Source organism: Rutidosis leptorrhynchoides, chromosome 3, assembly GCF_046630445.1.
Source record: "Rutidosis leptorrhynchoides isolate AG116_Rl617_1_P2 chromosome 3, CSIRO_AGI_Rlap_v1, whole genome shotgun sequence".
NCBI lineage: Eukaryota > Viridiplantae > Streptophyta > Magnoliopsida > Asterales > Asteraceae > Rutidosis > Rutidosis leptorrhynchoides.
In genome coordinates, this window is record NC_092335.1 from 188,306,644 (window position 1) to 188,450,822 (window position 144,179).

Genomic DNA, 144,179 nt, shown 5'->3' on the forward strand with positions numbered 1-144,179 from the left:
CATTTGGATCTTCCTTCGGCGCACCACTAAATTGGCATTGATTAGTCACCATGTGTAGAATTTGTCCTTTGATTTCATAATCTGGCGCATTAATGTCTGGATGAGTAATTGCGTGACCTTGGCCAGTGCGTTTAGCTCTCATTCGGTCTTCCATACTTAAAGGTTCTAGATTCTCCATAATTGAATTTGTTGAATCGGAATCACTAGATGATTCTGATTTAATGGTTCGTTCCTCAACAATCTCTGTTTGAATAATTGGTGGTTCCGGAGGAAAGTTTAATGGTTCAGGATCTACGAACCGTTCCTGAATATTTTCCGGATTCTCAATTGTGAGGTCGGGTTCAAAATATGGATTATCGGAAATTTGAACTGAAGTACTTGGTCGACTGGATGACGATTCTAAAGAAAAATCAACGGCGGTAATATTTGCAAAATGTCTTGATCTAGTTACAGGTGGTGAACGTACAAAAGGTGATGAACGTCTTGCTCGGTGCATTCACAGAATATCCTATTAGTTTTTAAAAGGAAAGAAAAATTATAATAAGTTATCCAATCAATAGACTTTTCTGATTTTGCCCACGTTTCGAATAGCCAAAAGATGCAGCAGAGGGGCAGGATTCGTTTGGTCTCAATATAATTGAGGACTGTTTGGCTCCAATAACCCGGTCCACGTACAAATCCAACTATTACTACGAACCAGAAAATTTTGATGTCTATCAATTTAACCACTTAAAATAAATTTTCGTAATTTTAAGAAATTTAGATAAGAAGTAGAAAAAAATTCTAAGTCCTAAAACTAGAATAGCGAGAAATAAGAAAGAAAAAGAGTTCGTCGAAAAAAATCGAAAAAGGAAAAATAATGGTTGAAAAATAAAAGGTGACGGAAAAATAAAAGAAACTTATAAAAACTTAAAAATATTTGACTAACCTAACCTTATTACTACAACTAACTTAAAATTATAATCGCAAATTGAAATTACTAATTGGAATGATAATTGATACATAGTAAAAGGTGTCTAAAAATATTAAAGCTTACAGGAAAAACTAAATCCCAAATGGAAATAACTTAAAAAGAAACTAAAACTTCAAAAGGCGTCGTAAAATTCTAAAGCACCTAATACTTAATTTAAGGAATAAGCACTTAAGGGATTTTACGGCAATCCTAAAAATTCTAGAAGTAAAAATAAAACTACGGCAAAAAACTAGACTAAAAACTAAGTACGACCGAAGAAAATATAAAAATTAAGCTAAAACGATTAAAAAGTATAAAATATAAAAGTTATAAAAAGTTAATAAAAATTATTAGTTTATTATAAAAATATTGTTTTTATATTTTATATAATAAAAGTATTAAGTTTATAAAATATAAAAAATAATTATAAGTAATAAAAATTAATTAAACTAAAACTTAAATATAATAATTAATAAAAACTAGGGTTTAGATAATATTAATTAAATAATACCCGTAATAAATGCGGAATTAGGGTAAGTTTGTGGCCTGTCTGGGCTTACCATGCGAGTCGCATGGGACAAGGCAGCAGGTTATGCGAGTCGCATGGCCTTGCTGGACTGGTTCAGTTGACAGGTCAATTATGACAGGTCACGTAATTTTTTTAATATTTATTTTTCTTTTCTGTTTTAAAATAAAATAAATATACAATTTAAATAAAAACTTAATTTTAAAACTAAAAAAAAAAAAAAAATACTTATAATTTTATAAATATAAAAGAAAAACTTAAAAATAGATTTTAAAATATTTTTTTTTCGGTTTTATAAAATTTTTAATTTTTTTATATTTTTCAAAATTTAAACAAAAATATATATTTATAAAAAAAACTAATTAAAACTTAAAAAATTTTTATAAATATTTTGACGTTTCGCTTCGGCGATTCCCCGGCAGCGGCGCCAAAAATACTTGATGTTATGCGAGGTGTATATAAAATAGTTTATATTTTACAAGGAAAAACTATTAAATACGATACAATTTTACACAAGATATTTATTTATTTATAGAATGGATATACTTAAACCTTGCTACAACACTTATAGGCAGTGTACCTAATCGTACAGTAGTGTAGTTTTTAGTAAGTCCGGTTCGTTCCACAGGGAAATCTTTAAACAAAGCTCAACGCTATATTAATTTATTTTTATAAAAATACAAACATATATATAAGTAATATTATTATTATAAAGGGGGGTTTTTACCGTTTATTGACCGGTTTGTCGATTTTAAGACTTTAGTCGCAGTTAAAACCTAATGTAAAATATTAAATAAATAAAAGACTTAATTTAAAGCGTAAAGTAAATAACGATAATGAAATTGCGAATAATAAAAGTGCGATAAAATAAAATTGCAATAATTAAAAAGTACGATAATTAAAAGTGCGATTAAATAACAATAAATAAAAGTGCGATAATTAGAAGTGCAATTAAATATAAAATAAAGGAAATTAAATATGAAATAAAAGAATTATGCTTATTTAAACTTCCGTAATCATGATGTTCGACGTGTTGATTTTAGTTTTATGCCCATGGGTTAATTGTCCTTTGTCCTGGATTATTTAATATGTCCATCTGGTTTTTGTCCATAACAGTCCATCAGTCATAAATATAAAGTGCGAGTGTCCTCGTCAAATTATTATTATACCCGAAGTTAAATATTCCAACTAATTGGGGATTCGAATTGTAACAAGGTTTTAATACTTTGTTTAATGAATACACCAGGTTATCGACTGCGTGTAAACCAAGGTTTTACTACTTTGTTAACAATTACACCAATTACCCTTGAATGTAATTTCACCCCTGTTTTAATTATTCTAGTGGCTATTAATCCATTCCCGTGTCCGGTTAAATGAACGATTATTCGTACATATAAATACCCCGCCCATCGTGTCCGATCGAGTGTATATGGTAATTTATAGGGACGCCTAATTGTAAATCTTTATATTAACAAACTTTCATTTAGTTAAACAAATATAAAGCCCATTAATAGCCCATAGTCTAGTTTCCACAAGTGTTGTTCTTTTGTCCAAACCCCAATTATGGTACAAAGCCCAATTACCCAATTTTAGTAATTAGCCCAACATCATGATTACTTCGTTTTAAATAAGCATAATAATAACTTAGCTACGAGACATTAATATAAAAAGGTTGAACATATCTTACAATGATTAAAAATAGCGTAGCGTTACACGGACAGAATTTCGACTTACACCCTTACAACATTCGCTAACATAACCTTATTATTATTATTAATTAAAATTAATAATTATAAATATTTATTTATATCATATGTTTGAGATAGAGGGAGATAGATATTATGGTGTTTTTTGTTGGTGTTTAAAACTCGGCAGAAAACTGGCTTTATATAGGACCTGACCAGCATTTTCACTCCATGCGACTCGCATGGATTTTGTGCCTCTGGCCATGCGAGTCGCATGGCCACCCTGGATCCAGCCAAATTGGTTTGTTTTCTTCTTGCCGACGTAATATAATAATAATATATAATATAATATATAATTATATATAATTATATATATATTATATTATATTCTTGTGCATAGTAGACTAGATATTTTTGGTCCGTTGCGTCGGGCGTTTCTTCTTGGCTCAGGTCCCGGTTCCGGATTTTCGGACGTCTTCGCGTATTATTTTATATCGTGTACTTTGCGTCTTGTAACTTGTACTCTTGTCATTTTGAGACGTTCCTCATCAATATTTTGAACCTTTTTAGTTGTATCTTGTACTTTTTAGCTCTTTGGACCTTTTTGTCTTCAATTTGTCGAATCTGCCTTTTGTCTTCACTTTTTAATATTTAAACGAATATTGCTTGTAAATCGAACAATACCAACTAAAATCTTGTCTTTCTTGGGGAATAATGCTATAAAATATATGTTCCTTTTTAGCCTTATCATATATACCGACCACAAAAGTCTTCAACACATATTTAATCAGAAACAACTGAATATGAGGCAGCGTAGGTGGATTGAATTGTTGAATGATTACGACTTTGAGATTCGTTACCACCCAGGGAAGGCAAATGTGGTAGCCGACGCCTTGAGCAGAAAGGACAGAGAACCCATTCGAGTAAAATCTATGAATATAATGATTCACACTAACCTTACTACTCAAATAAAGGAGGCGCAACAAGGACTTTTAAAAGAGGGAAATTTAAAGGATGAAATACCCAAAGGATCGGAGAAGCATCTTAATATTCAGGAAGACGGAACCCGGTATAGGGCTGCAAGAATTTGGGTACCAAAATTTGGAGATATGAGAGAAATGGTACTTAGAGAAGCTCATAAAACCAGATACTCAATACATCCTGGAACGGGGAAGATGTACAAGGATCTTAAGAAACATTTTTGGTGGCCAGGTATGAAAGCCGATATTGCTAAATATGTAGGAGAATGTTTGACGTGTTCTAAGGTCAAATCTGAACATCAGAAACCATCAGGTCTACTACAACAACCTGAAATCCCGGAATGGAAATGGGAAAACATTACCATGGATTTCATTACTAAATTGCCAAGGACTGCAAATGGTTATGATACTATTTGGGTAATAGTTGATCATCTCACCAAGTCAGCATACTTTCTGCCAATAAGAGAAGATGACAAGATGGAGAAGTTAGCACAACTGTATTTGAAGGAAGTCGTCTCCAGACATGGAATACCAATCTCTATTATCTCTGATAGGGATGGCAGATTTATTTCAAGATTCTGGCAGACATTACAGCAAGCATTGGGAACTCGTCTAGACATGAGTACTGCCTATCATCCACAAACTGATGGGCAGAGCGAAAGGACGATACAAACTCTTGAAGACATGCTACGAGCTTGTGTTATTGATTTCAGAAACAGTTGGGATCGACATCTACCGTTAGCAGAATTTTCCTACAACAACAGCTACCATTCAGGCATTGAGATGGCGCCGTTTGAAGCACTTTATGGTAGAAAGTGCAGGTCTCCGATTTGTTGGAATGAAGTGGGGGATAGACAGATTACGGGTCCGGAGATAATACAAGAAACTACCGAGAAAATCATCCAAATTCAACAAAGATTGAAAACCGCCTAGAGTCGACAAAAGAGCTACGCGGACAGTAAAAGAAAAGATATAGAGTTTGAAATTGGAGAAATGGTCATGCTTAAGGTTTCTCCTTGGAAAGGCGTTGTTCGATTTGGTAAACGGGGGAAACTAAATCCAAGGTACATTGGACCATTCAAGATTATAGATCGTGTCGGACCAGTAGCTTACAAACTGGAGCTACCTCAACAACTCGCGGCTGTACATAACACTTTCCACGTCTCAAATTTGAAGAAATGATTTGGTAAAGAAGATCTCACTATTCTGTTGGACGAAATCCAAATCAATGAAAAACTTCAATTCATTGAAGAACCCGTCGAAATAATGGATCGTGAGGTTAAGAGACTTAAACAAAACAAGATACCGATTGTTAAGGTTCGATGGAATGCACATAGAGGACCCGAGTTCACCTGGGAGCGTGAAGATCAGATGAATAAAAAATACCCGCATTTATTTCCAGAAGATACGTCAACACCTCCAACTGCTTAAAATTTCGGGACGAAATTTAATTAAAGGGTAGGTACTGTAGTGACCCGAACTTTTCCATGTTTATATATATATTAAATGAAATTGTTATTTACATGATTAAGTGTTTCCAACATGTTAAGCAATCAAACTTGTTAAGACTTGATTAATTGAAATAGGTTTCATATAGACAATTGACCACCCAAGTTGACCGGTGATTCACGAATGTTAAAACTTGTAAAAACTATACGATGACATATATATGGTTATATATATAGTTAACATGATTTTATTATAAGTATGTATCTCATTAGGTATTTTAACAATGAGTTATATACATAAAAATGAGACTATTAATTTAAGAAACTCGAAAACGATATATATAACGATTATCGTTATAACAAAGTCTTACTAGGTACATATGAATCATATTAAGATATTGATACACTTGGTTAATTATGTTAAATGATAAGTAAATATATTATTAAGTGTATTAACAATGAAATACATATGTAAAAATAAGACTACTAACTTAATGATTTCGAAACGAGACATATATGTAACGATTATCGTTGTAATGACATTTAACTGTATATATATCATACTAAGATATATTATATATCATAATATCATGATAATATAACAATTTAACATCTCATTTGTTATAATAAACAATGGGTTAACAACATTCAACAAGAACGTTAACCTAAAGGTTTCAAAACAACATTTACATGTAACGACTAACGATGACTTAACGACTCAGTTAAAATGTATATACATGTAGTGTTTTAATATGTATTCATACACTTTTGAAAGACTTCAAGACACTTATCAAAATACTTCTACTTAATAAAAATGCTTACAATTACATCCTTGTTCAGTTTCATCAACAATTCTACTCGTATGCACCCGTATTCGTACTCGTACAATACACAGCTTTTAGATGTATGTACTATTAGTATATACACTCCAATGATCAGCTCTTAGCAGCCCATGTGAGTCACCTAACACATGTGGGAACCATCATTTGGCAACTAGCATGAAATATCTCATAAAATTACAAAAATATGAGTAATCATTCATGACTTATTTACATGAAAACAAAATTACATATCCTTTATATATAATCCATACACCAACGACCAAAAACACCTACAAACACTTTCATTCTTCAATTTTCTTCATCTAATTGATCTATCTCAAGTTCTATCTTCAAGTTCTAAGTGTTCTTCATAAATTCCAAAAGTTCTAGTTTTATAAAATACTTCCAAGTTTTCTAAATCCATTCCAAGTAATCATCCAAGATCAAGAAACCTTTGTTACTTACAGTAGGTTATCTTTCTAATACAAGGTAATAATAATATTCAAACTTTAATTCAATTTCTATAACTATAACAATCTTATTTCGAGTGGAAATCTTACTTGAAATTGTTTTCGTGTCATGATTCTGCTTCAAGAACTTTCAAGCCATCCAAGGATCCTTTGAAGCTAGATCTATTTTTCTCATTTCTAGTAGGTTTATCCAAGGAACTTGAGGTAGTAATGATGTTCATAACATCAATTCAATTCATACATATAAAGCTATCTTATTCGAAGGTTTAAACTTGTAATCAGTAGAACATAGTTTAGTTAATTCTAAACTTGTTCGCAAATAAAAGTTAATCCTTCTAACTTGACTTTTAAAATAAACTAAACACATGTTCTATATCTATATGATATGCTAACTTAATGATTTAAAACCTGAAAACACGAAAAACACCGTAAAACCGGATTTACGCCGTCGTAGTAACACCGCGGGGTGTTTTGGGTTAGTTAATTAAAAACTATGATAAACTTTGATTTAAAAGTTGTTATTCTGGGAAAATGATTTTTATTATGAACATGAAACTATATCCAAAAATTATGGTTAAACTCAAAGTGGAAGTATGTTTTCTAAAATGATCATCTAGACGTCGTTCTTTCGACTGAAATGACTACCTTTACAAAAAAGACTTGTAACTTATTTTTCCGACTATAAACCTATACTTTTTCTGTTTAGATTCATAAAATAGAGTTCAATATGAAACCATAGCAATTTGATTCACTCAAAACGGATTTAAAATGAAGAAGTTATGGGTAAAACAAGATTGGATAATTTTTCTCATTTTAGCTACGTGAAAATTGGTAACAAATCTATTCCAACCATAACTTAATCAACTTGTATTGTATATTATGTAATCTTGAGATACCATATACACTATACAATGTTTCGACCTATCATGTCGACACATCTATATATATTTCGGAACAACCATAGACACTCTATATGTGAATGTTGGAGTTAGCTATACAGGGTTGAGGTTGATTCCAAAATATATATAGTTTGAGTTGTGATCAATACTGAGATACGTATACACTGGGTCGTGGATTGATTCAAGATAATATTTATCGATTTATTTCTGTACATCTAACTGTGGACAACTAGTTGTAGGTTACAAACAAGGACAGCTGACTTAATAAACTTAAAACATCAAAATATATTAAAAGTGTTGTAAATATATTTTGAACATACTTTGATATATATGTATATATTGTTATAGGTTCGTGAATCAACCAGTGGCCAAGTCTTACTTCCCGACGAAGTAAAAATCTGTGAAAGTGAGTTTTAGTCCCACTTTTAAAATCTAATATTTTTGGGATGAGAATACATGCAGGTTTTATAAATGATTTACAAAATAGACACAAGTACGTGAAACTACATTCTATGGTTGAATTATCAAAATCGAATATGCCCCTTTTTATTAAGTCTGGTAATCTAAGAATTAGGGAACAGACACCCTAATTGACGCGAATCCTAAAGATAGATCTATTGGGCCTAACAAACCCCATCCAAAGTACCGGATGCTTTAGTACTTCGAAATTTATATCATATCCGAAGGGTGTCCCGGAATGATGGGGATATTCTTATATATGCAGCTTGTTAATGTCGGTTACCAGGTGTTCACCATATGAATGATTTTTATCTCTATGTATGGGATATGTATTGAAATATGAAATCTTGTGGTCTATTGTTACGATTTGATATATATAGGTTAAACCTATAACTCACCAACATTTTTGTTGATGTTTAAAGCATGTTTATTCTCAGGTGAATATTAAGAGCTTCCGCTGTCGCATACTAAATAAGGACGAGATTTGGAGTCCATGTTTGTATGATCTATGTAAAGCTTTTTAAACGTTTATTGATGAAATAAAGGTTATGGTTTGTTTTAAAATGAATGCAGTCTTTGAAAAACGTCTCATATAGAGGTCAAAACCTCGCAACGAAATCAATTAATATGGAACGTTTTTAATCAATAAGAACGGGACATTTCATGTTGTGTACATGAAATAAAATACATACAATACAAATATAAACATGCATGGTAATTTGAAATGGGACTTAACATCCCACTTTCAAATCAAATATGAAATATTAGTACAACATAATAAAAATATTAAACTTACATAAAAGTATCACAATACTATATGTTTAAACATAAATAAATAAAAATAATAAAAGCTAAAGATCACCAACGGGAACTGTATCAATCTGGATAGGGGTTCCAGTTCATGTCGTCGGGCGGGTTCCATGGTTGGTTATAGGTGTACTGATAGGCCTGGTTAGGGTCGTAGAGAGTAAATGATGGTCGCATATCAGGCTGGTGTGGAGGATAGTAAGCAGGTCGGGTCGGTATGTAGTTATGTGGTACCTGAGGTGATAGCTGGCTCATGATCTGATGCTGATGATAGTGTCATCTATCATGCTGTCGTTGCCTGGAATGCTCGTACACATTCTCAGCTTGCCACTGCTCGTACCGACTATGTCTATCCTGGTTTGTCATTTCTACCTCATCTATACGCTGGTAGATGTCAGTCATAACCTCCCTAATCACATCCCTAATGTCATCCGCTATCTTCATTTCCTCATCTGAACCTCTCTCTACCTGTGGATGACGACCATCATATGGTACTGCCTGATTGCGTCTGCTCTTTAATACCTTAGCATCCTGATAGACCTTCAATCCTAAAGTATCAACCTGTTCCCTACATACCATCAGTGGACCCCATTGATCCCTATCTACACCCAAATACTCTCCAATGAGAGTAACAAAAATACCTCCTCCTATTATTCCCCCATCCTGTATTCCTGCCACTACTTTGGACAGATAAAAACCAACACAGTAGGGGATATTAACAAAGCTTCTAGTGTTTCAAATACACTTAAGGTAAAATAAGTCGTGTAAGGTCATGTTCTCCTTGTTTTTACCTCTTTGTGTAATCGAATTAGCTAAAAATCTATGTATAATACGTAGCTCTTCTTTGTTAATATCTAAATAGGAGTGTCTTCCTCCCAGCGAAAAAACATTATAATTTGACATACGCCTCCAGACGGCATCCGCGTCAAAATTCCTATCTACCCGCTCCCCATGATAAATCAAATTTGTACAATCGGGTAGTAGTAATTCACCAGGAGTGTAAATCTGTAAAGCCCTAGCCATGTCCAGCATGGACATTCTGTACATCCTACGGCCAAGTAAAAATCTAAGAAAACTTCTATCATCTAACCTAACTACATCCGCATTAAGTGAAATAGTACTCACAAGCTCAACACACCATTCCTTATATACAGGCCTACGAATGGTGAATAAATGTTCCCAATCGGGAAAAGAAGAGCTGCCATACCTTTAGATCAGATGCTGTCTAACTGAGTTAACTAGTTGGACCCTTTCCAAAGGTTCCCAATCGATTACCCTCGGTACTTCTACATTTTTCATTACCAGTTTAAATTTGTTACTTTGGAACGTTGGGTAATCTCTCCAGCTTCGATCAAATCTCAAATTAGGATGCAACTGTTCTTCATGAATCGTTAGGTGTTCTATTATCTGATGAATCAGAAAAATTACGTAGGCATTAACATATTCTAGTTGCGGATCATAATATGGTACGTGTTGATCAGGTTGTTGTTGTTGTTCCTGTTGTTGCTCCTGTTCAGGTTCTGGTTCATCTTGTGGCTCATATTGCGGCTCATATTGCATTTCTGGTTGTGGTTCCGGAGCAGGTTGCCTAGATGATGATGATGCACCATCAGTATCAGTAAATCTCTGCAAAACACATTAAACAAAAAATTTGTGCATCCAAATATGCATTAGTGTTAGCAAAATAACAATTTGAAACAATTACAATAACATGTTTAATCAAAATTAAACTTATACATATTTTCACAATTTTAACAATTCTACACTTTTTCAAATAAGCATATATGAAAATGTTTACAAAGTTCATAAGCATTCAACTCAAATAACATGTTAAAATAACCATTACCAGCAATTAAACAAGTTTCAAATGGCATTTACATCAATTTAATCAAGTTCATGAATTTTAGTCCTAAAATGTCCACTTTAATTCTCAAAAATCATGTTTAGGATCAAAGTTTGGATCATTTAGCTACCTAAACATGTTACACTACTTAATTTAGCAATAATTCATGACAAAAATTGGCCATAACCTGTTTATATCAAAAAGCCCCAAATTGCTCAAGAACACAAATCCTAGATTTCTAAAAATTTTGAAGTTTTTGGCTTCAAATCATGTTAAATAGCATCAATTTAGGTTATACATGCATAAAATACTAACAATTTAACTCTAATTACACTATAAATTAACAAAATCAAATTTAAAGAGGTTTAAGGGTGTAATTGTTACCTTTCTTGAAAAACTTCTTAACAAATTCATGATTAGAGCGGATTATAGCAAGAAATGTGGTGAATTTTGGTGAAAAAATGGAGAATTTAGGGGTGTTTTTGAGAGAGTTTCGTGTGTTTGTGTGTGTGTTATTGTGAAGAGCAGAAGCAGCTCGTCTGCTTTTGTTCCTGACCTATTTTTCTTGGCCATGCGACCGCATGGAAATGAAGGGGAAACCCCATGCGATCGCATGGGGTCTGTTATTTTTTTTTATTTTTTTTTAAACCTTATACTTTTAAAACAAATAATTAATTTTATTTAAAATTTTATTTCTTTTAGAATGAGGGTGTTTCGGATCGTTGTCCTAGTCCGTCCCTCGACAAAATTTTAAAATTTGTCACTTTTTAAGCGTTGTTATTAAAAGAAAAGATTTTTGGGTTTTTTAATGTTTTTGGCATACTTTAATTCAATAACATTAAAAATAATGATAATAAAAGTTCTCGTCCCGCCCTCGGGTAAAGTAATTTCGGTTCAACGACCTAGTTTTCAACTCACGACGAATTTTAAAATCATATTTTTAACTTAGTGAAATAAAGTAAATTTTTGTTTTTAAATTCACACCAAACTTAAATTTAAAATGCATAAAATTAAAAATTCATATTATTAAAATTAAAAATTCACACCAAACTTATATTATATTTTTATTTTTATACATACAAACTTATATTAGAAATATTAATTTTTAAAAATACTTAAAAACTTATATATATTGATTTTAAAAAGTTTACAATATTAATTTAATATTTATATATTAATTTTAAAAACAAGGTAAAAATTAAAATAAAAAAATCTTTTTGGTCTTTTATCCCACTTTAATCAATCAAATATTATCAAAAATATACGCCCCTCTTTTCGATAAAGTAATTTCGGTTCCATAACCTAGTTTTACTCCTGACGAATTTTTGAAATATTTTAGGATTGATTGATTAAAGATATTTATACCTTAAGAATAAACGGTAAATTTCGCAGTGATGTAATAAATTTTTGTATGATATCAATAATTTCGGTTACGCATACCTAATTTTATTGAATACCAATTTAATACTTTATAGCGAACGATTCAGCGTTTATTATCAAAAGGTTAAAAGCAATAATAAAAAAATAAAAAGTGTACATACTTATCTGTGAGATAGAATTCTCAGAGACCTGCTTTAGCTGACTCATAGGAGAGTCGTGTGATTAGGTTCTCTATAGCTACGTAAGTGTAACCTCGATTCTTCAATATCTTTTCTTCTAAACATATAAACGGTCATTCTCTGCATAGAGTAACAAATTCGGTATTTGAATATGTTTGATTATTTGAACATTTACCTTCGTGTGACCATTTTCCGCATTTATAACATCTTTCAAGGTGTTGTGCTCTTCTTTTTGTTGCGGATTTTGATTTTCCTTTACCAAAATGTATCTTATGATGATCTTTCCTGAGTTCTTTTCTTACTCCTTCCATTTTGCCTCTTATGAATTATACCAATTCACTCGGAAGGGTGTCATTATTATGTTTAGTAATCATAGCATGTAGCATTAGCCATGGTTCAGATCAAAGGAATTCATCATCTCGTAAAACCTAAAAAAATAAAAATTCAGAATGGAGGGAGAAGACTAGTTCTTTAGGATCTGCTTGGGAAAGATCATTCGGATTCCATCTTCGGAAACTACACGAAAATAGAATATCTAACTCTAACAGAAATATATATTACCCTTAAAAGATTCGAACTTTCCCACACTTAGTTAGCTGTGGTGTCGAAGTTGTGATTAACTTCATCTTCAACTTCCATTGGATTATCTATGTAATGTTTAACTCTGTGACCATTAACCTTAAATTCAATCTCATTTGAATTTATCAACTCTATTGTTCCATATGGGAAAACTCTTTTGACTATGAATGGTCCAGACCATCTTGATTTCAATTTTTCAGGAAATAGCTTGAATCGTGAATTGAAAAGAAGAACTCTGTCTCCTTCTTTAAATTCTTTTGAACTTCTGATTCTTTTATCATGCCATTTCTTCGTTCTTTCTTTATAGATTAACGAATTTTCGTATGCTACATGTCTTAATTCTTCTAATTCATTTATTTGACTTAATCGTAAACGTCTGGCTTCATGTAAATCAAGATTACATGTCTTCAAAGCCCAAAATGTTTTGTGTTCAATTTCTACTAAAAGGTGACATGCTTTTCCATAAACGAGTTTAAAAGGTGTGGTTCCAATTGGAGTTTTATAGGCTGTTCTAAAAGCTCAGAGTGCATCCTCCAATTTCATGGACCATTCCTTCGGATTTGATCCTACGGTTTCCTCTGGAATACGTTTTAAAGCTCGGTTGGTATTTTCAACTTGTCCACTTATTTGTGGATGATAAGCGGTTGAGATTTTATGAGTTACTCCATATCTTTTGAGAACTTTCTCAAGTTGATTATTACAAAAATGAGTACCCCGATCACTTATTAAAGCTTTCGGCGTTCCAAACCTAGAAAAAAGACGTTTTAAAAAGATGACTACAACTCGTGCATTGTTAGTCGGAAGAGCTTGTGCTTCCGCCCATTTAGATACATAATCAATGGCAACGAGAATGTAAAGATTATTATGAGATTTTGGAAATGGACCCATAAAGTCAATACCCTAAACGTCAAATACTTCACATACTTGAATGACATTTTGTGGCATTTCATCACGTTGACTTATTTTTCCGGCCCTTTGACATGCATCACAGGATTTGCAAAGAAGGTGTGCGTCTTTGAAAATTGTAGGCCAATAGAATCTAGCATCGTAAACTTTTCTTGCTGTGAGTTGAGGCCCATAATGCTCTCATGTTGGTCCTGTGTGACAATGGTTTAAGATTTGACTATCTTCATCTCCGAATACGCATCGGCATATTATTCCATCGGGACAACTTTTAAAAAATATGGATCTTCCCAGAAATAGTGTTTTATATCACTAAATAATTTCTTTCGTTTTTGGTATGACAACCCTTTTTCAAGGAATCCACATACTAAATAGTTTGCATAGTCAGCAAACCATGGAATTTCACTATAATCTATCTTCAATAGATATTCATCAGGAAAGTTATCTTGTATGGCCGATTCATTTAAAACTTCTAATTTAGGATTTTCAAGACGAGAAAGATGATCAGCTGCGAGATTTTCTGCTCCCTTTTTGTCTCGAATTTCAATATCGAACTCTTGTAAGAGTAAGATCCAACGAATTAATCGTGGTTTAGCATCTTGTTTTGAAAATAGGTATCTAAGAGCAGAATGGTCGGTATAGACCACCGTTTTAGCTAAAACTAGATATGAACGAAATTTGTCAAAAGCAAAGACAATAGCAAGGAGTTCTTTTTCAATAGTTGTGTAGTTCGTTTGTGCTCCTTGTAACGTCTTACTAGCGTAATAAATAGGTTGAAATCGTTTTTCAATCCTTTGTCTTAAAACGGCTCCCATTGCAAAATCACTTGCATCGCACATTAGTTCAAATGGTAGATTCCAATTTGGAGTTATCATGATCGGTGCATTAGTGAGTTTTTCTTTAAGAATATTAAAAGATTTGATGCATTCATCTGAAAAGATGAATGGAGCATCCTTTTCTAGGAGTTTATTCATAGGAGTGGCAATTTTAGAAAAATCTTTTATGAAACGTCAGTAAAAACCGGCTTGCCCTAGAAAACTCCTAACTTCTCTAACATTGGCGGGATGTGGAAGTTTAGCAATTACATCTACTTTAGCTCTATCCACTTCAATTCCTTCCTTTGAAATTTTATGACCAAGAACGATGCCTTCTTTAACCATGAAATGGCATTTCTCCCAATTAAGAACTAGATTTGATTTTTCGCATCTAATAAGCATTCGTTCAAGATTAACTAGACATGTTTCAAATGTATCACCGAAGACTGAAAAGTCATCCATGAAAACTTCCATGCATTCTTCTATCATGTCGTGAAAATCGCCATCATTCACCTTTGAAAGGTTGCAGGGGCGTTGCAAAGTCCAAATGGCATGCGTTTATAAGCAAAAGTACCATAAGGGCACGTGAATGTGGTTTTCTCTTGATCTTCGGGTGCTATTGGAATTTGAAAGTATCCGGGAAAACCGTCAAGAAAACAATAGTAACTATTTCCGGCTAATCTTTCTAACATTTGATCAATGAAAGGTAAGGGAAAGTGATCTTTTCTGGTGGCGTCATTTAATTTTCTATAATCAATACAAACACGCCATCCTGTTACAGTCCTAGTAGGAATAAGCTCATTTTTCTCATTTGTGATGACAATCATGCCACCTTTCTTAGGTACACATTGAACTGGGCTTACCCATAGATTATCAGAGATTGTATAAATTAAACCTGCATCTAGCAGTTTAATAATTTCTTTCTTAACAACATCTTGCATATTAGGATTTAGTCTTCGTTGGCGTTGCACATACGTTTTATGACCTTCTTCCATAAGGATTTTATGTGTGCAATACGAAGGACTTATTCCTTTAATGTCATGAATCTTCCATGCAATAGCTGATTTATTAGCTTTTAGCACAGAAATGAGTTGAGATTTTTCATTTTTCGTAAGAGAAGACAATATTATTACAGGTAATTCAGATTCACCATGTAAATAAGCATATCCCAAATGGTTTGGAAGTGGCTTTAACTCTAATGTCGGTGGTTCTTCTATCGATGATTTGTATCGACATCTGTCTTCTTCTTTTAGCATTTGAATTTCTTCTGTTGTTGGTTCGTAATCATTAGCCATGAGTGCGGCTAACATTTCAGCTTCATCAATTAGTTCAGTTCCTTCTCCTAAAGAACATTCTCCTGTTCCTTGTAATTCTGGAAATTCTTCTAACAATTCTGCATGTGAATCTATAGTTTGAATATAATAACATGTATCATCTGCAGATTGCGGTTGTTGCATGGCTCTATCCACAGAAAAGGTAACACTCTCTTCCTCTATACTTAGGGTCAGTTTCTTACCAAACACATCTATTATTGCTTTAGCCGTGTTTAAGAATGGTCTTCCTAATATGAGAGGAACTCGAGAATCTTCTTCCATATCCAGAATAACAAAATATACTGGAAATACTAAAGTACCAACTTTAACTAGCATGTTCTCCATTATCCCTCTAGGATATTTTACTGATCGATCGACTAGTTGTATGCTTATTCGTGTTGGTTTCAATTCTCCAAGGTCTAGTTTAGCGTATAGTGAATACGGCATTAAATTTATACTAGAACCTAAATCTACCAATGCTTCTATTGAACTAAGACTACCCAGAAAATATGGAATTGTGAAACTTCCTATATCAGATAATTTTTCTGGTATCTTATTCAACAGCACTGCAGAACAATTAGCATTCATTGTAACAGCCGAGAGTTCTTCCATTTTCATTCTATTTGTGATTAGATCTTTCAAGAATTTAGCATATCTAGGCATTCCTGAAATCACATCAATGAAAGGAAAATTGACATTTATTTGTTTAAACATATCCAAGAATTTGGATTGCTCGACTTCAAGTCTTTCTTTTCTCATTTTACTCGGGTAAGGAAGTGGTGGTTGATATGGTTTAACATAAGGTTTAGCCTTAACTGTGTTATCTTCATTAACCTTTTCAACTACCGGTTCTTTTTCCTTTTCTTGCTCAGGTTGTTGTTCTTGTGGAGTAGGAATAGAGTCCTCAGAAATTACAGGTATTTCAGGTGGTTTAAGTGTAATGCCACTTCTTGTGGTAATGGCTTTAGCTGTTTCATTCCGGGGGTTAGCATTTGTATCGCTAGGTAGACTTCCCGGTTTTCTTTCACCTATCAACCTTGCTAGGTTACTTACTTCTTGTTCCAAATTTTGAATAGAAGCTTGTTGATTTCTAAATGCTTGAGCATTTTGTTCATTGGTTTGTTTCTGAGATGTGAAAAACTGCGTTTGAGGTTCAACTAGCTTCGACATCATATCTTCAAAATTTGGATTTTTATCATCGGTTTGTGGTGGTTTATTTTGAAAAATAGGTCTTTGCTGATTGTAAGTATTATTAGATACTTGTTGATTGCTAGGACCTTGTTAATTGTTGTATGGAACATTTCGGTTATAATTCTGATTTTAATTGTAAATTGGTCTTGGCAGTTGATAATTATTCTGATAATTATTTCCAGGCCTTTGGTTCATGTATGAAACATTCTCTCTTTGTTCCATTGTTTGTTCAATACTGAGATAATCTTTTGTCAAATGTGGTCCTCCACACTACTCACAACTAATTCGTATTGAGTGAATATCCTTAGTCATCTTTTCCATTCGTCTCTCAACAGCATCTATCTTTGCAGACATGGAATTAAAGTCATGGTTAGAATCGGCTCTAGCCGCTTTAGATGATCTAACGATATCTTTTTCTTGATGAAACTCATGTGAGTGGGAAGCAGTGTTATCAATAATTTTGTAAGCTTCAGTTGTGGTTTTCTTCATAACGGAACCACCAGCTGCTATATCGATGTCTTTCCTTGTAGTGATGTCGCATCCTTGGTAGAATATTTGTACTATTTGATAAGTGTCTAAACCAAGTTGCGGACATCCTCTCAACAACTTTCCAAATCTTATCCACGCCTCATATAGAGTTTCATTTGGCTTTTGTGTGAACGTAACTATTTCTCCTTGAAGTCTCACGGCTTTAGATGCCGGAAAGAATTGTTTAAGAAATTTTTCAACTAAAACGTCACATGTATCAATCGCCCCTTAGGTAACGATTCTAACCAATCTTTGGCTTTTCCCTTTAAAGTCCAGGGAAATAACATGAGATAGATCTGTTCATCCTCCACTTCTCGGATTTTGAATAAAGTACAGATCCTATTAAAGGTACGAAGATGTTTGTTTGGATCTTCCTTCGGCGCACCACTAAAATGGCATCGATTAGTTACCATGTGTAGAATTAGTCCTTTGATTTCATAATCTGGCGCATTAATGTCTGGTTGAGTAATTGTGTGACCTTGGCCAGTGCATTTAGCTCTCATTCAGTCTTCCATACTTAGAGGTTCCAGATTTTCCATGATTGAATTTGTTGAATCTGAATCACTAGAAGATTCTGATTTAATGGTTTGTTCCTCGACAATCTTTGTTTGAATGATTGATGGTTCCGGAAGAAAGATTAATGGTTCAGGATCTCTGAATTGTCCCTGAATATCCTCCGGATTCTCAATTGTGAGGTCGGGTTCAAAAAATGGATTATCGGAAATTTGAATTGGAGTACTTGGTCGACTAGATGACGATTCTAAAGAAAAATCAACGGCAACAATATTGGCTAAATATCTTGATCGAGTAACAGGTGGTGAACGTATGAAAGGTGATGAACGTTTTGCTCGGTGCATTCACAGAATATCCTATTAGTTATAAAAATAAAAATTATATAAGCTATCAGATTAATAGACTTTTCTGCTTTTGCCCACGTTTCGAATAGCCAAAAGATGTAGCAGGGAGCCAGAACCCTTTAAATCGAAAGCTCACAACTCAGCCACTAACAAATCCAACTATTATTACGAAGCAGAAAATTTGGATGTCTATCAATTTAACCGCTTAAAATAATTTTTCGATGAAATTTAAAGAAAATAAAGAAAATTCTATGTCCTAAAAACTAGAGCGTCGAGAAATAAGAAAGAAAAAGAGTGCGTCGAAAAACGTTGAAAAAAATAAAAGGTCGAAAAACAAAAATAAGAAAGTAAAGTTTCGAAACTTAAAAGTCTAAAAACTAAATATTAAAACTTTCGTCTAAAGGTATTAAAGTTTAAAGGAATTCTAAATCCAAAATGGCAAAAACTTAAAAAGTACTAAAATCTTAAAACGGCGTCGCAAAATTCTAAAGCATCTAAATATTAATCTAAAGAAAAAGTACTTAAGAGATTTTACGGCAAAGTCTTAAAATTCTAGAAATAAAAATAAACTACGGCAAATACTAAATTTAAAACTAAGTACGAACAAAAAACATATAAATTATGAATTAACGATAAAAATATTCAAAATGTAAAAATAAGCTTAAAGTTATAAAAATACAATTTTTTATAAAAATATTATTTATATATTATTTATATAAAAGTATTAGTTTTATATTTAATTAAACTTAATAAAAGTAATTAAAAGTAAAAATTAAACTAAATTAAACTAATTATTATTTTAATTAACCCTAAATCTAAATTAATTAATAATAATTATATATAAATTAAATCCTAATTCGATTTAACTAAGGTACCAGGCCTGTCTTTTCACCTCATGCGACCGCATGAGGTTTGTGAACGTTTTCCATGCGTTCGCATGGAGCTGGTTACCAGGCCGGATAGTTTGGGCCGCTACAGTTGAACCCGTATACTTTTTATTTATATTTTTGATTTTTAATTTTGTGTTTTATATTTATATAAAGTATTTATATAAAATAAATAAAAACTTATATTTTTACAAACTAAAATAGAAATAGAAATATTTTATAATTTATATATTTTGAACAACTCTTAGATATATATATATATATATATATATATTTTGTTTTTCTTTTTATATTTTTTTATTTTTAATATTTAAAACGTATTTTTACAAAAAGAAATTAAAACTTAATAAAAATATTTTTTTATAGCGTTTCGCTTTCGGCGTTGTTTTTTCCCGGCAGCGGCGCCAAAAATACTTGATTTGCGTAGGGGTGTATACGAAATAGTTATATTTTTGCTATGAAATACTATTAAATACGATACAATTTTACACAAGTTATTTATTTATTTATAGAGTGGATATACCTAAACCTTGCTACAATACTTATAGGCAGTGTACCTAATCGTACAGTAGTGTAGTTTTTAGTAAGTCCGGTTCATCCACAAGGAACTAGCCAAGTTTAACGCTACATTTTTAAAAACTATATATATATATATATATATATATATATATATATATATATATATATATATATATATATATATATATATAAGTAGAATTATTATTATAAAAGGGGGTTTTTACCGTTTAATGATCGGTTTGTCGATTTTAAAACTTTAATCGCAGTTAAAACCTAATGTAAAATATTAAAAATAAAACTTAATTTAAAGCGTAAAGTAAATGACAATAATTAAAGTGCGATAAATTAAAATGCGATAAATAAAATGACAATAAATAAAATTGCGATAATTAAAAAGTACGATAATTAAAAGTGCAATTAAATATAATGACAGTAAATAAAAGAGCGATAAAATATGAAATAAAGGAATTATGCTTATTTAAACTTCCATAATCATGATGTTTGACGTGTTGATTTTAGTTTATTACCAAGGGTTAATTGTCCTTTGTCCTGGATTATTGATAAGGCTAAAAAGGAACATATATTTCATAGCATTATCCCCCAAGAAAGACAAGATTTTAGTTGCAAATGTTCTATTTTCAAGTGATATTTGTTTATATTAAATAAGTGCGAAGACAAAAGGCGAAAACGACGATTTGAAGACGCAAAGGTCCAAAAAGCTCAAATGTACAAAGTACAATAAAAAAGGTTCAAAATATTGATGAGGAACGTCTAAAAACGACAAGAGTACAAGTTACAAAACGCAAAGTACACGATATTAAATCGTACGAAAGGACGTTCGAAAATCCGGAGCCGGGACCTGAGCCAAGAAGAAACGCCCGACGCAATGGACCAAAAATTACTAGTCTACTATGCACGAGAATATAATATAATATATAAATAATTATATAAATTATTTATATTTTATATTTATTTATTTTAAAATTCATGTCGGTAGCAAAGGACAAAATGTGAGCTGAAAAACAAGCCCATGCAAGTTGCATGGCAAATACACTAAACCTCATGCAACTTGCATGGGGATCAAAAACCTGGCCAAATGCCTATAAAAGGCGACTTTCTGCTCGAGTTTAAAGGACACCAACATAATAATAATAATACTCCGTAGTATAATATAAATAAATATATATAATATATATATATATATATAATATAGATTAGTGTTATATTAGATTAGTTCGGGTTATGTAAAGGTTATTTTACGGGTTTTAAAGTCGGAGCTCTGTCCGTGTAACACTACGCGATAAATAATCAATGTAAGCTATGTTCTCCTTTTTAAATTAATGTCTCGTACTTAAGTTATTATTATGCTTATTTAAGACGAAGTAATCATGATGTTGGGCTAAAAATATTAAAATTGGGTAATTGGGCTTTGTACCATAATTGGGGTTTGGACAAAAGAACGACACTTGTGAAAATTAGACTATGGGCTATTAATGGGCTTTATATTTGTTTAACTAAATGATAGTTTGTTAATTTTAATATAAAGATTTACAATTGGATGTACCTATAAATTACCATATACACTCAATCGGACACGATGGGCGGGGTAATTATATGTACGAATAATCGTTCATTTAACCGGACACGGGAATGGATTAATAGTCTATGGAATTATTAAAACAGGGGTGAAATTATGTACAAGGACACTTGGCATAATTGATAACAAAGTATTAAAACCTTGGGTTACACGCAGTCGATATCCTGGTGTAATTATTAAACAAAGTATTAAAACCTTGTTACAGTTTAAGTCCCCAATTAGTTGGAATATTTGACTTCGGGTATAAGAATAAATTGACGAGGACACTCGCACTTTAAATTTATGACCGATGGACTGTTATGGACAAAAACCAGACGGACATATTAAATAATCCAGGACAAAGGACAATTAACCCATGGGCATAAAACTAAAATCAACACGTCAACCATCATGGTTACGGAAGTTTAAATAAGCATAATATATTTTATTTCATATTTCCTCGTACTTTTATTTATTGTCATTTTAATTATTGTTATTTATTTTATATTGTTATTTAAATATCGTCATTTACTATACGCTTCGCTTAAAATATAAAATCGACAAACCGGTCATTAAACGGTAAACTCTCCTTTTATATATTATTATATATAATTATATATATTTTGTACAAATATAGTTATATAAAAATATAGTGTAACCGTCTCCCTGTGGAACGAACCGGACTTACTAAAAACTATACTACTCCGCGACTAGGTACACTGCCTATAGTGTTGTAGCAAGGTTTTGGTATATCCACTCGATAAATAAATAAATAACTTGTGTAATATTTCGTCGCATTTTGTAGTAAAAATTAATACTATTTCGTACCCTCGCGACACACATCAAGTTTTTGGCGCCGCTGCCGGGGACTCGGCGAAACACTATATTTTTAATTTATATTTGAAAAAAAAAAAAAAATTCTGTAAAAAAAAAAAAAAAAAATTCTGTAAAAAAAAACGTTTTTTTTAAGAAAAAAAAAATTCGTTTTTTTTAAAAAAAAAAAAAAAAAATTTAAAAAATTATATATTTTTAAGATTTTGTCTATAAAAAAATTATTTTAAGTTTTATTACCTTTAGTTTTTTTTAGACTATAGTCGCAACTTTTAGTATTAAGTTTATTTTTGCCGTAGTTATTTTTATTTTTAGATTTTTAGGCTTTGCCGTAAAATCCCTTAAGTGTTTATTCCTTAGACTAAGTATTAGGTGCTTTAGAATTTTGCGACGCCATTTTTCGTGCTATTTTCTTATTTTTATTTTTCGACGCCTATTTTTCTACCTTTTTATTTTTTCGACACTTTTCGACGCGCAATCTATTTCTTTCTTATTTCTCGACGCTTTAGTTTTCTAGGACTTAGAAATTTTCTCTACTTCTTATCTAATTCTCAAACGGAAAGAAAAATTATTTAAGTGGTTAAATTAATGGACGTTGACATTTTTCTGGTTCGTAGTAATAGTTGGATTTGTTAGTGGCTAGTTGTGGGCTTCCGATTTAAAGGGTCCTGGCTACCTGCTGCATCTTTTGGCTATTCGAAACGTGGGCAAAAATCAGAAAAGTCTATTAATTAGACAACTTAGATAAGTTTTTCTATTTTTTTATAACTAATAGGATAATTCGTGAATGCACCACATTGTAGCTAAAATTTGGCCATCGCAATAAAATGGAAAAATTTGAAAACAAAGCCTTGGAAACTCTTTTTGAACTCCGAAATCAATTAAATCAATACTCTCAAATGAGTGTTGATGACAATTCGGTCAGTCAATCTTGGATCGCGAACGACGAAACAATAACTGGTTGTGAAATCTGTGGAGATTATCACTCAACATGGGAATGTTACTATTATGTTCCTATGGAAAATTACGTACCCACAGAACCTGAATGGAGCGATTACGAAGAACGCAATTCAAACTGGGATTATTCCCAAGAATTTATCGAAACTCAACAACCAGAAGACGAGGAAAATTACGTGTCCGAAAATTCTTTAGATCATATGAAAATCAAACTCGAAGAACTCGATGCTCAAAATGAACAAATGAGCGAGTTTGTAAACCGGCAAGCTGAAACTCTATCAGACTACACACCTGTTGATCTGAGGAGTATTGTGCAAGAAAATCTCATATCATCGAATTTTGATGAATTCGAGAGCTCCGAAATCACCAACTATCCCGATGATACTTTTTATTCAGTCTTACCAATTTCACAATATATCGACACATTAGCCTCTACTGACGAAAGCATCAATCCATCAACCAATAAAGATAAAGTAAGGGTGACAAATTGGTACTCTTGGGAAAACGATAACGTTGAAAATTTTACCCCCGAGGCCAAACCGAAATTCACCATTCCACAACCTTCCAACCCAATATTCTCAATAGACGAGTTATCTACCCAAGATGAACTACGAGCTGTAATAGATAATGACACTTCGGATTTCACCCAATTGGGTAATAGAGGTGAAAACTTTGATCCCGAGAATAAAAGGAAGAAAATATTAGGAATTGTCCGCCCTATAGAATGTATGTCGGTGTATATCGATCCATTTGACCAAGAAACAGAAAAGAGACATATCCATTTACTAAAAGCTACACTTAAAAAAGAATTAAGTAGTGACGTTCGGGTGAGTCTAAACTTTAAACCCATTGATATATTATACACCACCCGAGATATAAATAACTGGCTCACTATTTTAATTCGTGGAACTTATTCCACTGACTTCACATATCGTCAGCTAAAGTGTGGGGAAGTCTAACCCCACTTAACGTTAAATTAGGGGTTCGGGTTAGTGCATAACTCGTTAATAAACATGCATGATAACTTAGGGTAAAATACGCATTTTCAAAAATTAGCAAACAGTTCAGAAAAGCAACCATTTTTGAAGAAAAACATGTGTGATAAAACAAGAAGGAATGAACGGTGAGGCGCGCCATCTATCATTCGACGAGCTTTGTAAGTACAAACTAGGTATTCTTAATCACTTTTCTACACTAATCACCCTCATGAATTTATAATTAGAGTCCGATTTCATGCAAATGAGGGCATTGCATGATCTTAAGTGTGGGGAAGGGTTATAAATTCTCTCGGATTTTACACTTGGTTTATTTGCCAAATTTTGTGAAAATTTGAAAAATTTTCAACTAAATGAAGTCAAAATCATGTTTATACATATTTATGAACGATGAAAATTAGGTGTTAATACCGAAATTATCGTTACCTCTAAAAGGACATAAATTGAGAAACAACCTAAAACGCTTGAATTCATTTAAAATGGAATAAAGGAGAATAAAAAGGCAAAGAAAGAAACTAAGTGTGGGGAGAATGTACCAAGTTATTCAATTAAAAAAACTATCTATCACATGTTTGTACAAAGTTATTGCAGGTGTTTTTGTTTTGAACTAAATTAACTATTTTACCCGATGAAAAAAAAGAATAGATGGATCTACACGATGAATCAATTCCATCATTAAAAGGAAGTAAAGTCTTCCAAAAAAGACACGCGCTTCTTGATTTAGGTCATGAAGTTGTCGTCCAGACCAGCTGTAGATTGACGAAAAATCTAGAAAAGTCATCTCTAAAATCAGCTGGAAATCCACGGACCTCAGCATCAAACAGGGTCGCCAAGTGGTCAGATTTATCCTAACCATGAGAAGGATTTATCTCGTACAATGGGGGGGCACCGTGCAAATTAGCTTGATAAGACTAATGAATCAGATCCCCAGAAAGGATAATCTCCTTTAAAGATCAAAAATCAGCTTTTAAGCCTGATATTACTCAATCCTTGAGATTGACCTTAAAGATTGAGAATTCAAACTCATGGAATTCGATGATATCTAAACTCGAGCTTGAACGAGAAAATATTTTGATAAAAATTACAAACCGATTTGTTTTCTGAAAACCCATTTTCAATGCGTTCATTACCATTGAACGTAAAATCCTAGGAATTCACCTGGAATTCATTAGGTCACCTGAACCAAATCGGGTGTCAACCGTAAGAACGGTGGTTGCATAGCATGGTCGAAGACAGGACCTTGTGCCAGACCGAAAAATCAAAGGATGATCTTTACTATTGCTCCTACCAAGGATAGTTCTAGCATCCGACACGTTAATTAGACCATGAACAAATGCATGTCATTAGACATTGCCTTAACAGTTTCTTGTTCATCGCTTTCCTTTACAACCGGACGGTAGTTTACCGAAAGGTAATATACGGAACAAGTAAACTGGATGTGTGCTTCCGATACCGGGATAGCAGTGGATTACACGAACCTAAAAGTTTTAAGCCAAAATATTGATCCACAAATATATTTTGCAACACCGATGATGGATCAAATCAGAAAACTTGTCTAGGGTAAAATCTAGCTTGAATTTTTAAAAGATCAAATGTTTTCATAAAGATCCAATTTCCTTAAGGATCTACATTTTTATAGTCATGTGGGACTGTAAACCACCTTTCAAATGTGCACTTTGCTTTGAAAACCGAAAGTAAATCGGCTATTTGATTGCAAGTGTCGTTGACCTAAACCCAAGGCAACTATGGATGACACACCCACCTTTAACCATGGTTCTATCGTTACTATCATTGTTTATACCGCCGTATCAAAATCACTAATGTATAAAGTGTGAAGAATAAAGAAGTGATTTGTATGTTTTTATTTCAAGACTGTATTGCTTGAGGACAAGCAACGCTCAAGTGTGGGGATATTGATAAGGCTAAAAAGGAACATATATTTCATAGCATTATCCCCCAAGAAAGACAATATTTTAGTTGCAAATGTTCTATTTTCAAGTGATATTCGTTTATATTAAATAAGTGCGAAGACAAAAGGCAAAAACGACGATTTGAAGACGCAAAGGTCCAAAAAGCTCAAATGTACAAAGTACAATAAAAAAGGTTCAAAATATTGATGAGGAACGTCTAAAAACGACAAGAGTACAAGTTACAAAACGCAAAGTACACGATGTTAAATCGTACGAAAGGACGTTCGAAAATCCGGAGCCGGGACCTGAGCCAAGAAGAAACGCCCGACGCAATGGACCAAAAATTACTAGTCTACTATGCACGAGAATATAATATAATATATAAATAATTATATAAATTATTTATATTTTATATTTATTTATTTTAAAATTCATGTCGGTAGCAAAGGACAAAATGTGAGCTGAAAAACAAGCCCATGCAAGTTGCATGGCAAATACACTAAACCTCGTGCAACTTGCATGGGGATCAAAAACCTGGCCAAATGCCTATAAAAGGCGACTTTCTGCTCGAGTTTAAAGGACACCAACATAATAATAATAATACTCCGTAGTATAATATAAATAAATATATAATATATATATATATATATATATATATATATAATATAGATTAGTGTTATATTAGATTAGTTTGGGTTATGTAAAGGTTATTTTACGGGTTTTAAAGTCGGAGCTCTGTCCGTGTAACACTACGCGATAAATAATCAATGTAAGCTATGTTCTCCTTTTTAAATTAATGTCTCGTACTTAAGTTATTATTATGCTTATTTAAGACGAAGTAATCATGATGTTGGGCTAAAAATATTAAAATTGGGTAATTGGGCTTTGTACCATAATTGGGGTTTGGACAAAAGAACGACACTTGTGGAAATTAGACTATGGGCTATTAATGGGCTTTATATTTGTTTAACTAAATGATTGTTTGTTAATTTTAATATAAAGATTTACAATTGGATGTACCTATAAATTACCATATACACTCAATCGGACACGATGGGCGGGGTAATTATATGTACGAATAATCGTTCATTTAACCGGACACGGGAATGGATTAATAGTCTATGGAATTATTAAAACAGGGGTGAAATTATGTACAAGGACACTTGGCATAATTGATAACAAAGTATTAAAACCTTGGGTTACACGCAGTCGATATTCTGGTGTAATTATTAAACAAAGTATTAAAACCTTGTTACAGTTTAAGTCCCCAATTAGTTGGAATATTTGACTTCGGGTATAAGAATAAATTGACGAGGACACTCGCACTTTAAATTTATGACCGATGGACTGTTATGGACAAAAACCAGACGGACATATTAAATAATCCAGGACAAAGGACAATTAACCCATGGGCATAAAACTAAAATCAACACGTCAACCATCATGGTTACGGAAGTTTAAATAAGCATAATATATTTTATTTCATATTTCCTCGTACTTTTATTTATTGTCATTTTAATTATTGTTATTTATTTTATATTGTTATTTAAATATCGTCATTTACTATACGCTTCGCTTAAAATATAAAATCGACAAACCGGTCATTAAACGGTAAACTCTCCTTTTATATATTATTATATATAATTATATATATATTGTACAAATATAGTTATATAAAAATATAGTGTAACCGTCTCCCTGTGGAACGAACCGGACTTACTAAAAACTATACTACTCCGCGACTAGGTACACTGCCTATAGTGTTGTAGCAAGGTTTTGGTATATCCACTCGATAAATAAATAAATAACTTGTGTAATATTTCGTCGCATTTTGTAGTAAAAATTAATACTATTTCGAACCCTCGCGACACACATCAATTATTCAATATGTCCATCTGATTTTTGTCCATAACAGTCTATCAGTCATAAATATAAAGTGCGAGTGTCCTCGTCAAATTATCCTTATATCCGAAGTCAAATATTCCAACTAATTGGGGATTTAAACTATAGCTACACCAATTTTCCTTGTATGTAATTCACCTCTGTTTTAATAAGTCCATTAACTTTTAATCCATTCCCGTGTCCGGTTAAATGAACGATCATTAGTACTTATAAATATCCCACCCATCGTGTCCGATCGAGTGTATATGGTTATTTATATTTACGTCCAATTGTAAATCTTTATATTAAATTAACGAACTATTATTCAATTAAATAAATATAAAGCCCATTAATAGCCCATAGTCTAATTTCCACAAGTGTCGTTCTTTTGTTCAAACCCCAATTATCGTACAAAGCCCAATTACCCAATCTTAATATTTAGCCCAACATCACAATTACTTCAATTTAAATAAGCATAATAATAACTTAGCTACGAGACATTAATTTAAAAAGGTTGAACATAACTTACAATGATTAATAATAGCGTAGCGTTACACGGACATAATTTTGACTTACACACTTACAACATTCGCTAACATACCCTTATTATTATTAATCTTAAATTAAAATTAAAATTATAAATTATATATATATATATATATATATATATATATATATATATATATATATATATATATTACGTGAGAGATAGAGAGGAGAAAAAGATGTGTAAAATATTCGACCAAAAACTACGAAATTTATAGATGTGGCCAGCCTTTTAGGCTCATGCGATCACATGAAATATGAGCATGCTGGCCATGCGATCGCATGGCCAGCTGGATCAGCTCACATGTTTTTGTTTTCTAGTTTGCCGACGTTTTTAATATATAATATAATATATATATATATATAATTTTAAGAATTAATTATATATTATATTATATTCATGTGCATAGTTGACTTGTAATTTTTAGTCTGTTGCGTCGAGCGTTGAGAATTGACTCTGGTCCCTATTCCGGATTTTCGAACGTCCTTTCGTATTATTTAATATCTTGTACTTTGCGTTTTGCGGCTCGTATTTTTGTAACTTTTAGACGTTTCTCATCAATAATTTGAACCTCTTGGATTGTACTTTGTATTTTTGAGCTTTTTGGTCGTTTGCGTCTTCAATTCGTCGAATCTGTCTTTTGTCTTCACCTTTTATTATTTAAACGAATATCACTTGTAAATAGAACAATTGCAACTAAAAGCTTGTCTTTCTTGAGGGATAATGCTATGAAATATATGTTCGTTTTTAGAATTATCAAGCACAATCAAAAGGTAAGTGATTATATAAATATAATTCTAAAATTTTGAGACCCCAACATTACATACTTTGCTTATCGTGTCGAAATCATATAAAGATTAAGCTTAAATTTGGTCGAAAATTTCCGGGTCCTCACAGTACCTACCCGTTAAAGAAATTTCGTCCCCAAAATTTGATCGAGGTCGTCATAGCTAACAATAAGAATGTTTTCATGACGAATATGAGTTAATAAATAGAGTTTTATTACTGTTTAGTAATATGGATAAGATAATTTGACTACTCGAAGAGTACGAGTGAAGCTATCACAAAAGATTAAAATAGGAGAAGTAAAGATTCGTCTTAACTTTTGACGTAGTCACGGTGGACTTTCGGAATTTAAGGGATTTAGAGAAAATCTTTGAAATCTAAAAGATCTGATTCTTCGGGATTTAGGGAATTAGGATCTCTTTAATTAACTGCGATGATCTGTCCTGATTACTACGTCTAATATTTCCATTATAAATTTACCTTTTTCTTTCCATTAGTTTTCACCACATGCTTAATCCGGTTCTAATCCTTGTTCTTATTCTGACTATCGCAATGATCGTTCTTCTTTTCCAACTCCCACTGGGAGAATTCATTTATTTCTACTATGCTCTAGGGATTTTTGTATTTATAATCTTCCCGTGTCTTTATATTGCTATACGCACTGATATCCACGATTTGTAATTTCGGTGTTGTTGTTGGGTTTTGTATTTTCCCATATATATCGGAGCTTCATGCTCTTGATTCCTCTTCCCGACTTTAAATCAAGTGAATAATGGCCCAAAATTTTTAGATATGAAATTTGGAATGAACATAGTTAATGTTCTAAGAAAGAAATTGTAATAGCACGATTTGATTTGTCAAATTACCATAATCTCTGAGAATAGAACTATCAAGAATATACTTTCTTGATATGTGCAGAAGTTAAGCAGAATGAAAGAGTTATGTAACATGGCACATGATGACGTTATGATCTGTGAATCATCACGTTCCATTAGAAACTCGGTATGACTTACTGTAATATAATCACGTTGATCAAGTGTCATTATATTATACTAATTCATGCATCAATTTCTGTACATTTCTCTAGAATTCATTCATAAATTAAACTTAAATTTTACAGAAGTTTCCAATATAATGAAACACAGGAAGCACGAAGAGGTATATAATTTCGAACGAGAATATTTATGAAAATATCCTCAGAAATATCGAAGATATTTATGATGATATTTTGGAATTTCCAAGTTCGAAGGTTGATTAAGAAAAAAGTTTTGCAAGATTTTAACATGACTTCGGAGCAAGATATTCTCTAAAGATTTCAACGGATCCAGAATTACCGGGATTCTTTGAATATAGGGTATGGTCCTTGTATTTGTCCTCGGTCTCCTTCATGGTTAGCTCAATCTGTTTTTCAGTTCCAAATTTTCTGAGCTTTTCCAACATACTATTCTTTATCATCAAACTTCCGACGATTAAGGTTGTTTACGGTTGCCTACAGTTTCTGCTGCTTCATTCAGCTTTTTCAAACTTCAATGTATTGATTCGTAGGCTGGGTGCTTTTCAAAATTTCAGAATTGAAGATCGTAATTCTAGGAGATAATTGTTATATGTATACATATAACTATTGATATAGAAATTCTACTAGATTCGAAATACTGATTGCTAATTCTCGGTAATTGGTATGACAATTATTGTTACAGGGTATAGATGAATACACGATGGGGTTTCAATGAATATAATGATTTTTCAAAAAGTCCAAATTCATTGAAGTTGCTGGTAAGTTTACTGCTAATGTGGTGGAATATAAACGGTTCCCCGGTAACGATGACGACGGGTAAACTTATATATCGAGGTTATAATAAGGCTAATTCGAATGGAAGTCGAAGTTGATTTGCTGAAGCTGTGACAAAATTGGCTAATTTGAAAAAGAGTTGCAATGCTATTTTCGATAATAACAATGCCAAAGGAGTTATCACAGATACGTGTTAAACGTTTATTCATGTTCTGAGTGTTTTCAGGTGCATGACTATATGCATAAATCTTTTCTTCTGTAGATGAAGTGCGGTTGGTTTATCCTCTCGATTGAGGTGTTTTCAAGAATCATGAAAGGTTTGAATGCAGATTGGAATCGTCAAGATATAAATGAGGTTTAAGTTGAAATCAAGTGGCAAACTTGAAGAAATGTTTAGTTTCATATATTATAATCAATATTTTAATTCATTTTAATTGTCCAATGTTATTAGTCCACAGTTAACAGTCCAATAATTCATATATAGTTTAATATATAATATTGTAATTAATTAATACGTATCGTGACCCGTGTACATGTCTCAGACTCAATCACAACTTAAAGTATATATATTATTTAAGAATCAACCTCAACCCTGTATAGCGAACTCGAACATTACAACATATAGAGTATATATGGTTATTCCAAATAATATATATAGATGCGTCGATATGATATGTCAAAACATTGTATACGTGTCCCGACGTTTAAAGTGCGTAAAATAAATAACAGAAATTAAATGACAATAAATAAAATTGCGAGAATTTAAATTGCAATAAATAAATTGCGATAATTAAATTGCGATAAATAAATTGCGATAAATAAAATGTAATACAGAATTAACAGTTAGCTAGGAACAGCTACCTAGGATTTTGTTAGCGTGGATTCTTAACAAAATTCCTCATAGTTAAATTGTCTGTTTCTAACAAATTTTATTTTGTCCAATGTTTTCTTCATTATGCCACTTGTTGGATTTTGATAGGTCAAAATTCAAATATAAAATTGAATGAAAATGATTATTCTGTGGTGAACGGATTCGTATATCTGTGGATGTAAGTAGGATAGTAAATGAGTGTTGAATCAAATCAGAAGAATTTACAGTGCAACTTATTAATGTGAAATCTAAATATTTCTCGAGTATTACCTACCCGTTAAAATAGTTTCACCATTAACAGTTTATACAAAAGAATTTTTTTTTTTTTTTTACAATCCTTATGAAAACATATATACATATATTTTCTTCAGATGTAATATGGATTTAATGAGTTAATATGATATTAAACTCATTTGATTTACCGTTAGAACTAGAGTACATAATCTCTACAACATTAGGGATTACATAATCACCATGTCGAACGAAGATAAATGATGTAAAACGATTCGTAGATCGATGATTATGCTCGAGGTACATATTGTGATGTTGAATCATGGGATGTGGATGTTGTGGATGGTGGTACTGGTTATGCGGCTGGTGCTACTGATGGTGCTTGTAATCTTTGCACCATATTCTCCAAAATCACTACCCGAGTGCGAAGCTCGTTGACTTCTTCTATTACACCGGGATGATTGTCGGTTCGAACGAGTGGATGAATAAAATCTAGAATCTGAAATAGTATATAATCGTGACGGGATACTCTGGAAATGAGAGAGAAAATGGTATTACGAACAGGTTCGCCGATAAGTGCTTCAGGTTCTTCGCCAAGAGGGCAATGTGGTGGATGGAAGGGATCACCTTCTTCTCGTCTCCAATGACTGAGAAGGCTACGAACCCATCATATGAATTAGGGATGGCTAATTGGATGATCATTCTGGTGACGCTGCTTTCGGAGCTTAGGTGAACATCCATGTCGGAATAGCTGTCGGAATAACTATCGGAATAGCTATCGAAATTTGAGGGACTCGAACTGGTTGAGGGATTCATCTCGTACGATCAGATGAAGGATTTTCGATAAGAAATAGGTTATAGGATGTAGATTAGTACTCTGCAATACATAATTTACATATGCGTATATTATACTAAAATCCCATAAGTTACGGAGGAATCTACGAAAGTTGTCAGGCAAAGTCTACAATAATAGATATGCTAAGATATGAATTAGCAGATACGCTAAGATACGAATTTTGTCTATACACTATTCATGCAATCATTGTAGTAAGATGTATCTAGACTAACAATGATAAGCAAGTAATTTCCTAAGGATGATAAGCAGATGATTTCCGACTAGAAATGATAAGCAAAACTTTTGACATGCAGACACGATCGAAGTCCAGACTCACTAATGCATCTAAACAACTATCAGTTAGACACACTAATGCAAGACCTGTTTCGCTAAGACCACCGCTCTGATACCAACTTTCATAACCCATCCTAATCTATCTGGACGAATACATTACATTTGGTTACATCGCGAGGTACTTGACCTCTATATGATACATTTTACAAACATTGCATTCGTTTTTAAAAAGACAAACTTTCATTACATCGACAGTTGATGGCATGCATACCATTTCATAATATATCCAACTATAATTGACTTAGTAATAATCTTGATGAACTCAATGACTCGAATGCAACGTCATTTGAAATATGTCATGAACGACTCCAAGTAATATCTCTAAAATGAGCAAATGCACAGCGGAAGATTTCTTTCATACCTGAGAATAAACATGCTTTCAAGTGTCAACCAAAAGGTTGGTGAGTTCATTAGTTTATCATAATCAATCATTTTCATCATTTTAATAGACCACAAGATTTTCATTTCCATTTCTCATAAATATACGTCAATTACTTGTATCTATTTCGTCAAACATTTATAAAAGCGCATGTATTCTCAGTCCCAAAAATATATATTGCAAAAGCATTTAAAAAGGGAGTAATGAAACTCACTCTACAATATTTTGTAGTAAAAATATTCATACGACGGAACTGAACAATACAGGGTTGTCCTCGGATTCACGAACCTATATTATATATATATATATATATATATATATATATATATATATATATATATATATATATATATATATATATATATATATATATATCGTAATTGAACAAATTCATATATTATAACTTTTGTTATATATTGTATATATTTAATTTGTGTATACATAATTAAAATGATTAGTGTTTAGATAGTTATATTAATATATATTTAGTTACTATTATATTTAAAATACCAATTTGTTATATATGAATATTCGTATAAAATTCGTTAATATGATTAATACATAACTATATGTAATATTACCTATAAATATATCTTTTTATATACATAATATTTATTTAGTACAATAATATTGATAATGGTAAGTAAAAGTTGTATTTGATTATAATAATAATGTTCATAATTTTATTATTGATAATAGTAATGATATTAATAATAATAACTGTAAAAATATTAATTTTACTGTTAATGATAACTATGATAATAATTTTAATACTATGTTGTATTATAATAACAATGATATCAATAATTTTATTAATTTATTTAAATCATAATCTAATTAAAATTTTAACTTAATCAATTTCATAATAGTATTTATATTCCAGATTTCGATAATTATAATCTTAATAATATCATTAAAACTTTTATATTCATAATCATAAGAATCAAAATCTTCGTGTTTGATTTCTAAACTAATGACTAAAGTTCCTATAACATCAATTCGTCATCATAATCATAATAATAATATTAGTAATACGTATATTAATAATAGTCTGATAAAACTAATAATAATGATAATAAAAATAGTATTTAGTGATAATACTAGTAATGATAATGATAGTATCGTAAATTATATTATTAATCATTTTGTTAATAATGATATCTTAACATAATAACAATAACAATAATTAATAATATTAATCATAGTATAGTAGTAATAATAATAATAACAATAATAATCAAAATAATAAAAATGAAAGTTAAAAGATTATACCCTTTGAAAGCTTTACTAAAAAGAATTGCCACAGACCGGATTCAAACCCTTGACCTCTCGCTCACCCGTAAACATCCTCTACCACTCAACTGATCACGTTTTTCTGTTTTATTAACTCCCTTAATTTAATTTAACTAGGAATAATTATGTTTCTATTTCCTTCTTCTCCACACTCCAACTGAATTGATCCAATAACAACCCAAAATCATATCACAAATTTTAAAGTTTGAATTAGAGGGTGTAAACGAAACAGAGATGGTCAGTGATTGGCTGAATTAATTAAAACAATACAAATAAAAAAAATTCAGTATCTGCATAAGCCACGATGAACGATAAATCGAATTCACATTTTTAGGTTGTTTTAACAAATGATTTCTACACAAAATAGTTTGTAATCATTCCTATAAACTGTTTGATCCTTCAATTGAATCAGAAATATTAACTAGACTTCGAATTTCTTCATGAACATAATGGTTGACTTTTTTTTAAATAGCTTTGACTCAAAAATTGGAAATCGATAAAAAGAATTGAGAGTTAATATTTCGCAGATATCTTTAGTAAAAGGATTCTAACAATACTGCATTAACACAATTTTAAATGGAATTCGAATTAGAGCAATTGCAAGAATGAAACAAAAACAGGGGACGGGACTGGGTTCTTGACTCTTTCTGTTTAAAATTAAATCGATACAGAGATTTTTTTTATTGATGATTGATAATGATAATGAGAGAACCGAATGATTTGCTCAATAACATTGCATAATACCCTTGATTTATCGTCAATTGGGTCGACAATTTCAATATCAGAAATAGGAAATAAAATAAAAAAAATAAAAAGCGGAGTATGATTTCTAATTGAATTTGGTTGTTTGTGTTTAAATTGAGATTCGATCAGAGACAGGGTTATCAATCAGAAATAGTTAGATTGATACCCTTAACAAACTTGTACGAAAATTTCTCGATTTTATACTTTATATAATTATTATTAATAACTATTAAATATGTAAGTAATAATAATAATAATTAAATAATAATAATAATACTAATAATAATTATACTAATAATATTTATAATGATAATAGATAATAATTATATTATTAAAAAAATAAAAAAAATGACAATAATATTAACCCTAATGCAAATAATAATATTAATTATATTAATATTAATTATAATAATACTAATAATAATAATGTAACAGTTTATATATATAAATATCATAATTGTTTATCTCTTATATTTATATGGTCACATTTATAGGTTTTTAATTAACCTTATTAATAAATATAAATACAATAATAATACTCTTAATATTATAACTAATAGTAATACAATATAATAGTAATAATAATAATATTATTACTAATGATAATGATGTTAATTACTATAAAATGTATAACATTAATATTATTAATAGCAATAATACTAATAACATCATATCAATTTACATATATATCAATTTCCATATTTATATAGTATCTATTGATAATAATAACATATCTAACAATGATTTTAATGATAAAAATATTAATATCATTAATGGTACAAATAATATTATTAGTTATAATTTTTTTTAATTTTATTGATAATAATAATAGTAACAACAATAATTTAACAACTTCTACTTATCAAAAATTCATATGTATGTATATACTTGATATAATTATATTAATGATACAAATATTAATATTAATAATAATAATAATATTAATGAAATTAATGATAATAATATTAATGTAGCAATTATAATTTTTAACTTGTAATTACATATAATATATTACCATCTATTATACCATATACACAACAATGTTCGTGAATCGCCGAGCACATTCAAAAGGTAAGTGATTATATGAATATAATTCTAAAATTTTGAGACCCCAACATTATATACTTTGCTTATCGTGTCAGAATCATATAAAGATTAAGCTTAAATTTGGTCGGAAAATTCCGGGTCCTCACAGCGTAGACTTGATTGTTATTTATTATAACAATTACTTGGCTTGAGGGCTTATTTAATTAAGCTTAGTATTTACTAATGCTTACTAGTTACCTTAATGGACTTAACACCTTAATTGACTTTCCATGTCCCGACTTGTCTTTGTGACACACACTTTTCACGAATAATATTTCGAATATTATTTACATTCATAATTAATTATTATTAATTATTTCTAATTAACTAGTGTAAGTAGTTAATTACTTGGGCTTTATTTATTTAATTGTTGCATACTTACTTGGGCTTATATATTTGGACTTGGAAGCTCACCCTACTTTTCTTAATGGACTACTAGTAAGCCCATTTTTTATGTTAATGATTCTTTGAGGTTAAACATGGATTAATTATGTTAATGAGGAGACAAATGTTCAAGCATGCAAACTGTAGTGACCCGAACTTTTCCATGTTTATATATATATTAAATAAAATTGTTATTTACATGATTAAGTGTTTCCAACATGTTAAGCAATCAAACTTGTTAAGACTTGATTAATTGAAATAGGTTTCATATAGACAATTGACCACCCAAGTTGACCGGTGATACACGAACGTTAAAACTTGTAAAAACTATATGATGACATATATATGGATATATATATATATATATATATATAGTTAACATGATATTATGATAAGTAAACATATCATTAAGTATATTAATAATGAACTACATATGTAAAAACAAGACTACTAACTTAATGATTTTGAAACGAGACATATATGTAACGATTATCGTTGTAACGACATTTAATGTATATATATCATATTAAGAGATATTTATACATCATAATATCATGATAATATAATAATTTAAAATCTCATTTTATATTATAAACATTGGGTTAACAACACTTAACGAGATCGTTAACCTAAAGGTTTCAAAACAACACTTACATGTAACGACTAACGATGACTTAACGACTCAGTTAAAATGTATATACATGTAGTGTTTTAATATGTATTCATACACTTTTGAAAGACTTAAAGACACTTATCAAAATACTTCTACTTAACAAAAATGCTTACAATTACATCCTCGTTCAGTTTCATCAACAATTCTACTCGTATGCACCCGTATTCGTACTCGTACAATACACAGCTTTTAGATGTATGTACTATTGGTATATACACTCCAATTATCAGCTCTTAGAAGCCCATGTGAGTCACCTAACACATGTAGGAACCATCATTTGGCAACTAGCATGAAATATCTCATAAAATTACAAAAATATGAGTAATCATTCATGACTTATTTACATGAAAACAAAATTACATATCCTTTATATCTAATTCATACACCAACGACCAAAAACACCTACAAACACTTTCATTCTTCAATTTTCTTCATCTAATTGATCTCTCTCAAGTTCTATCTTCAAGTTCTAAGTGTTCTTCATAAATTCCAAAAGTTCTAGTTTCATAAAATCAAGAATACTTCCAAGATTGCAAGTTTACTTCCAAGTTTTCTAAATCCATTCCAAATAATCATCCAAGATCAAGAAACCTTTGTTACTTATAGTAGGTTATCTTTCTAATACAAGGTAATAATCATATTCAAACTTTAATTCAATTTCTATAACTATAACAATCTTATTTCGAGTGGAAATCTTACTTGAAATTGTTTTCGTGTCATGATTCTGCTTCAAGAACTTTCAAGCCATCCAAGGATCCTTTGAAGCTAGATCTATTTTCCTCATTTCCAGTAGGTTTATCCAAGGAACTTGAGGTAGTAATGATATTCATAACATCATTCAATTCATACATATAAAGCTATCTTATTCGAAGGTTTAAACTTGTAATCACTAGAACATAGTTTAGTTAATTCTAAACTTGTTCGCAAATAAAAGTTAATCCTTCTAACTTGAATTTTAAAATCAACTAAACACATGTTCTATATCTATATGATATGCTAACTTAATGATTTAAAACCTGAAAACACGAAAAACACCGTAAAATCGGATTTACGCAGTCGTAGTAACACCGCGGGCTGTTTTGGGTTAGTTAATTAAAAACTATGATAAACTTTGATTTAAAAGTTGTTATTCTGGGAAAATGATTTTTATTATGAACATGAAACTATATCCAAAAATTATGGTTAAACTCAAAGTGGAAGTATGTTTTCTAAAATGGTCATCTAGACGTCGTTCTTTCCACTGAAATGACTACCTTTACAAAAACAACTTGTAACTTATTTTTCTGACTATAAACCTATACTTTTTCTGTTTAGATTCATAAAATAGAGTTCAATATGAAACCATAGCAATTTGATTCACTCAAAACGTATTTAAAATGAAGAAGTTATGGGTAAAACAAGATTGGATAATTTTTCTCATTTTAGCTACGTGAAAATTGGTAACAAATCTATTCCAACCATAACGTAATCAACTTGTATTGTATATTATGTAATCTTGAGATACCATAGACACGTATACAATGTTTTGACATATCATGTCGACACATCTATATATATTTCGGAACAACCATAGACACTCTATATGTGAATGTTGGAGTTAGCTATACAGGGTTGAGGTTGATTCCAAAATATATATAGTTTGAGTTGTGATCAATACTGAGATACGTATACACTGGGTCGTGGATTGATTCAAGATAATATTTATCGATTTATTTCTGTACATCTAACTGTGGACAACTAGTTGTAGGTTACTAACGAGGACAGCTGACTTAATAAACTTAAAACATCAAAATGTATTAAAAGTATTGTAAATACATTTTGAACATACTTTGATATATAAGTATATATTGTTATAGGTTCGTGAATCAACCAGTGGCCAAGTCTTACTTCCCGACGAAGTAAAAATCTGTGAAAGTGAGTTATAGTCCCACTTTTAAAATCTAATATTTTTGGGATGAGAATACATGCAGGTTTTATAAATGATTTACAAAATAGACATAAGTACGTGAAACTACATTCTATGGTTGAATTATCGAAATCGAATATGCCCCTTTTTATTAAGTCTGGTAATCTAAGAATTAGGGAACAGACACCCTAATTGACGCGAATCCTAAAGATAGATCTATTGGGCCTAACAAACCCCATCCAAAGTACCAGATGCTTTAGTACTTCGAATACTAAGAGCTTCCGCTGTTGCATACTAAAATAAGGACAAGATTTGGAGTCCATGTTTGTATGATATTGTGTAAAAACTGCATTCAAGAAACTGATTTCGATGTAACATATTTGTATTGTAAACCATTATGTAATGGTCGTGTGTAAACAGGATATTTTAGATTATCATTTAATCTACGTAAAGCTTTTTAAACCTTTATTTATGAAATAAAGGTTATGGTTTGTTTTAAAAATGAATGCAGTCTTTGAAAAACGTCTCATATAGAGGTCAAAACCTCGCAACGAAATCAATTAATATGGAACGTTTTTAATCAATAAGAACGGGACATTTCAGTTGGTATCAGAGCGTTGGTCTTAGAGAACCAGAAAATTTGCATTAGTGTGTCTTATCGAGTTTGTTAGGATGCATTAGTGAGTCTGGACTTCGACCGTGTTTTCTTTAAAAATGATTGCTTAACATTTTTGTTGGAAACTATATATTATTAACATGTATATATTATGTGATATATTAATCTCTTAACATGTTTGATATTGTGTGATAGATGTCTACCTCTAGCACAAATCCCATTGACTCACCTAATAATAACGAAGAGTCGAATATATATTGGACTGATTCACAAGTTCCCGAAGAGGAACCGGAAGAAGAATCAGAACCGGAAGAAGAATCAGAACCGGAAGAGGAGGAACCGGAGGAGGAAATAGAATCGGTGGGGGAAATAATAAAACGGTTAAGTAAAAGAAAATTCTCAACCAACCGAACAAGGTTAATTATGGTCAATGGTGTTTCCGCCAAGGAAGCAAAATATTGGGAGGATTACCAATTCTGCGATGAATCGGATTCCAACGAGAATTCCGATGATGTTATAGAAATTACCACAACTGAATTTAAAAAGGCAAAAGAAAATAATAAGGGAAAGGGCATAAAAATAGAGAAATCTAATTCCAACCCCGATGAACTTTATATGTATCGTCAACCCCCGAAGTCCTTAAGTTGTAACAATGATCCGGGAACCTCTAAACCACCAGGTTTTTCTAAACCGTTGTGGAAAACGACAGCTAGTATTAGGGGAACATCATATATCCCTAGAAACTTGGCAAAACGAACCAAAACCGAAGAAGAAGAAACGAGCGAGTCGGAATAAGATAGTTGTATTCGTGTGGTGTAATATATATAATATAGTGTGCTTATGCTTTATGATATATGTAAAAGAAATTGCTTGTATTAATAAGTATTTTTTTTTATGAATCTAACTCTTGTCTATTTTACAGTAAAAAAACACAAAATGGATAGACAACCCAATATTTTAAGAGACCTACCCGGAGACATGATTGATGAAATCTTGTCTAGAGTCGGTCAGAATTCTTCGGCACAACTATTTACGGCAAAATCAGTTTGTAAGACATTCGAAGAACGTTCCAAAATTGTCTTGGTTTATAAGAGACTTTCGTTTGAAAGATGGGGGATATCACATTGGGAAACCCATAAGTTACGATGTGTTTACTTTGACGCATATATTGCGGGGAACCCAAATGCTATTTTACGCAACGGGTTAAGAAATTATTTTGACTCAATGTATCCGAATATAGGACTTCATGATTTAGAAAAAGCGGCTAACATGCAACATAAAGAAGCATGCTATGCTTACGGGTTAGTAATGTTCGCTTCTCACCAAAGTGAGAAAAAGAACATCGGGCTACAACTATTAAACAAAACGTTCCCACAAGTGATGGAGTCGGTAATTGGGGTAAGAAATGAGGTTTTTAGGTTATTACGAGACTGTTGGTCATTACGTAACCCTCGTCCCTTTGATGACGTTACAACACGTTGTCTTATCAACGGCCATAACGGTTATGTTCCACAAGACCAAGGATGGGAAGTAGTCCTAGTAAAACCAGAATGCATGACTTGTTTCTGGACGTATGAATTACGTGTCTTTATTGCCTTTGCTGAACGACTTGTGTACTAGCTAGAATTATCTTCACAACTATCTTGTATCAAAGTTATTGTGTGCTATATTTCATGCTTTATGTAAAATAAGCGGTAATTTAAGTTTATAAAATATTGTATAAAAGTTTGAACGCGAAATATTATTATAATCAGTTTTTCATATAGAATTGTAGTAGTTGAATTGTATATTAGCTACTAAGTATGAACTTAACGGGTAGGTACTACCCGAATTTAAACTTATAAAACGCTAATGTGAAGAAAAATCTTTTATAAATGAGTTCATATTATGCTACGAAATACTATTAACTACTCTTAATATTCCGTATGATTAACTTGTTCCATTTGACTATTTTGAAGGAAATGGCACCGACTACTCGACACACCGTGAATATGAATGAAGAGGAATTTCGTACTTTTCTAGCTTCAAACATAGCCGCAGTACAGGCTGCGCTACATACCAACAATAACCTTAGATCTAGCAGTACAGGAAATCGTGTAGGATGCACCTACAAAGAATTCACTGCCTGCAAACCTTTGGAATTTGATGGAACCGAAGGACCGATCGGATTGAAACGGTGGACCGAGAAGGTTGAATCGGTGTTTGCCATAAGTAAGTGTACTGAAGAGGACAAAGTGAAGTACGCTACGCATACCTTCACAGGTTCTGCGTTAACATGGTGGAATACCTATCTAGAGCAAGTGGGACAAGATGATGCTTACGCACTACCGTGGTCAGCATTCAAGCACTTGATGAACGAGAAGTACCGTCCCAGAACCGAGGTCAATAAGCTCAAGACAGAACTTAGAGGGTTAAGAACCCAAGGATTTGATATTACCACGTACGAAAGACGATTCACAGAATTGTGCCTATTGTGTCCGGGAGCGTTCGAAGATGAGGAAGAGAAGATCGACGCATTTGTGAAAGGATTACCGAAAAGAATCCAAGAAGATATAAGTTCACACCAGCCCGCCTCCATACAACAGGCATGTAGAATGGCTCACAAACTAGTGAACCAGATTGAGGAAAGAATTAAAGAACAGATGGCTGAAGAGGCTAATGTGAAGCAAGTCAAAAGAAAGTGGGAGGAAAACGGTGATAAGAATCACCAATACAACAACAACAGCAATTACAATAATAATCGCAACAATTATCCCAACAATCGCAACATCAATCGCAACTACAGCAAACGACCCAACAACAACAACAATAACAACAGCAACTACAACAATCATCCCAACAACAATAACAACCGCAACAACAACAACAACAATCATAAGCAGCTATGCCAAAGGTGTGAAAAGTATCACTCGGGGTTCTGCACTAAATTTTGCAACAAGTGTAAAAGAAATGGTCATAGCGCGGCGAAGTGTGAGGTCTATGGACCAGGGGTTAATAGAACGAAAGGAACAAATGGTGTCGGAACGAGTAATGGCGGAGCAAGTAGTGTCGGAGCAAGTTATGCCAATGTAGTTTGTTATAAATGTGGAAAACCGGGCAACATTATTAGAAATTGCCCGAACCAGGAGAACACGAATGGACAAGGCCGCGGAAGAGTTTTCAATATTAATGCGGCAGAGGCACAGGAAGACCCGGAGCTTGTTACGGGTACGTTTCTTATTGACAATAAATCTGCTTACGTTTTATTTGATTCGGGTGCGGATAGAAGCTATATGAGTAGAGATTTTTGTGCTAAATTAAGTTGTCCATTGACGTCGTTGGATAGTAAATTTTTACTTGAATTAGCAAACGGTAAATTAATTTCAGCAGATAATATATGTCAGAATCGAGAAATTAAACTGGTTAGCGAAACATTTAAGATTGACTTGATCCCAGTAGAGTTAGGGATTTTTGATGTGATAATCGGTATGGACTGGTTGAAAGAAGTAAAAGCAGAGATCGTTTGTTATAAAAAGGCAATTCGCATTATACGAGAAAAAGGAAAACCCTTAATGGTGTACGGAGAAAAGGGCAACACGAAGCTACATCTTATTAGTAATTTGAAGGCACAAAAACTAATAAGAAAAGGTTGCTATGCTGTTCTAGCACATGTCGAGAAAGTACAAACTGAAGAAAAGAGCATCAATGATGTTCCCATCGCAAAAGAATTTCCTGATGTATTTCCGAAAGAATTACCGGGATTACCCCCACATCGATCCGTTGAATTTCAAATAGATCTTGTACCAGGAGCTGCACCAATAGCTCGTGCTCCTTACAGACTCGCACCCAGCGAGATGAAAGAACTGCAAAGCCAATTACAAGAACTTTTAGAGCGTGGTTTCATTCGACCAAGCACATCACCGTGGGGAGCTCCTGTTTTGTTTGTCAAGAAGAAAGATGGTACATTCAGGTTGTGTATCGACTACCGAGAGTTGAACAAACTTACCATCAAGAACCACCACCCACAACCGAGAATCGACGACTTATTTGATCAACTACAAGGCTCGTCTGTTTATTCAAAGATTGACTTACATTCCGGGTATCATCAAATGCGGGTGAAAGAAGATTATATTCCAAAGACTGCTTTCAGAACATGTTACAGTCATTACGAGTTTATGGTCATGCTGTTTGGTTTAACTAATGCACCAGCTGTGTTCATGGACCTTATGAACCGAGTGTATGGACCATACCTTGACAAGTTTGTCATTGTTTTCATTGATGACATACTTATTTACTCAAAGAATGACCAAGAACACGGTGAACATTTGAGAAAGTTGTTAGAAGTATTGAGGAAAGAAGAATTGTACGCTAAGTTTTCAAAGTGTGCATTTTGGTTGGAAGAAGTTCAATTCCTCTGTCACATAGTGAACTAAGAAGGTATTAAGGTGGATCCGGCAAAGATAGAAACTGTTGAAAAGTGGGAAACCCCGAAAACTCCGAAACACATACGCCAGTTTTTAGGACTAGCTGGTTACTACAGAAGGTTCATCCAAGACTTTTCCAGAATAGCAAAACCCTTGACTGCATTAACGCATAAAGGGAAGAAATTTGAATGGAAGGATGAACAAGAGAAAGCGTTTCAGTTATTGAAGAAAAAGCTAACTACGGCACCTATATTGTCATTGCCTGAAGGGAATGATGATTTTGTGATTTATTGTGACGCATCAAAGCAAGGTCTCGGTTGTGTATTAATGCAACGAACGAAGGTGATTGCTTATGCGTCTAGACAATTGAAGATTCACGAATAAAATTATACGATGCATGATTTGGAATTAGGCACGGTTGTTTTTGCATTAAAGACTTGGAGGCACTACTTATATGGGGTCAAAAGTATTATATATACCGACCACAAAAGTCTTCAGCACATATTTAATCAGAAACAACTGAATATGAGGCAGCGTAGGTGGATTGAATTGTTGAATGATTACGACTTTGAGATTCGTTACCATCCGGGGAAGGCAAATGTGGTAGCCGATGCCTTGAGCAGGAAGGACAGAGAACCCATTCGAGTAAAATCTATGAATATAATGATTCACAATAACCTTACTACTCAAATAAAGGAGGCGCAACAAGGAGTTTTAAAAGAGGGAAATTTAAAGGATGAAATACCCAAAGGATCGGAGAAGCATCTTAATATTCGAGAAGACGGAACCCGGTATAGGGCTGAAAGAATTTGGGTAACAAAATTTGGAGATATGAGAGAAATGGTACTTAGAGAAGCTCATAAAACCAGATACTCAATACATCCTGAAACGGGGAAGATGTACAAGGATCTTAAGAAACATTTTTGGTGGCCAGGTATGAAAGCCGATATTGCTAAATATGTAGGAGAATGTTTGACGTGTTCTAAGGTCAAAGCTGAACATCAGAAACCATCAGGTCTACTACAACAACCTGAAATCCCGGAATGGAAATGGGAAAACATTACCATGGATTTTATTACTAAATTGCCAAGGACTGCAAGTGGTTATGATACTATTTGGGTAATAGTTGATCGTCTCACCAAGTCAGCACACTTCCTGCCAATAAGAGAAGATGACAAGATGGAGAAGTTAGCACGACTGTATTTGAAGGAAGTCGTCTCCAGACATGGAATACCAATCTCTATTATCTCTGATAGGGATGGCAGATTTATTTCAAGATTCTGGCAGACATTACAGCAAGCATTAGGAACTCGTCTAGACATGAGTACCGCCTATCATCCACAAACTGATGGGCAGAGCGAAAGGATGATACAAACGCTTGAAGACATGCTACGAGCTTGTGTTATTGATTTCGGAAACAGTTGGGATCGACATCTACCGTTAGCAGAATTTTCCTACAACAACAGCTATCATTCAAACATTGAGATGGCGCCGTTTGAAGCACTTTATGGTAGAAAGTGCAGGTCTCCGATTTGTTGGAGTGAAGTGGGGGATAGACAGATTATGGGTCCGGAGATAATACAAGAAACTACCGAGAAGATCATCCAAATTCAACAACGGTTGAAAACCGCCCAAAGTCGACAAAAGAGCTACGCTGACATTAAAAGAAAAGATATAGAATTTGAAATTGGAGAGATGGTCATGCTTAAAGTTGCACCTTGGAAAGGCGTTGTTCGATTTGGTAAACGAGGGAAATTAAATCCAAGGTATATTGGACCATTCAAGATTATTGATCGTGTCGGACCAGTAGCTTACCAACTTGAATTACCTCAACAACTCGCGGCTGTACATAACACTTTCCACGTCTCGAATTTGAAGAAATGTTTTGCTAAAGAAGATCTCACTATTCCATTAGATGAAATCCAAATCAACGAAAAACTTCAATTCATCGAAGAACCCGTCGAAATAATGGATCGTGAGGTTAAAAGACTTAAGCAAAACAAGATACCAATTGTTAAGGTTCGATAGAATGCTCGTAGAGGACCCGAGTTCACCTGGGAACGAGAAGATCAGATGAAGAAGAAATACCCGCATTTATTTCCAGAAGATACGTCAACACCTCCAACTGCTTAAAATTTCAGGACGAAATTTATTTAACGGGTAGGTACTGTAGTGACCCGAACTTTTCCATGTTTATATATATATTAAATAAAATTGTTATTTACATGATTAAGTGTTTCCAACATGTTAAGCAATCAAACTTGTTAAGACTTTATTAATTGAAATAGGTTTCATATAGACAATTGACCACCCAAGTTGACCGGTGATTCACGAACGTTAAAACTTGTAAAAACTATATTGTCATAACCCGACCTTAACCATAAGGACGAATACAATAACATATGATTTCATCGCGAGGTATTGACCTCTATATGCGACATTTTTCAAAAACTGCATTCGTTTTTACAATACAAACCATAGCTTTTATTACAAATACAATGTTTAAACAACTTAATAATGATTATCGTTTTGCGATAATCTTAGACTTACAAACTTTACATGTGATAATAACAATACGACCTCCAACATATTTTGCATTACAAATCCTCCGATATGCAGTTTTATTTTTGACACAAATATGCATACTCAAGATCTTGCTTAAATTCAACATGTTGCAGCGGAAGCTTTTAGTTATCACCTGAGAATAAACATGCTTAAAACATCAACATAAAGTTGGTGAGATATAGGTTTAAAGCCGGCAGCGTTATGAATATAGACCACAAGATTTCATATGTAAACGTTTTAATAAAAATATTCTAAGTTGTTGAGCACTTGATAACCATACTTAACATTTAATCAACGTCGCATATTCCCTTTATTATGAAATCTTACTACACCGTACCAAGTGTAGTCACCGAAACGAAGTACTGTGTAACCGTTGAATACTGGTCGTCCAGTCCGGTTGGGGTTGTCAGGCCCGATAGATCTATCAACAGGATTCGCGTTTACAATACCTCATGTAAATAGTAGTTACCAAGTTACAGGGAAGTATGCCAATGGTACAACTCAACGTAGAATATATTTTTTTAATCACTTGTATCCATAACGTAAATCATAAAATGCATGTATTCTCATCCCAAAATATTTAGAGTTTAAAAGTGGGACTATATACTCACTTTTGTCTTGAAGGTATTTAACTCGACTTGGTCTCCGATAGATATCACGAACCTAACCATATATATAATATATCAACATATTTTCTTTTCAAGTAATCGTTACATATATATATATATATATATATATATATATATATATATATATATATATATATATATATATACTCTTAATACTTTTAATATTTTTTTAGTTCGCAGTTAGCAGTCCGATGTTAGTGGTCCACAATTAGTTGCTTAAATAAAATAAATAAAGACCCCATCGTATTCGTGTTGATCAGAATTAATCTTGACCCATGGTACCATGTTGTCAAATGACGTGTTGCGTACATAAAGTACCGTGTTGTCAAATGACGTGTTGCGTACAATCATGAGGTCTTATGATTAATCTTCTCGTGTTGTTTACGGGTGGTCCTGAAATATATAAAATAAAATCATAAGTAAATATATATTAAATATTATGTTAATTAGCCAAGATATGATTAACCCGATTTTGTCATAATATGATATATTACAGGTCTTGAAGTGTTTTTAAAAATCAAATTAGAAGGATCTATTTAGTTTGCGAACAAGTTTGAAATCACTCAAACTATGTTCTTGTTGTTAAAATTTTATAACACAAAATAAAATAGCTATATAAATATGAATCGAATAAGGTTATGAATAAGGTTACTACCTCAAGTTACTTGGACAAAGCTACTGGAAAAGGTAAGAAAAATCTTGGAATCAAAAGAGTGGTGGAGTGGGATTGAAAGATTGGAAGTAATCTCCTTGAAATCGGATGACTATATTGATACGTTCTTGAGTAGGTAAATGAAGAGAGATTAGGGAGTGAATTAACTTGAAAGAAAATTGGAAATGAAATTGTATGTGTGTGTGTGCAAAATAGCATGATTATGGGATGGATATATAGGAGATTTAGTTTGTTTTCTTGCACAAAAGTCACACATGAGGTTAAATGGCTGGTTCCCACATGTAACATCATGTCTAGTGGCTGATCATTGAAGTTTATTGTTGGTATATACCAATAGTAAATACGTATAGAAGCTATGTATGATACGGTTACATATACCCTTGATATACTTGTAGAAATTTTGAGGAATCGGAACGAGAATTCAAATATGGACGGGTTTATAACTGTAAAAGAGGCTCAAAACTGGGCTTTTATTTTTGGGTCAAACCGGGCCAAAATAAAATTTTAAGACATTTTTAATAAAGCAATGTTAGCCCAAAAAAAAAATTTCCAAGCTGACCTGGCAGCTCGACCCCAGCCAGGGGCTCTGCCCCTTGGACCCCGCCAGGGGTTTCCACCCCTTGGACCCCGCTTATCGGGGGCGCTGCCCCCGAACCCCCGTCATAATCAAGATAAGTTCAAACAAGTGTGCACTCCACACTTCCCCAAACTTGTTCGATATTTATCAAGATTATTTTGGTTACAAATTAATCGCATTACACTTAAATCATATTGGTGACATAGATCACCAACACATTATATATTGTAAGTATATATGTCAAAGAATGTTACATATAGTTATCGTTTTGATAACTTAAGTTAGTGGTCTCAAAGTATACTTATAACTCATTGTTGTTAGTTCACAATGAAATGTTAAACCATCCTTAAATCATGTTAAATATGTATAGATATGTACATATACATAATCGTATAATTATCGTGTGTTATATAGTTCGTGATATCATCGGTCAAATTGGACGGTCAAACGTTGTGTGAAACTCTTTTCAAAAACATAAGTCTCAACAGTTTGGATTGCTTATCATGTTGGTAAGGTTTATTTTATGTAAATATTAATCTCATAAGTATAAAACAATCGAAAAAATCCGGGTCGTTACAGTACCTACCCGTTAAATAAATTTCGTCCCGAAATTTTAAAGTTGTACCTATTTTCCGTTGTCCGGAAACAAATGTGGATACTTTTGTTTCATCTGATCCTCTCCTTCCCAAGTAAACTCGGGACCCCTTCGAGCATTCCAACGAACCTTAACGATTGGTATGTTGCTCTGCTTGAGCCGTTTAACTTCACGGTCCATGATTTCGACTGGTTCTTCTATGAATTGTAGTTTCTCATCGACTTGGATTTCTTCAAGAGGAATGGTGAGATCTTCCTTTGCAAGACATTTCTTGAGGTTTGAGACGTGAAATGAATTATGTACCCCGGTGAGTTGTTGTGGTAACTCGAGTCGATAAGCTACCGGTCCGATGCGTTCGATGATCTTGAACGGGCCTACATACCTTGGGTTCAGTTTACCCCTTTTTCCAAAACGTATTACACCTTTCCAAGGTGACACCTTTAGCATAACCATGTCACCGATCTGAAACTCTAATGGTTTCCTTCGGACATCGGCGTAGCTCTTTTGGCGACTACGGGCTATTTTCAATCTCTCCTTGATTTGCACTATCTTCTCAGTAGTTTCATGGATGATCTCGGGACCAGTTAATTGTCGATCTCCTACTTCATTCCAACAGATAGGGGATCTACACTTCCTTCCATACAGTGCTTCGAATGGTGCAGCTTTAATGCTCGCATGATAACTATTATTATACGAGAATTCTGCTAATGGTAGATATTTATCCCATCCATTTCCAAAATCGATCACACATGCCCTGAGCATGTCTTCAAGAGTCTGAATTGTTCTTTCACTCTGCCCGTCAATTTGCGGATGGTATGCGGTGCTCATATCCAAACGGGTTCCCAGGGCCTCCTGTAGTGATTGCCAAAACTTTGATGTAAATCTACTATCACGATCGGATATAATGGAAATAGGTATTCCATGCATTGAAACAATTTCCTTTATGTATAATCGTAATAGTTTCTCCATTCTATCCGTTTCCTTTATAGGCAAGAAATGTGCAGATTTGGTGAGACGATCAACTATTACCCAAATGGTGTCATAACCCCAGGCAGTCTTAGGTAACTTTGTGATGAAATCCATGGTAATACCATCCCATTTCCATTCTGGGATTTCTGGTTGTTGAAGTAACCCTGACGGCTTCTGATGTTCTGCTTTAACTTTGGAACAAGTTAAACATTCCCCAACATATGTTGCAACATCTGTCTTTAAATTAGGCCACCAATAATGCGTCTTAAGATCTTGATACATCTTTCCAACTCCAGGATGTATCGAGTATCTTGTCTTATGTGCCTCATTCAATATCAACTTCCTTAATCCACCCAACTTCGGTACCCAAATACGGTTTGCAAAATATCGAATTCCGTCTTCCCGCATAACGAGTTGCTTCTCATACTTCTTCATTATTTCATTTCCTATGTTTTCTTTAGTAAGAGCTTCTCGTTGAGCCTCTTTGATTTGTGAGTTGAGATTCATGCGAATTTTTATGTTCATTGCTCGTACTCGAATTGGTTCCCGTTCCTTTCTGCTTAGAGCGTCGGCTACTACATTCGCTTTCCCGGGATGATAGCGAATCTCACAATCATAGTCGTTTATCAGCTCGGCCCAGCTACGTTTCCTCATGTTCAGCTGTTTCTGATCGAAAATATGTTGAAGGCTTTTATGATCAGTAAACACAGTGCATTTAACTCCATATAAATAGTGTCTCCATATCTTCAATGCAAACACTACTGCCCCCAATTCTAGATCATGCGTCGTATAATTCCGCTCGTGAATCTTCAATTGTCGAGATGCGTATGCAATAACTTTCTTTCGTTGCATAAGGACGCAACCAAAACCTTGTCGCGAAGCGTCACAATATATCTCAAAATCATCGTTCCCTTCAGGTAACGATAAAATAGGTGTCGTGGTCAACTTCTTCTTGAGTAATTGAAATGCACTCTCCTGCTCAATGGTCCATTCGTACTTCTTCCCTTTTTGTGTTAACGCTGTCAATGGTTTAGCTATTCGGGGAAAATCTTGAATAAACCTTCTATAATAACCGGCTAAACTCAAAAATTGGCGTATCTGCGTTGGTGTCTTAGGAGTCTCCCATTTTTCAATGGCCTCAATTTTAGCTGGATCAACCTGAATTCCTTTGCTACTAACAACGTGGCCAAGAAATTGCACTTCTTTCAACCAAAATGCACACTTAGAAAATTTGGCGTATAACTGTTCTTTTCTTAACAATTCTAATACCAACCTTAAATGCTGTTCATGCTCTTGCTCACTCTTGGAATAGATAAGAATATCGTCAATGAAAACGATAACAAACTTATCTAAATACGGACTACAAACTCGATTCATGAGGTCCATGAATACAGCTGGCGCATTAGTCAACCCAAACGGCATGACCAAAAATTCATAATGACCGTAGCGTGTCCGAAAAGCAGTTTTCGGAATATCTTCTTCTTTGACACGTAATTGATGATAGCCCGATCTTAAGTCGATTTTCGAGTACACACATGATCCTTGTAATTGATCAAATAAGTCATCAATTCTCGGTAGTGGATACCGATTCTTGATAGTTAACTTATTTAATTCACGATAATCTATACACATTCGGAAAGATCCATCTTTCTTCTTGACGAATAAAATCGGAGCTCCCCACGGTGAAGTGCTCGGTCGAATGAAACCGCGGTCCAGTAATTCTTGTAACTGGCTTTGTAACTCTTTCATCTCAGATGGTGCAAGTCTATATGGAGCACGAGCCACTGGTGCAGCTCCTGGTACTAGATCTATTTGAAATTCTACAGATCTAAATGGAGGTAATCCCGGCAACTCTTCAGGAAATACTTCAGGAAAATCTCTTGCCACAGGCACGTCGTTGATGCTCTTTACTTTTTCCTTCATTTCGACTTTATTAACATGTGCTAGGATAGCATAGCACCCTTTCTTCAAGCACTTTTGAGCTTTCAAACAACTAATGAGTTTTAGCTTTGAGTTTTAGCAAACTTGAAAGTATTCTTGATTTTATGTAACTAGAACTTGTAAAATATATGAAGAACACTTAGAACTTGAAGATAGAACTTGAGAGAGATCAATTAGATGAAGAAAATTGAAGAATGAAAGTGTTTGTAGGTGTTTTTGGTCGTTGGTGTATGGATTAGATATAAAGGATATGTAATTTTGTTTTCATGTAAATAAGTCATGAATGATTACTCATATTTTTGTAATTTTATGAGATATTTCATGCTAGTTGCCAAATGATGGTTCCCACATGTGTTAGGTGACTCACATGGGCTGCTAAGAGCTGATCATTGGAGTGTATATACCAATAGTACATACATCTAAAAGCTGTGTATTGTACGAGTACGAATACGGGTGCATACGAGTAGAATTGTTGATGAAACTGAACGAGGATGTAATTGTAAGCATTTTTGTTAAGTAGAAGTATTTTGATAAGTGTCTTGAAGTCTTTCAAAAGTGTATGAATACATATTAAAACACTACATGTATATACATTTTAACTGAGTCGTTAAGTCATCGTTAGTCGTTACATGTAAATGTTGTTTTGAAACCTTTAGGTTAACGATCTTGTTGAATGTTGTTAACCCATTGTTTATTATAACAAATGAGATGTTAAATTGTTATATTATCATGATATTATGATATATAATATATCTCAGTATGATGTATATACAGTTAAATGTCGTTACAACGATAATCGTTACATATATGTCTCGTTTCGAAATCATTAAGTTAGTAGTCTTATTTTTACATATGTATTTCATTGTTAATACACTTAATAATATATTTACTTACCATTTAACAAAATTAACCAAGTGTATCAATATCTTAATATGATTCATATGTACCTAGTAAGACGTTGTTATAACGATAATCGTTATATATATCGTTTTCGAGTTTCTTAAATTAATAGTCTCATTTTTATGTATATAACTCATTGTTAAAATACCTAATGAGATACACACTTATAATAAAAACATGTTAACTATATATATAACCATATATATGTCATCGTATAGTTTTTACAAGTTTTAACGTTCGTGAATCACCGGTCAACTTGGGTGGTCACATGTCTATATGAAACATATTTCAATTAATCAAGTCTTAACAAGTTTGATTGCTTAACATGTTGGAAACATTTAATCATGTAAATATCAATCTCAATTAATATATATAAACATGGAAAAGTTCGGGTCACTACAGTACCTACCCGTTAAATAAATTTCGTCCCGAAATTTTAAGCTGTTGAAGGTGTTGACGAATCTTCTGGAAATAGATGCGGGTATTTCTTCTTCATCTGATCTTCAAGCTCCCAGGTGAACTCGGGTCCTCTACGAGCATTCCATCGAACCTTAACAATTGGTATCTTGTTTTGCTTAAGTCTTTTAACCTCACGATCCATTATTTCGACGGGTTCTTCGATGAATTGAAGTTTTTCGTTGATTTGGATTTCATCTAACGGAATAGTGAGATCTTCTTTAGCAAAACATTTCTTCAAATTCGAGACGTGGAAAGTGTTATGTACAGCCGCGATTTGTTGAGGTAACTCAAGTCGGTAAGCTACTGGTCCGACACGATCAATAATCTTGAATGGTCCAATATACCTTTGATTTAATTTCCCTCGTTTACCAAATCGAACAACGCCTTTCCAAGGTGCAACTTTAAGTATGACCATCTCTCCAATTACAAATTCTATATCTTTTCTTTTAATGTCAGCGTAGCTCTTTTGTCGACTTTGGGCGGTTTTCAACCGTTGTTGAATTTGGATGATCTTCTCGGTAGTTTCTTGTATAATCTCCGGACCCGTAATCTGTCTATCCCCCACTTCACTCCCACAAATCGGAGACCTGCACTTTCTACCATAAAGTGCTTCAAACGGCGCCATCTCAATGCTTGAATGGTAGCTGTTGTTGTAGGAAAATTCTGCTAACGGTAGATGTCGATCCCAACTGTTTCCGAAATCAATAACACATGCTCGTAGCATGTCTTCAAGCATTTGTATCGTCCTTTCGCTCCGCCCATCAGTTTGTGGATGATAGACAGTACTCATGTCTAGACGAGTTCCTAATGCTTGCTGTAATGTCTGCCAGAATCTTGAAATAAATCTGCCATCCCTATCAGAGATAATAGAGATTGGTATTCCATGTCTGGAGACGACTTCCTTCAAATACAGTCGTGCTAACTTCTCCATCTTGTCATCTTCTCTTATTGGCAGGAAGTGTGCTGATTTGGTGAGACGATCAACTATTACCCAAATAGTATCAAAACCACTTGCAGTCCTTGGCAATTTAGTGATGAAATCCATTGTAATGTTTTCCCATTTCCATTCTGGGATTTCGGGTTGTTGAAGTAGACCTGATGGTTTCTGATGCTCAGCTTTGACCTTAGAACACGTCAAACATTCTCCTACGTATTTAGCAACATCGGCTTTCATACCCAGCCACCAAAAATATTTCTTGAGATCCTTGTACATCTTCCCCGTTCCAGGATGTATTGAGTATCTGGTTTTATGAGCTTCTCTAAGTACCATTTCTCTCATATCTCCAAATTTTGGTACCCAAATCCTTTCAGCCCTATACCGGGTTCCGTCTTCCCGAATATTAAGATGCTTCTCCGATCCTTTGGGTATTTCATCCTTTAAATTTCCCTCTTTTAAAAATCCTTGTTGCGCCTCCTTTATTTGAGTAGTAAGGTTATTATGAATCATTATATTCATAGATTTTACTCGAATGGGTTCTCTGTCCTTCCTGCTCAAGGCATTGGCTACCACATTTGCCTTCCCCGGGTGGTAACGAATCTCAAAGTCGTAATCATTCAACAATTCAATCCACCTACGCTGCCTCATATTCAGTTGTTTCTGATTAAATATGTGTTGAAGACTTTTGTGGTCGGTATATATAATACTTTTGACCCCATATAAGTAGTGCCTTCAAGTCTTTAATGCAAAAACAACCGCGCCTAATTCCAAATCATGCGTCGTATAATTTTGCTCGTGAATCTTCAATTGTCTAGAGGCATAAGCAATCACCTTCGTTCGTTGCATTAATACACAACCGAGACCTTGCTTTGATGCGTCACAATAAATCACAAAATCATCATTCCCTTCAGGCAATGACAATATAGGTGCCGTAGTTAGCTTTTTCTTCAATAACTGAAACGCTTTCTCTTGTTCATCCTTCCATTCAAATTTCTTCCCTTTATGCGTTAATGCAGTCAAGGGTTTTGCTATTCTGGAAAAGTCTTGGATGAACCTTCTGTAGTAACCAGCTAGTCCTAAAAACTGGCGTATGTGTTTTGGAGTTTTCGGGGTTTCCCACTTTTCAACAGTTTCTATCTTTGTCGGATCCACCTTAATACCTTCTTTGTTCACTATGTGACCGAGGAATTGAACTTCTTCCAACCAAAATGCACACTTTGAAAACTTAGCGTACAATTCTTCCTTCCTCAATACTTCTAACACCTTTCTCAAATGTTCACCGTGTTCTTGGTCATTCTTTGAGTAAATAAGTATGTCATCAATGAAAACAATGACAAACTTGTCAAGGTATGGTCCACACACTCGGTTCATAAGGTCCATGAACACAGCTGGTGCATTAGTTAAACTAAACGGCATGACCATAAACTCGTAATGACCGTAACGTGTTCTGAAAGCAGTCTTTGGAATATCATCTTCTTTCACCCGCATCTGATGATACCCGGAACGTAAGTCAATCTTTGAATAAACAGACGAGCCTTGTAGTTGATCAAATAAGTCGTCGATTCTCGGTAGTGGGTAGCGGTTCTTGATGGTAAGTTTGTTCAACTCTCGGTAGTCGATACACAAACTTAATGTACCATCTTTCTTCTTAACAAACAAAACAGATGCTCCCTACGGTGATGTGCTTGGTCGAATGAAACCACGCTCTAAAAGTTCTTGTAATTGGCTTTGCAGTTCTTTCATCTCGCTGGGTGCGAGTCTGTAAGGAGCACGAGCTATTGGTGCAGCTCCTGGTACAAGATCTATTTGAAATTCAACGGATCGATGTGGGGGTAATCCCGGTAATTCTTTCGGAAATACATTGGGAAATTCTTTTGCAATGGGAACATCATTGATGCTCTTTTCTTCAGTTTGTACTTTCTCGACGTGTGCTAGAACAGCATAGCAACCTTTTCTTATTAGTTTTTGTGCCTTCAAATTACTAATAAGATGTAGCTTCGTGTTGCCCTTTTCTCCGTACACCATTAAGGGTTTTCCTTTTTCTCGTATAATGCGAATTGCATTTTTGTAACAGACGATCTCTGCTTTCACTTCTTTCAACCAGTCCATACCGATTATCACATCAAAACTCCCTAACTCTACTGGTATCAAATCAATCTTAAATGTTTCGCTAACCAGTTTAATTTCTCGATTCCGACATATATTATCTGCTGAAATTAATTTACCATTTGCTAATTCGAGTAAAAATTTACTATCCAAAGGCGTCAATGGACAACTTAATTTAGCACAAAAATCTCTACTCATATAGCTTCTATCCGCACCCGAATCAAATAAAACGTAAGCAGATTTATTGTCAATAAGAAACGTACCCGTAACAAGCTCCGGGTCTTCCTGTGCCTCTGCCGCATTAATATTGAAAACTCTTCCACGGCCTTGTCCATTCGTGTTCTCCTGGTTCGGGCAATTTCTAATAATGTGGCCCGGTTTTCCACATTTATAACAAACTACATTGGCATAACTTGCTCCGACACTACTTGCTCCGCCATTACTCGTTCCGACACCATTTGTTCCTTTCGTTCTATTAACCCCTGGTCCGTAGACCTCACACTTCGCCGCGCTATGACCATTTCTTTTACACTTGTTGCAAAATTTGGTGCAGAACCCCGAGTGATACTTTTCACACCTTTGGCATAGCTGCTTCTGATTGTTGTTGTTGTTGCGGTTATTATTGTTGTTGGGATGATTGTTGTAGTTGATGTTGCTGTTGTTGTTTTTGTTGTTGTTATTGTTGGGCCGTTTGTTGTAGTTGCGATTGATGTTGCGATTGTTGGGATAATTGTTGCGATTATTGTTGTAATTGCTGTTGTTGTTGTATTGGTGATTCTTATCACCGTTTTCCTCCCACTTTCTTTTGACTTGCTTCACATTGGCCTCTTCAGCAGTCTGTTCTTTAATTCTTTCTTCAATCTGGTTCACTAGTTTGTGAGCCATTCTACATGCCTGTTGTATAGAGGCGGGCTCGTGTGAACTTATATCTTCTTGGATTCTTTCCGGTAATCCTTTCACAAATGCGTCGATCTTCTCTTCCTCATCTTCGAATGCTCCCGGACACAATAGGCACAATTCTGTGAATCGTCTTTCGTACGTGGTAATATCAAATCCTTGGGTTCGTAACCCTCTAAGTTCTGTCTTGAGCTTATTGACCTCGGTTCTGGGACGGTACTTCTCGTTCATCAAGTGCTTGAATGCTGACCACGGTAGTGCGTACGCATCGTCTTGTCCCACTTGCTCTAGATAGGTATTCCACCATGTTAACGCAGAACCTGTGAAGGTATGCGTAGCGTACTTCACTTTGTCCTCTTCAGTACACTTACTTATGGCAAACACCGATTCGACCTTCTCGGTCCACCGTTTCAATCCGATCGGTCCTTCGGTTCCATCAAATTCCAAAGGTTTGCAGGCAGTGAATTCTTTGTAGGTGCATCCTACACGATTTCCTGTACTGCTAGATCCAAGGTTATTGTTGGTATGTAGCGCAGCCTGTACTGCGGCTATGTTTGAAGCTAGAAAAGTACGGAATTCCTCTTCATTCATATTCACGGTGTGTCGAGTAGTCGGTGCCATTTCCTTCAAAATAGTCAAATGGAACAAGTTAATCATACAGAATATTAAGAGTAGTTAATAGTATTTCGTAGCATAATATGAACTCATTTATAAAAGCTTTTTCTTCATATTAGCGTTTTATAAGTTTAAATTCGGGTAGTACCTACCCGTTAAGTTCATACTTAGTAGCTAATATACAATTCAACTACTACAATTCTATATGAAAAACTGATTATAATAATATTTCGCGTTCAAACTTTTATACAATATTTTACAAACTTACAATACCGCTTATTTTACATAAAGCATGAAATATAGCACACAATAACTTTGATACAAGATAGTTGTGAAGATAATTCTAGCTAGTACACAAGTCGTTCAGCAAAGGCAATAAAGACACGTAATTCATACGTCCAGAAACAAGTCATGCATTCTGGTTTTACTAGGACTACTTCCCATCCTTGGTCTTGTGCAACATAACCGTTATGGCCGTTGATAAGACAGCGTGTTGTAACGTCGTCAAAGGGACGAGGGTTACGTAATGTCCAACAGTCCCGTAATAATCTAAAAACCTCATTTCTTACCCCAATTACCGACTCCGTCACTTGTGGAAACGTTTTGTTTAATAGTTGTAGCCCGATGTTCTTGTTCTCACTTTGGTGAGAAGCGAACATTACTAATCCGTAAGCATAACATGCTTCTTTATGTTGCATGCTAGCCGCTTTTTCTAAATCACGAAGTCCAATATTCGGATATATTGAGTCAAAATAATTTTTTAACCCGTTGCGTAAAATAGCATTTGGGTTCCCCGCAATATATGCGTCAAAGTAAACACATCGTAACTTATGGGTTTCCCAATGTGATATCCCCCATCTTTCAAACGAAAGTCTCTTATAAACCAAGACATTCTTGGAACGTTCTTCGAATGTCTTACAAACTGATCTCGCCTTAAATAGTTGTGCCGAGGAATTCTGACCAACTCTAGACAAGATTTCATCAATCATGTCTCCGGGTAGGTCTCTTAAAATATTGGGTTGTCTATCCATTTTGTGTTTTTAAACTGTAAAATAGACAAGAGTTAGATTCATAAAAAAAATACTTATTAATACAAGCAATTTTTACATATATCATAAAGCATAAGCACACTATATTACATATATTACACCACACGAATACAACTATCTTATTCCGACTCGCTCGTTTCTTCTTCTTCGGTTTTGGTTCGTTTTGCCAAGTTTCTAGGGATATATGATGTTCCCCTAATACTAACTGTCGTTTTCCACAACGGTTTAGAAAAACCTGGTGGTTTAGAGGTTCCCGGGTCATTGTTACAACTTAAGGACTTCGGGGGTTGACGATACATATAAAGTTCATCGGGGTTGGAATTAGATTTCTCTATTTTTATGCCCTTTCCCTTATTATTTTCTTTTGCCTTTTTAAATTCAGTTGGGGTAATTTCTATAACATCATCGGAATTCTCGTCGGAATCCGATTCATCGGAGAATTGGTAATCCTCCCAATATTTTGCTTCCTTGGCGGAAACACCATTGACCATAATTAACCTTGGTCGGTTGGTTGAGGATTTTCTTTTACTTAACCGTTTTATTATTTCCCCCACCGGTTCTACTTCTTCATACAGTTCCGATTCTTCTTCCGGTTCCGATTCTTCTTCCGGTTCCGACTCTTCTTCCGGTTCCTCTTCGGGAACTTGTGAATCAGTCCACGAATCATTCCAATTTACATTTGACTCTTCATTATTATTAGGTGAGTCAATGGGACTTGTTCTAGAGGTAGACATCTATCACATAATATCAAACGCGTTAAGAGATTAATATATCACATAATATTCACATGTTAAAAATATATAGTTTCCAACAAAATTTGTTAAGCAATCATTTTTCAAGTAAACACGGTCGAAGTCCAGACTCACTAATGCATCCTAACAAACTCGATAAGACACACTAATGCAAAATTCTGGTTCTCTAAGACCAACGCTCGGATACCAACTGAAATGTCCCGTTCTTATTGATTAAAAACGTTCCATATTAATTGATTTCGTTGCGAGGTTTTGACCTCTATATGAGACGTTTTTCAAAGACTGCATTCATTTCAAAACAAACCATAACCTTTATTTCATCAATAAAGGTTTAAAAAGCTTTACGTAGATTATCAAATAATGATAATCTAAAATATCCTGTTACACACGACCATTACATAATAGTTTACAATACAAATATGTTACAACAAAATAAGTTTCTTGAATGCAGTTTTTACACAATATCATACAAACATGGACTCCAAATCTCGTCCTTATTTAAGTATGCGACAGCGGAAGCTCTTAATAATCACCTGAGAATAAACATGCTTAAAACGTCAACAAAAATGTTGGTGAGTTATAGGTTTAACCTATATATATCAAATCATAATAATAGACCACAAGATTTCATATTTCAATACACATCCCATACATAGAGATAAAAGTCATTCATATGGTGAACACCTGGTAACCGACATTAACAATATGCATATGTAAGAATATCCCCATCATTCCGGGACACCCTTCGGATATGATATAAATTTCGAAGTACTAAAGCATCTGGTACTTTGGATGGGGCTTGTTGGGCCCGATAGATCTATCTTTAGGATTCGCGTCAATTAGGGTGTCTGTTCCCTAATTCTTAGATTACCAGACTTAATAAAAAGGGGCATATTCGATTTCGATAATTCAACCATAGAATGTAGTTTCACGTACTTGTGTCTATTTTGTAAATCATTTATAAAACCTGCATGTATTCTCATCCCAAAAATATTAGATTTTAAAAGTGGGACTATAACTCACTTTCACAGATTTTTACTTCGTCGGGAAGTAAGACTTGGCCACTGGTTGATTCACGAACCTATAACAATATATACATATATATCAAAGTATGTTCAAAATATATTTACAACACTTTTAATATATTTTGATGTTTTAAGTTTATTAAGTCAGCTGTCCTCGTTAGTAACCTACAACTAGTTGTCCACAGTTAGATGTACAGAAATAAATCGATAAATATTATCTTGAATCAATCCACGACCCAGTGTATACGTATCTCAGTATTGATCACAACTCAAACTATATATATTTTGGAATCAACCTCAACCCTGTATAGCTAACTCCAACATTCACATATAGAGTGTCTATGGTTGTTCCGAAATATATATAGATGTGTCAACATGATAGGTCGAAACATTGTATACGTGTCTATGGTATCTCAAGATTACATAATATACAATACAAGTTGATTAAGTTATGGTTGGAATAGATTTGTTACCAATTTTCACGTAGCTAAAATGAGAAAAATTATCCAATCTTGTTTTACTCATAACTTCTTCATTTTAAATCCGTTTTGAGTGAATCAAATTGCTATGGTTTCATATTGAACTCTATTTTATGAATCTAAACAGAAAAAGTATAGGTTTATAGTCGGAAAAATAAGTTACAAGTCGTTTTTGTAAAGGTAGTCATTTCAGTCGAAAGAACGACGTCTAGATGACCATTTTAGAAAACATACTTCCACTTTGAGTTTAATCATAATTTTTGGATATAGTTTCATGTTCATAATAAAAATCATTTTCTCAAAATAACAACTTTTAAATCAAAGTTTATCATAGTTTTTAATTAACTAACCCAAAACAGCCCGCGGTGTTACTACGACGGTGTAAATCCGGTTTTACGGTGTTTTTCGTGTTTTCAGGTTTTAAATCATTAAGTTAGCATATCATATAGATATATAACATGTGTTTAGTTGATTTTAAAAGTCAAGTTAGAAGGATTAACTTTTGTTTGCGAACAAGTTTAGAATTAACTAAACTATGTTCTAGTGATTACAAGTTTAAACCTTCGAATAAGATAGCTTTATATGTATGAATCGAATGATGTTATGAACATCATTACTACCTTAAGTTCCTTGGATAAACCTACTGGAAAAGAGAAAAATGGATCTAGCTTCAACGGATCCTTGGATGGCTCGAAGTTCTTGAAGCAGAATCATGACACGAAAACAAGTTCAAGTAAGATCATCACTTGAAATAAGATTGTTATAGTTATAGAAATTGAACCAAAGTTTGAATATGATTATTACCTTGTATTAGAATGATAACCTACTGTAAGAAACAAAGATTTCTTGAGGTTGGATGATCACCTTACAAGATTGGAAGTGAGCTAGCAAACTTGAAAGTATTCTTGATTTTATGTAACTAGAACTTGTAAAATATATGAAGAACACTTAGAACTTGAAGATAGAACTTGAGAGAGATCAATTAGATGAAGAAAATTGAAGAATGAAAGTGTTTGTAGGTGTTTTTGGTCGTTGGTGTATGAATTAGATATAAAGGATATGTAATTTTGTTTTCATGTAAATAAGTCATGAATGATTACTCATATTTTTGTAATTTTATGAGATATTTCATGCTAGTTGCCAAATGATGGTTCCCACATGTGTTAGGTGACTCACATGGGCTGCTAAGAGCTGATCATTGGAGTGTATATACCAATAGTACATACATCTAAAAGCTGTGTATTGTACGAGTACGAATACGGGTGCATACGAGTAGAATTGTTGATGAAACTGAACGAGGATGTAATTGTAAGCATTTTTGTTAAGTAGAAGTATTTTGATAAGTGTCTTGAAGTCTTTCAAAAGTGTATGAATACATATTAAAACACTACATGTATATACATTTTAACTGAGTCGTTAAGTCATCGTTAGTCGTTACATGTAAATGTTGTTTTGAAACCTTTAGGTTAACGATCTTGTTGAATGTTGTTAACCCATTGTTTATTATAACAAATGAGATGTTAAATTGTTATATTATCATGATATTATGATATATAATATATCTCAGTATGATGTATATACAGTTAAATGTCGTTACAACGATAATCGTTACATATATGTCTCGTTTCGAAATCATTAAGTTAGTAGTCTTATTTTTACATATGTATTTCATTGTTAATACACTTAATAATATATTTACTTACCATTTAACATAATTAACCAAGTGTATCAATATCTTAATATGATTCATATGTACCTAGTAAGACGTTGTTATAACGATAATCGTTATATATATCGTTTTCGAGTTTCTTAAATTAATAGTCTCATTTTTATGTATATAACTCATTGTTAAAATACCTAATGAGATACATACTTATAATAAAAATATGTTAACTATATATATAACCATATATATGTCATCGTATAGTTTTTACAAGTTTTAACGTTCGTGAATCACCGGTCAACTTGGGTGGTCAATTGTCTATATGAAACATATTTCAATTAATCAAGTCTTAACAAGTTTGATTGCTTAACATGTTGGAAACATTTAATCATGTAAATATCAATCTCAATTAATATATATAAACATGGAAAAGTTCGGGTCACTACACCTTTGAAGCTAGATCTATTTTTCTCATTTCCAGTAGGTTTATCCAAGGAACTTGAGGTAGTAATGATGTTCATAACATCATTCGATTCATACATATAAAGCTATCTTATTCGAAGGTTTAAACTTGTAATCACTAGAACATAGTTTAGTTAATTCTAAACTTGTTCGCAAATAAAAGTTAATCCTTCTAACTTGAATTTTAAAATCAACTAAACACATGTTCTATATCTATATAATATTCTAACTTAATTATTTAAAACCTGAAAACACGAAAAACACCGTAAAACCGGATTTACGCCGTCGTAGTAACACCGCGGGCTGTTTTGGGTTAGTTAATTAAAAACTATGATAAACTTTGATTTAAAAGTTGTTATTCTGGGAAAATGATTTTTATTATGAACATGAAACTATATCCAAAAATTATGGTTAAACTCAAAGTGGAAGTATGTTTTCTAAAATGGTCATCTAGACGTCGTTCTTTCGACTGAAATGACTACCTTTACAAAAATGACTTGTAACTTATTTTTCCGACTATAAACCTATACTTTTTCTGTTTGGATTCATAAAATAGAGTTCAATATGAAACCATAGCAATTTGATTCACTCAAAACGGATTTAAAATGAAGAAGTTATAGGTAAAACAAGATTGGATAATTTTTCTCATTTTAGCTACGTGAAAATTGGTAACAAATCTATTCCAATCATAACTTAATCAACTTGTATTGTATATTATGTAATCTTGAGATACCATAGACACGTATACAATGTTTCGACCTATCATGTCGACACATCTATATATATTTCGGAACAACCATAGACACTCTATATGTGAATGTTGGAGTTAGCTATACAGGGTTGAGGTTGATTCCAAAATATATATAGTTTGAGTTGTGATCAATACTGAGATACATATACACTGGGTCGTGGATTGATTCAAGATAATATTTATCGATTTATTTCTGTACATCTAACTGTGGACAACTAGTTGTAGGTTACTAACGAGGACAGCTGACTTAATAAACTTAAAACATCAAAATGTATTAAAAGTATTGTGAATATATTTTGAACATACTTTGATATATATGTATATATTGTTATAGGTTCGTGAATCAACCAGTAGCCAAGTCTTACTTCCCGACGAAGTAAAAATCTGTGAAAGTGAGTTATAGTCCCACTTTTAAAATCTAATATTTTTGGGATGAGAATACATGCAGGTTTTATAAATGATTTACAAAATAGACACAAGTACGTGAAACTACAATCTATCGTTGAATTATCGAAATCGAATATGCCCCTTTTTATTAAGTCTGGTAATCTAAGAATTAGGGAACAGACACCCTAATTGACGCGAATCCTAAAGATAGATCTATTGGGCCTAACAAACCCCATCCAAAGTACCAGATGCTTTAGTACTTCGAAATTTATATCATATCCGAAGGGTGTCCCGGAATGATGGGGATATTCTTATATATGCATCTTGTTATTGTCGGTTACCAGGTGTTCACCATATGAATGATTTTTATCTCTATGTATGGGATGTGTATTGAAATATGAAATCTTGTGGTCTATTGTTACGATTTGATATATATAGGTTAAACATATAACTCACCAACATTTTTGTTGACGTTTAAAGCATGTTTATTCTCAGGTGAATACTAAGAGCTTCCGCTGTTGCATACTAAAATAAGGACAAGATTTGGAGTCCATGTTTGTATGATATTGTGTAAAAACTGCATTCAAGAAACTGATTTCGATGTAACATATTTGTATTGTAAACCATTATGTAATAGTCGTGTGTAAACAGGATATTTTAGATTATCATTTAATCTACGTAAAGCTTTTTAAACCTTTATTTATGAAATAAAGGTTATGGTTTGTTTTAAAAATGAATGCAGTCTTTGAAAAACGTCTCATATAGAGGTCAAAACCTCGCAACGAAATTAATTAATATGGAACATTTTTAATCAATAAGAACGGGACATTTCACAAACACCTCTTTCCCATGCATTTAACTTATTACCTCTTCCTAGCATTACCACTCTCCCATACTTGAAATAACACACTTTTACTTCGCCTTTGAGCCTCCCAAAACCGTCGGCATTAGCAAGGGAGGAGGGAGTTCAATTTTCATTTTTTTTTTTGCTACTTATTTACTAGTTTGAATTTCATTTCACATACACATCTTACTTCCACTTTATTTTCTCTCAACTTTTCTCTCTAATTTGTAAGTGAAGAACTTTATTTTCTTTCTTTTATTTTCTTTAAAAATCACCAAGTATCATCATCCATTTACTAGTTTGTTGTTTGTTGTTCAAGATCAAACTTTATAGTTTGTATCTTCATGAATCTTGTTTCTTCCATCTTTTGTTTGATGAAGAACCAAGAACAAGGATCTAAGTTATTATAGCTTATGGTTCTACACTTGAAGTTCATCTTTTCTTCCTTTTAAATAAGTGATTTATTTAATTTTGGTCAAGTATTACTAGTTAAACTTGATCTCATTTTTCTTGGAACTAAAGTTAAACTTTGTAAGTTCAAGAACATGAAAGTTTAACTTTCTAGTTATAACTTCATACACTTATATTAGATCTAAGTTTCTATAGCTTATGGTCTTCCAATTTTGTTGTAAACAAAAGCTTATAAGCTTACATACATTTTACAAGATTAAAATCTAAGTTTCATAACTTATGGTTTCATTAAAGTAAAGATCCAAGTTCTATAACTTAGGGTTTAACTTAAGAACACTAGATCTAGACTTTTTAGTCTAGGATCTTTAAGATCTAACTAAGATCTAAGTTCTAAAACTTAAGATCTTGTTTATTTAGTTTACATTCAAGTCTATAGCTTAATATTATTATTAGAACTCATGTATGTGTCGGATTTAAGATCTTGATGTAACTTTGGTTCATCAACCTACTTGCAACCCTTAAATGAGTTATGCTACATATCTTAGACATACACTAGTGTTATGATGGTCAAAACTTGATTAAGATAATGCAAACACATCAACGAGTTGTACACTTGAAGCTATAGGCATCAAGGATGAGAACCGTGATGAGCATCAAGCACCAAGAACCCACCAGAGCACTTTGTTTACTGTTTTCTGGGTCTGATCAAGCTACCTGGGCTACTGGAAAGTTGATTTCCAGTTATTTCGGTTCGAGTAGATTATTTTCCGTTTAGGCCTCTTCTTAATCCGAGTTACGGTTTAGGATTTATAGCCTTCCGAAAGTCACTACGCCCTTTTAACGTTGTGCTGAAATGTCTGACCTACTCGCACTTAAACCGTCGCCACGGTCAAACAAAGACGATTTTGGTTCTGGAAATTTGTCAAAAACGAGGGGACTCATATACGGAGCCATGGCCACTGGTCTTACCTCATTTCAGTTTGTATAGTGGTCGTGGCGACTGAACGAAGTCAGCCTTTGTTTCGAACTCTATTCTTGATTAAAACTTACTTTACACTTTTTGATTAATGATGAATGATGATGATACTTAAGACCTAATTTACATACTTTTAAACCTTTGGGAACGATTTACTGACTTAGTAACTTTTGACTTAGGTTGAGGACCTTTCGGACCAACTACTTGCTTACTTATCTCGTACCGACTTTACTACTTTTCACTGTGAGTTATAGCATCCCTTTTTTACTTTAACTATTTTGGGAACTGAGAATACATGAGCTTTTTACGTTTTACATAATAGGCACGAGTACTTAAACTTTATATATGTGTGGGTTATACAACGGCATAAAATTTCCCCTTAGCTCGGTAACGTTTAGTCATTGGTCTTTGAACCGGTGAACGCGAATCTTAGATATGGATCCATAGGGTTTGACATCCCCACTCGGGCTAGTCGCGCTAGCATTTAACGGGTGTTTAATACTTCGTAAACTTACGCACTCACCAAGTGTAACTTTAGGGGGTGATATTTACGTTAAGTTAGTTACCAAGTGCCCACGGTTAAGCATATACTTTATCATACTGATTTGAATTACTGATTTAAACTGCCGGTTGAAGCACTGAAATCTCGTGGCCTACATTACATTACTAATTACAAACAAACTATAGCTCACCAACATTCGTGTTGACTTTTTAAGCATGTATTTCTCAGGTGCTTAGACGTTGTTGCTTCCGCTGTTAGACTTGTTGTCTTGGTGTTACAGACTTGCTGTGTTAGACTTTCGCTGCATTACTTAGAGATGTTTCAATCATGGAACTTTTATTTTGCATTCGTAACTTACGTTATTTTCAATCAATGGCTTTGTAACGACCTTTGGGTCACGTACTTATGTTTATGTTTTTATTCATAGGAAGCACGTTATCTTTTGTAAAACGCTAAATTTTCATGAATGCAAAACTGGTTTTTAAACAGCATATAGTGTTTGACCTTGTAATGATCATGTTGTTGATGATCCGTACACGATGGTTTTGTACGGGGCGTCACATATATAACTACCCCACCAATCACAACACTAGATGACTGCAATAATATGGCTGGTAATTACCATTATGGTCCAATGAAAACTTTGCCTGTGAAATTTTGTCGATCTTGTGGTTCAAAGATGGTTCTCAAAACTTGCTTGACTGATGAGTACCAGTACGGTCGACGATATTATGGTTGTGGTGGTAGGTTCGGCACCTTGATGTCTGTACTTTGTAGAAAGCGACAAATTTGGATTGATCCGATCTGGTCTGAGAGGGCGCTTGAGGTGATACCAGAATTGTTAAGGTTCAAAAAAGATCTAGAACGTTCACTCAAAACCGCAAAACGTCAAGCAAAAATGTTGAAACTGATGTTAATTTGTACTTTTGTAGCATTTGTGTCGTATTTCATTTTCAACTAACCGATGTAATCACCTATGGAAGTATTGTATTGTAGTTTGTAGTTTCAGAATTAATTTCATTTTCTAGTATTTCAGTTTCTAGTATTTCAATTTCAGTATTAGTTTGTAGTTTCATAATTAATTTCAGTTTCTAGTATTTCAGTTTCTACTATTTCAATGCATCTTCATGCTTGATATTGACGCCAGCCTTCCATCATTTAATCCACCACCACCACATTCATGACCAACTTTGAATGCTTAAATTGTGTTATTGTTGTATTTTGAATTTCAATAAATTGTTGTATTTTAATAAACTGTGTAATTTTAATTTTCAATAAATCGTGTAATTTTAACATTGGATTCGTGTAATAAAGTTGTGTTGAGCAGAAATGCTCTGCATAAAGTTGTGTTGAGCAGAGATGCTCTGCATAAAGTTGTGTTGAGCAGAGAAGCTCTACATAAAAGCTGTATTCAACATGTGATTTTAATTCATGACCACTGGATTCGTTCAAACAAGTGCTTCAATCCCCTATAAATACACCCCCTCGATTGTTAACAAAACACACCTCAAACACTTATCTCTCTACTAAATCTAAAATTTATAAGTTCAAAATGTCTCAGATGAATGTTATGCTTCAAGTTAATAATGGTGGGGAATTCGACCGTGAGGTCAAGAATTGCTCCTTCGTCAATTCTGAATAGAGTAAGTATTGCATGAATGTCCGAAATTACCCGTTGTCTTGCATTTTCTCAAGGAGGACATACCTCTTGCATTCTCACAAGTGTGGTTCTTCAAGGAACCCAATGTTCCAGCCAGTCTTCTTAAAGATGAAGAAGACTGGACCATGCTTGTGGGTCGATCAGTGACCAGCAACGAAATCATCAAGTTGTATATCGAGTTCTGGGATGAGAGCGAAAACATTGTGTCTGATGAAGAGGACTACGTGCCCTCAGGGCCACAGTACGACACGGATGGAAAATTCTATTCGTCTGATTCTCCTGATCTCAATGATTTCTAAATGTTTTGTTGTATTATCGTTGTTTAGCTTTCGTTATTATTGTGTTTAATATGTAGTTACAAAAAATTGTAACCGTGATGTTGTTTTAATAAAAGTGACGTTAAAAAAATAGTGATTTATATTTGTAATAGTATGAAAAATTTAATAAGGTCTTAATAAATTTAATAATAACAATACACCGTTACATAACACCGTTACGTACACCGACACATAAACACCGTTACACTAGGGTGGGAAAATTTTTGGGCGGGAAACATTTGTGCGGGAATTCTTGGTGCAGCGGGAAACAACTTTCCTTTTTTTGGAGTCATTTTTTCCGGTACAATAATTGGATCATATCTTTCCGGACGACATTGGGTCGTCCGGGAAAACTTTGTGGATCTACTTAAAGAGTAGTCATACACACTCTTTTCATCCATATCCACCCATTCAAGTCTCTCTATCTCAATCTCTACAATCACACTATGAATCAACCAACAAATAATAGACCTATTAGTGAAGGTCGACAAGTCAGACTACAAGATTCTTCAGAGATCGATCGTGAATTCAGAATAATGGGTTGGCTTCCTTTCCTTTTGCTTGATAAGTTTTTTTTTTCCTGCTCTCGTGCATCAATTCTATTCCAACTTTGAATTCACTAATGAACAATTTGTGAGGTTTCAAATCTACGACAGGCAACACGAGTATACTCTTGAACAATTTGGTATGCTATTGGGCGTACCATTTGAAGGTAAAAATATCTATTTTCCCAGTGAAGACCTCGAAGCTCTTCCTCAGGATATTCCAAAATATGACATGGCCATACTTGTGTGTCGTATTGCGGTTCCATTCAGAACCATAGAACGTCCAGGCATCCTTGACGAATACCCTCGTCCGAGAAATATTGCTATAAGAAATGCACTTATTAGGAGTAACATCTACCACCGCGAATCAAACGTCACTCGATTGTCAATGACCGAAGCATGTCTTCACTGGTGCATAACTCACAACATCCAAGTAAATATTGCTCATTTGGTCGCTTCCCGAATGAATCAACTTCGTTATGCAGAAACAAGACCGCATCTTCCGTACGGAGGATTTTTGAACCGTCTATTTACTAGTATTGGTGCGGTTGAAGGTCTGGTGGGACGACGTCCGATAACCACGTTACCTATCGATCGGTCCTTCGTTTCTGAAACATCGGCAGCATCGAGCTCAGGTTCTGAAAGTTCGTCCACTAAATCGGATGCTCGTAGTCATCCTCGTCGTCGTTATTAGTGTGTTTCAATACCAGTAACTTTGTAGTCGTGTGCTTGAAGTGTGTTTAATTCAGTAAGTGTGTTTAAATTTAGTAAGTGTGTTTAATTTTAGTCGTGTGCTTGAAGGATATGTAGGACGACGTCTGATAAGTAAGAGTGTTTAATTCAGTAAGTGTGTTTAATTCAGTAAGTGTGTTTAAATTCGGTAACTTTATATTATATTAATTTAATGTTTGTCGTTTGTTGTGTTTAATTCAAAAAAATTCGTTTGTCTACTTAAATATCTCTTTATATATAATAATCGATTTATCTACTTACAATCCGTTTTCATTCAAAACAAATGACAACAACATAACAATTTCATTTAACAGAACTAATACAACCGATACAAATACAAACGATACAAATACAAACGAGACACGAATACAAACGATACAAATCCACCCAAGTTAACTAACTAACTTAACGGAAAGTTAAAAAAGTGTTTTCGTCTTCCAAAACCAAATAAAGAGAAATGCGATCAGAACGTCAACTTAGGGTTTCTTTTATACCGTTCCACTTATCGTCGGTACGGAGATATGTGGCGGACAATTCCGGAACATAGTCATCTTCATAAAACAAGACGTCCGTGTGTTCGAACGGAACATTTTCTTTCAAAAAGGTTAAAAGTTCATCTAAACCAACGTCGCGAACGTCAATGTTTTTGAACGTAGCTTTTGAACCACGCGTATAATCATAAACTTTCATTTCATTACGGAATTCACTTCCGTAATACACTTCGATTGAGACAATCATCGGCGAAAGGGTCACCATTTTGAGTTTGGAAGTGTGATAGTGCAGTTTAAGTGTTGTATGTGTATTAGATATGTGTTCAATATGTGTTGAGGATGAGGTATAAGTAGGCAAATCGAACGGTCGTCCCAAAATGTATTTCCAGACGATTTGTCGTCCCCAAAGGTATCCCAGACAATTTGTCGTCCGGAGAAAAAAGCCCGCGAAAACTATTCTCTTTTGGAGCCAATTTTTTATGGTACAATAATTGGATCCAATCTTCCGGACGACATTGGGTTGTCCGGGAAACTCTGGTCAAACAATCAGGAAAAAGCAAACAGAAAAGGCAATAAATTTTGTCAGCTTGTGGCTTTTTGCGGACGACTTTAGTCGTCCGGAAAGGTCCTGTCCGAAAAAATCGTTTTTCGTGCTCGGATATATTAACCCTTCGATATATTTATGCTTGATCTCCACTAAGTGTTGTCCACAAGAGAAATATGGGTGCTCGCTAGATATGTCATCATGCTCAAAACTCCTACAGTTCAACTCGTTATATATTTATTTTTTTGTAAGACTATATTATCTTTCACAACTGCGTTAGACACCTCACGAATAGACTGGTGCTTTGTTGCTTTTTCTTTTGTTTATCCCTCTTGATCTTTTTCAATATGTTTAGTTTTAGCTTTTTCGGTTTTGGAAGTTGCTCTAGTGATAAGGGTCCGTGAGATTTTATCCGAAGATCATCATAGTTGACAAAGTTTTCTTAAGTAACTTCTGATTGTGGTGAAGCCCAAAAATATAATAGTTGGTGTCACTAAATTAAAATGAAATTTTGTTTTAGATGTAAAAGTTATTAACGTAGTAAAACAATGCAAAAGTAATTAAGAGTTCTTAGATGTAATAGATAATTCTGTTTTAAACATTATACATAAATTATAAATATAAATAAGATTAAGATATACATCTTATTATTAGTTTAAGGTCCCAACCATGACTTATTTTTCCATTACGACTAGCTATTACATCAGCATTACATCATCATATTATCGCAATGACTACCATGTACTTAATCACTTACAACCATCGCATAATTCCTCATATATATATATATATATATATATATATATATATATATATATATATATATATATATATATATATATATATATATATATATATATATATATATATATATATTATAAAACTGTTTTCATTAAAATTAAAAAAAAAATAACATTTGCATTCAAATTAAAATTAAGGCAACATTATATTACATTAAAAATTATAACTAAATATAGATGTGGTATGTAAAAATGAAATAAAAATGATATATTTATTGTGAAAAAGTAATAAAAATTAATTAAATAAAAAAAAACTATCCTTTGCAAGTCCCCAACGGCACCAAACGGTAACATTTTGTCCATTTCCTCCGTTCGCAAATGTATTGAAAAAAGCGAATAGCAGGGCGCAATAGTTTAAGGCGGTCGAGAGCGGAGGGATTGTCATCGGCGCCTCGAGGAAGTGAATGAGGGCGATAGGGTGATGAACCATTAGGATTGGCCTAATAATAGACAAACATGTTATGTAGTACGGTGTATGCTTTTCGTATTCTTCACATGGAACGGAGGTGAACCCTCTGCTGTAAACATAATATAGAGACAAACATGTGAATAGGGATGGCAAAATGACCCGTACTCGATGGAGAAACTCGAAACCTTTAACGACCCAACTTCGTTTTATCAAAAACACGACTTAATTTTTTTAATTTTTTTTTTATAATAGACTATCTGGACGGCGTCCAGACCTCTGGACGGCGTCCAGACCTCTGGACGGCGTCTAGTAACAAAGGACAGGACGGCGTCCAACAATCAGGACGGCGTCCAGTAACACTAAAATGTTCTGTGACTGAACTCTCCCAACCCACGTTATACTGGACGGCGTCCAACCAAATCTGGACGGCGTCCAGCAGACCTGATCAGCCCCATTTCATTTCAAAACACACTTAACACTTTAAATCAACTACCAAACGCTTTGTAACAACCAATTCAAGTTTTACATTAACAAAAGGTTAAATGAAAGTGTTTACACCACGAATACGGGTTAAGACTCAATAACCCAACCCAATACCAAGAGCATAATCCCGGGGACTACCAAATCCCCTTTCGCGTCCAATTATCCAAAAGCTAACCCATCAAGCCCAAGCGCTCCTACGCAACTGGTCTAACAACTAGCTAGCTTCATAACACAATACCTGTAAAAAGGTAAACAACGAGAGAGGTAAGCATAAAGCTTAGTTAATGCAATAATTACAAATATACATATATATTCTACTTACTTGCAATCACTTACACAATTACCGCATAAACGCTAGCAATTTAATTAGCATACCATCGCAAAGTATAACGCTAAATTCTCCAATACGCAAGCTAGCAAAAACAATAGCATATAATCCGAAATATAATATGCTACATTACAACACATAACCATGGTTAACCAATCATACAAAGGGAACGATTCTCGCGAATGAACCGTTAGCCACGCAAACGCCACTAGTATGCATCACTAGTCCCATGGGTGGTATCGCATACCCGAACTTAAACCCCACCCGTCACGTGAAATGTGGTATCGCATACCCAAACTTAAAACCCACACTTCACGCCCGCACACACACATGATGATGAGGTATCGCATACCCGAACTTTAAACCCTCATCTCATGCCAACACGATGTGGTATCGCATACCCGAACTTAAAACCCACATCGCACTTCGCACAAGTAAATACATTACATACACACATGTATAATTATTCCACTCACCTTGATTACATGAAGAGCCAATCCCGCTTGAGCTCCTAATCGTCCAAAAGTTAGGGTCTGTTTGTTTACTCCTGAATGGTGCATGTAAGGACCCGTCCTTATCCACCTGGACGCAGTCATCAACATTTGGTCCAATTGCGATGATCGATTCCAAGTAATGACCTTAACATGAGCAAATGCACAGCGGAAGACTTAATTCGTACCTGAGAATAACATGCTTTAAAACGTCAACATAAAGTTGGTGAGACATAGGTTTGATGCTAGCAGCGTTATAACTATAGACCACAAGATTTCATATAGATAAACATAATACACTCGCAAGTGTATGAAAAAGTAGTTGAGCACTTGGTAACCATACTTAACATTTAAATCATCGCAGCATATTCTTAAATAATCGCTACACCGTACCAAGTGTAGTATACAGAAACGAAGTACTGTGCAACCGTTGAAAACTGGTCGTCCAGCCCGGTTGGGGTTGTCAGGCCCGATAGATCTATCAACAGGATTCGCGTTTACATTCCTCATGTAAATATTAGCTACCAAGTATAAAGAAATATGCCATGGTACAACTCAACGTAGAATTTATTTTTGATCACTTGTGTCCATAACGTAAATCATAAAATGCATGTATTCTCATCCCAAAATATTTAGAGTTTAAAAGGGACTATATACTCACCTAATGTATTTTGTAGTAAAAATACATATAACATCATTGAACAAGTGTAAGGTTGGCCTCAGATTCACGAACCTATATCATTTTTATATATTAAAACATATAATGAACATGTAACCGTAATCAAACCAGTCTATATATATTACTTATTTAATTGAGTAATATATTTGTTGTAATAATAATAATAATACTGATAATGATCATAATAATACTAATGTTAAAATAATAATGATAATTTTTAATAGTAATAGTTTTATTAATAATAGTACTTTTAAAAATGATAATTTTTAATAAAAATGTTAATTTTAATAATAAGAATATTACTAATAATATTCTCAATGATAATAATAATAATAATAATAATAATAATAATAATAATAATAATAATAATAATAATAATAATAATAATAATAATAATAATAATAATAATAATAATAATAATAGGCTACCTTCAAAACAAGCTCTTAATAAAAATAAGCGCCCGCTCCCGAGCTCGAAACCAAGACCTCTCGTTTCACAACTCCCTTACCAAACCAATGAGCCATTTGTTTATTACTGAGTTATCTAGCAAGGTAAATTTATTTAACCTATATTTCGTAACCTCGTCATCATTAATATCATTGATCATAATCATCATCATACACTCATGTCACGTATCATAATCTTAATATATTCGTTATCATACTCGGTTCCTAATCATCATCCGATTACTCCTTTCCTGTTAACAGTCCTCAGACCCAACAACATTACACCCATCGGCCCAATCATTTATCAATTGTCACGGCCCAATATGAAACTAAAAACATTGCAATCCGTTTACTAGTCCATTAACGACCCAATTCAATATTCTTCTAAGCCCACTTGAAAGTTTTAACATTTATTTGTTTCTGTCGACATCCTAACCATATCAATTATAAAAATAAAAGGATCCTAGGCGTGATCTTGTGTCCCATCCTTTTTACACCGACATCATCATCAATTATAATTATTCACTATTAAATAATTATCAACATTCTTTGAGCTTAGCAGAAGTAGTAAATAGAACTGCAAAAGTTACAGCACGAACCGGATAATTCAAGCAGCAACAGTGATAGCGAAAACAATCAGAAGGGTGGTGTGATCTGATGGAGGTTTAGGTTTGCAAAGAAAGAGAGAGATAGAGAGAAAAAGAGAGAAAGTAAGGTGGCGAGTTATATGGGTGTTCATGGGGTTCCAGGTGGTGGTTGATCGACAGACTCCAAGAAAATATTGGTGATCGAGCTTGTTTTGTGGTTAGAACGAAAACAGGAAAAATATAGAAGTGGGTTTCGAAAAATGGTGAAGGTGGTTCATGGGTGTTTGGTTTTCGATTTGGGGCTCAACAGAAGAAGTTAGCAGCGAAAGTTAATAGTCATCGGGGTTGTTGTGGTTGCTGATTCGAATTAGAAACAGAAGTGAGTAGCTGATGAATTTCGAATAATAATAAAAAATCTTATGCAGTAAGTAATAGTAGGGAGGTGACGGTTTTGGTTGATGTTTGTTGTGTTCAAAACAGAAACAACAGAAAACCGAAGGTGGTGTTCAACAAGGAGGTGGTTTTGCGGGTTCGTTTTGGAAACAAGGAGTAATAACAGTTGTAAAAGTATTGTGGGTTCTTGGGTTTACAAACAAAAATCATTTACAGTAACAACAACGATGTGAGTGGTGGTTCTTCATGATCAAGCTTAAGAGAGGGATGTGAGAAGGGAGAGATTGGCGATTGAGAGGGAGAGGATAGATGGTGGTGGTGATCATAAACCGAAGGTGGTCGTAGGACATCATCAGTTTTCGATTTGGAGATGATAATTAACAGAACCATAGTGCAGAAGGTGGAGATGGTGGTGGTTCTTTAAATTGAGAGTAGAGAGAGAGATGTTGAGAGAGAGGATGAGAGAGAGTGAGGTGGTGATATGGGTCTTGGACTGAAACAGAAAGAACACAGAAGATGGTACGGTTGTGTTGTAAAAAAAAATTGTAGTGGTCTCGTGATGGAAGATAGATGGTGGTGATCTTGGTTGTTTATGGTGACGAACAAGAGATGGAGATGGTGGTTATGAGTGTAATCGTATAGAAACCGGTTAGTGAAAGGATCGATCATGGTGGTGAAAGATGATGGTAACGGTTAGCTTATAGTGGTGGCTATGCTTATGAAAAGAGGTGGTGATTACTTGATGACGTTGATCAAAAATAGAAGAGATTGTTGTGTGTGTGTGTGTGTGTGGTGATTGAGGTAGAGAAGAGGAATTAAAACAAACAAGTTAAAAGCGATTGTAAGGGTGGGGGTTCTTATAGAAAAGAAAATCAATTATAGATACATGTATGTACGTATGTTAGGAATATTAGAAGAGAACAAAAACATGAAAATCTAATTCAATCTATTTTCAATCGTGTTTACACAATCAATGACCACCACCAAATTTGTCCACAAAGACTTTGTGATATTTTGTTTGATTTTTTTTTTCTTGGGTTGGTTAGCAAAAAAAAATAATAGTAGTGGTAGGTGATAACATACTGATCATTCATTTATCAATCATACAAATAGTAATTCAATCACTCAATCAATTAGTTACAGTATTAATTAAGATATAAACGGTGAAGGTTTGCTCTTGGCGTAAAATAACCATCTGTTATGTATATGGTATCTATATATATATATATATATAGAGATATATTTTAAATAATTATTATTATAATATCCTATTTTTATTTTTACATCATATAATGCTTCTAATTATATTTCAAATTATTATTTATATATATACACACATATCTAATACTTTGTTAACGTTATCAATTAATAAGTATATATCATATATACACATAAATGTTCGTGAATCGTCAGGCTTGGTCAAAGGGTAACTGATTATCCGAATATAGATTCCAAACTTTCTAGACTCAACATTAGAGATTTTGCTTATCGTGTCGGAAACATATAAAGATTAAGGTTTAAATTTGGTCGGAAATTTCCGGGTCATTACAGTATCTACCCGTTAAAGAAATTTCGTCCCCGAAATTTGATAGAGGTTGTCATAGATAGCAATAAGAATGTTTTCATGACGAATATGAGGTGATAATGGAGTTTTATCATCATTGAGTAATGTAGATAAAACAATTCGATTACGCGGAGAATATAAATGAAGCTATCGCAAAAGAGTAAGATGAGTAAAAATATACCCATGATGACGTAGTTATGATTGATTTCCGGAATTCACGGGATTTAAAGAAAATCTTACATAATAAGATTTGGTTCTTCGGCGATTTAGGAAATCAGAATCTTCTTTGATTAAATGAAATAATCTGTTTCGATTGTTCTGTCGGATATTTCACTATAAATCTACCCCCTCCATTTCCTTATTTCCATATCTCATATCCTATTCTTTCTCCTCAGTTCATACCTTAAAGTATTCTTTAAAATGCTCCATCCCGTTCTGATTCTTGTTATACTTCTAACTTTCATATCTTTCATTCTTCTCTTTCATCTACCGCCAGAAGAATCTATTCACTTCTATCATTTCCTTGGAATTATAATGTTTTTAATTCTCCCGTGTCTTTATGTTGTAATATGTATTGATATACACGGTTTGTAATTTCAGAGTTATTACTGGCCTTTGTATTCTTTATTATTTTTCAGAGCCTCATGCTTTCGTTTTCTCTTCCCGACTTCGAGTCAAGCGAGTAATGGTCCGGAATTCGTAGGTATGAAATTTGGAATGAACATAGCTAATGCTCTTAGAAAGAAATGGTAATGGCACGATTTTGATTTGTCAAATTACCAGAATATCCTAGAAAAGACCGAATCATCAAGAAATATTTTCTTGATATTTTAGAATTTATAGAATGTAAGAGCCGTGTAACATGACACATGATGATGGTACTGTGAATCATCACATTCTATTAGAAACTCAACATGACTTACTGTAATATAATGACGTTGATCAAGTGTCATTATATTATACTAATTCATGCATCAGCTCCCAACACTATTTCAAAACATTCATACTTTAAACTCGAAAGTTTCTAACACAGTTTCTTTTATATTGTAACGCAGATATTATAGAGAGATACATGATCCCAGATAAGAATAGTTGTGAAAATATCTTCATATATATCGAGGATATTTATAATGAAAGATACGATAATATCTTTGAATATCTAAGATCAGAGGATGATGGAGGCTATTGTCCGCAAGGGTTTAGAGTAAGAAGCAAGATATTTGCTAAAGACTTCAGCAGGCATTGAATCACTTAGATTCTTTGAAGTCAAACTTATTCTTTGTGATTTGTCCACGGCTTTCTTCATAATTTCGCATAATCCGCTTTTCGGTACTAAATTTTCTACCGAGCGTTCCTCACACTCCTTTCTGTATCATTAAACTTTTGGCCATTTAGACCATCTACCACTTTCCTGTTTCCTCTACATTTAATGCTACGATATCTGAATCATCGGTTATTAACCCGAGGTGGTTTCAGGAGAATTGTGTTTTTAGATGATTAAACGCTGATGGTAGTAGGGTGGAACATAAAAGATTTTCCGGTAACGAAGGCGAAAAGACAACGTATATATTTCAATGTTATAATAAGGTTAGTCCAACTGAAGAGTCGAAGTTGACTTGATGGAGCTGTGACAAAATTTGGCTACTTTGAAAAGGAATTGTAAGGTTGTTTTTGCTAATAAATGCTAAAGAATTCGACGCGGTACGGGTTAAACTATGACTTTGGGTTCGAGAGTTTTTCAGGTGCATAAATATATGCATAAATCTTTTCTTTCGTAGATGAAGTGTGGTTGGTTCAGCTTCTCGATTGAGGTATTTTCAAGAATCATGAAAAGATTTGAGCGCGGATTGTAACTGTCGAGGTACAACTAAGGTTTAAGATGAATTCAAGTGGCAAACTTGAAGAATTGTTTAGTTTCATATGTTATAATCAATATTTTAATTCATTTTAATTGTCCAAAGTTAGCAGTCCAATAGTCCAATTATCCAATAGTCCAATAAATTCATATATAATTTAATATATAATATTCGAATTAATTAATACGTATCGTGACCCGTGTACCGGTCTCAGTATTGATCACAACTCAAACCATATATATATTTTGGAATCAACCTCAACCCTGTATAGCCAACTCCAACATTCACATATAGAGTGTCTATGGTTGTTCCGAAATATATATATAGATGGGTCGATATGATAGGTCGAAACCTTGTATACGTGTCCATTTTAAAGTGCGTAAAAGTAAATAACAGAAATTAAATGACAATAAATAAAATTGCGATAAAGAAAATGTAATACGGAATTAACAGTTAGCTGGGAACAGTTAGCTAGGAACAGTTAGCGTGAAATCTTAACCATATTTTAATTAGTTAATCCGTTTGTTTCTAACAAATTTTATTTTTGTCCAATGTTTTCTTCATTATGCCACTTGTTGGATTCTGATAGGTCAAAATCCAAATATGAAATTTGAATGGAGATGGTTATTCTGTGATGAACGGATTCGTATATCGGTGGTTGTATATAGGATAGCAACTGACCGTTGAATCAGATTCGAAGAATGTACAGTGTAACTTATTAATGAGAAGTCTAAATATTCCTCGGGTATTACCTACCCGTTAAAATATTTTCACCATTAATAGTTTGTACAAAAGAAATTTTTAATCACAATCTTTTATGAAAATATACTTGCATATATATTTTCTTCAGATGTAATTATGGATCTAATGAGTCAATAAAATATTAAACTCATTTGATTTATCGTTAATACAAGAATATTTAATCTCCAAAACATTAGAGATTACTTAATTGACATGTCGAACGAAGATAAATGAGGTAGAACGATACGTAAAGCGAAGATAATCGATATGTAGAATGAAGATCATACTCTAAATACAGATGGGGTTATTGAGGCGTGTGATGTTGATATCAGAGATACAGATTGTGAGGTTTAGGTTTACGACGCAGTTGTGATTGGGGTGATAAGGTTACTGTCAGCGGTTGATGATGGTGGTGCTGATTATGCTGCTGATGCTGCTGCTGGTGTTTGTAACCTTCGCACCATATTCTCTAAAGTCACTACCCGAGCGCGGAGTTCGTTTACTTCTTCTATTATACCGGGATGATTGGCGGTTGGAGCGAGCGAATGAACAAGATTCAAAATATGGGATAGTATATAATCGTGACGAGATACTCTAGAAATGAGAGAGAAAATAGTTTCTCGAACAGGTTCGCCGGTAAGTGCTTCTGGTTCATCGCCAAGAGGGCAATTCGGTGGATGGAAGGGATCACCTTCTTCTTATCTCCAGTGATTTAGTATATTATGAACTCATTCCCAATTCATCTAGAATAGATGATGGGAAATTGGTTGATCCATTCCGGTGATGCTGTTCTCGGAGCCCGAATGGAAATCCATATCGGCATAGCTGTCAAAATCTGAGGAATTCGAACTAGATGGGGAATCCATCTTGTATAGTCGGATAATGAATTTTTGGTATAGAATAGATTATAGGAGTTAGATTTGGTACTCTTTAATACAAAATTTGCATATGTATATATAATACCAAAATCCCGTAAATTACGGAGAATCTTTGAAAAGATGTCAGCCAAAGGTAACAATAACATATACGCTAAGATATGAATTTTGTCTATACACCATCGATGCACTAAATGCAGTAAGACGTGTCTAGACTTTAAGAATGATAAGCAGGTATTTTCCTAAGGATGATAAGTAGATGATTTCCGACTAGATATGATAAGCAAAACTTTTGACATGTAGACACGGTCAAAGTCCAGACTCATTAACGTATCCTAACAACTACCAGTTAGACACACTCATGCAAGACCTGGTTCGCTAAGACCACCGCTCTGATACCACCTGTAAGGACCCGTCCTTATCCACATGGACGCAGTCATCAACATTTGGTCCAATTGCGATGATCGATTCCAAGTAATGACCTTAACATGAGCAAATGCACAGCGGAAGACTTAATTCGTACCTGAGAATAACATGCTTTAAAACGTCAACATAAAGTTGGTGAGACATAGGTTTGATGCTAGCAGCGTTATAACTATGGACCACAAGATTTCATATAGATAAACATAATACACTCGCAAGTGTATGAAAAAGTAGTTGAGCACTTGGTAACCATACTTAACATTTAAATCATCGCAGCATATTCTTAAATAATCGCTACACCGTACCAAGTGTAGTATACAGAAACGAAGTACTGTGCAACCGTTGAAAACTGGTTGTCCAGCCCGGTTGGGGTTGTCAGGCCAGATAGATCTATCAACAGGATTCGCGTTTACATTCCTCATGTAAATATTAGCTACCAAGTATAAAGAAATATGCCATGGTACAACTCGACGTAGAATTTATTTTTGATCACTTGTGTCCATAACGTAAATCATAAAATGCATGTATTCTCATCCCAAAATATTTAGAGTTTAAAAGGGACTATATACTCACCTAATGTATTTTGTAGTAAAAATACATATAACATCATTGAACAAGTGTAAGGTTGGCCTCAGATTCACGAACCTATATCATTTTTATATATTAAAACATATAATGAACATGTAACCGTAATCAAACCAGTCTATATATATTACTTATTTAATTGAGTAATATATTTGTTGTAATAATAATAATAATAATACTGATAATGATCATAATAATACTAATGTTAAAATAATAAAGATAATTTTTAATAGTAATAGTTTTATTAATAATAGTACCTTTAAAAATGATAATTTTTAATAAAAATGTTAATTTTAATAATAAGAATATTACTAATAATATTCTCAATGATAATAATAATAATAATAATAATAATAATAATAATAATAATAATAATAATAATAATAATAATAATAATAATAATAATAATAATAATAATAATAATAATAATAACAATAATAGGCTACCTTCAAAACAAGCTCTTAATAAAAATAAGCGCCCGCTCCCGAGCTCGAAACCAAGACCTCTCGTTTCACAACTCCCTTACCAAACCAATGAGCCATTTGTTTATTACTGAGTTATCTAGCAAGGTAAATTTATTTAACCTATATTTCATAACCTCGTCATCATTAATATCATTGATCATAATCATCATCATACACTCATGTCACGTATCATAATCTTAATATATTCGTTATCATACTCGGTTCCTAATCATCATCCAATTACTCCCTTCCTGTTAACAGTCCTCAGACCCAACAACATTACACCCATCGGCCCAATCATTTATCAATTGTCACGGCCCAATATGAAACTAAAAACATTGCAATCCGTTTACTAGTCCATTAACGACCCAATTCAATATTCTTCTAAGCCCACTTGAAAGTTTTAACATTTATTTGTTTCTGTCGACATCCTAACCATATCAATTATAAAAATAAAAGGATCCTAGGCGTGATCTTGTGTCCCATCCTTTTTACACCGACATCATCATCAATTATAATTATTCGCTATTAAATAATTATCAACATTCTTTGAGCTTAGCAGAAGTAGTAAATAGAACTGCAAAAGTTACAGCACGAACCGGATAATTCAAGCAGCAACAGTGATAGCGAAAACAATCAGAAGGGTGGTGTGATCTGATGGAGGTTTAGGTTTGCAAAGAAAGAGAGAGATAGAGAGAAAAAGAGAGAAAGTAAGGTGGCGAGTTATATGGGTGTTCATGGGGTTCCAGGTGATGGTTGATCGACAGACTCCAAGAAAATATTGGTGATCGAGCTTGTTTTGTGGTTAGAACGAAAACAGGAAAAATATAGAAGTGGGTTTCGAAAAATGGTGAAGGTGGTTCATGGGTGTTTGGTTTTCGATTTGGAGCTCAACAGAAGAAGTTAGCAGCGAAAGTTAATAGTCATCGGGGTTGTTGTGGTTGCTGATTCGAATTAGAAACAGAAGTGAGTAGCTGATGAATTTCGAATAATAAAAAAAAATCTTATGCAGTAAGTAATAGTAGGGAGGTGACGGTTTTGGTTGATGTTTGTTGTGTTCAAAACAGAAACAACAGAAAACCGAAGGTGGTGTTCAACAAGGAGGTGGTTTTGCGGGTTCGTTTTGGAAACAAGGAGTAATAACAGTTGTAAAAGTATTGTGGGTTCTTGGGTTTACAAACAAAAATCATTTACAGTAACAACAACGATGTGAGTGGTGGTTCTTAATGATCAATCTTAAGAGAGGGATGTGAGAAGGGAGAGATTGGCGATTGAGAGGGAGAGGATAGATGGTGGTGGTGATCATAAACCGAAGGTGGTCGTAGGACATCATCAGTTTTCGATTTGGAGATGATAATTAACAGAACCATAGTGCAGAAGGTGGATATGGTGGTGGTTCTTTAAATTGAGAGTAGAGAGAGATGTTGAGAGAGAGGATGAGAGAGAGTGAGGTGGTGATATGGGTCTTGGACTGAAACAGAAAGAACACAGAAGATGGTACGGTTGTGTTGTAAAACAAAATTGTAGTGGTCTCGTGATGGAAGATAGATGGTGGTGATCTTGGTTGTTTATGGTGACGAACAAGAGATGGAGATGGTGGTTATGAGTGTAATCGTATAGAAACCGGTTAGTGAAAGGATCAATCATGGTGGTGAAAGATGATGGTAACGGTTAGCTTATAGTGGTGGCTATGCTTATGAAAAGAGGTGGTGATTACTTGATGACGTTGATCAAAAATAGAAGAGATTGTTGTGTGTGTGTGTGTGTGTGTGGTGATTGAGGTAGAGAAGAGGAATTAAAACAAACAAGTTAAAAGCGATTGTAAGGGTGGGGGTTCTTATAGAAAAGAAAATCAATTATAGATACATGTATGTACGTATGTTAGGAATATTAGAAGAGAACAAAAACATGAATATCTAATTCAATCTATTTTCAATCGTGTTGTGTTTACACAATCAATGACCACCACCAAATTTGTCCACAAAGACTTTGTGATATTTTGTTTGATTTTTTTTTTCTTAGGTTGGTTAGCAAAAAAAAATAATAGTAGTGGTAGGTGATAACATACTGATCATTCATTTATCAATCATACAAATAGTAATTCAATCACTCAATCAATTAGTTACAGTATTAATTAAGATATAAACGGTGAAGGTTTGCTCTTGGCGTAAAATAACCATCTGTTATGTATATGGTATATATATATATATATATATATATATATATATATATATATATATATATATATATATATATATATATATATATATATAGATATATTTTAAATAATTATTATTATAATATCCTATTTTTATTTTTACATCATATAATGCTTCTAATTATATTTCAAATTATTATTTATATATATACACACATATCTAATACTTTGTTAACGTTATCAATTAATAAGTATATATCGTATATACACATAAATGTTCGTGAATCGTCAGGCTTGGTCAAAGGGTAACTGATTATCCGAATATAGATTCCAAACTTTCTAGACTCAACATTAGAGATTTTGCTTATCGTGTCGGAAATATATAAAGATTAAGGTTTAAATTTGGTCGAAAATTTCCGGGTCATTACAGTGCAGTTCAGTGCTGAACACTGAATCCTTAAGCATTCAGAGTGTTTGTTTTACAATAAGTATCACCTCTGAATGGAACCAAATCCTCTGAATCGGTCAGCGCCACCACCCCATCTGAATGATATACCATTTGGTTCAGCATTAGGATTCCACATCTACCCTCCCATTTTTTTTATTTATCTTCTCACTTCTTTCTTTTCTCAATATTTTTTGTAACCTTTTAACAACCCCCAACAGCACACCCATCTTCATCCCCTTGAATTAGGGCTTTTTTTCTTCTTCTTCTTCTTTCATTTGAACCTCTACTTGACAAAATTGATTTTGTAATATCCAGACACAATCAACACCAAACACAAGTTGTAAAAGCAAACTTACAATACCTAAGTTTTCAGTTGATGATGGCGAAGATCTAGATTTGATTTATAAAGATTTGAGATTTTATAAACATCAGAGTAGACATATGGATATGGATAACACTATTTCAATTTAATATGTGTAAACTACGGTACTCCGTAATTGATTGTGTTCATATTTGGATGAAAAGCCAATATAATAAGAATTGGGATGGTGAACTGTAAAAGCAGAAAAAGAGGATAAGAGCAAATTTTGGGTGTAGATATAATTCAAGAGTGGTTAATAGGTGTTGTTCATATAATTTTTATAAATAAAATATAAAATAATAATTACATATTACGAAACACAACATTGTTAAATTTGTATTTAAAGTATTATTAAAATATAAATAAATTAGGGTTTACGAATGATTAGTGTATTTTATTACAAGTATTTTTCATGTTAATATGTATACGGTAGTTATAATTATAAATTGATAGAATTAATTTACATGTTTTTTCTCAAATAATATTACAATAGGTACAAGGTTAAAATAGTAAATTTCATCATTCAGACCATCTATCCAGAATACCTATCAAACACCATTTTTTTCATTCAGAAGCTAGTTCGTTCAGAGTCTTTGAACAATTCAGCATATGAACCATTCAACGCTAAATCATTCAGTTTTTATCAAACGCACCCTAAATCACCTAAGAGATTCACAACAAATAAACTTTACACCTAAGCTTATACTCAAATCACCATAAGTGCAATTTCGACCATTTACACATGAACTAACTTTGACTAAGTCAAAACTCACCCGAACTTCTCATAATCACAATCAACTTATGATTATGTTCCAATAACACATTTTACAAAAGTTTGATCAACCATTCCCCCATTTGGACTCACGACCCGCCCAAATTGCCATAAACTGCAATTTACACCTTTTTGCACTTTTAACGATATCCGAGGGTCCAAAATTAACAAGGCTTGTGCCCGCTTTCCCTAAATGCCCTATGACACCACAATTAGCCTTTAAACACTCACTAGCTCGAGTTTTGCACCAAAATCCCATTTCGACCCTTAACAAAGTCAATTTCCAACGTTTGCTAGTTTTGACGCCAAAACACATTTAATTCACGTTTATACTCTTAACTTAACCCTTTTAAGTTTATAAACCTTACAAAATCGAGAACCGATCCATGATCACTAACGAACCCTAATTTTGACTTATTTCAAAAGTAGTCAACCAAATATACTCAAATGGTTTCCAACACTCCTATAATCACTAACACTAGTGATTATACACCATTTACGAGCTTTAAGCAAGGCTAAATCGTTCACCAACTCAAAACCCGCAATCATCAACAATAAACCCGATTACTAGTTCAAATCTTCCATTAATGACTAATTGGGATATCCCAAGAACATACAAGTTTAAACCCCAGATTGATTATCAAATCAAACAATAAAAACTCGGAGTTAGAACTTACCAACACTACCACAACGTAGCCGTGAACGAGGAGAACAACATTAACTCTTGAGACTCGACTTGAATCACCCTTCTTCTCCAAAACTTTGATTCTCTCTCTAGAACCTCTTACTCTCTCACTAGGGTTTCAAATGAATGGGAAGGAAGAAATGAGAAGGAAATGAGTTAGGATAAGGTTTTGGATCAGTTTTGATGGCTCAACCGACCCCCAAGTGAAAAGACTCAAATACCCTCTATTAAAAACTTTAAAATTTCACAGCTGGCCCATCAGGCCATTTGGACGGCGTCCAAAATGGCTGGACGGCGTCCCAATGAACTGAGACAAAAACTGGAACTTGTTTTGGTCGTAACTTTCAAACCGTAGCTCCGCTTTTGATAAACCAAATATCGTTGGAAACGTAATGAGGTGTACTATCCAATGGTAAGGTTTTAGAAAATTAACTCAAACTTTATTTGGGATCCAAATATACGTTTACATGCCTCGTATTTCGAATGACGTTCAAAATAACGCGTAACTGAAAAACGGGGTGTTACAAAACCCGTTATAATTGGGCCGGGTCTGACCCGAGTCCATCGGGTCATGAGCCGGGTATGGGGATGGTTACAAAAAAAAATCCGGGTTCGGGTTCGGGTATGGTTTTGGATACAAACTCGTTTACCCGACCCGCATACCCGTATACCCGGCCCGAGGAATTTTAATAATAATTTTTATGTAAAATTTTAGTATTAGTATTATATTGTTAATGTATGAAAGATTTCTCTTATTTGTTTTGAAAACGAGTATAATTTTATTTAATATAATCATAAATAACAAGTTTTCGAGATGTGATATTTTATATATTTTGTGTATTTGAGTATTTTAGAAACTTTTCAATCAACTTTTTGTATGTGATATTTTATAATACTTTAAACATGAAGTAGTTAAGTTATTTTTCGATATTATAATCTGATAACTCATTGAAAAATAGATACAGAATGACTAATCGGGTATACCCGTTTACCCGTGGAGAAACTCGAAACCCGATAGTATGTAAGTAAATGGGGACCCGGCGGGTTTTGGGCCGGGTTTGGGGTCGGGCTTCTTAATCGGGTTCGGGTCCGGGTCCGGGATTACCTAAACCCAACCCAAACCCGACCCGATGTCATCCCTACATGCGAACCTCAGAGCACTCACTAGGTGTTAGCCGCCAAGTAAAATGATACGAGTAGTGTGAAAACCCCATTTAACTTGCTGATAAAGATAATCAACATAGACCTGTATAGTATCTAGTACCAACGTTTAGTATGTCTAACTAGTACTATTCAACTGAAGACACGACCATAACTCATACGGAGTATATTATACCATATAAAAGAATGCTACTAACTTTTTGACTGGGCTCATGTGCTGATTGGGGTCACGTGCACCCACCGGGTAACATGTGGCTCAGCCTCTGATTGTGATGACCTTTCGTAAAATGCAACAAAACGATATATGCTTGATTGTGTTTTGCAAGAGTAGTATGATTCCTTTCTACTATTAATTATATGAAATCAACCTCTAAGCACACCAAACGATTGTTCAATTGCATTTCACAATGATAGCATGATGAAGTTTAAATAATTCTCATGAATTTTGAGTTTGAGGTTGAGGAACATAACTACACGCACAAGAAATTTAAGGGCTTTGTGAGGCAAAAATAAATCACCCATAATTTCAATATATATTTCATTATTCATAAAAGAAATTCATCAACAATTATATCCTATACAAACATATAGATAGTCAAATTGGAAAAGGATATGATCCTCGGGTTTATTATACGGTAATGGTAATTACCTTTTTATTTATTTCTGTTTTACTTTGAAAAATCATACAAAATATTATGTAGTTACGTAGATGATAAATCTACTCATACTTTTGATAAATACATTATATTATATTATATTATATTATATTATATTATATTATATTATATTATATTATATTATATTATTATATTATTATATTATTATACCTACATACTAAAATGCGTGGCGGATTTCATCGTTTCAGCTACTTCGAATTGTCGTTTTCAGTTTGCGTTCCCACTACAAACGACCCCTCAAATACGGCTCAATTTACACAATGGTCCCTCAACTTTACACTTTTTCAGGGGTAGAAAGCGTAAATATATAATTTTATTAAAATAAAAGAAACTAATTCCACCCGAACCTACATACTAAAATGCGTGGCGGATTTCGTCGTTTCAGCTACTTCGAATTGTCGTTTTCAGTTTGCGTTCACACTACAAACGACCCCTCAAATTCGGCTCAATTTACACAATGGTCCCTCAACTTTACACTTTTTCAGGGGTAGAAAGCGTAAATATATAATTTTATTAAAATAAAAGAAACTAATTCCACCCGAATTTTTACCGGGCTCTATCTTCTAGCTCGGTGCGAGTTAAATTTTTCCGAAATCACCGTTCAACTCGAAAAAATCTAACGAACACAACGGGACTAACTACGCGTTAAACGAACATCGTTAAAAAAAATTAAATATTTCGGACTATATTTCATACATATACGTACACGTACAACAAACAACTCAACCTATTAGATATATTAGGTACCAAACAACATATATCCAAATTTGACTGCGCGTTGAATACAACCGCAGCAACGCGCGGTCGAATTTTTTTCTAGTTCAAAATCATACTCATACTTTTAATAAATTCATTCAAAATCATACTTATCAAACTTTATACATGTACAATTGTACAGTGGGAAAAATGTAGATTAGGTGAGCCCTCCAAAAAGTGGTTGTAAAAATAAATCTAAAGCAAAGGTATCAGATATTAACGATGAAATGTATGATGATTCTTTTTTATATGAATCATCGGAATTTTCAAGCGATGTAGAAATCAATGATGGTGTCAAAAAGAGTCGTAACAGGAAACATATTGGTTCTCAATCAGGGACTATAATGTCAAAGGTAGTCTTGGGTAAATTCAGGAGTGTTATGAATAGCTTGGTTGCTAACGACATGTTAAGACGAAAGTAAGGATCTTGAGGAATGCCTTTTGATACACTCACAATCTAGTGTGTAATTGTTTACTTAACAACCTCTTGTTTTTCAATAGTGGGTGTGGGATCTACATTTTCTTACCTTTGCTCAATCAAGACTGCTAAGATGATGATTCTATGATGCTTTTTCTTAATTAATTGTTGCTTTGTAGTTGGTAATTTTGTCGTCGGATCTTTTCAAATGGTAGAATATCCGATGTATCATTCCGTCTTCGCTAGAGTAATTTACTTGTGTGGTTTTTGGCTGTATGGAGAACCCTGGTGGTGGAGGATCGGGATCAACCATAATGGTTTAACGCTTTTCAAACAAAAGTGTGTGTTTTTATGTGGAGTCTCACGAATGGCGCCAATTATTTGAGCACATACTGAAATGCCCCGTTCATATCGATTATAAACGTTACATAATAATTGATTTCATTGCGAGGTATTTGACCTCTATATGATACTCCGTACATTTTACAAACATTGCATTCGTTTTAAAAGAGAAACTTTCATTACAACGAAAGTTGACAGGCATGCATACCATTTCATAATATATCCAAACTAAAAATGACTTAATAATAATCTTGTTGAACTCAACGACTCGAATGCAACGTCTTTTGAAATATGCAATGAATGACTCCAGGTAATATCTCTAAAATGAGTAAATGCACAGCGGAAGATTTCTTTCATACCTGAGAATAAACATGCTTAAAAGTGTCAACCAAAAGGTTGGTGAGTTCATTAGTTTATCGTAATCAATCATTTCCATAATTTTAATAGACCACAAGATTTTCATTTCCATTTTTCAATAACATGCAATCTGCATAAAAATCATTCGGTGAACGCTTGATAACCGAACTTACAGGATGCATATAGAATATCCCCCGCATACAGGCATTTCGCAAACTGCATGCTATATACCGGCCATCGCAATCAGTATATATCGATCGAAGTACTAAAGCATTCGTACCCCGAATGGGACTTGTCAAGGTTCATATATCTATCTTTAGGATTCGCGTCAATTAGTAGGCAATTACAACGTCCAAACTAATTCTTAGGCTACCAAGCTAAAAGGGGTGATATTCGATTTCGATAATCCAACCATAGAATGTAATTTTCGAGTACTTGTGTCTATTTCGTCAAACATTTATAAAACAACGCATGTATTCTCAGTTCCAAAAATATATATTGCAAAAGCATTTAAAAATGGAGTAATGAAACTCACAATACTGTATTTCATAGTAATTATGCATATGACGGCACTGAACAAGTGCAAGGTTGTTCTCGGATTCACGAACCTATATTAGTATATGTTGGTCAAATAAATGTTTAACACGCTAGGTCAGGTCATAGTGTATCACAATCCTAATGCTCGAGATTATCATGCAAGAGTTAACAAAAGTCATCTAATCCAAAAATGACTTTCAAAAATCTATACATGTTTATTATATAATTATATTATCAAAGTATAAGTCTTGATAGTTGAATGAATCGATAATTTACAAAACTCAAATTATCACATAACTGATTAAATTGTTATATTCGGAAATTTTTAGATAAATCAATGTAACTAGTTTATATATATTTATTTGTAATCTACATATTATTTTAATGAATTAAACGTTATTTTAATAATTAAATAATTTATATTTATTCTACATATTTTAAGTGATTAATATTTATATAGTAAATATTTCTAAAATTATTTCATCATTTATTATAATGTATTAATGATAAAAATTTATTTTAATATATGGTAAAAATATATTTTTATATATTAAGTATTATAATTTATATAACGTTTACATAATATCATTTTAATGATAAAAATGTAGTGATATGTATCATAAATATATATTTGTATCAAATATTTATTTGATTAAATAATATAATATTGATAATAATAATAATCAACCAAAAGTTGTATTATTTTTTAATAATAATATTAATTATTTTAATAATAATAATAATAATAATAATAATAATAATAATAATAATAATAATAATAATAATAATAATAATAACAATATTTATATTTACTAACGATAATAATAATTTTGATAATAAATAATAATCTTTTGTAATAATACTAATGTCATAATAATAATATTACTAATAATGATAAAAATAATGAAAACGGTATTTTTATCTAAATCATAATCTTAACAATATTTTAACTGAATCATGATACTTATACTCATTATTTCCTATTCGACTTGTTTAATGTAACATCCTGTTTTTCCCAGATGGTTGGGACGCCGTCCAAAGTGTGGGACGCCGTCCAAAGTGTGGGACGCCGTCCAAGGTGTGGGACACTGTCCTGTGTTGAAGGACTGGACTCCGTCCAATATTCTGGACGCCGTCCAGATGTATTGGCGGGCCAGCTGTCTTACTTTGTATATATTAAAGGGGCTTTTTGGTTATTTCACTTATGGAACGAGTTTAAGGCCCCTAGATCAGTTCATTGAGTGTCATCACTCCATTTTCAACCACCATTTCTTATCCACTTAAATTCTAGAGAGAGGGAAGGGTTTAGTGTGAGAAAGCTCAATCTAAAGAGGAAGAAGCTAGTTTCGGGTCAAAGTGCGTGTTTTAAAGTTGTTCATCTACTCCCTAGCTACGTTTTGATTGTAGTGGTAAGTCTTAACCTTGAATTCCTTACTTTAATTGTTTAAGGGTTAGGGTTTGGGTAGGTGATGAGCTTAAAACCCATTTGCTTGTAATTTGGGGGTTTTTGGGTAAGTTTGGGTCATGAGGACTCAAAGATGACTAACCTAGGGTTTCTAAAATGATAAATGTGTTTAAGAGTCTTAATTGATTAGTTGAGTACTAGCACACCTAGATATTGAGTAAGTAAGTGCTATTTGGGTATGGTGGTGACCCAAATGGGTGTGTTAACTTTGAAATGGGTCAAGGGAGTCATTGATGACCTAAGTTGTTTAATGGGTGTGAAAATGCAATGACCTTGTGTTAAAAGGTATATTAAGACCGAAATGGCTAGTATTAGGGTTAAGTGTGCAAATGGGTCGAAATTTGCACTATAGGTCAATGTGTCACTTGAATGGGGAGTAAGTTGGTTGACCAACTCGATTGTATGATTGATTATATGAATGATGTAATAGGTACGCCGCGTTGAAGGTTGCGAGCTTGATTAACTCACTAAAGGCGTTAAGGTGAGTGGAATAATTATATATGTATGTATATGATTTATTTGCTTGTGGGGTATGGGTTAAAGTTCGATGTTGACGATACCGTATCCTAGAGTATATTGTTTGTTTGTTTTGATGAGGGTTTAAGTTCGATGTTGACGATACCTCATGTATGGATTTAAAGTTCGATGTTGACGAAGCCATACCACTATTGTAGTGACGTTTGTTTGATGAGGGTTTAAGTTCGATGTTGATGATACCTCATATGTGGGTTTAAGTTCGATGTTAACGATACCACATTCATTAGGACGAATGGGGATTAAGTTCGATGTTGACGATACCATTCGTAGGGCTAACCTTGGGATTTAAATACTAATGGATGTTGTGAACATCGATGTTTGTGTATTGTGTTGTAGCATATTGTTTTGTTTGCGTTATATGCTATTGTTATACTAGCTTATGTTATCGAGGATTTAGCGTTATACGTTATGAAGGTATGCTAATTATATTGCTAGTATGTATGCGGATTTGGTATAAGTGTTTGCAAGTAAGTAGGTTATATATGTATGTGTATAACTATTGCACTCACTAAGCTTTGCTTACCCTCTCGTTGTTTACTCTTTTTAGGTTCCGGCGTAGACAAGGGTAAGGGTGTTCGGTTGGATTAGTGGCCTCCCGCTTTGTTTTGATAGGGGACGCATTTGGAATGTTTAGCTTTTGAAGTTTGGCCAAGATGTGGGTAGTTTAACCCCAAACACCATGCTCTAGGTGTCGTTTAAAATTTAAACACTTATGGTCGAACTTGTATTTTTGAACGAAACTCGTAAAACGGCCGATGTGGGCCCGATGTTGTAAAATTTAGTTTTATTGTGGAAACCTCTTAGTTATAATTATGTTAACATGTTGTGCAAAGGGTTTCGTTTAAAAGTGTCGGGAAGCGGGATTTCCGCTCATGTAAGTTGGACCCGGGGAGCAGAAACTTTCAGTTCATTTGGACGCCGTCCAATATGCTTGGACGCCTTCCCACCATTCAGAGCTGGACGCCGTCCAGATAACTGGACGCCGTCCAGATAACTGGACGCCGTCCAGATAACTGGACGCCGTCCAGATGTGTTGAAACAGAAAATTTTTATTTGGGGTCATATTTTGGTATAACGGGGTTTGTGTAACATCCCGCCTTTTTTTCCGTTTTCTTTTCCGTTATACTAATTTAAACTCCGTTATATGTTTATAACATCTCCCGTTAATACGCGTTTTAAAATATTTCCGTTTAGGTATTTTCCGCACCCGACTACAAACTCGAGGGACTAAAATTGACACGGGGCAAACTAGTTGACTAGGTCACCTAGTCCACCCCAATCACCACCATTCAACCATCTCTCTCTCTCTCTCTCTTTCTCTCTAGCAAGAACACACCCAATTTCCAAATTCATTCAATCATCATCTAAATTCGATCTAGGAGGCTTACAACAAAATAAATTACATATTCGTGATCCTCTCTTCATCCTCTTCGTTTTGGTACCAACTTCATCTCGTTTGGGTAACATTTCTAAAACACTAGTTTTCTTTAAATTTGTGTTCTTGACTTAAAAGTATGTTAATTAGTGTCTATGGCTCATTGTGATGTCGTGTATGTAATTTGTATGCTCGATTTGTTGTTTTTGGTGTAACTAGTTCATTATGAAAATTACTTGCTAAATCCTTGATTTTGGATGATCAAATGTTATTAGATTGTTAATGTGCATGTTTTAAAAGTGTTACTAGTATCATTAGCTTCATTTGGATGTAAAGATTGATCTAAGAAACCTCTTAAACTTGATTATGAAATTTGGTGATTTTTGGTTAGGGTTTCATGAACTAGGAATGGATTTTTGATGCATTAAATGACATGAAATGTTAATTGTAAGTGTTAGGTTGTGTTGTATGCTTAATTACCTTCGAAACGGCATAATTGTTCATGTAATTTGGCTATCGAATCATTAAATGGCGTTTATGACTTGTATGCATTGAATGAGGAGCATTGATTGCGGTTTTTGGTTGTTGTAAATGAAAGTTTGATTGATAAAAAGTGCATAGTTGCGTTCCTTGTCAAAATACCTTTCCGGTGATATAAAATGCATGCCTTGAATGTTTGCGGTTTGTAAATTGTGTTGGGTTGAGTTTTGATTCGTGCACTTAGGAGTTTCAGCAACCAGGGCCTGGAAACACCTCAGGACGCCGTCCAGATACCCAGGACGACGTCCCACTTTTCTAACCTAGACGCCGTCTAGGAATTGGGGACGCCGTCCCACTCTTTTAATCGAGACGCCGTCTAGCCATTTGGGACGCCGTCCCATTGTACTAAAACTGGCTGTTTGCTTTGGTCATTTGACATAAAAATGTTTGCTATGCTACGGACCTCCGATTAACATGAAACTTGGCCAACATGCTCATATATGATTATATAACTTAGAAAAATTGTCGGATACCCAACCCGACCCCGTTGACTTTTCTGTTGACTTTGACCCGACCAAGTTGACTTTTAATCAAACTTAACCAAATAATTGTGCAATCGTTCTAACATGTTTTTATACTTGTACCTTGCATGAAACATGACAATTTGATTCACATGCTATTAGGATCGAGTCTTAACGAGCCATAGGACTAATTGAACATCTTTGACCTATCGTGTTTACCGTTATTGATACAAACCTATTGTTTAGGTCAAGACTAGCATTGTTCTTTGCACACGTTTACTTGTTGAAGTACTTTACTACTCGTGCACTCAAGGTGAGATCATAGTCCCACTTTTACCCTTTTTGAACTTACATTTGGGATGAGAAAACATAAACATTTCTTTACTAAGTGAACACAAGTACAGGAAAAACAAACATTCTACATACGAGTTTAGAACAAAATCCTCAATTCGATTATCATTAGTTACACTTGCCGGGTGTAAGCGAGAACTTATGTTGTATGGATCCATATGGGTTTGACAAACCCTCATTTAAACGGTTCGCTACCGTTTACGAATGAAATATATTTTCGAGAAACAGTGTATGTTCTAGCACTAAGTGATGGGGTTCAATGGAAGGAAATGTTAAGCATTGATAATTGGGTGCTCGTGAAACAAACTTTTGGAATGTATTACTATTAATTCATTGATGCAAATCTTGTAGTTCACTTGTACTTACTTACTTAAACCTATGATTTCACCAACGTTTTCGTTGACAGATTTCTATGTTTTTCTCAGGTCCTTGAACGATACATGATACATGCTTCCGCTCATTATTTTGATACTTGCATTGGATGTCGAGTATATATGCATACATGGAGCGTCTTTTGACTACTTTTAAATTGTGTCGCATAAGTTTCATTTGTACTTAAAACTTTGTATCGTAACTTGTGGTGGAACTATTCTCGTAAACTTTGAGCAATCTTTACATTTGAAATGAATGCGACATATCTTTTGGTCAAACGTTGTTTTAAAGACTTATGACCACGTAACGGGACCTAAGTAGACGGCGCCGTCAAGCATGATTTGGTCGGGTCGCTACAGATGGTATCAGAGCGTTGGTTGTAGGGATTTAGAGTTCATTGGTGTCGACCCCGAGTCATAGGGTACATTGGTGAGTCTAGACTACAACCGGCATATAGACTTGAAGTAGGAATTACTTGACTACTTGTGCATTTATACTCGAACGCTTCTACTCATATCTACTCTTAGTTCATCTTAATCTCACGTTGTTTAAATTGATTGACACGCCACCTTGACTATATGAAATGATGTCGAATGCACATATGAATCAGGGTAATATAATTTCCGGGATTATATTACGGTGACTCATATGAACGTTCCGACATTATGGCATAAAGAATTTAAGGCGAGTCGAGGAAAAACTTCTCTTTATCTTTATTCTATATCACGGTTAGTATTATTGAGAATACTAATCAATGATATTCTTGTGTCTTGAAGGAACAATGGCTCATCGTCGTGTACGCCGCAATGAAACTCCCGAACAAGCTCTCGAACGGATGATAGCTACCGCCGTAGATGCGGCCATGGCCGGTCACTCATCCAACAACAATAATAATAACAACCACAACAACAACAACAACAACAACAACAATGGAGCCGGAAACTCAAACGAGGGATGCTCCTATAAAGCTTTCATGGGGTGCAAACCTCACACTTTTGATGGAACCGGGGGACCGGTCGTGCTCACCCGATGGTTTGAACAAACGGAAGCCGTCTTTAGCATAAGCGGTTGTCGGGACCAAGACAAGGTCAAATACTCCACTCACACTTTCTCCGGAATTGCTCTAACATGGTGGAACACCTATGTTCAATCGGTGGGCACCGATGAGGCTCATGCCCTCTCTTGGGCCGATCTAAAGGAAAAGATGATTGTTGAATATTTTCCGCGCGAAGAAACCCGAAAGCTTGAGGAAGAACTAAGAGCTTTGAAAGCGGTCGGAAACGGCCTTAAAGCTTATAATCAAAGCTTCGCCGAACTATCCTTGATGTGTCCTAATCTTGTTAACCCCGAATCTCAAAGGATTGAGCTCTACATGCTCGGTCTTCCAAAAAGCATCAAACAAGGGGTGATGTCATCCAAACCCACTACTCATCAAGCCGCTATGAACATGGCTCGCCAACTAATTGAAACGGTTGACGAAATCGTAGTTCCGGCACCTAAGGCCGAGGATAAATCGGGCGGCAACAAAAGAAAGTGGGAACCCTCCCAATCAAGCAACAACAACTTTGCTAAGAAGCCTTACACCTCCGACGGCAAGAGGGGTTATGCCGGGAACCTACCTCTTTGCAACAAATGCAACAAACATCACTTTGGTGAATGTGGCAAGTTAATTTGCCACCGGTGCCAAGGAGTTGGTCATAAGGCCAACGATTGTAAAAGTGCCACTCCCGTTGCTCGAAAGTGGCCCAATGCACCAAAGACGGGCACTTGTTACGAATGTGGCCAAACGGGTCATTATAGAAATGCATGCCCAAAGAAGAAAGATAACCCCAATGCGCGCGGCCGAGCTTTCAACATCAACACCGAGGAAGCCCGGGATGACACTGAACTAGTCACGGGTACGTTTCTTCTCAACAATTCTTATGTCTCTTGCTTATTCGATTCGGGTGCCGATAAATGCTTTGTATCCAAGACTTTGACTCATTCTTTTAGCACTCCACCTCTTCCATTAGATACCCCTTATACCATTGAAGTGGCTAACGGGAAACTATTAAGTGCCGACACATATTACCGGGGGTGTACGTTAAACATTTTGGGAAAGGAATTTGAAATTGACTTGATACCCATGGAACTAGGAAGCTTTGATGTAATAATCGGTATGAATTGGATAGTCAAAACGAAATCTCACATCCTTTGTGATCTTAACGCAATCCGAATTCCTATCGAGAATGGTGAACCTTTGATTGTTTATGGCGATAAGAGTTGCACCAGACTCAACCTCGTTTCGTGCCTTAAAGTTAGAAAACTACTCCGTAAGGGTTGTTTTGCGATCCTTGCCCACGTTAAGAAAGTCGAGTCCGATGAGAAGCATATCGATGATGTGCCAATTGTTAGTGACTTTTTCGATGTATTTCCCGACGAATTGCCGGGTCTTCCACCTCATCGACCGGTTGAATTCCAAATCGATCTTATTCCGGGAGCCGCACCCGTAGCACGTGCACCATATAGACTCGCTCCATCCGAAATGCAAGAATTGCAAAGTCAAATCCAAGAACTACTTGACCGTGGTTTTATCCAACCTAGCCATTCACCTTGGGGCGCTCCGATTTTGTTTGTTAAAAAGAAAGACGGATCCCTACGAATGTGCATTGATTATCGTGAACTAAATAAATTGACGGTTAAGAACCGATATCCTCTTCCTCGCATCGATGACCTCTTTGATCAACTACAAGGGTCTTGTGTATATTCGAAAATCGATCTCCGCTCGGGTTATCATCAATTAAGGGTTAATCGGGAAGATGTCTCCAAAACCGCTTTCCGGACTCGTTATGGTAGTTATGAATTCCTCGTCATGCCATTTGGTCTCACTAACGCACCGGCGGTGTTCATGGATCTTATGAACCGCGTGTGCAAACCGTATCTCGATAAATTCGTTATTGTGTTCATCGATGATATATTGATCTATTCTAAAAATGAAGAAGAGCACGAACAACATCTCCGACTTGTGCTTGAACTCTTGAGACAAGAACGACTTTATGCCAAATTCTCCAAGTGTGAATTTTGGTTGAAGGAAGTTCAATTTCTTGGTCATGTTGTAAGTGATCAAGGCATTAAAGTCGATCCCACGAAGATCGAAGCCATTAGTAAATGGGAGACTCCTACTACTCCTACTCACATTCGTCAATTTTTGGGTCTCGCCGGGTACTATCGTAGATTCATCGAAAATTTCTCTTTGGTTGCACGTCCTCTAACCGCATTGACTCACAAGGGAAAGAAATTCATTTGGGCGACCGAACATGAATCCGCATTCCAAATCTTGAAAACGAAGCTAACCACCGCTCCTATCTTGTCACTTCCCGAAGGCAATGATGACTTTGTTGTATATTGCGATGCCTCGAAACATGGTTTTGGGTGTGTATTGATGCAACGAATGAAAGTCATTGCTTATGCTTCTCGACAACTCAAAATTCATGAACGAAACTATACGACACATGATCTCGAACTCGGAGCCGTTGTCTTTGCACTTAAAATGTGGAGACACTATCTTTATGGAACCAAGAGTACTATCTTCACCGATCACAAAAGCCTTCAACACATTTTCGATCAAAAGCAACTAAACATGAGACAACGAAGGTGGATTGAAACCTTAAACGATTACGATTGCGAGCTTCGTTACCATCCCGGGAAGGCAAATGTAGTAGCCGATGCCTTAAGTCGAAAAGAAAGAGCGGTGCCTCTCCGTGTCCGAGCTTTAAACATCACCATTCACACCAACCTTAATAGCCAAATTCGGGTAGCCCAAGATGAGGCTCTCAAGGATGAAAACCTTTCACACGAGCTCTTAAACATTCACGTCTCTCGATTCGAAATTAGGGAAACCGGACTCCGATATTACGCCGGAAGGATTTGGGTGCCTAGTTATGGGGACCTACGAAGCCTTATTTTAGATGAAGCCCATAAGTCACGATACTCGATTCACCCCGGTGCCAATAAGATGTACCACGACCTTAAACAACTATATTGGTGGCCGAACATCAAAAGGGACGTAGCTACTTATGTTTCCAAGTGTTTAACATGTTCCAAAGTCAAAGCCGAACACCAAAGACCGTCCGGACTACTTCAACAACCCGAGATCCCGCAATGGAAGTGGGAAAGAATAACGATGGATTTTATCACCAAACTACCAAAAACGACGGGCGGTTATGATACCATTTGGGTTATTGTTGACCGTCTCACCAAATCCGCACACTTCCTTGCCATGAAAGAAACGGACAAAATGGAGAAACTTGCACAACTTTACATTAAGGAGATCGTAGCCCGACACGGTGTACCTTTATCGATTATCTCCGACCGAGATGGCCGTTTCGTTTCTAGATTTTGGCGTACATTGCAAGAAGCGTTGGGAACGCGTTTAGACATGAGCACCGCATATCATCCTCAAACCGATGGACAAAGCGAACGTACAATCCAAACCTTGGAAGACATGTTACGAGCTTGCGTGGTTGATTTCGGAAAAGCTTGGGACAAGCACTTACCTCTCGCCGAGTTCTCTTATAACAATAGTTATCACGCGAGTATTAAAGCCGCACCTTTTGAAGCGCTATATGGCCGCAAATGTCGTTCACCTCTTTGTTGGGCCGAGGTAGGCGACGTGAAAATCACCGGACCCGAACTCATTCACGAAACCACCGAGAAAATCGTTCAAATCTGAGATACGCTTAGGACGGCCCGAAGTCGTCAAAAGAGCTATACCGACAAACGACGCAACGATCTTGAATTTCAAGTCGGTGACCGAGTAATGTTAAAAGTCGCACCTTGGAAGGGTGTAAACCGTTTTGGGAAACGCGGGAAGCTAAATCCGCGGTATATTGGTCCCTTCGAAATCTTGGAGCGTATTGGAACCGTTGCTTATCGTTTAGATCTTCCGCCTCAATTGAGCTCCGTTCATCCTACTTTCCATGTATCCAACTTGAAAAAGTGTCTTGCCGAACCCGATATCGTCATTCCTCTCGAGGAACTTACCATTGATGACAAACTTCATTTCGTGGAGGAACCGGTTGAAATTGTGGACACCTCCGTCAAGACATTGAAACAAAGCCGAATCCCGATTGTTAAAGTCCGTTGGAACGCCAAAAGGGGACCCGAGTTTACTTGGGAAAGACAAGATCAAATGCAAAGGAAGTATCCTCATCTATTCGTGAATTCAGAAACGCAAGATCTCGAGGAAGAAACGACGACTACTACGCCTACTTAAATTTCAGGACGAAATTTCTTTTAAGGAGTAGGTAATGTAACATCCCGCCTTTTTTTCCGTTTTCTTTTCCGTTATACTAATTTAAACTCCGTTATATGTTTATAACATCTCCCGTTAATACGCGTTTTAAAATATTTCCGTTTAGGTATTTTCCGCACCCGACTACAAACTCGAGGGACTAAAATTGACACGGGGCAAACTAGTTGACTAGGTCACCTAGTCCACCCCAATCACCACCATTCAACCATCTCTCTCTCTCTCTCTCTTTCTCTCTAGCAAGAACACACCCAATTTCCAAATTCATTCAATCATCATCTAAATTCGATCTAGGAGGCTTACAACAAAATAAATTACATATTCGTGATCCTCTCTTCATCCTCTTCGTTTTGGTACCAACTTCATCTCGTTTGGGTAACATTTCTAAAACACTAGTTTTCTTTAAATTTGTGTTCTTGACTTAAAAGTATGTTAATTAGTGTCTATGGCTCATTGTGATGTCGTGTATGTAATTTGTATGCTCGATTTGTTGTTTTTGGTGTAACTAGTTCATTATGAAAATTACTTGCTAAATCCTTGATTTTGGATGATCAAATGTTATTAGATTGTTAATGTGCATGTTTTAAAAGTGTTACTAGTATCATTAGCTTCATTTGGATGTAAAGATTGATCTAAGAAACCTCTTAAACTTGATTATGAAATTTGGTGATTTTTGGTTAAGGTTTCATGAACTAGGAATGGATTTTTGATGCATTAAATGACATGAAATGTTAATTGTAAGTGTTAGGTTGTGTTGTATGCTTAATTACCTTCGAAACGGCATAATTGTTCATGTAATTTGGCTATCGAATCATTAAATGGCGTTTATGACTTGTATGCATTGAATGAGGAGCATTGATTGCGGTTTTTGGTTGTTGTAAATGAAAGTTTGATTGATAAAAAGTGCATAGTTGCGTTCCTTGTCAAAATACCTTTCCGGTGATATAAAATGCATGCCTTGAATGTTTGCGGTTTGTAAATTGTGTTGGGTTGAGTTTTGATTCGTGCACTTAGGAGTTTCAGCAACCAGGGCCTGGAAACACCTCAGGACGCCGTCCAGATACCCAGGACGACGTCCCACTTTTCTAACCTAGATGCCGTCTAGGAATTGGGGACGCCGTCCCACTCTTTTAATCGAGACGCCGTCTAGCCATTTGGGACGCCGTCCCATTGTACTAAAACTGGCTGTTTGCTTTGGTCATTTGACATAAAAATATTTGCTATGCTACGGACCTCCGATTAACATGAAACTTGGCCAACATGCTCATATATGATTATATAACTTAGAAAAATTGTCGGATACCCAACCCGACCCCGTTGACTTTTCTGTTGACTTTGACCCGACCAAGTTGACTTTTAATCAAACTTAACCAAATAATTGTGCAATCGTTCTAACATGTTTTTATACTTGTACCTTGCATGAAACATGACAATTTGATTCACATGCTATTAGGATCGAGTCTTAACGAGCCATAGGACTAATTGAACATCTTTGACCTATCGTGTTTACCGTTATTGATACAAACCTATTGTTTAGGTCAAGACTAGCATTGTTCTTTGCACACGTTTACTTGTTGAAGTACTTTACTACTCGTGCACTCAAGGTGAGATCATAGTCCCACTTTTACCCTTTTTGAACTTACATTTGGGATGAGAAAACATAAACATTTCTTTACTAAGTGAACACAAGTACAGGAAAAACAAACATTCTACATACGAGTTTAGAACAAAATCCTCAATTCGATTATCATTAGTTACACTTGCCGGGTGTAAGCGAGAACTTATGTTGTATGGATCCATATGGGTTTGACAAACCCTCATTTAAACGGTTCGCTACCGTTTACGAATGAAATATATTTTCGAGAAACAGTGTATGTTCTAGCACTAAGTGATGGGGTTCAATGGAAGGAAATGTTAAGCATTGATAATTGGGTGCTCGTGAAACAAACTTTTGGAATGTATTACTATTAATTCATTGATGCAAATCTTGTGGTTCACTTGTACTTACTTACTTAAACCTATGATTTCACCAACGTTTTCGTTGACAGATTTCTATGTTTTTCTCAGGTCCTTGAACGATACATGATACATGCTTCCGCTCATTATTTTGATACTTACATTGGATGTCGAGTATATATGCATACATGGAGCGTCTTTTGACTACTTTTAAATTGTGTCGCATAAGTTTCATTTGTACTTAAAACTTTGTATCGTAACTTGTGGTGGAACTATTCTCGTAAACTTTGAGCAATCTTTACATTTGAAATGAATGCGACATATCTTTTGGTCAAACGTTGTTTTAAAGACTTATGACCACGTAACGGGACCTAAGTAGACGGCGCCGTCAAGCATGATTTGGTCGGGTCGCTACAGTTTGGGTCATTACAAGTGGTATCAGAGCATGGTCTAAGGGATTTAGGCGACTTAAGATAGGTGCCTAGACTTAGACTTTATTGTGTATGCACTTTATGCGGGACTTGTAGGAGACGGGTCGGACCGGGGATTGGTTGGTGCCTAGGATTAGGTGAACTAACTATGCACTAGTTGTTTATGTTGTGTTTTTGCAATCATCAAGCGAGATAGACGTTGTACTAGCGAGTTAATGCGACGTGCTCGCGTAACAATGATTAGCTACCATTGTTACGGGTTCAAATCGTGTCAAACAAGCGATGTACGACGATTGTTGAGCAAGATGTGACGGTGAATAGTATATGAATTTTATGTCTTGTGCTTTCATTTCATTGTTTAACCTATTTCCGTTTTATAGTATGAATACGAGAAATGGACCCGAAAACCATGACGGAGGTACGAGTGAGGATTCCGAGTTTATGGCCAAAGTTGAGGCCATCGTTAAAAAGCAAAGAGCGGAATTTCTTGAGGATGTCCGAAAGGTTTTCCAAGAATCGGTTGATGGGCAAGTAACCGATTTAATAAACGAACGAATGAATGCTGCGATCGAAGAGGCATTAGAAGCTAGAAATATTTATCCTCGTGGTGAAGGGGGTGATGGTAACGGTGGACATGGAAGGGGAGACTTCCATTACAAAAATTTCAAGGATGCTCAACCTCCTATGTTTAATGGAGTAAGGGATCCGTTGAAAAGCACATGTTGGATCTCCGACATCGAGGGGGCTTTCCGTACCGCGGAGTGTCCTCCCGAGAAGAAGACGAGGTACGGTTCTAGCATGTTGCATGAAGAGGCCAAGTTGTGGTGGGACGATAAAATCCAATTATATGGTGAAGAGCAATGCATAAGCTTGTCGTGGGAAGAGTTTAAAAGGGAATTTTTCAAAGAATATCGAACTCCTTCCGACCTTGATAGAATCCGGGACGAGTTGCACAATTTACGACAAGGTTCAATGGACTTGGTTACTCTCCAGTCTACCTTCTTGGCAAAGACTCGTTTTTGTCCGGAGTATGTTGGTGATGATCACAAGTTGATGCAATATTTCTACCGTACCTTGAGCGATGAGTTGAAGGGTAAGATTAGTCGAGGTATGGCTAAGTCTTTTGAAGAGTTATTCGAGTTGGCCCGGGGTTTCGAACCGGAGGTTCCAAAAAGAAGCGATTTCTCTTTTTCTAAGAGAAAATTTGAAGGGTCGAGTCATTCGAACTTTTCCAATAAGAAAAACAAGAAGGGTTCCGAAAGTGTGAATAGTGTGAAGAAGGGAGGTTTCGGGAACTTTATCCCTATTTGCTACAATTGTGGGGTACGAGGTCATTTGGCTCGAGATTGTACGAAGCCTTCTTCGACAAACAAACTCACTTGTTTTAATTGCAACAAAGAAGGACACCGAAAGTCGGAGTGTACCGATTTAAACACCGACCATGTTAAACGGTTAGAGAAAGCGGCGGGTACGGCTAGAGGACAAAATTATTTGATGATGAATGATGAGGCCAAGCAATCCAATAAAGTTGTCTCAGGTACTTTCATGGTTAACTCTAATCCGGCAAGGATACTATTTGATAGTGGTGCTAATTTATCGTTTGTATCTCCGAGATTTGTTTCTAAGCTTGATAAATTGCTAGCTAAGTTAAGTCATCCGGTAGAAGTTGAAATAGCGGATGGTAAGACGGTGCTAGGGGTTGATGTTTGTAATGATTGTGATATTGTATTTGGTTCCGAAATGTTTAAAATTGATCTTATCCCGATGACTTTGGGTGAATTCGATATTGTTGTTGGTATGGATTGGCTCGATCGTTATAGAGCAGATATTGCATGCCATGAAAAATCTATTCATGTGAAGACCCCAAGTGGGGGAGAGTTAATTAGTCATGGTGAGAGATGGAGAAGACTTGTGCCATTATGCACTTATGCACGGGAACGTCATTTTCTTGTTAGTGGTGGCATGGATTGTCTTGCTCATGTAGTTGATACTCGTGAAGAACCACCATCCATTCATGAAATTCCGATGGTTAGTGAATTCGAAGACGTTTTTCCGGATGAATTACCGGGTGTTCCGGCGGAAAGACAAGTTGAATTTCGCATTGAATTGGTTCCGGGGGCTACTCTTAATGTTAAAACTCCTTATCGTTTAGCACCAACGGAGATGCAAGAGTTGTTAAATCAAACCCAAAAGTTGCTTGAAAAGGGTTTCATTCGATCGAGGGCTTCGCCATGGGGCGCTCCGGTTTTATTCGTGAAGAAGAAAGTTGGTAGTATGCGGATGTGCATCGATTATCGGGAGTTGAATAAAGTGACGATCAAGAATCTCTATCCATTGCCTCGGATTGACGATTTGTTTGATCAACTTCAAGGCGCGACTTATTTTTCTAAAATTGACTTACGGTCCGGCTATCACCAAATGCGGGTCCGTGAGGAAGATATTGAGAAAACGGCCTTTCGAACGCGCTATGGGCATTTTGAGTTTGTAGTTATGCCTTTTGGCCTTACGAATGCACCGGCGGCATTCATGGATCTTATGAACTGAGTGTGTCAACCTATGTTGGAGAAGTCGGCGATTGTGTTCATTGACGACATACTTGTGTATTCGAAGAGTATGAAGGAACATGAACATCATTTGCGTGGTGTGTTGAAGACGTTGCAGAAGGAGAAATTGTATGCAAAATTCTCCAAATGTGAATTTTGGCTAAGGGAAGTTCAATTCCTTGGCCATATTGTGAACAAAGATGGTATTCAAGTAGATATGGGGAAGATTGAGACGGTAAAAAGTTGGGGACGACCGACTACGCCTACGAAAATCCGAAGTTTTCTCGGATTGGCCAGTTATTATCGTCGGTTTATCCAAGACTTTTCTAAAATCGCTTCTCCTTTGACGAAGTTGACGAGAAAGAACGCGAGATTTAATTGGGTGAACGAGCAAGAAATTGCTTTTCAATTGTTAAAAGAGAAGTTATGTCAAGCTCCGGTGTTAGTATTGCCGGAAGGGGTAGAAGACATGACAGTTTATTGTGATGCGTCTTTAAATAGGCTCGGGTGTGTTCTAATGCAAAGAGGTAAAGTCATCGCTTACGCCTCTCGAAAATTAAAGGAACACGAAACGAGATATCCGACTCATGATCTTGAGTTGGCGGCGGTTGTTCATGCGTTGAAAATTTGGCGCCATTATTTGTACGGTGTCAAATGTACGATATATTCGGACCACAAGAGCTTAAATATCTTTTTGGCCAACGAGATTTGAATTATCATCAACGTAGATGGATGGATGTGATAAAAGATTACGATTGTGAAATACTTTATCATCCGGGTAAGGCGAATGTGGTCGCGGATGAGTTAAGTCAGAAGAGTCAACATCCGGCGATACGAGTAGGATCGTTACGCATGATTATTACTAACGATTTTCTGTAAAGCTCGATGAGATTCAAATTGAAGCTTTTGTTAACAATAAGCATGAGGAACGAATTGTGGGCCAAATGGAGTCTATTACCTTGGGCCCGCATGGTTTGTTGTCCTTTCAAGGACGAGTGTGGGTGCCGAGAATGGGAGATTTTCGACGAGTGTTACTTGATGAAGCGCATAAGTGAAAGTATTCCATTCATCCGGGCGCGACGAAAATGTATCTTGATTTGATGAAAGAATATTGGTGGTCGGGCATGAAACGTGATGTTGTAAAGTATGTTGAACAATGTGTGTGATGACCCGAATTTTTCTGACTACTTGATTATACTATTTACATGATTTAATAATTTCGATTTAATAAGCAATGAATTTAAGCGTGAATCCTATTGATAGATCTATCGGGTTTGATAACCCCAACCGGGCTAGCCGCTCTAGTATCGTAAACGGTTGCATAGTACTTCGTTTTTACTACACTTTGTACAGTGTAGGGAGATTTCATAATAAAGGAAATATGCCACATTAATGGTTAAGTATGGTTACCGAAGCGCTCAACAACTTATAGAATATCTTTATTGAAATATTTATAACTATGAAATCTTGTGGTCTATATTTATATCGATGCTAGCTTTAAACCTATATATCTCAACAACCTTTGTGTTGACTGTTTAAGCATGTTTATTCTCAGGTCCTTAAGAAAGTCTTCCACTGTTGCATTATCTGAGCAAGCTGTGCATGGAGTCTCATGCTTTTGTTTAAATGAAGTGTTGCATTCAATAAAACCTTTGTCATGTATTATATTCGACTGTTATGTCACGTGTTTAGTATTTGGAAACGATGTATTATGGGGATTATTTCTTAAATAATCGCCCACTTGTTTAAAACTTGCATTATGTATAATAATAGTGTGCTTTTTATGAAACGAATGCAATATTTTCTAAAACGAATCATATAGAGGTCAAATACCTCGTTATGGGACCAATGAATAACGTACCACATTTATAGTAATATGGACGAGTCGTTTCAATTGGCATCAGAGCAGAGGTCTTAGCGAACCAGAAATTGCATTAGTGTGTCTGACCGGTATTTGTTTGGATGCATTAGTGAGTCTGGACTTTGACAGAACTTGTTTTTGAAAACCATTACTTATCATTTTTAATCGGAAATTAAATATTATAACATGTAAATATTATGTGGTATATTACTAATGTGGTAGTTAATGTGTGATAGATGTCTACTTCTAGCACCAATCTCATTATCACATTCAGCGACTCCGAAGTTGAATGTCCAGCAAAAGTACCAATCATCGACTTATCTGATAACGACGATGACCCGAAGGAAGGTGTATCAATCATCTATATAACTGATGACGATGATGACCTGGAGTCGGATGCATTTTTGGAAGACTCGCAATTCCCAGAGGAACCAGAAGAGGAACCTGAGGAGAACGAAGTAAAAGAAATTACCGAGGCAGAATTTAATAAGGGAAAGAAACCTATAATCGTCAACCCAGAAATTCCGAAAGCAGAAACTAATAAAACAATTATTGTACCAAGTTCTCCCGATACTACCACACCTAGTCAACCATGTCCTACCAATACTACAGAAATGTCATCTACTGAAACCCAACCAAAACCTAGACTTACCACTGAAATACACACTCTGACAGTAGGGAAGCGAAAATTCTATGATTTCCCAGATTTCTTTGAATTCCCAAGAAAGCCTCGTCGTTTCTAATCTGTTTTTGCAGCTATTCGACTTCACGCCTTATATAATAATATATCGTGTGCTATATTTCATCTTACATATTGTAACAACCCAACCCGCATTAAAATCCGACCCATAAAATATTTTTTTTTTCCTTTTAATACGTTATAATTCATACATTAGGTCCCATTATTATTTCCAAAACGTCCTTAACACAATAATAAGTTTAATAACTCAAAACAACATTAATATACAAGTTCACCATCAACGATGCGAACAACGCCAAATAGCTACACCCGGAGGGCTAGCTACAACACAACAATACATTAATATGATACAATAATAATAATACACAAGGTTAACCCCTTAACCTTAATCATACTAACATTGGCCGAACAACCCGAGCCTTAGTGAATTCGCACAACCCGAAATTCACTTCTCAACCATAAGATGACCGAACAACCCGAGTCATCATGAATCCGCACTACCCGAGATTCACTACCTCCGCAGTAAGATGACCGAACAACCCAAGTCATCATGAATCCGCACTACCCGAGATTCATTTCTCAACACCAAGACCCACGGTCACGGGATTATAAAATCCACCACGTCGGGGCCATACACATCTCAACCATCTCAACCCTTCGCCATTGGGTTATAACATCCAAATCACAACCACGTGTGATAACATGCACACAAACGTGTACCTCGCCAAAGGTGGCCAACCAATACGCACAACCGTGCCAATTGGACCTATACACAAGTCCATCAAATCCACCTATATGTGAAGTGAGCTCTATAATTGAGAATCACTTCACCCGACCCGCACCCATCCTACACATACATATGCATATAGGATATTATCACTCACCTTGAAGTCTTGAAGAAGCTTCCAAGTGAATCCGCAACTTGCCAATGGAAGATACCTATTCCATTATCACAATTACAACAATACAATTAGGATGGATTTATAAACCACCCAATTCGACCCTTAGTGCAAATTCGACCCAAATGCACTTTCAAGTACAAACCGCGCCCAAAACTAATCAATAATCACTAACACGAGTGAGAATGGTCCTAATACATCCATTAAACCCGAACACAAGTGCCAAACACGTGTCATACCCATTTTGACACTTAAACCCTAATTTTGACCCATAAAGGTCAAAATCTCATCCTTTACAAGTTTTGACACCAAAACACATTTAACTTGGTTTAATACTTCAACTTAATCCATTTTAAGTTTACAAACCTCATTAAATCGCCAAATGGGTCATAATCACCACCAAACCCTAATTTGACCCAAAGTCACAACTAGTCAACCAAATTACCCTAAATGGGTTTCAACACTTCCATAATCACCTACTTAAGTGATTAAACTCAAATTAAAGTTCTATACATGGCCAATTAGTTCGCCAACTCAAAATCCACCAACAATTAACAACAAACCCGATTACTAGCTTCACTAAACCCATTTCATCACATAAAAGGGTTTTACAACTAATTAACTCAAAACCCTAACTTGAATATCAAATTAAATAATTGAAATTTGGAGTTTGAGCTTACCAATACTATCACCGTGTAGCCGAGAACGAAACGAACAACTTTAAAACCCGAGACTTTGAACGATTCGAGCTTCTTCCTCACCAAAACCTCCAATCTCTCTCTAAACTCTTACTCTCTCTCTTAAAATGGATGAAGATGATGAGTGGATGTGAAAGTGATCCACAACTGATCCAAACCAGCTCATATGCCTCACAAATCCGGCCTCAAGTGAAATTACCCATTTGCCCTTCATTTAAACCAAATAAAAACAAGGGATTCTGTCAGCAGCAAACGGCGCGGCGCGCCCCTACCCCGCGCGGCGCGCGACCTCTCTGAAACAGATTCTTTTTCATTTTAAACTTTATATAAATAATCCGCGAAACCCAATCTCGAACGTCTTAATACACGAACAAGCAAGATAAATATTCGGGTCTTACAACTCTCCCCCAATTAAACTCGATCACGTCCTCGTGATCCCCATCACTTAACCAAGTGGACCTCACCCTACGGTCCTCGACATAAGTCCCAATCCGACTTTCCTAAGCAATTCCTTCCCAACGAATCGCCTTCCACAACTAAATCGTCACCCGCGATTTATTCAAATCACTATTCGAGCACTAAAACCATGCTCATTCCCCAACATTGGGAAAACTCAACCAATCTCGTACCAAGATATCGATCCCTTAGCGCACACTTACCGAGTACAACGCTAAAAACAGCCAAGTCTCAACCTAAGGTCAACAACCCGAAACGATGAAACCGAACCAAACGAATCCTTACGGATATCACCTAATCATTAAACATCCCTTGTAGTGCGCAATACGAGCAATACGCAACTACCGTAACAATACAATCCAACGGTTAGAAACCGATAGCGCCCAAAGCGGCTATGGGAACACAAATCCCAAGGTGTACGAAATCGTCCATCGTCACACCCGTAACAAACATGTGAGCGAAACACGGCTATCGCATCACTAATCATACCACGTGGTCCTCACGACCCCACCATCGACGCATAAAACGACCGATAGTTCCCACAACATGGTCCTTACGACCCCACCATTGGTGTATCAAACAACCAATAGATTACAACTCAACATGGCCGAAACAACCCGAGCCAAAACACATATGGAGGATGGTCGAAACAACCCGAACCTTAGTGAATTCGCACAACCCGAAATCCACCAACCCAATCCATATATCTCACAACGAAATGACCGCACAACCCGAGTCATCGTGAATACGCGCAAACCGATATTCACTACTACCACCACATAGTATAACCGAGGATGGCCGTACAACCCGAACCTTAGTGAATCCGAACTACCCGACATTCACTACCTCAAACTATGAGCCCAACCAACAGGGACATTCGTACTACCCGAAATATTGTGAATACGAACAACCCGATATTCACGTCCCACAACACTACCCTCTTGATGAAGTCAGCGGACCCCGAAGGTCATGCTCCACCAATCTCATTATCGGATGAAGTCAGCGGACCCGAAGATCATGCTTCACCGATCTCAATACCGGATGAAGTCAGCGGACCCGAAGATCATGCTTCACCGATCTCAACACCACGCTCATGACGAAGTCAGCGGACCCTAAAGATCATGCTCCATCAATCACGTACTCCCATGATGAAGTCAGCGGACCCTAAAGATCATGCTCCATCACGCAACCATACTATAATGAAGTCAGCGGACCCCGAAAGTCATGCTTCATTAATCATCAATACCACGATGAAGTCAGCGGACCCCGAAGGTCATGCTTCATCAACTACATACCATAATCGAGCAAGAACCACCTATATCAAACATAGGTACCGAACAAGAATTCTCTAAAAGAGAACCCGACACATACCTTCCTTAACCGAAGGATTTCACCTTGCTCACCAAACACGTCCATTATCTCTCAACGAGATTTACCACATTACCGCCTCGGTGGGATTCCAATCCAAACCATAAGTACAATTTATCCGAAATCGCACTCTACCACGAATCGACCCAAAACTAGGTCTCGGTAAAAATTCCAGATCTACCAAAATCATCATCCGAAATATCACACTAACACTTTCCTCGCGCAGGAGTGCGACTCCCCCACTTGGAAACGTTCCATATCCATAACTCGTACTACCGTACAGTGCTACCAAATGTAGACTTTACCAACGATTGGGTACACACGACCCATCACCACATCTCGCTCTAACCTCGAGTTCACGAAGGATTTTAACCAATCCTTATACACTTTGAACGAAAGCGTACCGCAACACAATCGGAGTCGAACACCACGCTAGTAGGTATAAAAGTGGCACCTAATGTTGCATCATGTAGACTCCATTACCAACACACATCGAGATTAAAAACACTCGATCTCAAGGGTTCCAACCACCCGACGAACCTCATGGTTCATCACTTCAACATAAAAGCGAACACGCACTTAACAATCGAACACCAAAACCATTTCCGTGGCTTGGTAGAAACATTTCTCAAATATCAAGGAATGCTTGGTTGCACCAAGTCTTACGCCCTTCGCCCGACAATCAAACGTCACCATAGGGTACTTCCATTAGGAATGTCACCCATAACAACAATATGCACAACACAAGGCATTAACAACTCAAACTCAAACGGCATCGAACATTCCCAAGACTTGTGACTCCTCATGCCACCATTGTAACATCTAGACGCGCTAGAATTCGATATACTCGTCCGCGTACCACCCGTGCTCACACTCGGACCCTTAGTCCTCTTACTCGGAGCACCATAAGAAACAACCCTTCTATCCCTTGAAGGTTCACCCTTCTTCGATCGTGTATGCGACTCGAAACCCCTAGCCAAGTCGAATAATTCCGAAAACGATTTCGCTTGACCACGACTAATTTTTCTTTTCAAGTCGTCATTCAAAGTCCGATAGAAATCCCCCATTAATAAACGATCACTTCCCAAATACTCCGGACAAAAACGAGCCTTCGCCATAAAGGTCGTCTTGAGAGTATTTGAATCCATAGATCCTTGTCGCAAATTTCGCAACTCATTACGCAATTCCCACAAATCGGCCGAAGTTCGGAATTCCTCGAAGAATTCCTCCTTAAATTCTTCCCACGATAAGGCCATAAACGTTTCACCACCGACAAGATCAATCTTACCATCCAACCAATCCCTCGCCCTACCCCGCAACAAACTCGTAGCGAGTCTCGTCTTTCTCTCGGGAGGGCAATCAATAGTACGGAAACACCCTTCGACGTCCGAAATCCAAGTTGTGCTCACCAAAGGATCCGACTTTCCGTCATACATCGGGGATCTAGTCCTCATGAAGCTCTTAAGACAACGCTCCATTTCACCCCTATTTTGGAATTCGGAATACTTCCCATCCATTTCTTCTCGAAACGCTCTCATTTGCTCCGCAACGGCGGCCGCAACTCTAGCGTTAAATTCCGTGTCGTTCATCTCGGTCTCGTTTCGCGTCGTCATTCTAAAGAATGCAAAACGATTAGTCCACGCACGTATGAAACGACACGCACAACACCACCCCATCTTGCTAAACACTCGTCGTACATCACTCGTTAGACACGATTTGCACCCGTAATAAGGTCTGCAAGTTCTTATTACGCACGCACGCCGCATCGACTCGTTAGTACAACGACCGCCTCGCTCGATGATAATAACCATACACAAACACAACCAAAATTCTACGCGGTACAAACACACGCGAGAATTATTACCACAACACAAATAATATATTCATAATATCCGCATTACTAATATACACGTTATTCAACCTATAAACAAGGCACTAACTAAACCCATTCCGACCCGTAATCCTACAAGTCCCGCAACAAATTAAGCACACACAAAAGTCTAAGTCTAGGCACCTATCTCAAGTCACCTAAATCCCTTAGACCATGCTCTGATACCACTTGTAACAACCCAACCCGCATTAAAATCCGACCCATAAAATATTTTTTTTTTCCTTTTAATACGTTATAATTCATACATTAGGTCCCATTATTATTTCCAAAACGTCCTTAACACAATAATAAGTTTAATAACTCAAAACAACATTAATATACAAGTTCACCATCAACGATGCGAACAACGCCAAATAGCTACACCCGGAGGGCTAGCTACAACACAACAATACATTAATATGATACAATAATAATAATACACAAGGTTAACCCCTTAACCTTAATCATACTAACATTGGCCGAACAACCCGAGCCTTAGTGAATTCGCACAACCCGAAATTCACTTCTCAACCATAAGATGACCGAACAACCCGAGTCATCATGAATCCGCACTACCCGAGATTCACTACCTCCGCAGTAAGATGACCGAACAACCCAAGTCATCATGAATCCGCACTACCCGAGATTCATTTCTCAACACCAAGACCCACGGTCACGGGATTATAAAATCCACCACGTCGGGGCCATACACATCTCAACCATCTCAACCCTTCGCCATTGGGTTATAACATCCAAATCACAACCACGTGTGATAACATGCACACAAACGTGTACCTCGCCAAAGGTGGCCAACCAATACGCACAACCGTGCCAATTGGACCTATACACAAGTCCATCAAATCCACCTATATGTGAAGTGAGCTCTATAATTGAGAATCACTTCACCCGAACCGCACCCATCCTACACATACATATGCATATAGGATATTATCACTCACCTTGAAGTCTTGAAGAAGCTTCCAAGTGAATCCGCAACTTGCCAATGGAAGATACCTATTCCATTATCACAATTACAACAATACAATTAGGATGGATTTATAAACCACCCAATTCGACCCTTAGTGCAAATTCGACCCAAATGCACTTTCAAGTACAAACCGCGCCCAAAACTAATCAATAATCACTAACACGAGTGAGAATGGTCCTAATACATCCATTAAACCCGAACACAAGTGCCAAACACGTGTCATACCCATTTTGACACTTAAACCCTAATTTTGACCCATAAAGGTCAAAATCTCATCCTTTACAAGTTTTGACACCAAAACACATTTAACTTGGTTTAATACTTCAACTTAATCCATTTTAAGTTTACAAACCTCATTAAATCGCCAAATGGGTCATAATCACCACCAAACCCTAATTTGACCCAAAGTCACAACTAGTCAACCAAATTACCCTAAATGGGTTTCAACACTTCCATAATCACCTACTTAAGTGATTAAACTCAAATTAAAGTTCTATACATGGCCAATTAGTTCGCCAACTCAAAATCCACCAACAATTAACAACAAACCCGATTACTAGCTTCACTAAACCCATTTCATCACATAAAAGGGTTTTACAACTAATTAACTCAAAACCCTAACTTGAATATCAAATTAAATAATTGAAATTCGGAGTTTGAGCTTACCAATACTATCACCGTGTAGCCGAGAACGAAACGAACAACTTTAAAACCCGAGACTTTGAACGATTCGAGCTTCTTCCTCACCAAAACCTCCAATCTCTCTCTAAACTCTTACTCTCTCTCTTAAAATGGATGAAGATGATGAGTGGATGTGAAAGTGATCCACAACTGATCCAAACCAGCTCATATGCCTCACAAATCCGGCCTCAAGTGAAATTACCCATTTGCCCTTCATTTAAACCAAATAAAAACAAGGGATTCTGTCAGCAGCAAACGGCGCGGCGCGCCCCTACCCCGCGCGGCGCGCGACCTCTCTGAAACAGATTCTTTTTCATTTTAAACTTTATATAAATAATCCGCGAAACCCAATCTCGAACGTCTTAATACACGAACAAGCAAGATAAATATTCGGGTCTTACACATATGTTTTATGTAAAATAGTGGTATTGAATTATTGTAAAATATTGTACTAAAAGAATAAGCGTGAAGTATTAATGCATTATGTTTTTCATGATAGAATATTATTATGATTGTAGTAGTTAATTTGTGTACTAGCTATTAAGTATGTACTTTAACGGGTAGGTACTACCCGAGCTACAATTATAAAATGCTAATAAGAAGAAAATGCTTTTATAATAATTGGTTCATATTATTAATATGCCACAATGTACCATTAATTACTCACTACATCTATAATATTCTATGTGATTAATTATCTTATATGTTTATTGAAGAAACATGGCTCGATTAAATCGAATGACGGAACAAGAAATTGAGGAGCTTATCAACCAACGCGTAAACGACCTTATGCTTTGGGTCGAAGCGGCAAGAGCAGTAGCAAACAGCACAAACCCTCGTGTTGGATGCTCATATAAAGCATTTCAAGGTTGCAAACCTTCATCATTCAGCAGAACAGAGGGACCAGTCGGTTTAACCCGATGGTTTGAAAAGCTGGAGTCCGTATTTTAAATTAGTGGTGGAAGGGGATAGGACGAAGTATGTTTCATGCACATTACAGGATGGTCCACTTACATGGTGGAAAAACTATGTAAAAGCTGTAGGGGGTGATGAAGCATATGATACTCCTTGGGAGGAGTTGAAACATATGCTAATCACTGAATACTGCCCAAGAAATGAGGTCAGGAAGATGGAAACCGAGCTACGAAATCTGAAAGTTGTTGGCACGGAACTTACTAACTACAATAGGTGATTCATGGAATTAGCCTTGTTATATCCTGAATTGGTACCAATGAAAGAGCGAAAGATTGAATTGTACAAAGATGGTCTGCCAAAGAACATCAAGGCCAATGTTACAGCATCCAAACCCAAGACAATTCATGAAGCTATCACCATGGAAAATGAGCTAATGGATAAGATCATCCTGGATAAGAATGCATCAAATACCGATGCCAAGGTATCGGATAACAAAAGAAAGTGGGAAGGAAACCGTGATCGAGGTTACCAACAATAATCTCTCAAGAAACAGGAAACCACGCAAGGTGCGGATAGTGGTTCAAGTTCAAGTTACAAAGGACGAAATCCCTTATGTAACAGATGCCACAAACATCACACTGGTTTTTGCAATGTGGTGTGCAGCAAATGTAATCGGAGGGGTCATCTTGCTGAAGATTGTTAGGCTCCCGTTACAAATACAAATGGCACCAAGACACCTGCCACCAATGAAAATAGAACTGCCCTGGCCACTGTTACTTGTTACAGGTGTGGGAAACAGGGTCACATAAAGAGCCAGTGCCCGAATCCAGAAAAGAACAACGGAACTGCACGTGGAAGAGCGTTTAATATTAATACTAGAGAGGCGTGTGAAGACCCGGAGCTTGTTACGGGTACGTTTACCATTAATAACTTATCAGCATCTATTATATTTGATACTGGTGCCGATAGAAGTTACATATGTAGAGACTTTTACGCTAAATTAAATTGTTCATCATTACCTCTAGATGCTAAGTACATGATTGAGTTAGCTAATGGTAAACTAATGATAGCCGATAAAATTTATCGTGATTGTAAAATAAATTTAGCCGAAGAAATGTTTAAAATTGATTTGATACCCGTAGAATTAGGAAGTTTTGATGTAATAGTTGGCATGGACTGGATGTCCAAAATAGGAGCTGAAGTTGTGTGTGCCAAGAAGGCAATTCGCATTCCTCGTAAGGATAAAACGTCAGTAATGATTTACGGAGAGAAGGGTAACTCAAAGCTAAAACTCATTAGCTGCTTGAAAACCCAAAAGTGCTTGAAGAAAGGATGTTATGCTATCCTAGCACATGTTAATAAAGTCAAAACGAAGGAAAAAGAGAAAAGTATCAACGATGTTCCTGTGGTAAGAGAATTCCCCGAAGTGTTTCCAGAAGAATTACCGGGATTACCTCCGCATAGATCTGTAGAATTTCAAATAGATCTAGTACTGGGAGTTGCACCGGTGGCTCGTGCTCCGTATAGACTCGCACCGTCGAAAATGAAAGAACTACAAATCCAGTTGCAAGAATTGCTAGATCGTGGATTTATTCGACCGAGTACTTCACCGTGGGGAGCTCCGATTTTATTCGTTAAGAAGAAAGATGGATCCTTCCGAATGTGTATAGATTACCACGAATTAAACAAGTTAACTATCAAGAATCGGTACCCATTACCGAGAATTGATGACTTGTTTGATCAGCAGCAAGGATCACGTGTTTACTCCAAAATCGATCTAAGATCGGGATATCATCAGTTGCGTGTCAAAGAAGAAGATATTCCGAAAACCGCATTTCGGACACGCAACGGTCATTATGAATTTTTTAGTCATGACGTTCGGGCTGACAAATGCACCAGCTGTATTCATGGACCTCATGAATCGGGTATGCAGTCTGTATTTGGATAAGTTTGTTATCGTCTTTATTGATGATATTCTTATTTATTCCAAAAATGAACAAGAACATGAACAACATTTAAGGTTGGTGCTGGAACTGTTAAAGAAAGAACAGTTATACACAAAGTTTTCCAAGTGTGCCTTTTGGCTGAAGGAAGTACAGTTCCTTAGTCACATTATCAGCAGTGAAGGAATTCAGGTTGATCCAGCCAAGATTGAAGCCATTGAAAAGTGGGAGACCCCAAAGACTCCAACGCAAATGTAACACCCTTGATTTTTTTTTTAAATACAGCAGAAGACTTGGTTATTATTATTATATATATATATATATATATATATATATATATATATATATATATATATATATATATATATATATAAAATCCACTTGATTATAATATACACGTTAATATTTAAAAGTCTGAGTGTTATATTAAATATTATAATAACTTTTAATATAAAGGACACGACATCAGAGTTTTCGGCTTTGTCAAACATATCTTCCAACATCCCATCTTCACCCTGATAACTAGCATATGACAAATCCATAACCTGTAAGGAAGATGTGGGGGATTAGCACGAAGCTAAGTGAGTGCAACTAACTACAGGCATAGCATACAGAAGTGTTGTACTAATCATGTCACATAGTTTAACACACAAACATCACCCAAGTGCCATCTACAGAGACTCTGGCGGCTCGGCCAAACCATTAACCACCAGCTGATCGGACTGGGGCTTACCAGAAGTTCCTTCACCACCGTATGTATATACATAATCCACACGCAAAGAACGCGTCATTCACATATATATACACCACGATTGTCCAGGCCACCACATGAGGAACCCAGCCCGCAGGTTGATCTCTCCAATCTAGGCCACCATACAATAGGGACGCACTGGGCTCCAGCAGACAAGCATCAACCAACATGCAGTCGTCACAATGTACTAACTAACCACAACAATAAGTATATCTAACAAGCATGCCAGTCATAATATAACATGCTACAATATACTATGTTCTCCAGTTAGTCCCACTCACCGATACCGGCAATACTCGGTAGTCTAATGTCACCGAGTATTCTCCTCGTCCATATCACCTGGTTACAAATACTGAATAAGTTAGTAATCGTATTCCAATACTAACTATATCACAATCACAGTATATATAAACTAACACTTAAGCACTTAACGATAAATCTGTCAACCGTACGAGTAACACTCTCACTCGCACATTTGAGAACACTCAACCGTGCGGTTGAAAACTTACTCGTACGTTCGGTCTATGACTGAACGCCCATCAATGAATACAATGATCCGTACGGTTCACCACACGAGTGACAAGTGACTCGTATGAGTCACATCTCAACCGTACGTATTACTTTAACCAAAACAATAGTTCTCCATAACCACTCACTCGCACCGGTTCATAACACGGTTGACCCCCCAACCGTACGGGTGAAGGCTCACTCGTGCGAGTGATGAAGAACAGTAACAGCAGCTGTTTAAACGGGTTTCAACTCAAAATGTACAACATAAACATCAATTCATACAGTAATTTATCACATAACATCATATTCACTATATGATAAGCCTACATCATAAACTCAATCAATAACGACACTAAACGAGTACAAAACAAGACATACACTTAAAAACCCCCTACTTCTGACCAAAATACAGTTTTATCTAGCTTTTTAAAACCTTATAATTGGATAGTAAACTTCAATACAATTCCAACGATAGTTTATTCATCGAAAACGGAGTTACGGTTTGAAAGTTACAGCTTTTTCAAGTTTACCAAAAACTAACCAGTGCTCACTCGCGCGGACGAGACATCACTCGTACGAGTGACCTGTCAGAAGTGTGTGAGCTGTTAGAACATTCCAACTCGCTAATTTTTGCCATTTTGGCCCAAAAACTTGATTTTTGCGAGATATAACCCCAAAACCACTTCCAAAACATCATATAAACTATATAAAACATATTTCTAACAACAATTGAGTATAACAAACACTTAAGATCAAGAATCAAGCAACAAATTCATAATTTTACTCAAGAACATAAAAACCCATTTAACCAAGGATTAAAGCAATGATTCAAGCAAGCAAACCTGGTTAGATGATTACAGGGATGCTAGAAATCAGTCCCTCAAGCTTCTTAATCCAATCTATAACTTGAATCAATTAGGGTTTTGTGATGAAGGAAGTTAGGTACGGGCTTCTTAACAAATTTGGGGAAAATGGACAAGAATTGTCCAGACCATGGCTATATGTGGGTTTAAAACCCATACCCCATATCACACGGGTATCTATCAATTAACTGAATTCTTTCGTATGTCATTTGGTGACCCAAACGAAGTCCAATTTAAATAAACAAACCTGTTCTATGACCCTTGTCACAAACTGGTCCTATCCACAACGTTAAATAATAATAAATATAAAATTAAAATAAAGGCATATAATAACACCACACAACCTGAGGGCAAAATAGTAATCTAACAGCTAGGCCCACTTCGTGGGTGTTACAAATCTACCCCCCTTAAAGAGATTCCGTCCTCGGAATCTGCTAAGTCATAGCCAACAATCAACTGTTTAACAAGGGCCGTGCACGTCATCATTTATCCTAGCACTAAGCTAAGAGGATAACGATCAAACAATTCAACACTAGGTGCAATCAACATTCATTAAAATACAAGACAACCCAAAAGTATTATATAGACCCATCCTCAACTTAATTGACTTCCACAAAAAGTTTCACGTCAAACTGTCACTACACACCACTTTCTGAAGATACCAACGATTATACACTGCCAATTTCATCGAATCAGACTGATCCATCAAATTTCAAGATTACCCATAAAGTAAATCCATCAAATCTCCCATTCAATTTATTCTAAGTCATCTTTTTGTTGTCAACGTGTCACATGAAGACACAACTCAGTTAAGCCCACAATTCTACATCACTATCCATAAAGGTCATGGGTATTACAAACCACCACAACTGGCCATAATGTGACCTAAGTCAAAACATGTCCTACAGTCATACGCCTTACAAAGATCTGTCCATTCTCGTAGGTCAAAAGCTAACTTATCGGTTTAAAGCCAAACACACCATCTGCTAATCTACTACCCAAGGGTCAAGACCCGCTATGTGCCGATATGCAAACTTACTTACTTACACTACACGATATCCAAATCGTTCTTCAAATTCTGTTCTAGAAAACAGTCTTTACCACGAGCTAAAGAAATTCAATGCTGACAACCTGCCGCTATCTAATAACTGAACAAGTCTAATTTCGTCTGAATTCTAACTTGATCTATCATTAATCTTACAAAATACCACGATAATTCTATCTCATGTCTAGGTTTTACACACTAACTTTTGAGTCACTACTAATGACCAACTACATGATATCTGTCAATCATGATTTGAGGTTATCCCCGAATCACCTTCATCAAATTTCCTAAATCAACTCACTCTAAGACACTGAATAATTGCTATCATTTACCTTAGAATACACAAACCTTAGCTAATATCATCACTACAACATAGCTAAATCAACTCGGATTACACTAAATTACTCAAACACCATAATTTAATACCTGTTTCAATCCCGATATTCAAGAATTTAGTTGAAATTCGCTTATCTGGCTCAATATTCACCCAATTATTCAACGACTGAATCATGATTCTGGTCAACTCAATCATAGTAGAAATGATTACTAACCCAATTTCAAATCAATTCAATCATTACATCACAAATCTTGAGAAAAGAATAATCGTCCACACATTCTGAAATTAATTATCCAAGTATTAATTTCCTCAAGTAACATCAATACACATGCCCAACACTGCTACAGTTACATCAGAAAGATCTTCACTTGGTTAAAGTGCTACCAGAACATGCAATTAAATACCTAGTTCAAATTCGATATTTAAGGGTTTCGTCATAAATCACTTATCTTGGTTGATACTTACCCAAAATTCATCACTTAAAGCATGGTTTCATTCATATCACCATTAGAAGAAACACTTACAAACACAATATTAATCCAACATTAATCCTTCGAACATGGATTTCAAGTCAACGGTATTCACTAACACAAGCAACAAACATCCATCTAACAATTAAGTCCGTAAAATGACATTAATACATGTGTTGGACACCGCTAAAACTATCTCTGTATCATCTTAATTTTGCTTAGAACCTCATCAGAACTCAAAACTAAAGCTTATTCGATAATCAATAACCTAGGTCCAGACATTGTTCAACTAACATTAATATGTCGGAAAAGTCTACTCTCGGCCAACAGTTCATCGAAAATCACATTCATCTTCAAACAACACCCGATCTAACACTCGTTACATTTCTTCCGACTCTCGAAACTACTGTATGATTTACTGCAATGTATTTCCGGTGGCCAGACGTAATACATCATTCTAAATCATACTTTCATTTCGAGTATTTCGGAATAAGATCTTTATCGAGCTCATCAATACAACACAGTCTATCTTCTCAAGTCACTGGTAGTTATAAATCTCCACTATATCCCAAACCAATAGATTTTACAATCTAAGACTATCAAAACTGTAGTGACCCGGAAAATTTCGACTAATTTTGAACCAAACTCACGATACAATTTCATAACTTTGACAAGATAAGCAAAGTCTATTAAACAGAGTCTCAAAATTTTCAAACTGTTTAAATGAATTCAGATAACCTTTAACTATTTCCGACGATTCATGAACATGATATATATAGATTGATATGGTATTATTATTATTAAAAGTATTGTTATTATTAGTATAGGTATTATTAAGTATTATCATTTTAACAATATTATGGTATATATATTTTATAGTAGTCATTATCATTTTCATTAGAAATATTATTATTACTATTATATTATTATGATAAATTTGTATTATTATTATTAGGAGTATTATTATAGTTACATTTATAAGAGTAATTATAACCTATGAATAAATAAATATATATATATATATATATATATATATATATATATATATATATATATATATATATATATATATATATATATATATATATATATATATATATATATATATATATATATATATATATATATATATAAATATAAAGGATATACAAACACATATATAATTAGAGATATAGAGATGTATATATATATAGATATATATGCATTTATATATAGATACATGTTAAGTAATCAGTATTAATATTATAAAGATAATTATTTATAGTATAATTAATACAATTATTATTGTATATCAATAATACAAATTATCAATATTATTAATAATATCATTAAGAACATTATTATAACTATTAAGGTTATTAGTCTAAAAATTTTTATTATTAAAATAATTATTAGTAATAGTATTATTATGTTAGTATTATTAATAATAATCAGTATTTTTATCATTTAGTAATAATAGAATTAGTTTTATTAAAAAATTAAGTTTATAAAGAAAGGCATATAAAAACTGGAAATCAGAATCTGTTGTATATCGATTTCCCTATTGCTGATTGAAGTAATTTTACAAATCAGAACCTTTATCACATGAATGAATCCAAATTAGGTTTAACATCTCTTTCATTTTTTATATTTGTTAATATTTCTGTCCTTGGTAAACTATTTCTGTTGAGCAACTAGGATTGTTATTTGATGTTAATCAGTGTATGTGATAGAATTAAACTCACATTATCCTTTAACCATCACCTACAACACCTGTTTACTATTGTGGTTATGCTACTACATATCTACACCAGTTTCTCGTTACCTCTCCCTCTACATATCTTTCTCTATCTCTCGTGTTTAATCACGGCTCGAACAAAGAAGCTATCACTACCGTAGCACCACTTCAAAACCTTCATAACTGCCTATAACATCTAAACATTAAACAAACCTACCTGCCCAACTGCACAGATAATTGTTGATGCTGCTATCTGCTGTATTTTTTTGTAGCTCACTTTTCTGTTTCAATTCATAAACAAATCAAATTACCTGTTACTTGCAACCTTCCTCTCATGTTTCTTTCTTTAATCCAATATGTTCTCTTTTTAAAACAACTAAAGTGGTGTTTTCTTTTATGGTCGACAACCCCATTATTCCCATTTGTATATAATATGAGCTTATATGGTAGTGGAGTTAGTTAAGTGGGGAAAAGAATGTGAAGTTGACGTGTGAATTGCTCCATTCCAAAAACCCCGAAATGCATTACCATATTTAATATGGAAACGGTTAACAGGTTTTCGAATCAACAAAAGGCCGTAATCCATTAATCATTGATACGAGTCTGTTGAGACACAAGGCTACTCTACGTATAGTTACTTATTTATTTGGGTCGAATGAATTGGGCCAAACTATGGAGATGTGATCGAGTGAATTCTTATGTTCCTGCCCTCTTTCTTTCTTTTCGTTCGAACTCCAACTACGGTGACTGTTATTTATTGTTGCTACAATTAGTCACTGTAAACACCTACAACTATCACCCTAACCCTTTTGTTCGTTTACTTATTACAATCGTTTTTCTGTTGCATGTCGATCTCAACCCTTTTCACACACTTATATTGATTTTGAATTCACAAATGAGTCTATAGATTGAATTGTGATTTCATCTTTTTTTTTTTTAGCTTTGGACCGATGTGATGACCCGGGAATTTCCGACCAAATTTAAACTTAATCTTTATATGATTTCGATGCGATAAGCAAAGTCTATAATGTTGAGTCTCGGAAAACTTTGAAACTATGTTCATGTACTCAATTACCTTTGACTATGCTCGACGATTCACGAACAACTGTTTGTAAATAAATATATATATATAAATATATATATATATATATATATATGTGTATACATAAATAAATGTAAGTATAATTAATAATTTGAATTTATAAAATATAATTTAAATAATGGAATTAAATATGTAAAGTAAGATAGAAAATAGTTAAGCATAATTTAAAGTGAAGATATATATAAAAATATATGATTACTATATTGTAATATATATATAATGTATAAATAATAAATATTCAATAAAAGTTATTATATATGATTATTAAATATTACTTAAGTAATAATATATATATATATATATATATATATATATATATATATATATATATATATATATATATATATATTAAAACAAAATAAAATATAGTTGATATAGCAAAATTATTACTTTCATTATTATTAAAATAAATATCTGTATTAATAATACTATGATATAATATGAAGTTTGATGTATATAAATTGTCATATTATTATTATTATTATTATTAATATTATTATCATTAATAATATTAATGTTGTTATAATTAGTAATATAATTAGTAGTATGAATGATATGATTATTACCATTTTTATTATTAATATCATCATTATTATCTAATATAATTATAAATATTATTAAAATAACTATTAGTGTTATTGTTAGAATTTATTAGAAATTAATACATTTTATGGTTATTAACATAAATAATAAGATTATTATCATTTTATATCATTATTAACATTATCATTAATAAATATTATTATCATTGTTCCTAATATTATTATTATTATTATATTAATATTATTAATTGTATATAGATTATTATTAAACTAATTATGATTATTAATTATTAAATAACTATATAAATAGATCATACGAACAAGAATAAGAATCCAAAATCAGTTGTGTGTAGCTATCGAGCTGTAGATAATTTTTGTTGCTGCCTCTAAGTTGTTACAAGTCCATCTCAGATCATAATACAAACAAATGGATCAATTAACATCAGATACAGCTTTTATTTATTTTTTTATTTTTTTTCTGTACTAAAAGATTCCTTGTGTCGACCTTCATTTGCTATAATACGAGAATTATCACTGAGATATTGCAACACACAATCAATATTATATCCTCAACATTAATTATCAATTCTTACAGCAATTACCTATTCAATTTTAATTAAAAAAAGTTCACAAATAACAGACAGTCCCCTGTCCTGCCTTCGTTTTTTAAATTTAATGTTTTTGAAATCAATTCCAAAAAGTAATATTACAGTTTTGTTAGGAATATATTGAGTGATATTTTTGCAAAATTTCGTTTTCCAATTCATAAAATTGAGCTTTAATTTTTAAGTCAAAGATAATTTTCTAAAAAGTCAAACTTTGTATTTCATGGAAATTTAAACTTGTCTTGAGGATTCTTGTTAAATTGAGATTACCAGAAGTTTATAGAGATGAATTACAACCTTTTTCATATTGAAAATATAATCTAAAACGTCCTGTAAATTCGAATTGGGTGTGGAGTTGCAGCGTGTTCTTCAGTACCCGTTTTAGATTCTGTTTTCTTCAAATAATTTTTGTTTTAATTCATTTAATCGACCATAAAAAGTTTCTATATCAAAAGCTAGTTCTAAAACTTATTATGTAATTTGATGAGTGCTTAGTTTGATTCCTGTTCGATTTGGAAGATGAAGAAGAAGGGTAACAGTTAGAAAGGTTTATATAAATTTGGTTTCTATTATAAATCAGAAAAACAGTTTGGACTGGATGATTTGATGGGTGTGTCGAGTTAACCAGTGGTCTAGGGTTCGATTCCAAGCATGGACAGTTTTCTCTTTTTTGGTGTCTTTCAAAGGTAGTCTTAAAATTTTATTATTATTATTATTATTATTATTATTATTATTATTATTATTATTATTATTATTATTATTATTATTATTATTATTATTATTATTATTATTATTTATATTATTATTATTATTATTATTATTATTATTATTATTATTATTATTATTATTATTATGAATATTATTGTTATTGTTATTGCTAGTATTAATGATTATTGTTATAATTATTATTATTACTAATTATCATTACTTAGTATTATTGTTATTATTATTACTAATATTAGTATATGTATTATTATTATAATTATGATCATTATTACTATTATTATCATTATTATGAACATAATACAAATTATTATAAATATTGTTATTAGTATCATTTTACAAATTGTTAGTATTATTATTGTTATTATCGACAAAAGTATTAGTAATAACATCATTATTATTAGTATGGTTATAATTAAACTTATTATCATAATTAACAAAATAGATATTAATATAATTATAATTATTATTAAATTATGTATTATTATCAAAAATTAATATTTTCATGACCGTTATTATTAAATTATTCATTTTATTAAAAACTACTGATATTATCATTATTATGAGCTTAATTATTGAAAACTATCATTAATATATTTATTAATAGAATTATAAATAATATTATCATTTTTTATTATTATTATTAGCATTAACAATATTATTATTTCAAATATTACCTTAGTATTACTAAAGTACTACTTTAACTAACAAGTAATATATATATAAATATATAAATATATAAATATATTTATTACATATAACATAACGAAACTTAATATTTTTATATAAAATGAATAGAGGTTATTAATATAAAAATTATATCACTAATAATAATATATATATTTGTTTGATTTCAAGTATAGGTATTAATATATATATGAATGAAATAGGTTCGTGAATCCAAGGCCAACCCTGCATTGTTCAATGTCGTCATATGTATTTTTACTACAAAATACAGTACGGTGAGTTTCATTACTCCCTTTTTATATATATTTTTGGGACTGAGAATACATGCGCTGATTTTATTAATGTTTTACGAAATAGACACAAGTGATCAAACACTACATTCTATGGCTGAATTATTAAACCGAATATGCCCCTTTTTAGTCTGGTAATCTAAGAATTAGGGAACAGACACCCTAATTGACGCGAATCCTAAAGATAGATCTATCGGGCCCAACAAGCCCCATCCAAAGTACCGGATGCTTTAGTACTTTGAAATTTATATCATGTCCGAGGGAGGATCCCGGAATGATGGGTATATTCTTATATGCATATTATGAATGTCGGTTACCAGGTGTTCAATCCATATGAATGATATTTTTGTCTCTATGCATGGGACGTATGTTTATGAGAAATGGAAATATGAAATCTTGTGGTCTATTAAAATTATAAAATGATTATTTATGTTAAACTAATGAACTCACCAACCTTTTGGTTGACACTTTAAAGCATGTTTATTCTCAGGTATGAAAGAAGACTTCCGCTGTGTAATTACTCATTTTAAAGATGTTACTTGGAGTCATTCATGACATATTTCAAAAGACGTTGCATTCGAGTCGTCGAGTTCATCAAGATTATTATTAAGTCAATTATAGTTAGATATATTATAAAATGGTATGCATGTCGTCAACTTTTGATGTAATGAAAGATTGTCTTTTCAAAAATGAATGCAATGTTTGTAAAATGTATCATATAGAGGTCAAGTACCTCGCGATGTAATCAACTGTTGTGAATCGTTTATAATCGATATGGACTTCGTCCGGATGGATTAGGATGGGTAGCTTCAGTTGGTATTAGAGCGGTGGTCTTAGCGAACCAGGTCTGCATTAGTTTGTATAACTGATAAGTCGTTAGGATGCATTAGTGAGTCTGGACTTTGACCGTGTCTGCATGTCAAAAAATTTGCTTATCATCTTTGTCGGAAATCATCAGTTTATCATCCTTAGGAAATTACCTGCTTATCATTCTTAGTCTAGATACATCTTACTGCAATGATTGCATGAATAGTGTATAGACAAAATCCATATCTTAGCGTATCTGTCACTGTAGACCTTATCTGACACGTTTTCTTAATTTTCTCCGTAATTCACGGGATCTTTGGAAGTATGTATAGATATTCTACATATAATTAGAATATCATTCGATATTCAAAAATCATTTCATATCAAAACCCTTTAACTGATCGTGAGAGATGGATCCTACACCTAGCTTGGATTCCATTAGTTCCGGAAGCGATTTCGAGATGTATATTGAAGCAGACTCCGAAGTCAATGAACCAGAAGTGCCTCAACAATTTAATTATTTTTCTTTCTGGAAGAGATGGGGGTGGGTCCGAGACTTACTCACTCGATGGAGAAATGAAGAAGGCGAGCCCTACCGCGAACCAAACTTACCTCCTAACATCGGAGAAAATGATGTACTCACCGGTGAACCTATGCGCAACACTGTATTCACTCTTCTTGCTAAAATATTTCGCCTCGAAGGTCGCATTACTGCAATCTCAGAAAATATTCAACCTCTACTTCCGAATACCAATCGAAGTGGAATATTAGAAGAAGTTAGGGAACTTCGAATTGATAATCAAGATCTATCGAATCAGATGAGTGTATGGATAGAAATGATAGAGGGTAGGATAGAAACCCTGACAAGAATGGTGCGTGATTTACAAGCTATACTTACTACACCAACATCATCACCAACCTCAGCACCAACAACACTTGTAGCACCGAAAGCAACAGTACCACCATCAGCAGCACCAGCAGCATAACCAGTACCAACAACAACAACAACAACATCATCACACATCTCAACCTCGCAATCTATACCTCAAAGCATAATCATCGTTCTACGAATCGTTCTACATAAACTATCTTCGTCCTTCATGGCATTTATATAATCTCTAATGTTTTAGAGATTATGTACTCTAGTTCTAGCCATAAATCTGATGAGTTTAATATCACATTGACTCATTAAATCCATGATTACGTCTGAAGAAAATATATATGTATATATGTTTTCATAGAGATTGTAATTAAAATTTTTATTGTACAAATTGTTAATAGTGAAAATATTTTAACGGGTAGGTAATACCCGAGGAATATTTAGATTTCGCATTAATAAGTTACACTGTACATTCTTCGAATCTGATTCAACAATCATTTACTATCCTACTTACAACCACCGATATACGTATCTGTTCACCGCAGAATAATCATTTTCATTCAATTTCATATTTGGATTTTGATCTATCAGAATCCAACAAGTGGCATAATGAATAAAACATTTGACAAAATAAAATTTGTTAGAAACAAACAAATTAAATATGAGAAATTTTGTTAAGAATCCACGCTAACTGTTCCTAGTTAATTGTTCCTAGCTAACTGATTATATTTTATTTATCGCAATTTATATTCTTGCAATTTTATTTGTCATCATTTAATTTCTGTTATTTACTTTACGCACTTTAATTATCGTCATTTTTCTTTTTCTTTTTTGTTATTTATTTTACGCACTTTAAATATCGGGACACGTATACAAGGTTTTGACATATCATATCGACGCATCTATATATAGTATTTGGAATCACCATAGACACTCTATATGCAGTAATGATCGAGTTCTCTATACAGGGTTGAGGTTGATTCTACAAAAATATATATAGTTTGAGTTGTGATCGAGTCTGAGACATGTACACATGTCACGATACGTATTGATTAATTCGAATATTATATATTAAATTATATATGAAATATTGGACTGTCAACTGTGGACTATCAACTGTGGACTGCCGACATTGGACAATTAAAATGAATTAAAATATTGATTATAACATATGAAACTAAAAAATACTTCAAGTTTGCCACTTGATTTCATCTTAAACCTCATTTGAATATTGACGATTACAATCTGCGTTCAAACCTTTCATGATTCTTGAAAACACCTCAATCGAGAGGATGAACTAACCGTACTTCATCTATGGAAGAAAAGATCGATGCATATAGTTATGCAACTTAAAACATTCGGAACTTGAGTAAACGTTTAACACGTATCTGTGCTAACTTCTTTGGCGTTGTTATTACCGAAAATAATTTAGCAACTCTTTTTCACAATAGTCAGTTTTGTCACAGCTCCAGCAAGTCAACTACGACTTTTCATTCGAAAAACCTTATTATAACTATGATATATATGCGTACTTTTTTATTGTTACCGGGGAACCTTTTATATTCCACCATATTACCCTCAGCGTTTAATCATCTAAAAACAAAATTCTCTTGAAACCACCTTGGATTGATAATCGTTGACTCAGATATGTTAGCATTAAATGCAGAGGAAACAGAAAAATTATAGATGGTCTAAACGGCAAAAAGTTTGATGATAAATAAGGGAGTGTTAGAAACGCTCGATAGAAAATTTGGTACTGAAAAACAGAATGAGCAAACCACGAAGGAGTCTCTGAACGAATCACAAGGACTAAACTTGTACATTAAGAATCCTGATGATTCTATTTCTGATGAAATCTTTAGCGAATACCTTGCTTCTGACTCCAAACTCTTGCGGACAAATTTTCTTCACCATCCTTCGATATTAGAAACTCCAAGATATCATCGTATCTTTCACTATAAATATCCTCCATATTTCTGAAGATATTTTCATAACTATTCTTATCTGAAATCATTAATCTCTTCGTGCTATCAGTGTATATCATATAGAAACTGTTAGTTTCTATATTCTGTAAACTTTCGAGCTTAAAATACGAATGTTATTGAAGTAATGTTGGGAACTGATGCATGAGTTAGTATAATATAATGACACTTGATCAATGTGATTATATTATCATAAGTCATGCTGAGTTTCTAATGGAACATGATGATTCACAGATCATAACGTCATCATGTGCCATGTTACATAACTCTTTCATTCTGCTTAACTTCTGAACATATCAAGAAAATATATTCTTGATAGTTCTATCTTTTCCAGATATTCTGGTAATTTGACGAATCAAGATCGTGCTATTACCATTTCTTTCTTAGAACATTAACTATATTCATTCTGAAATTCATATCTACGAATTCTGGACCATTATTCGCTTGGTTTAAAGTCGGGGAATAGAAAAACAAAAGAATGAATCTCTGAAATAGAAATGAGGGGTATAAATCGCAGCAAATAGGAGAGAGTATTAACTGTGGATAACAATTATTATTGAAGACAGAAGCAGGGACTTTGAAATATAAGGAAGAATATAAAGCCCAACAACAACACCGAAATTACAAACTGTGGATATCAGTGCGTATAGCAATATAAAGACACAGGAGGATTATAAATACAAAAATCCCTAGAGCATAGTAGAAATAAACAGATTCATCCTGTGGAAGTTGGAAAGGAGAATGATTGTTACGATAGTAAGGGTGAGGACAAGGATTAGAACTAGATTAAGCATTTTTACAATCTTTTGGATGTATGAACTAAGAAAGAAGGTATAGGAATGGTGAGAATAATGGAACGAAAGAGCTTAAATTATAGTGGAAATATCAGACAGAGTAATCAAGGCAGATCACCGTATCTAATTATGTAGATCTTAAATTCCTTATTCGCCGAAGAATCAAATCTTTTAGATTTCGAAGATTTTCTTTAAATTCCTTGAATTCTGGAATTCAACCAAAACAACGTCAAAAGTTAAGACGAACCTTATTTTCTAAATTCCACCATGACTCTGTCAAAAGTTAAGATGAATCTTTACTTTCCTATTTCACTCTTTGGTGATAACTTCATTCGTACTTTTCGAATAATCGAATTATTTTTTTTATCCATATTACTCAATGATGATAAAACTCAATTTATCAACTCATATTCGTCATGAAAACATTTTTATTGTTAGCCATGACCACCTCACTCAAATTTCAGGACGAAATTTCTTTAACGGGTAGGTACTGTGATGACCCGGGAATTTCCGACCAAATTTAAACTTAATCTTTATATGATTTCGATACGATAAGCAAAGTCTATAATGTTGAGTCTCAGAAAACTTTGAAACTATGTTCATGTACTCAATTACCTTTGACTATGCTCAACGATTCACGAACAACTGTTTGTAAATAAATATATATATATATATAAATATATATATGTATACATAAATAAATGTAAGTATAATTAATAATTTGAATTTATAAAATATAATTTAAATAATGGAATTAAATATGTAAAGTAAGATAGAAAATAGTTAAGCGTAATTTAAAGTGAAGATATATATAAAAATATATGATTGCTATATTGTAATATAAATATATAATGTATAAATAATAAATATTCAATAAAAGTTAGTATATATGATTATTAAATATTACTTAAGTAATAATATATATATATATATATATGTGTGTGTGTGTGTGTATATATATATATATATATATATATATATATATATATATATATATATATATATATATTAAAATAAAAGAAAATATAGTTGATATAGCAAAATTATTACTTTCATTATTATTAAAATAAATATCTGTATTAATAATACTATGATATAATATGAAGTTTGATGTATATAAATTGTCATATTATTATTATTATTAATATTATTATTATCATTAATAATATTAATGTTGTTATAATTAGTAATATAATTAGTAGTATGAATGATATGATTATTACCATTTTTATTATTAATATCATCATTATTATCTAATATAATTATAAATATTATTAAAATAACTATTAGTGTTATTGTTAGAATTTATTAGAAATTAACACATTTTACGGTTATTAACATAAATAATAAGATTATTATCATTTTATATCATTATTAACATTATCATTAATAAATATTATTATCATTGTTCCTAATATTATTATTATTATTATATTAATATTATTAATTGTATATAGATTATTATTAAAATAATTATGATTATTAATTATTAAATAACTATATAAATAGATCATACGAACAAGAATAAGAATCCAAAATCAGTTGTGTGTAGCTATCGAGCTGTAGATAATTTTTGTTGCTGCCTCTAAGTTGTTACAAGTCCATCTCAGATCACTATTCAAACAAATGGATCGATTAACATTAGATACAGCTTTTTTTTTTCTGTACTAAAAGATTCCTTGTGTCGACCTTCATTTACTATAATACGAGAATTATCACTGAGATATTACAACACACAATCAATATTATATCCTCAACATCAATTATCAATTCTTACGGCAATTACCTATTTGATTTTAATTAAAAAAAGTTCACAAATAACAGACAGTCCCCTGTCATGCCTTCGTTTTTTTAAATTTAATGTTTTTGAAATCAATTCCAAAAAGTAATATTACAGTTTTGTTAGGAATATATTGAGTGATCTTTCTGCAAAATTTCGTTTTCCAATTCATCAAATTGAGCTTTAATTTTTAAGTCAAAGATAATTTTCTAAAAAGTCAAACTTTGTATTTCATGGAAATTTAAACTTGTCTTGAGGATTCTTGTTAAATTGAGATTACCAGAAGTTTATAGAGATGAATTAGAACCTTTTTCATATTGAAAATATAATCTAAAACGTCCTGTAAATTCGAATTGGGTGTGGAGTTGCAGCGTGTTCTTCAGTACCCGTTTTAGATTCTGTTTTCTTCAAATATTTTTTTTTTAATTCATATAATCGACCATAAAAAGTTTCTGTATCAAAAGCTAGTTCTAAAACTTATTATGTAATTTGATGAGTGCTTAGTTTGATTCCTGTTCGATTTGGAAGATGAAGAAGAAGGGTAACAGTTAGAAAGGTTTATATAAATTTGGTTTCTATTATAAATTAGAAAAACAGTTTGGACTGGAAGGTTTGATGGGTGTGTCGAGTTAACCAGTGGTCTAGGGTTCGATTCCAAGCATGGACAGTTTTCTCTTTTTTGGTGTCTTTCAAAGGTAGTCTTAAAATTTTATTATTATTATTATTATTATTATTATTATTATTATTATTATTATTATTATTATTATTATTATTATTATTATTATTATTATTATTATTATTATTATTATGAATGTTATTGTTATTGTTATTGCTAGTATTAATGATTATTGTTATAATTATTATTATTACTAATTATCATTACTTAGTATTATTGTTATTATTATTACTAATATTAGTATATTTATTATTATTATAATTATGATCATTATTACTATTATTATCATTATTATGAATATAATACAAATTATTATAAATATTGTTATTAGTATCATTTTACAAATTGTTAGTATTATTATTGTTATTATCGACAAAAGTATTAGTAATAACATCATTATTATTAGTATGGTTATAATTAAACTTATTATCATAATTAACAAAATAGATATTAATATAATTATAATTATTATTAAATTATGTATTATTATCAAAAATTAATATTTTCATGACCGTTATTATTAAATTATTCATTTTATTAAAAACTACTGATATTACCATTATTATGAGCTTAATTATTGAAAACTATCATTAATATATTTATTAATAGAATTATAAATAATATTATCATTTTTTATTATTATTATTAGCATTAACAATATTATTATTTCAAATATTACCTTAGTATTACTAAAGTACTACTTTAACTAACAAGTAATATATATATATATATATATATATATATATATATATATATATATATATATATATATATATATATATATATATATATATATATATATATATATATAAATATATAAATATATTTATTACATATAACATAACGGAACTTAATATTTTTATATAAAATGAATAGGGGTTATTAATATAAAAATTATATCACTAATAATAATATATATATTTGTTCGATTGCAAGTATAGGTATTAATATATATATGAATGAAATAGGTTCATGAATCCAAGGCCAACCCTGCATTGTTCAATGTCGTCATATGTATTTTTACTACAAAATACAGTACGGTGAGTTTCATTACTCCCTTTTTATATATATTTTTGGGACTGAGAATACATGCGCTGATTTTATTAATGTTTTACGAAATAGACACAAGTGATCAAACACTACATTCTATGGCTAAATTATTAAACTGAATATGCCCATTTTTAGTTTGGTAATCTAAGAATTAGGGAACAGACACCCTAATTGACGCGAATCCTAAAGATAGATCTATCGGGCCCAACAAGCCTCATCCAAAGTACCGGATGCTTTAGTACTTCAAAATTTATATCATGTCCGAAGGAGGATCCCGGAATGATGGGGATATTCTTATATGCATATTGTGAATGTCGGTTACCAGGTGTTCAATCCATATGAATGATATTTTTGTCTCTATGCATGGGACGTATGTTTATGAGAAATGGAAATATGAAATCTCGTGGTCTATTAAAATTATGAAATGATTATTTATGTTAAACTAATGAACTCACCAACCTTTTGGTTGACACTTTAAAGCATGTTTATTCTTATGTATGAAAGAAGACTTCCGCTGTGTAATTACTCATTTTAAAGATGCTACTTGGAGTCATTCATGACATATTTCAAAAGACGTTGCATTCGAGTCGTTGAGTTCATCAAGATTATTATTAAGTCAATTATAGTTAGATATATTATAAAATGGTATGCATGTCGTCAACTTTCGATGTAATGAAAGATTGTCTTTTCAAAAACGAATGCAATGTTTGTAAAATGTATCATATAGAGGTCAAGTACCTCGCGATGTAATCAACTGTTGTGAATCGTTTATAATCGATATGGACTTCGTCCGGATGGATTAGGACGGGTAGCTTCAGTTGGTATTAGAGCGGTGGTCTTAGTGAACCAGGTCTGCATTAGTTTGTATAACTGATAAGTCGTTAGGATGCATTAGTGAGTCTGGACTTCGACCGTGTCTGCATGTCAAAAAATTTGCTTATCATCTTTGTCGGAAATCATCAGTTTATCATCCTTAGGAAATTACCTGCTTATCATTCTTAGTCTAGATACATCTTACTGCAATGATTGCATGAATAGTGTATAGACAAAATCCATATCTTAGCGTATCTGTCACTGTAGACCTTATCTGACACGTTTTCTTAATTTTCTCCGTAATTCACGGGATCTTTGGAAGTATGTATAGATATTCTACATATAATTAGAATATCATTCGATATTCAAAAATCATTTCATATCAAAACCCTTTAACTGATCGTGAGAGATGGATCCTACACCTAGCTTGGATTCCATTAGTTCTGGAAGCGATTTCGAGATGTATATTGAAGCAGACTCCGAAGTCAATGAACCAGAAGTGCCTCAACAATTTAATTATTTTTCTTTCTGGAGGAGATGGGGGTGGGTCCGAGACTTACTCACTCGATGGAGAAATGAAGAAGGCGAGCCCTACCGCGAACCAAACTTACCTCCTAACATCGGAGAAAATGATGTACTCACCGGTGAACCTATGCGCAACACTGTATTCACTCTTTTTGCTAAAATATTCTGCCTCGAAGGACGTATTACTGCAATCTCAGAAAATATTCAACCTCTACTTCCGAATGCCAATCGAAGGGGAATATTAGAAGAAGTTAGGGAACTTCGAATTGATAATCAAGATCTATCGAATCAGATGAGTGGATGGATAGAAATGATAGAGGGTAGGATAGAAACCCTGATAAGAATGATGCGTGATTTACAAGCTATACTTACTACACCAACATCATCACCAACCTCGGCACCAACAACACTTGTAGCACCGACAGCAACAGTACCACCATCAGCAGCACCAGCAGCATAACCAGTACCAACAACAACATCATCACACGTCTCAACCTCGCAATCTATACCTCAAAGCATAATCATCGTTCTACGAATCATTCTACATAAAATATCTTCGTCCTTCATGGCGATTATGTAATCTCTAATGTTTTAGAGATTGTGTACTCTAGTTCTAGCCATAAATCTGATGAGTTTAATATCACATTGACTCATTAAATCCATGATTACGTCTGAAGAAAATATATATGTATATATGTTTTCATAGAGATTGTAATTAAAATTTTTATTGTACAAATTGTTAATGGTGAAAATATTTTAACGGGTAGGTAATACCCGAGGAATATTTAGATTTCGCATTAATAAGTTACACTGTACATTCTTCGAATCTGATTCAACAATCATTTACTATCCTACTTACAACCACCGATATACGTATCCGTTCACCGCAGAATAATCATTTTCATTCAATTTCATATTTGGATTTTGATCTATCAGAATCCAACAAGTGGCATAATGAAGAAAACATTTGACAAAATAAAATTTGTTAGAAACAAACAAATTAAATATGAGAAATTTTGTTAAGAATCCACGCTAACTGTTCCTAGCTAATTGTTCCTAGCTAACTGATTACATTTTATTTATCGCAATTTAATTATCGCAATTTATATTCTCGCAATTTTATTTATCGTCATTTAATTTCTGTTATTTACTTTACGCACTTTAATTATCGTCATTTTTTTTTGTTATTTATTTTACACACTTTAAATATCGGGACACGTATACAAGGTTTTGACATATCATATCGACGCATCTATATATAGTATTTGGAATCACCATAGACACTCTATATGCAGTAATGATCGAGTTCTCTATACATGGTTGAGGTTGATTCTACAATAATATATATAGTTTGAGTTGTGATCGAGTCTGAGACATGTACACGTGTCACGATACGTATTGATTAATTCGAATATTATATATGAAATATTGGACTGTCAACTGTGGACTATCAACCGTGGACTGCCAACATTGGACAATTAAAATGAATTAAAATATTGATTATAACATATGAAACTAAATAATTCTTGAAGTTTGCCACTTGATATCATCTTAAACCTCATTTGAATATTGACAATTACAATCTGCGTTCAAACCTTTCATGATTCTTGAAAACACCTCAATCGAGAGGATGAACCAACCGCACTTCATCTACGGAAGAAAAGATCGATGCATATAGTTATGCACCTGAAAACATTCGGAACTTGAGTAAACGTTTAACACGTATCTGTGCTAACTTCTTTGGCGTTGTTATTACCGAAAATAATTTAGCAACTCTTTTTCACAATAGTCAGTTTTGTCACAGCTCCAGCAAGTCAACTACGACTTTTCATTCGAAACAACCTTATTATAACCATGATATATATGCGTACTCTTTTATTGTTACCAGGGAACCTTTTATATTCCACCATATTACCCTCAGCGTTTAATCATCTAAAAACACAATTCTCTTGAAACCACCTCGGATTGATAATCGATGACTCAGATATGTTAGCATTAAATGCAGAGGAAACAGAAAAATTATAGATGGTCTAAACGGCAAAAAGTTTGATGATAAAGAAGGGAGTGTTAGAAACGCTCGATAGAAAATTTGGTACTGAAAAACAGATTGAGCAAACAACGAAGGAGTCTCTGAACAAATAACAATGACTAAACTTGTACATTAAGAATCCTGATGATTCTGTTTCTGATGAAATCTTTAGCGAATACCTTGCTTCTGACTCCAAACTCTTGCGGACAAATTTTCTTCACCATCCTTCGATATTAGAAACTCCAATAGATCATCGTATCTTTCACTATAAATATCCTCCATATTTCTGAAGATATTTTCATAACTATTCTTATCTAAAATCATTAATCTCTTCGTGCTATCAGTGTACGTCATATAGAAACTGTTAGTTTCTATATTCTATAAACTTTCGAGCTTAAAATACGAATGTTATTGAAGTAATGTTGGGAATTGATGCATGAGTTAGTATAATATAATGACACTTGATCAACGTGATTATATTACCGTAAGTCATGCTGAGTTTCTAATGGAACATGATGATTCACAGATCATAACGTCATCATGTGCCATGTTACATAACTCTTTCATTCTGCTTAACTTCTGAACATATCAAGAAAATATATTCTTGATAGTTCTATCTTTCCCGGATATTCTGGTAATTTGACGAATCAAGATCGTGCTATTACCATTTCTTTCTTAGAAAATTAACTATATTCATTCCGAAATTCATATCTATGAATTCTGGACCATTATTCGCTTGGTTTAAAGTCGGGGAAAAGAAAAACAAAAGAATGAATCTCTGAAATAGAAATGAGGGGTATAAATCGCAGCAAATAGGAGAGAGTATTAACTGTGGATAACAATGATTATTGAAGATAGAAGCAGGGACTTTGAAATATAAGGAAGAATATAAAGCCCAACAACAACACCGAAATTACAAACCGTGGATATCAGTGCGTATAGCAATATAAAGACACGGGAGGATTATAAATACAATAATCCCTAGAGCATAGTAAAATAAATAGATTCATCCTGTGGAAGTTGGAAAAGAGAATGATTGTTACGATAGTAAGGGTGAAAACAAGGATTAGAACTGGATTAAGCATTTTTACAATCTTTTGGATGTATGAACTAAGAAAGAAAGTATAGGAATGGTGAGAATAATGGAACGGAAGAGCTTAAATTATAGTGGAAATATCAGACAGAGTAATCAAGGCAGATCACCGTATCTAATTATAGAGATCTTAAATTCCTTATTTGCCGAAGAATCAAATCTTTTAGATTTCGGAGATTTTCTTTATATTCCTTGAATTTTGGAATTCAACCAAAACAACGTCAAAAGTTAAGACGAACCTTATTTTCTAAATTCCACCCTGACTCTGTCAAAAGTTAAGATGAATCTTTACTTTCCTATTTCACTCTTTGGTGATAACTTCATTCGTACTTTTCGAATAATCGAAGTTTATATGATTATTATACAGACAAGATGTTCTGTTTTGGAGATATTATTATGCGCATTATATGTTAAGGTCGGTTACCAAGCCAAGCAATGAAAACAATGAAAAGTGAATGTTATGTATCGAGAGAATGATTTTATACACAGGTTATGTGTATGTTATTTTTGTGCACGAGATATGTGTACGATTACTAAGATTTATGAAAGATGATTTTGTACACGAAAAAGGTGTACTGTATTTAAAAGATATCGCATGTACATTACAGGTGGGTATAGGATTCATGCCCATTTGTACCATGCAGGATTTAAATCTTGTGGTCTATCAAAATGATGAATTTTATTATTTTATGATAAACCTATGAACTCACCAACCTTTTGGTTGACACTTTAAAGCATGTTTATTCTCAGGTATGAAAGAAGACTTCCGCTGTGTAATTACTCATTTTAAAGATGTTATTTGGAGTCATTCAGGACATATTTCAAAAGACGTTGCATTCGAGTCATTGAGTTCATCAAGATTATTATCAAGTCATTTATAGTTGGATATATTAGGAAATGGTATGCATGCCGTCAACTTTTGATGTAATGAAAGTTTGTCTTTTAAAAACGAATGCAATGTTTGTAAAATGTATCATATAGAGGTCAAGTACCTCGTGATGTAACCAAATGTAATGTATTCTTCCAGATGGATTAGGACGGGTCATTTCAGTTGGTATCAGAGCGGTGGTCTTAGCGAACTAGGTCTTGCATTAGTGTGTCTAACTGATAGTTATTTAGATGCATTAGTGGGTCTGGACTTCGACCGTGTCTGCATGTCAAAAGTTTTGCTTATCATTTCGTGTCAAAAATTATTTTCTTATCATCCTTAAAGTCTAGACATGTCTTACTGCATTTAATGCATCGATAGTGTATAGACAAAATTCATATCTTAGTGTATCTGTTACTGTATACTTTTCCTGACAGCTTCCGTAGATTCCTCCGTAACTTATGGGATTTTAGTATTATATATGCATATGTAAATTATGTATTGCAGGGTACTAATCTACATCCTATAATCTATTTCTTATCGAAAATCCTTCATCTGATCGTACGAGATGAATCCCTCAACCAGTTTGAGTCCCTCAGATTTCGATAGCTATTCCGATAGTTATTCCGACAGCTATTCCGACATGGATATTCACCTAAGCTCCGGAAGCAGCATCACCAAAATGAATCAACCAATCAGCCATCCCCAACTCATCTGATGAGTTCGTAGCCTACTTAATCATTGAAGACAAAAAGAAGGTGATCCCTTCCATCAACCAAATTCACCTCTTGGCGAAGAACCTGAAGCACTTACCGGTGAACCAGTCCAAAATACCATTTCCACCCTTATTTCCCGAATATCTCGTCATGATTACATACTATCTCAGATTCTAAACCTTATTCATTCGCTTGTTCTTACCGACAATCATCCCGGAGTAAACAAAGAAGTTAACGAGCTTCGCGCCTGAGTAATGATTTTTGGAGAATATGGTGCAAAATTTATCAACTTCAACAACATCATCGGCACCAACAGTACCATCAGTAACAGCACCAGTACCATCAACAATCCATGCCTCAACATCTCATTCTGTACCTCGAGTATAATCATCGTTCTACGTATCGTTCTACATCATTTATCTTCGTTCTACATGGCAATTATGTAATCTCTAAAGTTTTAGAGATTATTCATTCTAATTCCAACTGA